Genomic DNA, 144179 nt, shown 5'->3' with positions numbered 1-144179 from the left:
TGGAACGCGTACACCGAATTGGCTTAAAAAAGCCTGGTCGAGATCAACCAATCATACTACGCTTTTATGACTTTACCGAAAAAATGACAGTTCTTCGCAACTGTTTCAAATTGAAAGGAAAGAAAATTTCAATTTCTGAAGACTTTTCCGCTGACATTCGTGAAATACGCAAAAAGCTATGGCAAGCCACGGCAGGTAGTCGGGATAACGACGATAAAGTCAGCCTACATTTTGACAAATTAAGGATTAATAAAGACCTGTACGTCTGGAATAATGATAAGAAAAAAAAATGGAGCCATTGCACCTCTCGAAGCCCCACGTGACAGCGAACGCTAGCACCTCCAATGAATGACAAACAGAGTACTGCACGGCTGACGTTACTGTGCTTTAATGCGAGAAGCATTGTCAATAAACTTGAAAAATTTGAGGAACTGCTGCTGTTGTATGGCCCAGATGTAATCGTAATTACAGAGACGTGGTTGAACTCAGATATACATGATTCTGAGGTGGTTCCTCCCTCCTATGCATTTCTGCGCACAGATCGGGACGGTCGTGGTGGAGGCGTTGCTATTGCTGTTAAGCGGCATTTGTTTGTCCAACGAGAAACCGGCATTACTGATCATGAGAGTGTCTGGTGTACAATAAAGGTCAATGATGTCAATTTACTAATAGGTGGTGTTTACAGGCGACCAGGCGCTCCGGACCTTGTAGAACTGTACGACTTCTTATATAAGCACACCAACCAAAGAACGAAATTAATTCTAGCTGGAGACTTTAACTTAGGGGGCATTGATTGGGATACCTTGTTCATCGGCAATAAAGAAGTCAAAAGTTGTGATCTTCTTTTTGATATCATGCAGACTTTCTCGCTAGCTCAACTTGTACATGAACCAACACGCGTTCAAGGGCAAGTGTGCTCAGTGCTAGACCTTGTCTTTGTGTCCACATCTTTAACCCCTGAGGTTAGCATAGAAACGGGTATATCCGACCATAAAATGATTTTATTGACGGTTGACGATCTTGGCACGCGTGCAAGGCCCTCTAGTACTGACACCATAATTTTGGTTAAGGATTACACAAGGGCTAATGATGAAAGCATCATTGATTTTTTAGGAATTATGGAAGATGATTTTGACGATGGTACGTTGGACGCCAACGACCTATGGTTAAAATTTAAAAATGGGATTTCGCACTGTGAAAGTAATTTTATTCCTACCAAGCTTAAAAAGATAAAGCGGAGGTCGCCGTGGATTACAAGAACTATCAGACACCTCAAAAGAAGGGTTCAAGGGATGCGCAAGAGAAAACATAATCCCACTATGGTTAGTCAGCTTTCACGAGAATTGAAAGAAAGGTTAAGAAGCGCGAGAGATAACTTTTTTCTAATACTTTACTTGAGTTCATGACAAATCAGCCTCGGAAATTCTGGCGGTATCTGTCAAAAGTGGAAAGTCCTCCAATCAAATTGGAAATTGCCGGTATAGTGGTTGAGGATGCGCGCACCATCACTAGCTCATTCAATACTTATTTTCAGTCGGTATTCTCCCTTGCCCACGCCCCTAATATGCCCTTATCAGAGTATGACTCTGCAATGCCTGAAATCCTGATAACAGAGTCCGGCATTTTGAATTTGCTGCTACAGATAGACGTTAAAAAATCGCCTGGCCCTGATAATTTATCAAGCACTTTCCTCAAGCGATACGCGGGTCAGTTGTCCCCCTTCCTGCATAAAATTTTCAGTGCATCACTTGAAACGGCAGTGCTTCCCGCGGACTGGCTGTGCGCAAAGGTCGTGCCAATTCATAAAGGTGGGAACAAGCAGCTTCTTGACACATGCAGGCCAATATCCCTAACCAGCACATGTTGCAAACTAATGGAACATATAATAAATAAAGCTATCGTAACTTATCTGGAAGAAAATAACCTATTATACTTCAGACAACCCGGCTTCAGGCAAGGGCTTTCAACTGTGACTAAGCTTTTGGAAGTTATACACGACTTTGCTGTAACAATCGATTCAAGACTGCAAGCTGACCCAATTTTTGTCGATTTTTCGAAGGCATTCGACCCCGTTCCATACAGCTTACTAATATTCAAACTCAAATCAATTGGTATTAATCCCAAGACTATTTCATGGATCGAAGCCTACCTCTCGAATCGGTCCCAGTTTGTTTGCGCGAAAAATACTGAATCGGACTATCTTGATGTTCTTTCTGGTGTGCCACAGGGATCGGTTCTGGGGCCCAACTCTTTTTCTTTTATATATTAACGACTTGTATACATGTATGGAACTAGGTGTTACAATAAGGCTTTTTGCGGACGAGTGCGTCATATACACAACTGTTAAAACAGCCGATAAACAGACAAAACTTAATAAGTCTCTACGAGACATTGTTGCCTGGTGCGAAAATGGGGCATGCAAATTAACACACAGAAAACCAGGTGTATGACTGTAATACGTATGAAAGAGCCCTTAAATTTCACATATAAACTAAAACTTCGTTGGAACGAGTAGACTCAGTCAAATATCTAGGTGTCACAATAACAAGATCGCTGGAATGGGACGTACATATCAATAGTGTTTGCGCACGCGCGTTCAAACATCTCGGATTTTTACGAAGAAAGCTAGCAACAGCCCCCACCTCGGTGAAATTAACTGCTTATAAAACTCTGGTTAGGCCGATATTAGAACACGGCAGCATAGTATGGAACCCGCATCAAAAGTATTTAAACTTGGCATTAGAAAAGATACAAAGCAGGGCGCTCCGATTCATATACACAAAGTATTCAAGGTACGACAGCGTAACTGCTCTTCGCACACAGGCAGGCATACCGACACTTGCTGGTCGGAGGAGGTTGGCCTGTTTGAAGTTCCTTTACCTTCTTTACCATGACCTGATAAACTTAACAAAATCCGACTACTTGGTGCCCCCCGGACGTCACTCCAGTCGAACTAACCATGATAAATGTATCAGACCATCCTTTTCGCTTTGCGGCACACTAAAATACTCATTTTTTCCTTCAACAATACATCTGTGGAATTCCCTGCCAAGTGACATCGTTTGCTCACAATCTGTGCATTCATTCGTGTCGACACTCGAATTGCACTTCGAGTCATTATCGGATTGATGACCGCATTGTGGTCGTCTTGGTTGAGAGTTCCTCAAAAGTTATCAATGACGTATTGCCATGCCCCAACTTCTTTCACACGCCGGTGTCCATACCTTCTTTCGTACTTCTCTGTGCTTGGTTCTTCCGCACGCCTTATAATATACATTACACTTGATACTGTTTGTACATTACACGGCACACCCAAATGCATTTTTTCCTGTATTAACTGCTTCTTACACTTTACATGGCGTACGCATTGTATAGGTTGTTTTTGTTTCCTTGTATTGACTTATTGCTGGCATGGCGCGTCGATTGTAACCATTGCTTTCTTTGTTTGAGTTTGCTGCAAACCCCCTGTATAACAAAGCGCCTGTACTGTTTGTATGTCCACTCCTGTATGAGCCTCTCAAGGCTTACAATATTGATAAATAAAAATAAAACAAAATAAAATGCGAAGCCTGTACTTCCCATCATTCCCATGTACGCAGCGCTCAGGAGAACCCCCGTAGACGCTAGCGCCACATTTTCCTCTAGGGTATTTATTTAGAAACTCTATGACTACAGCAAAGAAATAAAAAACAGCAAGAATAAGGAGAACCTACTACATTTCCTCACTTTTCTCCTAGCCCGCGGAGGGGGTAGGGCTAGGGTTGCTAGAATGGGTTGGTGTGAAGACCGAACCCTAGAGGCTGGCCCCGAAACGCGTTCCTGCCTCGTGACGGTGCTGCAGGCAAGGGCACCGTAAAGCCCCTTAAACAACGTTAAGTAGCGACACTCTCCTCCTCCACCTTCACTCATCCCGTTTCTCCTCTCTTTCACCCTCCCTCCTCAACCGTGGCGCCGCCTACACGAGCGTAGCAACGACGCCAACATGCGCTCCTCGCCACTCCGTAGACGTTTCTCGAGCAAAAATGGCGCTGATGCATGGCGCGAAGACCCACGTGATGCTATTAGGCCAATAGCGACGCGGCGTCGGCCTCGGCCAGAGCGTGCGAGGAGGAGGCGGCATTCTTCAAAGCGTGGCAGTACTTTACGACGTTCAAGGGGCTTTAGGGCACCGTAATTTCTCGCAGCGTCAGCATACACTCTAAAAAAAAGTTTGCACCCTTCGGGGTGTATATCTGCCACGGAACGATAATCGTCATCTGCCTTGATGCGTTTCCTTTCTTGAAAACGCCACGCCCGCTACTTTCCTGTCGGGAATGCTATGTCATGCTGATAACGCGCAGGCCGCTCGTTACTGGAAAGTACCGGGCTCGCAGCGTTAATGAAAGGAAACGCCTCAAAGCAGATGGTGATTATCGTTGTGTGGCAGATATACACCCCGAAGGGTGCAAACTTTTTTTAGAGTGCACCTCCGGGCGGACAAATGATTTGTCGCGCTTTAGTTTTTCCGCTTCAATGCTTTCGATGCTCACAAGTATTTTTTTCAGGCTTGTAGATACCGAGGCAATTTAATGGAGTGTTTCACAGCTCTCGTTGCACGTAAAAACTGCAAGCACCGACCGCTAAGCCGATACAGCGAGGAGGGCTTTTGCATCCGCCTTTTGCCGAGGTTGGCGCGCTTATGTCAAGCCGAAAGTACGGTTCATAGGAATCACCGTGAAGGAGAGCGTGTTGGAACGACTTTGAACGTGTCGCCCGCACACTAGTCACATATTTGCGATTTTAATAGCACTTTAAAGGGAGGAAGTTAGTGCAATATATCAGCAATGTGGTAAAAAAATTCTAAAAAGTACAAAACGCTGATGACCTAACACGAGTTTATTGCAAATAGCACTAGCGCTGGATTAAGGGGGGGGGGGGCTAAGGGGGCTGCGGCCCAGGGCCTCACCTAGGACAATAGAAGAAGGGGGCCCATTTATTCTAACCTGCTTAGTATACGGAACCATGGGCAATGGAACTTCGACCGACATGTATGAAGCGAGAAAACCACCCCGCCTAATGTAACAGCATGCGTTTAGCCTGATCATTCGGGGAGAGCTTGTCGAGCTGCAAAAACAGGAATCCCCCGCCAACCCTGCGGGGCCCTCTTATGAAGCGAGGTGTGTTTGCTTGGAAGAGTTTTCGTGGTTTCCTGTCAGTCTGTCTGTCCAGTGCTGTCTGGAGAGGAGGGGCAAGGGGGAAACACCTAAAACATGTAATGTACGTGGGATGAGGGCCTAAATCTCCCTTGCCCCTTTGTCACCACCATGCCCCCCTCCACCTCTCAAATAGTTCCACCGATGTCCTTCTCATAGAAAGGATGTGCTGCAGTACCCAACAGTGCTTCCTATTCGACTTTTCTTTACCGTGATGGTAATCTGGGAGGGGGAGGATGAGTCCAATAGCAGATGATGATGAGTCTGAGGGCAGATCCTAGGCAGGAAAGGAAAGAAGACGTCATACGTGCTTTTGTCCGCGTGCCGTGAGGCATGGAATGTTCACTGTTGGGGATAGGGTTGTGGAAGAGTGAAGGGAGAAGTTGGAGAGCTGGACACAAAGGTCTGTTTCCAGGGCCCATTCCTGCCTAGTGGCTGCGCACCCTCGCGTGCGCTTGACGGAAAGAGTTGGTCAGACTGGCCGCCGAACTTTCCACAACGAAGTAGAAAAAGAGGACTCAAGCCTGTTTCACATGCGAGCGATTGAGCGAATGGAGCGAACAGCGGCGCGGCGGTGCGAAGCTTTTCGCGAGGTTTCGTTTCACATGCATTGCCGCCGCGCGTTTTCCGCCGCTGCGAATACCAATGTTGCTGGCAAAAAACATTGGACTTTCAGCCAGTTTCGGTAGTTTGCGACTACCAATATAAGCGTTGCTTTGTCCCCGATTCTCAAATTTTTATTTTATAAATACATATCCTGCGCTTTAAGTATTTAAATCATGCTTATTTTTTATATTTTGCGTTATCTTTGTAAAAAGATGCGCATATGCGGCGCACAAACTCGCGAGCGGCTCGGTACGCTGCCATAACAGACGCCAGCGTATCTATGGCCAGCGTGTTAACCATGGTGTCAACAGAGATGGATTTATGTGCTCCACATGAGGATTCTACACAGATCTTCTGCTCGCCTTAAAAAAAAAAGGCTTTGCTCTAACTCCGGGTTCCACGGCGCTGGTGGGTGAAACCTATCTGGGAGAATGGAAGGAGGAATCCGAGTTGCACACTGCGGTGGGTTGTTTTCACAGAAATAGTCCTCTACTGTGCCATATTTTTTGTGCAGATGCCACTGCTCCTGCACACCGACACCGAGTGTATTCAGGACTAATATAAGATGTTTGCAGAAAAGTTTGAGGCGCTCCATCACCTGGTTGAAGGGTCGCTCACGATGCCCTTCATTGTGCGGGAACCTATACCGTCACGCGCAAGACTTGCAATGACTGAGGTACTAGGTAGTTCGCCGCCTTTTATTGATAAATCGCTTATCTGAGTACGCCAGCTTTACTTCTTTGCTTCGTTCCCTGTACATGGCATCGGGGATGCAAATTCAAGATGTCGCCCTGGCATTCAGAGTGGGAATCTCCACAGCTGATAGTAGCAAGTAAATAAACATCGCCCTATGCGCAGGCTTTCCCGCACTAGTCCTCCACTGGTCACGTGGCGAGACGGGCCGTTTGGAAGCGATGCTGCCGCGATGAAATTCCAACTTGTACGAACCTCGCCGCTCCCTCCGCTAGTGCCGCCGCCGCCGCTCGAAACAGATTTCTGCGGCGCGGCGGCAGGATTCGCGAGCATTTTCGCTTGCATGTGAAACAGGCTTCAGAGGCGACGGAGGGTGCGTGACTTCGCCCGCGCTAGGAGTCGCCCTCTCCCCTTCGTTCTCGCGCTCGGCGTCGACGGGGCTAAAGAAAAAGCGAGAACCTTTCAGAACAGACGATTGCTCCTAGCCAATAGGAAGACGAGACAAGAACGGGAGAAGGAGGGAATTTGTACAAGGAACTCTATGCGTATGTGAACGCTTGCGTTGGCGCTAGTAACAGACAGATGCGGCGCGCGTCTATAAAAGGAAGTTGATCGCAGGCTGTAATTCAGTCCCGAGCAGCCTGTTAAGCTTGCATAAGACCGCCCGCTGAGGAGCTCCCGTGGGACACACCACTCTCGGCCCGCCACGGACCATCCAGGCAGCGTTGGCGCCAGTCATAGGGACGGCCACCGTTGGACACCTGCGGTCGCGTCGGACTGACGAAGTACCCGGTGAACAATCAGCATCCATTCATTAGAAAATGCTCGGTCGGAAGCATCAAGTGGTGCGTCTAAACGAAAGGCGAAGTCAGAAAGAGAAGAACGTGAAAAGAAGCTACCAAAGATGACAAAGTACCTGCTGAATGCAGCTTCCGCGGAGCAGTATGAACGCTCTACCCAGAGTCCCTGTCAAACTCCCAATAGTACCGACTGTGCTTCTGTGGAGGACTTGCCAACTCCATCACCACGGTTTCCCGGCAAGAAGCAAGGTTTGACTCATCTTGGTTGTCTGGATCCCGCGAAAATGGTGCTAACCTCGGTCGTCCATATTTCGGAGCAACCGACGCTAACCGAGCCTTGTCCTGTTCCTGAGTCAGCAACGTCTATGGTACTCGGCCGGGCCCCTGCCACGGAGCTCCAGGTGTCCGGTCCACCACGCCCAATTTCTACTACTGCTGATTAACAGGTGACAAACCTCCCTGATGAGCCTCCTTCTACTAACGAGCGCCAGGAAACAACACTCCAAGAACCGACTCACTTGTTTCCTGTTAGTTTGGCTTCAAATAATCATGTTCCCACCCACAGAGAAGTACAGACACCCCCGCAGCAAGAGGTACGTTGCGAGATTCTCCGAAGTCACCCTGCTAAATGGCCGGACGTTATTACTGACAGCTTTCGGAGTGCATGCCTTGAGAAAGGGCCATTGTATTTTCAAAATCGGGTGGAAAATTTTCCGTCTTCCGAATGGCAATACAAAACTAAGAAACACTATATGTCACCTCATCTTTTCGTGCGAAAGGCTGTAAATGGGAAGGCGTTCGACACTGGTTAATGTACTCGGAGTCCACAGGTTCCGTTTACTGTTCCATGTGTAAACTACTTTCGATTTCAAGCAACCCCAGTGCTTTCACCACGCGCAGCTTTTCTGATTGCAAAAGAGCAGAAGAAAAGGTTTGCGCACAAGAAAATAGCGTCGAGCACCGGAACTACGTGGTAACATGGTTCGTCCGCTCTAACTCGAGCAGCACAACTGACAAGCATCTTGCCACTGAGACCGCTTACTGGACAGACGTGTTGAAGCGCGTAGTCGTTGTAGTTAAGCTTCTAGCTGAGCGCAACATAGCGTTTAGGGACAGTGAGGAGATTTTTGGTTCACCGAGAAATGGCAATTATATGGGAGTGCTTGAGGCCGTTGCCAAGTTTGATGCCTTTCTAGAGGAGCACATCAAACGCTACGGGAACAAAGGAAAAGGTCACCCATCGTATCTGTCAAAAACCATTTGTGATAAATTTATCGAGCGTATGGCAAAGGCTGTCAAAGAACATCTCGTTGACGAAGCGAAACGCGCAAAATTTTTCTCTTTAATTGTTGATTGGACTCCAGACCTTACTCATGTCGACCAGTTGTCAGTTGTTTTACGACACAATTTAAATGGTAAAGTGTACGAACACTTTCTTGGATTTGTTCCAATTGAATCGCATACCGACTTTTATCTTTTCGATACCGTGATGTCCCTCTTGACGACCAATGGCATCTCAATTGATGATTGTAGGGGCCAAGCTTATGATAATGCGAGTAATATGTCAGGAAAATACAAAGGACTGCAAGCTCAAATCAAACACTTGGACGAATTGGCAGTCTACGTACCGTGTGCTGGTCATTCACTGAACTTAGTTTGCGCGTGTAGCGTTGACAGTTACCTTGAAGCAGTCAAATTTTTCAGTGTGATTCGCAGACTGTATGTGTTCTTTGCTGCCTCACCTAAGCGATGGAGGTATCTTTTGGACAGCATGGGCGGAACTGGCCAGCAGCTTCTTTTGAAAAGTCTCTCTGAGACCAGGTGGTCAAGACACGCTGAATCGTGTAAGGCCATTCTGAAAAATTTCAATGCGGTCTTGTGTTGCCTTGAAGCTATATCAAAGAACGAGGAAGAAAATGGTGACACTAGGAACGAAGCGCACTCTCTCTTCAAGAAAATGACAAAACTAGAGTCTGCGTAAATGGTGATTTTCTGGAGTGAAATCTTGGAGCGCTTTGGCAAAACGACCGTAGCACTTCAGAAACCAGGCCTAGACATTTCAACTGCTGTAGACCTGCTGAGCTCTCTAGAAGGCTTCGTTAATTCTTTGCGACCTCTCTTTGATACCTTCGAAGAGAGAGCACGCACGCTAAGTACCAATCAATGTTACCCGGATGAGCGCAAACGCATCGTTTTGAGTAAGCACCTGGACGGAAAAAGCTATTGGCGGCGAGGAGTTACGGAGTCGCCATCTAGCGGAAGCGCCTCGCTGGCGTAGTATGAGGGATCACGCGGCGCGCTCCTCATAGGTTTTAACGCGACAGCGTTAAGGAGCTCGTGTCGCAGAAAAGCCGGTGTCGTCGGCGTCGGCGGCGTTGGCCGTGAGCGATAAATCCCAGTAGGCACTTCATGAATAAAAAACAACTTGCAAGATGGGCTGGGTGGGAATCGAACCAGGGTCTCCGGAGTGTGAGACGGAGGCGCTACCACTCAGCCACGAGTTCGATGCTTCAAAGCGGTACAAAAGCGCGTCTAGTGAATGCGGTGTTGCCATAGAAACGAGCTGTTTCTAAGGGTCAGGTGTGCGTCGCTTGCTCAGACGCGCATTTCGTTGCCGCGCCGAACGCGGCGTTGCTCGTCGCTCACCGCGTCCGATGCGGGGCGCGTAGTCGCTTCGCCGTAGCGCATTGTCTTACATCCCTTGGCGGGTCGACGGGAACGCTGTCGCGTTCCACTCTTGAAGGCGAAGCTTAAGCGTCCTCCAATTTTTGCTGTCAGCGCTCACTGAAAACACCACGCGCGAGCTCTCCCGGACATTTCTGTAAGTACTTTCGGAACGACAGAAGTTTTTTACTGTCTAAATAATATTCTAGGGCAAACTGAAAGCACACAATCGTTTACAGACGCTATCTCTTTACCGAATACGTACAGTGAACGTCACTGCGCGCGGTCGCCGCGATGTAGTCTCCCGAACCGGCTTCTTGCGTGAAAGGTAGGTAAACGCTGAGAGCAAGCTATAGTGTGCAATATGTTCTTATAGTGTTTGTATAACTAAATGGAGCGTAATAGAACGAAGCCTCAATGCAGCGATCGCGTAGATTCGCAGCGACCGACTGCGCGTCTGCATGCTTGTCCGCGCACTGTTTCGCTTTCTCCGCGCGCGCGTTTTCGTACCGTATCTTGAGCTTTAAGCCGCAGAATATGAGCATTTTACGGTATGCAAGCAACCATTGTTGCGTGGGTGCTATCAGAGCTGTTCGAAAATAACTTCACGGTAGAGACTTCGACGCCTACGGGGACTGTGATGTGCCGTCGCGACGATTGAATCTTTTTTTTTCTTCTAAATTCTTTGATCTTTCAATCGTATTTATCGAGTAGCGTCGCACTGTTTCTTTATCGGTGTTCTCAGCGTGCCATTTCCCGCTGCTCCTTTTTTTTTAATCCAGTGCATGAATTCGTAACACAAACATGACCATATGCCATGCTTTTTTTAAATGTGCTTTTTAACGTTGCCTTTCCACCCCACTCAACTTGCCAGTATCTATAGCATCGACAAGTTCATAGACCAAACCGTCATGACATTAGTCGGGCAGCGGATTCGGGCGAGCGTCTCAGTGCGCGTTTTCGGAACATCGCAGACCGGGCGCCGTAGCAGAAATCTTCCTCGCGTCTGTGCTTGCTGCATACCCGAGTTGTAGCCGATGACTATTTGCCGGTTTTATGTTTCGCGAGCCAAGCTTCACGCAGCTTCTTGTCCTGCGGCTACGTGTGAATAAGGCTGACACCGGCCTCCGTTACGTGCGTTCGGCCCTGCGGCACCGAGCAGTAGCCTACACTCTAAGAAAAAAAGGACTAAAAGGGGTAGGGAGGTTAGTCCTTTTGGGGACTAACTCATTTGCCACAACCATTAGTCCTTTCGGGGACGAACTGACATGGGATGAACTGTTACTCCCCATGCGCTTACTCCTTCGGGGACTAACAGTTGCCCCTGCCCGATGGTCCTCAAGGGAGTAACGGTAATTCGTTCCGATGCTCCGCAGAGGTGGAATTAATTAAATTAGGCATTTATACCCTAATAAAAAAGTTAATGAGCTGAAAAAAAAAACGTGCCCGAGAGCAGGACTCGAACTCACGTCCTCTCGCTCTCAAGTCAGGTACTCTAACCACTTCACCACGCCGCTTGTTTTTTTTTTCTTTATTACATGGAAAAGAAAACTGAAGGTGTATTACAAAGTGGACACAACTACACACTTAAAACTCAGGCAAACACACACATGCATCCAACAAGTGCATCCAGTCTGGCGGAGGTTCCTGCACAGCGTACACACTTCTTACATACGCAGCACTTTCACGAAAAAAGGATTTTGTAGTTCGCGGGCTTTCGGCATGGCGATCACAGAGTCTACTTCTCCACAGGCCAAGTACAATGAACATGTCATAGGGAGGACCACCTGTAACCTTAAACGGGAGAAACCTAATTGAGTATGGAGTCATGTCAATGTCCTTTCTAAGTGTCCGTTGGAGAATGTCCCAAAAAAATACAGCGTCCCTACAGTCTATGAAACAGTGATCTATGGTTTCGGCACGTGGACAGAGCCGACAGTTTGTTGACCACGGCACAAAGCAACCCCTCGAATTCAACCAAGTTTTAACAGGGAGTGTTTCCGAATGTAATTTAAAGAAAAATGTTTTTACTCCAGGAGGCACACACATTTTTCGGACGCGTTTAAGTACATCCTGATAAGGTCGATTTAAATAAGGTGCACGATACAAAGGATCTGGGAAAATAGAGTCAACCAGTGCCGCAGAAATTGCTTTTCGACTCGCTGTGAACACGTACTCCAGGCTGAATCTTGGTTGACAAGACGGGATATTTAGACATAGTTAAGCATGGGAACACAGGTGCGGCAATATAAAAGTTACTTTGTACTTTGTGCAAGCTATGCAGTGAGTGTAACGTTGAGTGCACTTGCAACCATAAGCGACTGCGAAAAGAAATCAGCCCGAGTATTCTTAGGGTGATTTAAACTGAGGCACTACGCCATGTCTACGTGTAGCGAACTCAAACGGGGCACCGAAGACAACAGAGAAGGGCAATTTCTCTGTCGCTTAGCGTGTGCCGTTTGAGCTATATACACATCACTTCAGTTCGCAACCTCCTTGGAACGGAAGGAACTTAGGTACTATTGACCAAGAAAATCTAGCCGTCTATCAATGACTTGCGCGTTTAATGTGTATCGCTCACTTATGGGGTGCGCACGAAGGGCATGCCTCTTCACATTCCAGTTTTAAGTTTCACGTAATTTTCTCACCAAGAGGCAAGGTGCTGCTTTGCATGTAGTTCAATAGACAATGCACGAACTTCGAACCATTCACGATTCATAGACAATACCGTTTTCGCCGCCTCGCTCCATGACATGGACGAAAACAGCGAAGTGCATGGGGAGTAACTGTTGCCGTTCGTCCTACCATTGCTCTCTTTCCGAGCAGGGACTAAACACTTACTCTGCGAAATTTGCACACGGCACGCACATTCGTGCAGTTAGTCCTTTGAGGGACGAAAGCGCCCTTTTTAGGACTATAACGGCGCAGTTACTCCCGTTTTCCCCGGGATTTTTCTTAGAGTGTACCATGTTGCGCGCCTTCAAGGGCAGCCACTACCTATTGTAGTGTTTTCAAACATTGTAAAGGAGACACTCGAAGCGGGAAAATTTCGCCACTAAATGAGGACCGCAGCGTACGAGGGAATTTAAACTCGTTTTCAGCTCGCTTCGGCGCTCCCGAAGCAGCCGACGCGGCCGCTATTGTAGGGGTTGAAGGACGGACTTCGGGATGAAAACCCAAACTTGGGAGGATTTATTCTACATTATGTACAGGGAGGTGAGAGTCATGTACCAGTCGTACAGTCATTACGGGCCGGCAGCAACTCGGACGCTGCGGCCCGCGGCAAGAAGTTCGAGAGAGGTGAATCAGGGAATCAGGGACTGTCCTGGTCTCTCTGGAAGGCTTCTTATAAACCCTTCGAGCACTGTAAGTCACGTCATATTTGACCAATAGGAGAGTCCGCTCAGATGACGCCATTTGCAGCCAATGGTAGGCGCCCGTGCGATGGTGTCGTACCCGGCGAAGAGGGTCGGCGCTTGATCCTCCTCTCTTGATCACTTGATCCCGGTGCTGCGGCCCCTCAGCGGTAGCAATTGTCTTCTTCAAAGGCGATGAAGAGGTACGCTTGGGCCTTCCCGGCACGTCTGGCTGTCACGGCGCATTACCGCCGTCTTGGTTTGCACCTGTCTTGTGGCCTTCAACTTGTTTGCCTGGGCGCTCCTCTGGAATGTGCTTTCCTGCTTCTGCATTCCTCAATTAGCTGTGCTGCGTTTCGAAGTGGTTTGGGGAACTCGAAGTAATCGCAGGAAACAGCTCCATATCTAACACTATGTCCACGTGATCCCTCCTAGCATGTCACGCCGACGGTGGCGCCAGCTTTTCCAGTGGTGGAGCTCGAGGCCAATAGTGCGCTACAAGGTAGAGAAAAGTTTATCGTATATACCTGCAATGTTGTACTTGACAGTCTAGGCTATGCTTTGCGAGTGCGAAAGGCTGCCTATAACTGAACTCTGCGAAAGGTTCAGATTCCTAAAATTGCTGACAGAAGTTGGGAGCGAGGCCTCTCTGGCACAGCAGGCTGAGATGTTGGCGAAAACCTACAAAAATAATTTGGAACCAGCATTTTCCGCTGAAATCGTTCAGTTTTCGAACTTTCTGCCCAAGTCTCTGTACCAGGACACGACTCCCCTGGGAATAATGAAGTTGCTGCACGAAAAAAAGCTTATTGATGTGTTTCCGAACCTTTCTATTGCTTTGCGAATGTACTTAAGCATACCCGTGGCAAACTGTGAGACCGAACGATCGTTTTCCAAGTTGTCGTTGATAAAAAATCGCCTTCGTTCGAGCCTCCTTGACGACAAGATGAACTCGCTTGCTATCATGTCCATTGAAAGTGACCTCCTCTGCAATATATCCTTCCAACAGACTATATCTGATTTCGCTAAAGCGAAGGCATGAGAGATGCCATTTTAAAGGAGGACTGTTTGCGTTATACATGAATAGTTCCAATAAGTTCGTTGTGTCGCCTCCCAGCCTCCACGTTGCCATGAAACGCTGAGCAGTGTAATTCAAGATATGCCAATCTTCGTTGTTCGTCTCTTGTTTGTTCTTCTTGTGATATTTAGCGTGCTTATAAAGAACTATATTTTTGTTGTTTTTGATAGTGCCACGTTTATTTGGTGTCGTACTCTTACCCTTAAAGAAAATATTTTCAAATAATGTTTTGTAATTACAGTCGGTAATTTTCATCTCTATTCTAGTGCATTTTAATGGTGTTTGTATTGCCTTAAGTATTGTATGCATCTATTGCATATTTATAGAGTAACGTGTATAACGATTACTGCAGTCTGATACTTGAATTTCAATACAGAATGTTTTGGATACAACCATGCGTCTCCTCGAGGGATTAAACTTAGGGATGCAAACAAAGCCTAGCTTCAGAAGGATCGAAATCTGAGCTGTGTTGTCTTTTCTACGTTCTTGTTCGTCTTGAGTGCACTAAACTGTTCCTTAAAGCTTAGCTTTTGCTGAAAACAGAATGCAGATTAATCACAAAGTGAACATATGTGTTGGTGTTTACAACAGCACGCGTTTCAAGCAAGTTTTGTTGTTTTCCTTATAACAATAGCAATAATAATAATCCAGTTGATCGCACTTCGTTCTTTTTAATTTGGTGGAATTAAAATGAAATGCGCCTGCATGCACATTAGCCCAGGGCCCTCATTATTCCTAATCCAGCCCTAACTGCACAGTCACTGCAGAGCATGACATTTTTTGACAAAGCACGCGGCTTAACCCTCTTGACCGTTTTGTGAGGAGCACACTGGCTCAGCCCTTTGAGTGAAAAGCGAACACGTGATGCATTAAAACTTAGCCACCGATCCTGTTAGAGCAGTGGGATGCTCCGTGCAGCCAATCAGTGGCACATTGGCTGCTAGAAGCAAGAAATCCTTGACTACTTTTGCATGCAGTCGTGTAGTGCCAAATGGGTTGTACAGACAGACTGATGGGTACAGAAGACCTCCCTCCGACTCCCCCCCCCCCCCCCTGTCCCACTGTTTGCAAGCTACTGCTGGCAATTGGTGCGGTACTTTCTCTTATCACAAGGCAGACATCCCACATGCCTTGGAATCAGTTAAAATGATGCGCTACCTGGCTGCGTAGCCCGCAATGTAACAAACCAGGCGTTCATCACTGTGTTTCCCCACATAGTCCACATGGTCCCAGGCAACTTCTGTCGCTTCGGCAGGTAGTGCATTGTCGTCCAGGGCTGCTTCTTCGTTTTCTGGGCACAGCTGCTGCTCCGACAGCAGCGATTCCAAAAGTACAGGGGACACATTTCCTCCTGTGGTGCTCTTTGCCAAGCAGCAAAAGCTTAACAGAGCTGCACTACATAGACCACGAGAGCTACCTTGCGCAGCGCCGCAGCCTACAAGACTGACAGACTCACGGCGCCCTAGCGTGCCTCGAGGCGCGTCCGCGGAGGGTGGCGCCACTCTTGGAACGGGTCGTCGCCGCCAAGAGCGGTTCTCGGGAGGCGCCGCCACCATTCTCTTGCATTCCGTTCCCGCCGTCCCACCGACTCCTTCGCTACACGGAAAGCGGCATTCTTCACGCAGTCTCTTTAGAATGCCTGGGTGCTGCGTTCCCCAGTGCACTAACAGCGCTAAAAATGGCTGGAGAATGTTTTTGTTTCCTATAGGGACCAAAAGAGACGACTTCTGTGGACTGTGAAAATCAAGCGGCACAAGTGGCAGCCGACGAATTACTCATGTATATGCAAGAAAGGGGCTGGCAGATGGAATGGCACACTGTGGTATAAACTTTTTTAAAACAGGGTTGAAGTACCTCAGACAGGCTGGCCAACGTTTCGATAGGTGGACCTATCTTCGTCAAAGGCGGCCTCGTCATCCTCGGCGTGTTAGTTTAACACGCCGAGGATGACGAGGCCGCCTTTGACGAAGATAGGTCCACCTATCGAAACGTTGGCCAGCCTGTCTGAGGTACTTCAACCCTGTTTTAAAAAAGTTTATACCACATGTATATGCAGTGTTGACGAAGTGAAAACACCACTACCCGATTTCCCAGCAGCGCCAAATCCATTTTTGGGCTTGTGTACAGCTTGTATGTGCAACTGTTTCTAAAAACCAGACGTACGATTTTATGTGTTCATGTTGGAGGCGTCATCATGCTTTTGCGGCCTTCTGATATTTGATCGCTGCAAACGGACGTAGCCTATTAGAACTAGGGGCCGACATGAAACCCACCTCAGGCGCATTTGCTGCTCTATATATTTCACTTGGCATCACGAAATAAGGCACAGCCTTATAAAAAGATAAACGGTCTCTCTCAGCCACGAAGCGTGATCTGGAGCCCATCACGCTTACTTCACCAAAAGCCCTCGCTATCCACTTTTGACAGGGTGGAGGGCGAATCCCGGAGCGCAAAACAGCATGCCACCCGTTATGCTCGTGCTTGCTCCGCGTTGCTTCAAATTAAGGTATTTTATACTTTTTCTTGTGCACGAAAATTATGCTATTCAAGACATTTATTCCAGCTCATCATATGTCGCGGAAGTACTGCATGGAGGTGAAAAAAATATGTGAATTACTCCGCTATTTTGCACATGTGTGCGTATGTGAGCCCATGTGCGTGCCGGCGTCAGTTCGTCATTTAATCTTATTTCTCGGGTGATTAAGGCACCTATATTAACACAATTTTTATCGTGCAGGTTTACTTTGAAGAATCCTGTTTTGGACAAAACCGGGCAGACGGGTGGAAGAAGCTGAAGCCAAATGCTGTACCAACGGCTTTCCCATTCAGAGGTAGATATTTCCCATTTGATTCACCGCCTCATTCTTTAAAAGTGCATACATTCGTTCCTGAAAGAGTGGTGGTCACTCGGAAACATTTCTGCAGTATTTGAACCGCTGGCCCGACATGCGTCACTTATTTTGATTTTAACAGGTTATGTATGTATGTATGTATGTATGTATGTATGTATGTATGTATGTATGTATGTATGTATGTATGTATGTATGTATGTATGTATGTATGTATGTATGTATGTATGTATGTATGTATGTATGTATGTATGTATGTATGTATGTACGTACGCATGTGCGCGTGTGTCTATCAATGCTGCTTCTGTCGCTCTTATCTAGAAGCATTTCTACCTAATCAATTGCACAGTCGATCGGTTCACGCAACAACCTCAATCTCACGTAGTAGTTCTGCGGAAGCCCGCAAGGTGGAGAGAAGTAATTATGAAGGGAAAATCAGACGTCGGGTGGATGTCTGATTTTCCCTTTATAATTACTTCTCTCCACCTTGCGGGCTTCCGCAGAACTACGACGTCAAACACTTGCCTTTGCTTCTTGTGTTGCCGACTAATTCGACTTCCCCCTGCCATCTGCTAGCCGCCTGGTTAGCTAAGATGGTAGAGCGGCTGCCCCGGAAAGGCGGTGGTCCCGGGTTCGAGTCCCGGACCAGGACGAATTTTTCTTCATCTCTGAGGCTTTTCATTCGAGGAACCCGTATGGGCTTCCTTTGTAGCAATTGCTACGAACGGGTGGATGTCTGATTTTCCCTTTATAACCTTAATCTCAACACACCCCGTTAACACATTTCCTGTTGAGAAAGGGAATCAGTCGATTTGGTTAATTAATGTGTAATTAACCAACGCGACATTGTAATTAATACAGGGAACGGCGACCTAGTCAGGTACTTATGTGTACCTATTTGTCCCCCTGCTCTTAGGTTTTCTTTATGGAAAACTAAATAAACTCAATAAAATATTGCCGAAACGCTGGCCATGCCTCGTTTCCGCATCGTCTTGATTTTCCATATTCCTTGATTCCCGCGTTTTCCCTCAATTTAGTGCTTAATTTAATAATCGGTTTGTGCATCTTTCTGCTTCCAGTTGCTCCCGGGAAGCGAAAGCCACCTAAAGACAGAATGTAGCCTGTGCCCACATCCACCAATGAAGAGGTAAGCAACTCCGCTGAAGTACCTCACGCCGCATCAGATTCAGGGGAAATGCTCCCCGAGTCAAATCACACGGTATCGCAAGAGGCGTCATCGAGCAACTTCCAAGTCAACAGCCCAGGTGGAATTCCAAGCTCGACAGATGTAACTCCCACAGATAGTGAGATGCAAAAGAATGGTGCTGAGTTGAAAAAGCAGTTGGCAGACATGGAAAGAAAATATGCCACTCTTCAAGAGCATCACACAATTGCTAAGAACGCAATCCAAAACTTCAAAAAGCAAGTGCAAAAGCTTGAAAGTAAGGCGGATAATTTCGGAAAATATACATGGTTCTTGCATTCAGATAAGATTTCCGCTCTTTCTAAAAATAGCACCCAGGGTCACACATGGTCTGCGGAGACAGTTAAACAAGGTTTGCAAATTAAGTTCGCTTGCGGAACGACCGGTTATGAGACACTGAGGAAGTTGGGTTACCCTCTTCCGTCAAGCAGGACGCTGGCGCAGAGGATCCAGGGACTGAGGTTCCTTCCATTAATTCTTCAAGGAAGTTTTTGATGACATGAAGTACAAGGCTGAGACTATAGAAAACGTGGAGAAAGACTGCGTGCTGTTTCTAGACGAGATAGAAATAGCCACAGCGTTTGAATTAGATAGTACTGAAGACATTCCCCTTGGAAGTACAACACTTCCTTCAAAGTCAATCACGCCGTTGGTGTTCATGTTGGGCGGAATTAATCTGAGGTGGAAGCAGGTCATCGGATATGAATTCACTGGCCGACACGTGGAAGGTGCCCTGCTCAAAGACTATGTGATCCACATCACCCGGCGCTATAGCCAGATTTATCTAAGAGTCCGTGCAGTCACATGTGACATGGGATCAGCAAATCGAGCAATGTGGTGGGAATTCGGGTTTTAGATCCACAGAAATTCCACCGCAGTGTTCTCGATACCACACCCTTGTTTGGACGGCAAAGAGCTTTTTTTTCCCTGCCGATGCAGCACATGTGTTGAAGACCTTACGAGGACAACTTTTAAGCTCCGAAGTATTTATACTGAGCGATGCCACCGTGCTAGACAACAACCTGCCGTCACCGAACGTGAAACTGGAGCACGTCCAGGCAGTGGTGGACTACGACGCATAGAGGTAACTTAACGTAGCCCCTGCCCTATCGGAGGTTCATGTGAGCTGCGTCCACTTCACAAAAATGAAGGTTAGCGTAGCTCTCCAATTCTTCAGAGAAGCTGCACCGGCCATCTGATTTTTGGTAAACGAAGGGCTGCTTGACCCATCTGCCGAAACGACAGCATATGTCGTGGATCTGGTGTCAAAATGGTATGCTTTGATGTCGTCACGCCATCCCCCTTCAGCTTTAAGCCACCTAAATATGGACAAATATTATGCTGCTCCGAAAACCTTACGCCTTGCGGCAGAAACAATTCAGGGGATGAATATGGGCGCCACATCTCAATAGAAAGCATCCCAAGCTGGGCTCCTTATTTCCACGACAGTCATCCTTCTCCTCCAAACAGTTTTCCTGGGCAATGAACGCTACGAATTTTTTCCTAACGAGCAGGCTACTTCAAGACCGCCTCAAACATATTTGTTCTGTAGTACGCCTAATGAAGCCTGTGCCAACGGCATATGACTTAAAATGTGCTCTGAGGCTTGTGAGCATGAGCCAGATCTCCACACACCGCGAACAATAAACTATGAGCCTGGCGATCGAGAGTACCTTGTCGACCTCCTTTTTCAAGCAAAGAAGCAGTGCCCAGAAAATTTTTTTCGATGAAATAGACGACTCTGAGATTTTGTTCATTGAGGAGCTAACGTCAACGGAATGTTGTATTTTATTCTGCCTTGGTGGCTTCATCCTGAAAAGCGTCGTAAAGCACGTATCCTGTTCCCAATGCAAGGATGCCCTCCTTGGAGTAGCAAGCAATGAATTTGCCTGTTTGACATTTCTCAAAGAGTATGTAAGTGATGGACGGAACTTGATCTATCCGAGCAGTGAAGTGATCCGCACTCTAATGAACTACGAGGAGCACTTCACGGGTGTTATCGCGTGGTGTACAAACAATATACACACGATGATGTCCCCGCTGGAATCGCTTACGGAATACCTTGCGAAGGTAGACCGGCCATGCGTGAACACATGCGCAGACCACAGGGAAGCAATAAGTAAAATGCTCATAGCCACCTACACAAGGCAGCGGCTACGCATCCATTTACGTCAGTACCCAGCCACACATGCCGGAGGTCACGCAACCAAAAGTTGTGCTGGTGTTAGTCTAACTTAAAGACGCTGTATTAAGTATGAACTTTTCGTATACATGCACATAAGCATGAGAAAAAGTTGAGCGTAATAATCATAAGCAGCATTATAACTGCAGTCAAGTATGTTCGTAATCATATTAAACATGATGTATTTGTGCATCAAGGTATTAAATCATTGTTTTTCCTTGCGCGTAAGCCTTTATGTTTTGATTGCATGGTGTACGCATGACAGTTTGCAGTCAGGTAATCCTATGTTACCACCGCGAAGAATATTGCTAGTGGACGTCAACGTGCCGTTCATCCGTACTTGAATATCCATCAGTTCACTTGCACAATGAATCCTTACCAACTAGCTCAGCTTTCTGTCGTTCTAAAGAAGTTCACTTCCTTCGCGTACTTCGCCTGCTTACCGCTATGTCCATATGTAAGCGCAACGACAGCAAGTTCACGACGATGAGAAGTTGCCCGCCGTGCTCACCTAGTAAAAAATAAGATATCCGATATACCTTCGCTAATCGTCTCGATATACCGAATGCGTCACCGAATCTTTACTCCTGCTTTTCATCCACCCTAGAAAATGAATAATTATGAAATGTAAAGGCTCATTCAAGCCCCCACTGCTAGCAGGGCCAGCACTATCAAGGCGCGTCACGCAGCCAACGCGCGCACTGCGACCAGCGTATGCAAGAAAATGGCGGCCGCGCTAGCAGACGACGCGGTTGTCCTTACCCATAGAGTTTCTCACTATAGCACCTAGAGGGTAATCTGGCGCCACCGTCTATGGGAGTTTCTTAAGGGGGCACCGTGCCGTCATGGGAATGACGGTATATGTGTCTGCGAGGCTCGTGTTGGCTGGTGTTGTAAGAGGCTTCGTCTAAAACGTGGATATGGCTACGCAAATAACGCGTTCTCAAAGTAAAATCTTCATAAAATGTTTCCATTCACGCATATTACATGTTTACTCACCCACGATGCATGACCAAGCGAAGAAAAGCAAGAACAGACGACCAACTGTTTCAAAGCGAGCGCGAACCTTGCCGTCTGTCCTCCAACTTTAGCGGCCCGCTGATACTTTTTACGTAACATGTAGTCGTACACACAATAACAAGTTCTCATAGTTAAACAAAACATGTTTTCGCGTAATAATAAAGCTAAAACAGCTTTTCACGTGCTGTTCTAGTAGAAAATGAATCATTGTGACAGACGGAACGGTACTTGCCAAGCGCGTCTTCAAGGTGTCCTGTCTCTACGAGAACGATGCCAATCCGAATCCACAATATACCGGCATTCCCACGCATACCACAGCGCAGCAGCGCCAGATTTCCCTCTAGGTAATGTAGTGAGAAACTCTATGTCCTTACCCCATAGAGTTTCTAAATAAATACCCTAGAGGGAAATGTGACAGTAGTGTCTACGGGAGTTCTCATGAGCGTTGCCTCCATAGAGTTTCCTACAAAATTAATAGTTTCCTCAACCTACATGGGAATTATAGAAAGTACAGGCTTCGAATTGACTTCGATCTTTAGACTAGCGGCGTTTGCTTGCGGCGCAGTAAACAAAGCTATACTCAAAAATTATTCCGTAAAATCTAATTTTATTTCTTCAGTATGTTATATAATGTACAACACGCTACATAAACTTTGTATGCCTTTGAGATGGAAGCATGGTTTACTGTGGTTTGTCACCAGGACACACCAGGGTATGCATACTTGTGCGATTCTGTTTCCGATTTAACGCCAAATAATAATTATTTTTTTGTTTTTGCAACAGCAATAACAACCCTGTATGTACTTATATAAAAATACTCATCAAGTATATATGGAAATAGAAACGTTGTATTGTGAGAAAGTGTTGCGTTCTTGAGCGGAATGCCAACGTTCTTGACATACTTAAAGGGATCCTGAAACGCTTTTGACGGTTTTCTACAAACGTACTGAGTCGTTAGAGTAGGTCCTTCTGATCATTAATTGACACATCTAAGTGCTCTGCGCAAAGCGTGTAATTTATTATAAGGTTTTAAAAATGCACATCGCTGCCGATCGCAGCGCACTGTTCGGCGGAATTTTAAGCCGCCCCTACCCATATGACCGAAATCACCCATATGACGTCAGTGGGGCGAGCTATCCGATTGGCTGACCAGGGCGCGTGATCGATAATTTTTCCAACTTTATGGTAAACAAATGATCTTCGTAATAGTTGGAATGTTAGTTAATTTGTTTTTATAAAGAGAAAGTAGCAGAAAGAGAATGCACAAGAACAATTTTTCAGTACACTTCAGCACTTCCGGCACACAGCAAGTGTCGTCTGCTTGTGCATGTTACAACGTACTCCATTTTGACGAGAGCTCCGCGGTCAGAGTTGGTCTCAGTCTTTTCGCGAGCACTATGATTCGACTTTGTTGCCTTGTGGACTGCAAACGTAGCGACTGGCAATATGTCAAGCTGCGACATCGTGTCCCTCTGCAGGGCAGCGTACGAGCGAAGTGGCTGCTGCGCATCGGACTGCCGCTATACGATCGGCGCCAGGATTTGCACGTTTGTGGCCGTCACTTTACACCGGAAGATTACTAACGCACTAGCGTTTCGCGAGTCCCGTATTGGGGCAAACGTAAGCGCAAGGGGACAGGGTCTGGCCGCTTGACTGTGTCGTAACGGGATGAGCCGAGATGAGCAGAAGGGCAAAGGTGAATGGTCTGCATGGTGCAGCCACTTGGTGGCATAGAGCTCAACCATACACAGTAGCAGCAACGAAGCGTATTCTTTTTTGCTGCTGGTGCGTATCTTTCGCAGGAGTGTAATCATCAACGCGTTGTTTTTATAAATGTTTAAAATGTTTTACACTTGGTTAGAGCAACATTAGCGCTTTGTTTGGCTGGTTAAGAGCTGCGCCAACAAGTGTCTGGACCGTGCAGACCGATCAGGCCGCTCACGTACGTCTGCGCCAAAGTTCCTTCATCAGCTTGAGTTTATGCCTCCAGTCATTTGCCGATATGACCAGCTTGCCTGTGGCTAACGGAATACCAGACACGTTCGGCGCTACGACAGAATGCTCGCAACGCACGCTGCTTCGATAGCTCTCGCTTGGGGTCGACAGCCAAGCGGCTAGCGGAGAGGTTTCGCGCGGGCGGGGGCGGGCTTCAAAACAACCGGAAGTGGACGATGTGACGTCGCATCGTGACGCAGGACCAGTGAAGGCGGAGCTTAGCCCCGCTCGCTCGGCGAACGATTTGAGGAGGAAAAGCATGGCTGTGGAGGTGGGTTACTTCTAATCGCTTGTAGCTCCATTAACACGTAACGCTTCACTTAAATTGTGGTGCGAATGTTCTACTTAAGCTGTACCCTACGCGTCTACAAATTTTGTCCGAACCGTTTCAGGGGCCCTTTAAGTTAGGGTGGTTAAAATTCTAGCCACCCTACTTAAGTGGTTCAGGTACAGTGTACTAGAATAGGGGCAGTGTGTTCAGGAAGCCCTCGCCGCTGAGGCGCTTCATGTAGATAGCACGAGATGGCGCTGTAGGAACATGGGCTGTACGGAACGTACGGCGCAGCGCCAGCACTGCATGCTGATATTTTGATAATCATTTTCTGTCGCAATCAAATAGACGTGCAAATCATCGGCGGGTGTTAAGATGCATCCCCGAAACTCACTTCATATAAGAGATGAATTGTATGTGCACTCCTAGCGCATCTCAACGCCCATTAGACACATTTATTAACCTAACAGCAAAGGTTCTGCAGACACCGAAGTAGTGGCGTAAAGCCGTTAAATTTGTTTTGAGCCACGCTGCCACGTAACTAGAAATTATTCGAACGGAAAAGTCGGCTGCAAATAACGCCGTAGTTAAGGACATCGAATTGATTTAAACTAACTCGGATTCCAGGTGCGCCCATTTTCTTTTGCGGTTCGCATTCATAAAAAAGCGGCCGCGGCATCCGCGAGCCAACGTCAAGCGCTTAGTTCCTCAGCCGCTGTTGTAGGAGAGAAGGCAAAACAATATGTACGTACATAGCCCAAAGCCAAAGAGCTTCCCTGCTTGTCATTTACCTTCTTTCGCGATAAACATTTGTCCCTCGTTCTTTCATTCGGTTTCGCGAGCGCCCCGCAACTACATTTGCACAGTTTATTCGTGATATTTTTTTTTATTTACATCATGAAGTGTTCCCGAACGTCAGGCTCATGTGCGAGTATGAGACACACCGACATCCTACATTCCTATGGAACGAATAAAACAGGTAGGAATGACGCCAAGTAAAAGGGATCTCTGCAAAACTACACACAGCATGCCAAAACACAGAAAAACAGTGCAAGTACATTCCTACCCAAACAACGGAGACCTACAGCGGAATTATAATGCGCAAATAAATTACTTAATTCATTTTAATTATATTCACAAAGTTAGGTTTTTGAATGCACCAGAAGAAGTTGTGCATTCAGAAGAAAAACACAAAGAAGTGTCCGCATACATATGTTGCACCAGCCTGCTAAAAACAGTGTAGCTAACTATAAAGTGCAATTTCTTTTTTCGTGGTGCTTCTCTTCACTAGCTGATTAACACCTTTAATGTGAAAGTGCAGCCTTGTTAGGACATAAAGACGCACAACTGTTGATGTGAAATTATCAGCATGTAATTTTAAGCTATATATATAGCCAAATTTAAAGCTTTCACTAGAATCATGACATCAACTATGCTGTCGCTGCAAAGCTCCTTTTTGCTGAAGAAGGTTGTAAATAGATTCCCTCAAGTTTCTTTAGTGCTTCGAAAAGCAACTTGGAGGGATGCAGCAATCCACCCTTGTCACAAATGTCGTGAATTTTGAGGCTGCTACTGACACTAGAGTTCTGCAAAAGAAAAGAGCGGCAGTCCTCACATTTCTTGCGAATAAAAAATTTCTGCGCGACATACCCTGCCATATATAATGGATGAGGCGGTCATCACTCCTTTCCTCCACATAAGCCCGGTGCTCTGCCGGAGTATTGTTTACCCTTTGCTCTACCAGCGTCAGATTTCCAGCTTAAACTAACTCGTCAATTGTTACGCAACGTCCCCTTCCTTGTCAGAATTATCAGGTGAGTGAAGTAGCTATACCAAATATTTACTGACTTCTGTGTTCCCTGTTTGCATCGCCTTCGCCAATATATAAAAAGGCAATTCACAACAATCAAAAATTGAGACGGCGTTGGGTGATCGTTGGATCCGCACGACTACCACACAAGAAGTTCTCCAACTTTTATTGGCTTAGTCTAGATGTCAATAGGTATTTAAAGCCCTCTCCTTCCAAGTAAAAGTGCTGCACAATGTCACACGGAGCCTATCTGCCGTCGACTGGCTCAAGCCGCAAAGTCCTTTTGCAATGGAAAGCATATTTAGCGCCAGCGAAGAAGGACATAAGGGAGACGACACCACAATGCGCTAACTTCAACAGCTTGATTTTCAGGAAACACCCACCTATTTAACCCATGCACAGTTAAATAGGCGGGTGTTTACTGAAAATGAAGTTGAAGTTAGCGCATTGTGGTGTCGTTTCCCTTCTGTCCTAGTTCGCTGGCGCTAAATGTGATTTCCAAGTCAGGCTACCAACATGCCCAACAAATGGCAATCCTTTTGCATGTGACTCCCAACGAGACAGAAACTCGAGGAATTCCTTCGGAGCCCTTCAGAGCAAGCACATGGCAAGCACGCTGCAACTGGCCGCAACACACGGAGAACGCGTCCGTACAGCCCGTGCGACTGCAGCGCCGCCGCATACATCCGGGACCTGTCTACGCTCCCGGCTTCAAAGCGGTGCGTGGCGCGCGGCGCCCTCTGAACACACTGCCCCTATCTAGTACACTGTAGTTCAGGTAAGTTTCACAGCTCCGCTCGGGAGGTGGCCGAAGTGGTGGTCACGCGAACTAGTGGCGCTGCAATCGCATGTTTCGTCACTTTTTGTTTCCTTTCTGATGGAAGTTGCTTCATTTCTGGTAGATTTCCGGTTTCTATTTTGAAAAGTGGTTATTTCACAGTTCCTAATTTTGAGTCTCTTTGTGAAAATTTGTCATATGTGAGCTGGGTATTGTAAATGCGTTTCTGGTAATGAACTTGAAACTTGACTTCTGCTTTCACTTCTGGTTTCATGCTGGTTGCGCTGCATCGTCTGCTGCTATCCTCCTCCGTTTTGTAGGTGTTGTGCGATGTGTGAAAAGCTTCTTGAAGAAGCGTTTCCTCTTCTCATGACAGCAAGAAGTTCCCTATGCCGTGCTGTTTTGCCCCCGGCTGCACCAGCGGCCTGAGACGTACACGATGCCGCTGCGGTCACCATTTTTTTCGCACCGCCGCAAGGCGCTGGAGAGTTTAAAAGTTGGGAACGCATGCTACACCGAAAAGACAAACGCCTCATAAACAAATCAAAGTGTGTGAACGCCACTTTGAGGACGACGGCATTTTGAAATACTACAAGCATGTTGTGGGTAACAAAGAAATATTGATTCCTCGCGGGAAACAGATGCTTGTTCCCGGCGCACTTCCTCGGCTCTTTCCTGGGCTGCCTGAGCACATCTCAAAGCCAAAAAATGGGAAGCGAAAGCGACGTCCACCAAAAGAACGAGCGCAAGTGCCGGCAAGTACATCGGGCGAAGCTTGTAGTGACAGCGCTTCAACTTCAGACCTGCTGTTGGGCTTGGAAGAAGGAACTTAGAGAAATATGCTCTACACACTTTGTGCTCAACGAGCTCACGAACGTGACACTGCCTTTTGCGCTCTGGAAGTTGGAAATTGTTGAGGACGACGCAACACAGAAGCGATGTGGAGTATTTTATATGAGGCAACTAGTAGCCGGACATCTGCGAGTAATGAAAACTGTTGTGCTTGAAGAGGATGGTACTTGCTGCATAAACGGCTACAGCAAAATTCACAAGAGGCTATTTCTAGCTGCGACTAGCATTGTAAGTGTGGAAAGAATCCTGAGAAGCAGACAGCTTGTACATACGTGCGGGCGTGAAAGCAGGCCAGCGTGACACGGCGACATCAGATAATGTGCACCACAAGCAGTGCAATGTATGTACTTACAAAACAACTAGTCTGCGCGCGTTGTCTCCGTCTACAGAGGAAACTTCGACTGAGCATTAAGGCTCCGAGTGCAACGCTCAAGCGATATCAGAAACTACGCAATGTTAAGAAGAGGCTGCTTAGGGCGGCTGCTGAGCATCAAAAGCAAAAGAAGAACATTTAGGCTCTGAAGAAAAGGCTTTCTGAAATGACCGATAACAGAATCGAGTAAGCGTTGGCCGAACTTCCGCCTTTACAGTGACTTGCATTTATGACATCGTTTAAACAGTTGAAAGCAAAGTTTCCGTGTGGCACGCAGTACAATGCGGACTGGCTTCTGAATTGTTTAATGCTAAGGATAGCGAGCCCTCGAGCATATAAGCTTCTATCTGACATGAACATGCTGCCCTTGCCCTCCCTGAGCCATATCTCACAGAAATTCTGAAAAGAATACCATGCAAGTATGGTTTCAATCCTCTCTGTATGGAAGCTATTGGAAAACAGCTGGGCAACAGAGCAGATGGGTAGAAATTCGGCACACTGATTTTGGATGAAAGTAAGTATACGCCAGGCGTAGAATTTCAACAAGTCAACCTTGAAACTTGATGGTTTTGTGGACTACGGTGGTATTTCAAATGAAGGAACTGACCGTGAACTTAAGTTGCAGATCATGCGCTCGTGCTGATGTTCGTACCACTTCTGGAGAGCTGGGTGCAACCGATTGCCACCTTTGTCACGAAAGGTGCTGCGCCTGGCAAGATTTTAGCAGAGCTAGTGTTGCAAGCAGTAATACAATTGCATAAACATGGTGCTATGGTGAAGGAAGGAAGGAAATCAACTTTATTCGGGTCCTGCAGGCCCCGAGAGCTTTGGGCTCTCATGGAGTGGGCGTCTCCCACGACGGAACCGGGAGGTTGAGTTTCCTGGCGGCGTCGTGGACCTGCTGGACGGCCCAGAGTTGGGGAGCGAGTTCTTCGCTCCGGATTGCTTCTTCAAACTTGCGCTTGTCCTGTTCGTAGTTTACGTGAGCTTGCGAGCACGGCCAGAGTAAATGATATACGTTAAGGGATGTATTGCAATTGGTGCAATGAGACTTGTCGTAGAGCTCAGGCATGTAATGGTGTAATCTGTTTTGAGTGTGGTATGTGTCTGTTTGTAGCATTCTGAGTGTAACCCCTTGAGCTCGAGTGAGCGTGCGGTGTGGCGTGCTATACTGTCTGCGTTGTAGGTAGTAGTGTTTAGTGATTTCATTGTATGTAGTGGGCGCGTCCTTATTCTCCGAGTGGTTGGGTGAAGCCGCGCAGTCTGTTAGCGCGCGCGCAGCCTCGTGTGCCGCCTCGTTAAGGTTGGGGACGTCGCCGATCTTTGGTCCTAAGTGTGCCGGGAACCAGTATATGAAGTGGTTCTTAATCTCTTTCTTTGAAACAATTCTGAGAGCCTGTGCGCAGACCGTGCCCTTTTGGAAAGCTCTGATAGCGGCTATGGAGTCGCTGTAGATATGGGAAAGATTGTCGTCGGTGAGCACAACAGCGATCGCAACCTGTTCGGCCTGTTCAGGCTTCCTTGCAATTACCGTGGCTGCATATCTTGTGGATCCACGGCCGTCCACAACCGCCACTGCGAAAGCTTTGTTTCCCGTGTATGCCGCCGCGTCCACAAAAGCTGAGCGTTCACGATTCGCCAAGGCTTGGTTAAGAAGGAATTGTCCTCTCGCTTGTCGTCTGCCCCTGTTGTTTTCGGGGTGTACGTTTCTGGGTATAGGGCGGACCATGATCTTGGCGCGGATATCCCGTGGGAGGTCCGCAAAGTCTTTTTCTATGTCTCCGTGTGCAAAGCCTAGCTTCTCTAGGATCGTGCGCCCCGGAGGCGTCGTCGAAAGCCTAGCAAGCTGGGGCGCGCTGCTGGGCTTCGGCAATTTCTTCCAGGGTGTTGTGCATGCCCAGTTGCCCCAGCTTCTCGTTGCTGGTGCTGGTTGGAATGCCGAGGGCTTCCTTGGTGAGATTTCTGATTTGGGCATTCAGTCTGTCTCTTTCAGATCGTGTCCAATTGAGCATTGCCGCAACGTATGCGAAGTGACAGGTGACGAACGCGTGTATGAGTTTGATGAGATTATGTTCCTTGAGGCCCCTGTGTCTATTGGCAATTCTTCTGATGAGCCCAATAGCGTTGTTGGTTTTGGTGATGAGCTTCTGAACCGTAGAGGCATTGGCGTCTTTAGTCTCTGCGATCATACCCAGGACTCTGATTTTGTCGACGCACGGTATGGCGTGTCCCGAAGTGGTTCGTACGGTAATTTCTTGATTATAATCGAAGTCTGACGAGTATGGCCTGCGGCCCTTCTGCGTGGGTCTGCGTACGAGCAGCTCCGACTTGGTAGGCGAGCATCTGAGTCCTGTGGGAAATAATAATTCTTTTATGGCGTTCACTGCTTCTTGCAAGATGTCCTGCACCATGCCCGGGGTTCCTTTGGGCACCCACATGGTGATGTCATCTGCGTATATGGTATGCTCGAGCCCGTGCATCTGCCCTAGTTTCTCAGCAAGTCCCGCCATGGCAAGGTTGAAAAGCATAGGGGAGATGACCGAGCCTTGGGGAGTGCTCCTGCTCCCCAGCGAGAGAGTCTCCGTGGAGAGGTCGGCAAATCGGAGCGTAGCCGTCCTGTTATCCAAGAATAACTTGACGTACGAGTGGAACCTAGCTCCGAGGTTGAGTTTGGAAATGGTGTCCACAATGTATTGGTGAGAGAGGTTGTCGAACGCTTTCTCTAGATCCAACCCAAGAATGGCCTTGGCGTTTCTAATGGGGTCATCAATGATTTGGTGCTTGATTAAAATCATGGTGTCTTGAGTTGATAGACCGGGTCTAAATCCGATGAGGGTGTGTGGTAACAGTCCCTTGGTTTCGAGGAATCTGGAGATTCTGTTCTGAATGTCGTGTTCCGCCGCCTTACCCACGCACGACGTGAGTGATATGGGTCTGAGGTTCTCGACGCCCGATGGCTTGTTGCGCTTTGGAATGAGAACCGTGGTGGCGTTCTTCCATTCCGGTGGGACCCTGCCGGAAGCCCAGACCTGATTGATTTGATCCGCTAGGAACCGGACGGAGTTTTCGTCCAAGTTACGAAGGGCCTTGTTACTAACACCGTCCGGACCTGGGGCCGATGTGCCATTCAAGTTTTGAAGGACGGTCCTGATTTCTTCCAGGGTGAAGGGTTCATCGAGGTCGGGGTTGTCAGCTCCCGTGTACGGGGAACCGGATGCCTCGGCCTCGTTTTCGTGGCTGCTCGAGAGTGGCATGTATCTTTCGGCAAGTCTTGCCATAAATTCCTGCTCGGTGGAGTTTTTGAGTTCACGTTTCGCTATCTTGTCAGCCGTCTTGGTCTGGGAGCTCCTGGTTTGACCTTTGCTAAGAAGGTGTTTGAGTAGGTTCCAAGTTTTTCCATATGTCACGCTGCCATCGGCCCTTGTACATACTTCGTCCCATTTTTGGCTGGAGAGTACTGCACAGTGGTGCTCAATGTCCTTGTTCAGTAATGCAATCTTTTTCCTAAGTCTTCTATTGAGTCTCTGGGTACGCCATCTCTGCAGTATGGATCTTTTCGCTTCCAGCATGTGAGCGAGCTTAGCGTCCAACCCGATCGTCTGGACATCTGTTTCTATTTCCTTGGTCGCGTTGCGGGCGTCCTCCTTTAGTTCTTGCGTCCACTGTTCTAGTGTAGAGGGCTTGTCGGTACGTTCCTTTCTTATCTGTCTAAACGCATCCCAATCCGTGTATTTCCACTTTCGTAGTGGTTTCAAGGCGATTGCTATTGACGTTTCCACAATGTAATGGATCGCTGCCGAGGTCGTCGCCGGTATTATGCCAGGTGGCCCCCTCGGTGTTGAGAACGAACGTGAGGTCTGGGGTGGTGTCCCTCGAGACCGAGTTGCCCATCCTGGTTGGGTAGAGCGCGGACGTGATAAGGTTGAGGCCCATCTCTTCCGCATCGGTGGCAAGATTTCTGCCTTTGGCGCTGGTGACGCCGTAGCCCCATTCTACGTTTGGGGCGTTGAAATCTCCGGCAATAATCAGTGGGTTGTCCCCGGCTTTGTCCCTGGCCTTCTTCAACAGACTTCTGAAATTTTGCGTTCTGTGGTTCGGGCTGCTGTACATGTTCAGTGCTAGTATGCTCTTAGCCTTCTTGCCTTTGGGAAAGACTTCGATGAACAAGTGCTCGCATTTGCTGTTCGGATTACTTCTGTCAATTTCGGCCCACGCGAGCCTGTTACTGACAAACGTCGCTACGCCGCTGCAGGCTTTTGTTGGTGGAACGGCAATTGTTTCATATCCCGGAAGTGTTGGTGTCTCGGTGTTGGTCTCTTGAATGAGTATGATGTCCGGCTTGTCTGTAGTGTGGCTGATGTGCTGTTGCAAGACCGATTTCTTGTTGCGGAACCCGCGACAATTCCATTGCCAGATTATAAGCTTGCCTTGATTGTTCGTTTGCGCTTGGTGCCTTTCGGCTAGTTCTCGCTTACTTGCCTTCTCCATTTTTACTTTCTACTATGGTTGCGGACTTTACCGCCATTTTGGGTGTGACGATATCGCTTGTTGCAGTGTTCCTTCTGACCATGGGGGAGGCAGGGGAGTTGTCCGGTGCCGTGGAGTGAGTAAAGACGGTCCTTTCGAGGCCCTCGATCCTGGCACCGAAGCCCTTCTCCATCACTTCTACCCTGCTCGTTAGGCCATCGACCGCCTCTGCTAGTCTGTCGTGCCCCTTCTTTAGTGACTCGACATCGAATTGTAGTTGACCTAGGGTACTAAGGATCTTGTCCAATTTACCGTCTATGTCCTTGGCAGGCGTGTCGCAATCCGTGGTCTTGACCTTGCGTTTCTTGGTGGCTGGTGTGCCCGCGGGTGGGCTTTGCACTACTCGTTTCTGATTCCGCTACGCTGGAGGGATTCGGACTGGGTGAAGTGTCCATGTGCATGTCCTGTGTCTGTGCAGTTGGTGAGCTAATTTGCGTTTTAAGCAATCTATTCTCGTTAGCCAGTTCTGTCATTGTGCGTCTGAGTTGAGCGTTTTCGTGCTCGAGTGCTTTGATTCTCTCTAAGATGTCTTTGTGTACATTATTCTCTGGCCGCGCTTGCAAGCTATGATATGCTATGCTATGCTATGCTATGGTGATCGCCGTAGTCAGTGACGGAGCTGGGAACAATTGCTCGATGTGGCAGCAGATGGGAATCAGCGGCAGCGTAACCTCACCTTCTCACAGGATTCCACATCCATGCCTCCCTGAGCGCGCGTACCTTTATTTCCTGTGTGATGTGCCACATGCCCTGAAGTGTGTACGCAACCGTTTGCTCAAGCGCAAATATGGACAGGTGAGCTAGCGTATAGTTTATTTCATATATAACCTGTGCTGATTGGCGTCGATAACTCGCTCTGACACAGCAGGTGCAAGCAGCCAGAAAAAGGTCAAAATTGCTTTTAGCAAAAGCAGCTCAAAATTACTTGTTTGTGCACAAAGTAAAAAAAAAAGTGTCACTGTGTTTGTTGTTTGTTTTATTCGTAAAAAAAAAATGAATTACGCTATGACCTAAACATGTTCATAGTATTTAACTTCGTCCTTGTCACTGCTCACAGATCACTCCCAACTCAGTTGCACATCCCATAATATCCGCGGACAACTATAAAAAATACATGTGTCAATTAAATTTATTAGGCGAAGAAGCGTTGACGGGGGTGGATCAATTCACCACGTGACTGCTGGGCGTGATGCGTTAATGTCCCTACGTCTGCACAGGCGCTCGCCGTCTTTCATTACGACGCATCTTAAGAATAAGCAGCAAAAAATAAAGCCCCCGCGGAAGGGAGTAACGTGGCGCTTTTATAGGGAAAAACTTCGTTGAAGAGCGGAATCGCAGTGCACGACCGCTCATTTGCGGTGTAGTTGCAGCCTCTAAAGACTAGCTAGACATGTCATTCAAGGGTCCTTGGCATAAAATATTGTGCGGGCAGCCAAAACACAGTCGTCAAAGAGCGAACGGCACAGGCCAGTTGGAGAAAACGACCCACCGCATAGATATAACATCGCAGGAGTAGACGACGCGCGCTGTGGGAGAGGTCACTGCAGCGCCGATAGTGCACAGACACCATGAAGTCCCCGTTACTTACGCGCGGCAGGTTTGTCACAAAACTCAGACTGCGTATCCAAATTACATTTACCGACGGATAAGCGCCTACAGGTCAGTTGGTGCAAACGACGCGTCGCAGCAGGAGCAGACGACGCGCGGCGCATGACGAAAGATTTACGAAAGATATGCGACTGCAGCGCTGGTAGTTTCAGTGACACCCATTGCGGCTGCGAAACTGAAGTAAGTCTGAAACGTTGCGGAATGCTTGAGCGGAGTGTCGTCTGCTACGACGCCAGCTCGCTGCAAACGCAAGACTTTTCCCGCAGACGACAGGCACTTGCGAACTCTTACGGTCTTTCGAAAGGTTGTGTCGGCTGTCACAATTGCTGAACGTCTTCAAGTACTTTTAAGCACATATGCTGCAGTGCTAGCTAGGACGCTAGTGGCCTTCTACGGGTATGCTTCATCATATTTTATGTTGACGTACCACTTCCGAAGCGTTATGGCGTGGCTTTGCACTTACCCATTTCGCGACACTATATAGACTGCAGCCAGGAAGCAGCAACCTTTCCTACCACAAGTAAGTTTGTATTCTCAAAGTCCTAAAATCTGCATTTTAATGAGCACATAAACAAGCAATGCATAACGAAGCCCTCAATAAAATTTGATTGTCAAGCCACTAGAAGTACTACTCTATATGTCTTGTATCAGTAGTGCCTTCTTTTGCCTATCCTGAAGTTTCATAAAGCACGTACCGCTACAGTGCCAATCTAACACACTTAACAAACAAAGGTACAAACGTTCAAAACATGTTCTTTTAACGTTTACGACGCCGCCACTTTCTTCTCAGGGTTTCGACACCACACGGCGACGCAAACATCGTCCCAGCCGCTGACCCAGCGCGCTATCGCCACTTCGAGCAACAGAACAAAGGCAGAGCGCTTTACGTTGCACTGTCCCACTGCATGCTATAGCAATTGTGTTTGGAGCGAAACCAAAACTGCCAAAAAAATACTTGTAAACATAGAGTTTCTAAAAATACCCTAGAGGGAAATGTGGCGCTAGTGTCTACGGGGGTTCTCATGAGCGTCGCCTCAACCTACATGGGAATGATGGGAAGTACAGGCTTCGGATTGACTTCGGTCTTTAGACTAGTGGCGTTTGCTTCTGGCGCAGTAAACAACGCTATACTCAAATATTATCGCGTAAAATATAATTCTATTTCCGCAGTATGTTATATGATGCACAACACGCTACATAAACTTTGCATGACGTTGAGATGGAAGCATAGAGTTACTATACTGACTCTAGAGGACAAGCTACCCATAGGGCCCATGCATTAAAATCGGGAACCTCAAGAGCGCCGCCATGTTGCTACGCGCCGAGGTTGCCAGCTCCTGAGACGCTTGCTAGACTTGGTGACAGTAGTCAGTTTTAATCCGGCAACAGTAGCAGCGTAGCAGCATGGCGTCTCGCTTGAAGTGTTGTGATGTGTGCGTGCAGCCGTGTGTTTGGGCTTCATAAGTCGGTTCTTTATTCTATGTTGCGGGATGGTGTGGGTGTGGTCCATGTTGGCCGTAGAGCTGGCAGTTATGCAACCGAGGGATGATCCTGTTCAAGCTTCTGGCGCTATGCGGTTTTCAGCGGTCACGCCTGTTGCAGGAGTGTCACTCGACGACGTTACGAGCTCGAAGCTATGGTCAGATTCCTCGTTGGCGTTCCGTAATTATCTTCGCACGGGCGCGGTATGTTGCAAAAGCCGCTTTCGCGATCTATCGTCGTGACGATAGATCGGGTTTTTTATTATTATAAGTAATGATCCAGCTGTAGGGCACATGTAACCGACAAACGGAAGTCTCAGGAGAGCACCTGAGATGGTAGTAGAGCAGGCGGCGCAGGAACTCCAGGGCACCCGAGGGACAGTGGGGGGATCAAAGCTCGAAGCAGAACGGTACGTAGGTTGGGGCCGCCGAGGCAGGTGTGTGCCAGGGAGTGTTCGCACGGACAGCTCCCCTGGCACGCGCAGCCGTGCCTCGCAAGGTCGAGATACTTTAAAGGCAACTGCGCCCATGGTCTTTCTTTTGCCTCGGCGCAGTGAGCACGATTAACGAGAATAATGTGGAGGGCATCCGGTGCAGTCGCGAATGCATCATGACAAATGTAGCTCGCGTCGCCTGGCGTCTGTAGTAATATCAGAGTTGGTTGTATGAACTTTATGCATAATACGTTTTGTTACGGTACCTCAACGGAATGGGTCTAGAGGATGGTGTTGGTACATTTTTTCGTACCGCCCTAATCCTATACCCCCACTACAAACACACACATACCCCCCTTTTTTTATGTATACATACAATTCCTTGGCATGACGGATCATAGCCTCCTTTATTTTTGAAAAATAGAGGAGGCTATGGACCGATTGACCAGTTCAAGTTGTCAACTTGTCAGTAACTGTCGTAGGAATCACTGTAATAAACATAATTCCACGATCGGATTGTTTACTTTCATTTTTTGTTGTAACACTGAGGACTACATAGAACTTTATTTTGTATATGTGAGAGAAGTATGTGGATATCACGAGCTTAAGCCAATGTGCGATACACAGACAAAGCAGCTGCTACAACATGAACTGCATTGAGGGCCACACAACACATACGTAATTAAAGGTGCATAATATAGGGGGAAGCTTCATAATACGCTCTGTAGCACTGCAAAGTATAACATATATTGTATGTGTACAATAAATGTTCAAAAATACAATGCATCAATGTACCATTTGCCTTCAAGTTTATTATGAAGTTCAAGTTTACTGAAGTTTATTATGAGCATATGTACAACAGGGATCAACTAACACACCCGCAGTCGAGGTGGCTGTTCGAGGTGTGCTGGCTGCCTCAGTGTAAGAAAAAGAAATTGGGTAAATGTCGACACCAGTGCCACTGCTTCTTGCCTCTGACCTGCACGTGCCTCTGCGGCATCTTTGTGCACAAGTGTGCTGGCGTGGTGAGGCGTAGGAGTCATCCGAGAGAAAGAGTATTGTTTACATGGAGGAGTGGCTGTTCACATTGCCTGTCACTTTCCCTCAAATGTTTCCTTGGCGACTAGGGTGACACACTCGCAATCAAGGTGGCTGTTCGAGGTGTGCTGGCTGCCTAAACGAAATAAAAAGAAATTAGATGAATGTCGATACCAGTGCTATTGCTTATTGCCTCTTACCTGCATTTGCCTCCACGGCCTCTTGGTTTGCGGAGTCTGTATGAGGGAGCTGCTGTGGCTAGGCGTAGGCATTGTCTAAGCAAAAAGAAAAGGCCATTTAAATGGGGAATTATGGAAATAAATGCAGTTATGTCTGCTTCTTGCACTCTTCTTGCCTAAAAGTTTTCAAACATAGTGTCCAGAACACACCAGCACTTTGACTGCTTCTGCTTTTTACCTGCAGGTGTTGTTGCGAGATCCTTAGTATGGCTGCGTGCAGCATTGTAACACTTGGTGGAGGCATTTGAAGTGGTAGCCAAAAATATAAAGAATCATCCTTGTCTGCACGAATGCTTTCAATTTCTAAATGCAGTGGTAACTATCACTATTGGTGCAAGGCCCCCCCACATCTATGCGGCAAGTGCCATAGCTCGAAACTGAATTGTTCCTTTATGTTTCACAAGGCATCTGATATGTCCACATTAGATGTGATGTGTTTGTTTTTATTTATCCCAGTGTGGAGAGAGCATCATTAAATGGCTGAAGTACTATAGCGCCAAACAGACGACACAAGAAGAGACACGGACGAGCGCTTATGTCCGTGTCTCTTCTTGTGTCGTCTGTTTGGCGCTATAGTACTTCAGTAATATGCACCAACTAGCCCAACAAAAAGTTCTGCTGAAATATCATTAAATGTTTTGTTTATTTTTGCGTGTCTTGTTTTTTGGTTTATTTCTGAATTTATCATGGTGCTAGTGACTTATGTAATGGCAATCAGCTTTTGTTTTGCAGAAAAACAACGAATTTCCTGACCCATTGTTTGACATCCCCTCACTCGCATAATTTTGCAGAGTATTCTACCTATATTGACTTGCTTGACCTCCACTAAAGGGTCTTGCATTTTTAAATACGACTCTTTCCTTAAAATCATTCGACACTTCTCATAATTTCTGTACCTTGGGCTTCTGATACTCTGCATTCACTATTTTTGCTTGTTTCTGACTAGAAATGTCTGCTTTAATTTAGAGCTTAAATTTTACCTTTGGAACACACGGAAGGGCTTGCCATTGCATATCTGCATAAAAGGGAAACATGTTTCATTAAACATTTGCAACATCCCATTGAAGATTGATGAATGCAGCTTGCAGTGTGATATGACTGAATGAGCCATAAAAGTAGCTCATCTCACTTGGTAAATGAAAGCACATATTAGTGTGATGCACAAGATACGTTACACTAACGTGGTGGGTTCTCTTGCTTATAAAGCAAAATAATCGGTGCGCGAGAAAAAAATTATTTTTGCATAACCCTTGTACACACTGACTTAAGGAAAATGAGCTGGAGCTGTCCACATGATGTACTTATTTTACCTGCGAGTATGGTCAACAAAAATGTGTCCCAGCTGCTTAGTGGTATTCCGGATTATGTCAGTATTGCATATGTGCCTGTTGTCGAAAATAATTGAATTTTGAAAGTGCTCGCAGGGATCTGATGTGCATATCTTCAGTTTATGGGTACATGTAAAAGACTCAGCATCAAGTGCAAGTGAACGGTCCCACAGGCCCGGAGTCGATCATGCAAATAGATTCGCTGCACAAATTTGTGACCAGAAAAGATATGCCACATGAAATGGCATGCAAGGAAGTGTTGAAAATATTGCACAGTTAATAAAACGCCTAAGCTATTAATATGTGGCATGATGCACTCGTTATGCAAAACGGAGGTGAGGCGTGTAGACAGGAAACAAGAGTAGAGTATTTACAAGCAAACAACACGCGCGCCGCCAACTTCTCTACTCTTGTGTCCTGTCTGCACGCCTCACCTCTGTTTTGCATAATGAATCCTTACGAACTAGCTCAGCTTTCTGTCGTTCTAAGTCTCGATGCACTCTATTTCGTCCGCATTAGGCACTCGCCTCTTGATTACTTCGTGGCACAGAAATACTCGGTCATCAGGCTGTTTTTCTGCTGTGGCCTTTGTAGAAGCATGATTGTTCAAAGTGCAACAATTAAACAGATTCTTTGAGTTGCTTGTGGCTTCGCCAGTACAATTCCGGTGCGCTGGTCCGCCTGTCCAGCAATTTCCTACTGAAGGGAAACCTGCAAATAAAAACACCGCTCCGCATGCAGAAAAATGCTCTACTGTGACGCTTCTCGAACGATTGTGATGTACCACAAGAGCTGCCTACTCGCGTGATATTCTCAACAAGGAGATAAATTCGTTTACTTACATGTGAAGGTATATGCCAGACCACTTCGGGGCTTCGGTGGCACATAAGGCACGAGTGTGTCATAGCGTCCGATGTCGACGCGCGATCGCATGTCAAACGAAACTACTACGCATCCAAAAAACAGATTCGAAACCGAAATTCGCGTCATCCTTTATTGCATGAATGCGTACATCGTGATTTACATAAGTCACGGACTTAGCGATCGCTTTCTGTAAACTTAATATTAACGTACCACCTTCATAAAGCCATCAGGTATGCGTTTTTAGGTGACAAAGCATAAGGTGACCTGTACTTGTTCTCAGCTCTTTCAATAGTAATTGCGCTGGCCACATTGACCAGTAGCAACAGGGCGGCGCCCTAGAGGTTCCCACTTTTCCGGCCCAGCTTTTCCTCTAGAGTTGTTCTACTAACTCTATGGATGGAAGCATGGTTTTATGGTTTACTATGGTTTGTCAGCAGGACACGCCAGGGTATGCATACTTGTGCGATTCTGTTCCCAATTTAACGCCAAAGAATAATTATTTATTCATTTTTGCAACAGCAAAACAACCGTGCATGTACTTATATAAAAATACTCATCAAGTATTTCTGGAAATAAAAATGTTGTATTGTGACAAAGCGTTGCGCCCTTGAGAGGAATTCTACAAGTGTCGTCTGCTACGACGCCTGCTCGCTGCAAACGCGAGACTTTTCTCTCAGACGACAGGCACTTGCGAACTCTCTCGCTCTTTCGAAAGGTTGCGTCGGCTGTCACAATTGCTGAACGCCTTCATGTAATTTTAAACACATCTGCTGCCGTGCTACGCAGGACGCTAGTGGCCTCCTACGAGTATGCTTCATCATATCTTATATTGGCGTACCGCTTCCGAAGCGTTACAGCGTGGCTTTGCGGGTACCCATTGTGCGACACTAGACTACAGCTAGGAAGCAGCTATCTTTCCTACCACAAGTAAGTTTGTGTTCTCAAAGTCCTAAAACACGCATTTCAATGAGCACATAAACGAGCACATAATGAAGCCCTCAATAAAATTTGATTGTCAAGCCACTAGAAGTACAATTGTATATGTCTTGTATCAGTAGTGCCTTCTTTGTTCTATTCTGAAGTTTCATAAAGCACGTAACGCTACAGTGCCAACCTAACACACTTAACAAACAAAGGTCTAAACGCTCAAAACATGTTCTTTCAACGTTTACGATGCCGCCGCTTTCTCGTCACGGCTTCGACGCCACACCGCAACATAAGCATCGTCCCAGTCGCTGGCCCAGCGCGCTATCGCCACTCTGAGCAACCTAACAAACGCAGAGAGCTTTGCGTTGCGCTGTCCAACTGCAGGTTATAGCAATTGCGCTTGGAGCGAAACCGAAACTTTTAAAAAATACTTGTACACTAGTTCGCCAGTCAACAGAATGCCAATCCGAAGCCTGTACTTCCCATCATTCCCATGTAGGTTGAACGATCGCAGCGCCAGATTTGCCTCTAGGTATACTAATATGAAACTCTATGCTTGTAAACTAGTTCGCCAGTCAATAGAATGCCAATCCGAAGCTTGTACTTCTCATCATTCCCATGATGGTTGAACGATCGCAGCGCCAGATTTCCCTCTAGGTATACTAATATGAAACTCTATGTTTTCACCCTAAACCATAGAGATTCTGACTATCCCTTAACGGAGCGCGGATGCGCGCTCCGTTAACCTAACCTAACCTAACCTACAAATGGTGACGGCGGCGCGCTCTTCACACCTCCCCATTCTCGCCTCCCTAGTATCTTCTCCTCAGTTTCCTTCCGCCATGCGCAAAGCCCTATTACAGTATTCTAGTTCACTGTAGCCCTATTCTAAAGCTCTTCACTCCTGCGTGCCCCAACTATAGCACCCGCAAAGCTCTTTGGGGCCCCAAACTAATGAGGCCCCTATTCTAAAACTCTCTAATGTATGTGCTGTACCATGTATTATATAAATTTTCATATTCTTAGCAGAGTCACTGCTGTGTAACTATGCTAAATTTCAATTTACATCTTACTGCGATGCTGAAATAGCTTATTCACAATGATGAAGGCCCTCAGCCCAGGTAAACATAGTCAAAAAACAACGCATAAGTTATGCGCCTCCCTGCACCCCGGTAAAAAATCCTCGCGCCGGCCCTGATAGTCAGCGGCGAGCGAAAACGTTAGCGCCCAGCAACAGCAGGCGACCCAAAACAAGGCAGAAACCGAAACTCAACGCGCTGCGAAGGTTGCACCGACGGGTGGCTTCGCGTTCGGCTATCATCATCAGCAAGTTGAGCCAATAATGAGTTTGACGTCGTCTCGCCATAGCCTCATACCTCGCGGTCTCGCTTTCGCATTGCTCGGTTGGTCATTATTCTATGGTTTGTCCTCGCTGTATCAGTGCGGTGCAGTTGCGACTGACCGACGAACGTCGTCCGCGGCGGTGGTTCTGATAACGGGATGATGGCGCCTGCGGTAGCGGCTAGAGGCCGGCGAAGCAGCGTTCAGTGAGTGCCTGTGGTGTGTGCGTTCACGGAGTGTCTCCGATTCCGTCGAGTGTGGTGCGATTCTGCGTCGGTGCGCGACCGCCACCATGATATTCAGCTCGGCCGACATCCTGACCCAGCAGCAGCTGAAGCGGCTCTCCGAGCACAAGTACAGCTGCTCGGGCTCCTCGTTTGCGGACCCTTTCATGCAACCCTTCTGGAACTGGGTGACCAGCAAGTGCCCGTTCTGGCTGGCGCCTAACCTCATGACGCTGTCGGGACTATTCGTCAACATTGCCACATCGCTCGTGCTCGTGTGGTACAGCCCTACGGCCACGCAGGAGGTAAGGGATGGGCGCACGTTGCCGCCGCCGATTTCTTTCATTCGTTCGTCGCATCGGGTATCCGCGCCCGGCCGTTACACACGTCACCCGCTCGACCCGTTGGCTGGCCGGGGGACACCCTCGGCAGGCGTATCGCCCGCTGACGCCGGAGAGGAGGGCGGAGGAGAAATTTCGCGTCGCACGCGCCTGCGTCGTCCTTCCCTCGCCCCTCTTCTCGGCCCACATTGACGGCGCTGCATCGCAAGGGCGATTGTCCTCGAAGGTTGACCCGCTCTCGACGGACCGCGCTCCGTTTTTTCCGTTCATGACTGTTTCCGCTATGCCGAGGCCGAGCCTCGCAAGGTGTGCCCATCCACGGGCCGACCTTGCATCGCACGCGGCGACCCAAAGCGCGAGCAGGTGCTGAAAGCGCTTTGCGCAACGGATAGGGTGTCCCCTACCGCCACATGCACGCTTTCGCAATCTACGTATGCGACTCGGCGCACCCTTTCGTTTCGGTCCGGCCGAGTCAAGTCCCTATTTGTATTTCAGTCTGCATGGCGGCCGGATTTCCAGTTGAAACCACGGCGACCGCTACATGGCTGCCGGCATTGATGTATTGCTTATGTATCGAGGGGACGGCGTGGCAGACCTCGCGCTATGCACGTGCAGTTCCGGTGCGTCTGCGGCCGGTCTGAAGATAGTGTCGGTTGTCAAGGCCGTTCCCTTCACCCGAATGTCATATTGAATGAAATTGAATAAATTCTCGCCAAGTTACGGCTAGCTCGGACTTCCACCTCCCAGTTTCGCCACCTTGTTTGGCGCATGTCACAAGGCCGCGCCGCGGACTCGCGCAACGTTAATCCCCGACCTTGCTTCCGTGTTTCCTCGCAGCTGCAGCTCGCTCCACGCGTGATCTGTTGTGAACGCGCAGCTACACGTGTTCGCGCTAGCCTTGTGTCTGGCGTAGCGTGCTCACGCCTCGAACGAGCAGACGGACCTTAATGCGAATTTCAGGTGCTAAAGAGCCACAAAACTGGTGTCGCACGGCGCACTTTAAATCGCGATCGAGCCCGATCCGGATCGAAATTCTCGACTGCGATTGACTCCCTCCCGCAGCATGAGCAAAGGAGCCAATTGCGACCATCGTGCGCGATTGGCTGCGTATTAAAGCGCGCCGTGTGACACCCGTATAAGAAAACCTTGTAGGTTAAATAGCCCGTGGCTTCAACTATTCCACACTTCCACAAAAATTCTAGGAACCGGCAGATTGTGTTAGCAAAGGCGACCAGACAGTGAATGTGCATTCCAACCTATGATTTATATGCAATAATGCAAGAAATTGCAATATTCAGCAAGGAAGGTCTTTCAATCAACGTGTTGGCTATTCATTTTCAAAGCATTCCGACCAAGTGAGACAAAGGTAGCTGGCTGGCAGTACTTTGTCCTTATGCGCAGGTGCTGGCTTGTTTTAGTATGAGCAACCAGGCCGTGTCCATCCATATTCAGGTACTCTGCCAATGGTCGATTTAGTGTGACGTTGCCTTTTTCTTCAGGAAGTGTCTATCTTTTTGTAGAACGACTGCAGTAAGCCTGCATTGCTGTTTCCAAGCTGCACTGCCATATAATTTGCCACTACGTGAATAAAAATGGGGTGAAAAAGGAAAAGTGTTGTCAGGACTCGAGCCATACTGATGAAAGTGCGATGCACTTCAATCGTATCGCATGTCTGGCCACTTTGTACAAGCCCCCGCACACCAAATAAATCCTCAGCTGCGTTTCATTTTGGAGTCAAAATTTGGTGTAACAGCGTCGACAATTTAAAACCCAAACTCCATGAGAGCTATTTTGTGTGCAATGACTTCGAGCAACAAGATGGGCTGTCGTGCGAGCGGATCGCTCATTCTTGTCACTCAATCGCTCGGTTCCGGAAACTGAGAATCCGTCGCTTGTTGCCGAGAAGTGCTATGAGCAACTAGTCGCTAATGCGAAGCTGAAACTGGATGTAGTGCATCGGTCAAGTGCTACCGATTGTCACACGGAACAAGAAAACAACCAAGTTCTGATACGTGCAAGGATAAGAATCTACTGTGAGACCTTCAGAAATATTTTATGTTGCTGTTTATAGCAAAACAGATCAATTGAAATTAATAAAGCATGCATCACCCCTGTTTCGGCACATATTTGCTGCCCTCATATCGGCAACACCCGGGAGATGTTGCTCAGTCGTCACTCGCGTGGGCTTCGACTTGTAGGCGACAAGCAAACGTGACAGCCATCTCCATTGTGTTGATTGTCGCTGTCGCATGGGGTTTATACTTAAAAGCATACTAAAGAGTTACTTACATGAGTTTCATTTATTTCGCAGTAAAGGCATTGTTACTAGCTTATAAAATTAAGGCCCAACATTTTTTCTCTTAAATCTTGCATGCGAACCGCATGTATACATCATCACATTGCTGATGTCAAAGTATTTCCACATTTTTGGACTTCTGTGCTAAGAAGTTTCTTGAAACACATCAGCTTTAGCCTTTGGCTTCTTCAGAATGCAACGTATTCCCTTTTTATCTACAGAATGTTGATTAGTCCCAAGCAGACAATATCCCAATCCGTGATGTCATAGGCAGGCAGTTAGTGCGGCAACTCCAAGGTCTTCTGTTGTTGTTCCTTTCTGGCTTACCAACTCTGTGTATTGTAGGACTAGCATTTTTTGTCTCCTGGAAGCATAATTTGCAGCTGCAGCTTGATTTAGCATTCCCTGTTGGTGTCTCTTTGAAAGGGTAGATTGTTCTCAGTTTTTCAAGGCCATAGGTCTTAAATTTAATTTTTTTGCTGAAAACTTGTGTAATCATTTCATAAAGTGGTCAGTGCAGGTTCAGCTAGGATCGTGTCTTGAGCAGTAAAGTGCAAGTTTCATCTGGACACAGCTGCCCACGTAATTCTAGAGCCCACTAAGAATATGTGCACTGTGGCGACAGCCTTTGAACAAGCACGCTGTAGTCTAATTGCAAATGAGATCCCATACCTATCCTAAGAGCGCTGTTATGTTCTGGCGATTTTGGCTGCTGTACATCGTAGTGTTTGTAGTCTCTCTGTCCTTGTTATTCATGCTGTACGTTGTTTTTCTCTCGACCCTAACTTACGACTTCGTCTGCCGCCTGGACTCTTCTGTCACGAAACAACTTTACTGTGACGCATGGGGCTAGGTATTGCATTTACAAATTCCTATTCATTCCTGATGGGAATGGCCAACAGTGCTGCGTGCAATTTGTGCTGGTGCGATGAGTCTTGAGCATCTTCCGTGTCATTTCCCATCCTTTGATACTCAACGACGTACTTTACAAGTTAAGCTTTACCTGCTAGACAATAGAGTACTCTCAGAAGGAAAAATCCTTGGACCATGGCCTATGCGTTCTTTCATGAAAAAGGCCACAAAAGCTCTTCTGCATTTCTTGGAGGACATTGGATTGCATGAACGCTTGTGGCAGCGGAGATTCCCCTGTGGCTGGCTGGGAATGACTATTTTTGTTTTCTCTCCTTATCTGTTCTCCCGTTTCCCCTCTCCCAGTGTAGGGCAGCCAACTGGGCACATCCATGGTTAACCTCCCTACTTTTCTCTCTTGGTTTCTCTCTGTTTTACCATGAATTACCAGCTAGCCCAAGCAACCAGCCTTGTTCTACTACTATAATTTCAAGGTCGATCCGTTTAATATATCAGTCCTTAATTCTGCAATAAATTATAGAAATTTGGTGGTTACTGTGTAGACTCTTGTAAGGGCTGCGCCCCCATCATTGGTTAAGCAGCACTGTTGTTTTAAGGTCTGCTTTGGTTCTGCCCGTGGCAGTGTAGTGCTGCTTTTAAATTAGGCAGTTGAAGGTGACATGAGCAAATGCGCTTAGACTTGTTAGCCAGCCTGCGAATAGCACACTCTTGATTGCAGATTTGTACCTTATGTGAATAGTCACAGTGACTGAACAACTACTGCCATTCCACCCTAATTTCTTCCTTGTTGCTGGTTTGTGCAGTTAGGTAAGTCATAAACAGAGTGGGTGCACACACTTCATTTGTTGCAGCATTGGTACTTTGCCTGCAATATTTGACCAGACCTCGCTGTAGCTTTTAGATATTTGTGCAACAAGTTCTTCTACTATGTCTCCGATGGTACAGAAAATCAAACTTGAGTACATGAATTCGACGGAGGTCAGAAGTTCTGGCTACCTAATTGCTGCTAGAAGTACTTGGCTGACTGACTTGCCTGAGGAAGGTTTTTTGCATTATCCTTCATCATTCTGTTTTGTGCACTGAGGCTGATAGGCAGTCGTCCTTGCGGTGAAAAAAAAAAGGGGGAGGGAATTCGCCTTCTTGAGTTGCTTCGGTGTTTCTTTTGCCACCGATATCCACATTGGAGGTGTGTGCTGTCCTTGTGGCCTCTTCAGCCCTCTTAAGCTGATAAGGAATGCTTCCGCCTAGCGTGATCGTCCTTATCTTTCCTTCCACCAGTTGCTTGCCTGTTTCTGCGATAGGTTGTAAAGCAAGAGTGCTTTGGGCACACATGGCTTCTCAGTGAGATGAACGTCGCTGCCTACTATGAAGGGTAGTTTTCTCATTCTAGTAGTGAGGGTGTGTCGGCACTTTTTGTAGAGATATGCATTGCCTGACAAATCTAAGGCAGCAATTAGTAAATACAAGTAGCTTCCCCTATGTTGCCCTTGGTGTGTTTCTTTGTTGGCTTCTCATGATACAATTAATAAAAATTGGGCCCCTCAGTTAACCCCCTTTTTTCGCGAAGCTATGCATGCAGCACCACGGACAAGCAGCTAATTGGGCACTCTGATGTTGCATTAGACTGCAATATACCAAGCATTAGGTTCTCGCATCGAAGAGCCACGGGTCTGATATTGTTAAAGGAATGGACAACCGCTCAGAATATGAATCAAGATAGTCCTGTTGATGGAAAAATTGCCAAGTTAAAATGAGCCATGTTTTACAGCGAAGCTGTTAGGGGGGTACTGTTCCTACTATCATGTCTGCATGTAGGAAAAGATCCAGAAGATAGTGCAATGCCAGGCTTACCCACAGGGGAGGTGAGGCAGGTGTTAAGCACTCCCCATATGTGGGCCGATCCCGAAGTTAGTACAGTGCCGGGGGCCGACCCCCAGTGGAGCTGATGCAGGTGTTAAGCACTCCCCATATGTGGGCCATCTCAAAGATAGTGAAATGCCGTGCCGACCCACGGCGGAGGGGCAGTTCGCCATTAAGGGGCCCACATACACAGTTTTGCTGGCCATCCTTCTTCACAGAGTGGCAGGATACTGCGTTTTCTCTCATTAAATGTGGATTTATATTTTAATTCTTCACTAAAAGTTGTGAGGGATTACCTTTGGCATCCCATGTCACAGAAACGTGAAGATGCGTAAGTGGCCTTTCACGTGACCTATTAGTGTATGTGGTTCCTGGTATTTTTATTAGTACTGAAATTCACTACGCTTTTTTCCATTATAAGATTTATTCTAACTTACAATGTGAAGATAAGCCTTCGTTTTCCACGAGTTGGCTTGGCTAGTCTATCGACAATAATGACGACAGGGGCCAGCCAGCCATGACATAGTTGTATATTTGGGGAAAAACGCAGTACAAATGTAAGAAAGATCTACAGGTCTACCATATATTTTCAAAAGTGGTTGAAAAGGTCAAAATGTAGGTGGTTAGCCACAGTTACACTCGCTCCTGTGAAAGCAGAATGATAGGTGGCTTTCACAATTCCCGAGGTGGGCTATCTGCATCGTTCTCACTTCTCAGTGTTGCTGGAGGAGGAACTCTTTCATAGAGGCCGCTCAGCTTGAAAAATTCTGCTTACAGAATATCCACATGCTTTTGGTAGTAACCGCTGCAGTTGTAAACGCTACCGAGAGTGGGTGAGCGTTTCATGGCACCATAATGAACTAAGCCCTTAAAAATTGATTACAAGTCTCTTTAAGTGTGCTGAACAACAAAGTGGGTCGTATTCAATGATGACCTGTCCGGTCAACAGAGGTTATCATTTTATGTCAACTCCCCTGCTTTTTAGTTGTTTAAGATAGTTGTTGCAGAATCACGCATCATGTTTTTGTTCCATGAAATGCTATTCGACAGCCGGCACTTGTGTGCGTGTGTTGTCGTAATTACTAATGTGCCCTATTTCTACCACTGCAGACTGAACTGTAATGAAACATTTCCACTTTGTGCTCTTTTTAAGGCACAGCTGCAGGCTTTCTTGCCTAACTTGCAAGTTGCCGCTAGCCTTTCAGTCTCTGCCATCACAAGTAGCACGAGCATAATCTTTTATCAATGTAGATATGCTCAAAAGTGACAAAGCTGATAAAGGCTGTAACACTCTCAACTCATCTTCTCCCGCTCTTGTCAACTGTCTTGTCAGCTGATATGCAAGCAGAGATTTGCGGGTCTTGTTTTTTCTTGACTGTTTGTGATTCAGCAACCACTCTGCCCATATTGAAGTGCATTCTGGCGTACCTTCACAGCACAGGTCGTTGTCACCACGTGACATTTTCCATGTGCGCATTTGTTGTCACCCTGGCAGTGACTTATCTACATTTTGCCCTGTCACTTTCCTCCCTGTTTCATGCCCAATGCTTTTGTTGTGCCTCTTCTGGACCCTCTATTGCATGTTTAACTCAGGGCAGGATAAAAAAGAAATTTTATTAACAGCCATTAAAACATTGTTTTGATGATGTCATCCTTAACAACAGTGGCCGTTCCACAAGTTGGCTTTTCCTACATTTTATACCTCATGGATAGCGTAGCTCAGTGAGGATAGCTACTACTTCTTTTTGCAGTGGCATCAGTTGTCTTTAAATATAACAGGTTGTTCTGTTGTGTGTCTGGCTATTTCACTGTAATATAGTCAGTGTTTTGAAGAAATGTACAGTTGTAACTAAATCTGCTTTTGAGTCTCGCTATTTATCTAGTGAACATTATTGTTATGGGGTGCATTGCACAAAGTTCAAGATGTGATATAGGAAATGTGCATTGCTAGTCGAAGGGCTAAAATATGTTGGAGAGTAGTCAACAGTAGGTGTTTAGACCAAGGCACTTAAACTCGTGTAGTAGATAAAATGTGACGCAAACAAAGGGAAATGATGAAACAGTGGCAACACAGCCAAATGATTCAAATAATAATAATAATAAACTGACCTACAGGCATCCCGGCCACGAAGGCCACATCGATGGGGGCGAAATGCGAAAACACCCGTGTATTTAGATTTAGGCGCACGTTAAAGAACCCCAGGTGGTCCAAATTTCCGGAGTCCTCCCACTATGGCCTGCCTGATAATCAGAAAGTTGTTTTGGCACATAAAACCGCAGAATTCAATTTAACTGACCTACAGGCATGTACAAATCGCTGAATTCAGAACAAAAAACAAGTATGGTACAGCAAAATGTCAAACATGTGAACTGTGTGTAGAACTTAATACAGATATTGTAATACTACGTAAGGGACAGTTACTCAGAAAACTTAGTGTAAACTAAAATAATAACACTGAATAATAAGTGTCATGAGTGAAGTTTTGAGAAAACTGGCAAGGTAAGAACTTTGAGTAATTAAGCGTAAGATGTCTTTTGTTCCTCTCTGTTTCAATTTACGTCCGGTATGATAGCACATCTGTTCAGGCCTTGTACAAACAGGTACAATAAATTATATGCAATTCACGTCATAATGATGCATCGGCAATGGAGTTACAGCACAAAGTTCAGTAAATACAAGTTTGCCCTACATTTTGTCTTGTAGTAATCGACCACTTATGCAAAATTAATTAGTTTTAAATAATGCTTCATCAGTCAGAACTCATTTGGTGACATTACGTCTAAGCCAGTGTATGGGATGCGTGAATGTTTACAGCCTAACATGTTAGCTGGCTTACTCGTCAACCCGTTTCGCATGCGACTCCACTACATTGCTGAAATACTTTGTGTACCAGAGCACTTGGGCCACCGCCAGACTGGGATACATAGCGCAAGAAAGACGGAGGGACAAGCAGGAACACGGGACGGGCGCTATCCCATGTTCCTGCTTGTCCCTGTGTCTTTCTTGCACTATTTACCCCACCAACACGCCCAAACTTCTTCCCTGCCACCGCCAGAGCATATTTGTGGTAACTGCTGGCATAAGTTTGCCTCTGGGTGCAATTTCAAGAATAATGGTTTGCAACACTCATGAGAAAAACTTGGCTTTGCTTACAAGGAACAGATTGTGCAACTGTTCAGGGGCCCTTTGTGTTTATGTTTATGTTGTGTTTTGCTTGTTTGTGAGGGCATGGGCTCATCATCTTGTGTGATCATTCAAAACTGGCTGGAAATGCATGTGAGGTGTACATAGATACTTATGCCATATTTTGTTACGTGTTAAGTGCCACTTCATCCTTCGTGTGTGTGTGTGTGTGTGTGTGTGTGTGTGTGTGTGTGTGTGTGTTGTGTGTGTGTGTGTGTGTGTGTGTGTGTGTGTGTGTGTGTGTGTGTTATGTGGTAGTGTTTTGCAAGCCTATGACTGGCAGTCTATGCAGCTTGCAAACAAATGCATTTTATCATCTTCATGTTCTGTATTTCCATTTAATTATTAAAAATAGTGTATGCATGCGCATGTTCTGACTTGATGGAAATAGAAGTTTTCATATCTTGACTGTACTCATGGCTTATAACCATTGCACATATATTGAATGCCAGCAAATGAACTTAATTTGAATTAGTGCCCACATTGTTTCAAACCTGTCCTCGTTCTTTCTTTTCTGCTCTAAAATTAATTTTTCATTCCTTTTACTTCAGTTAACCGGGAAATGAAACAGCTCTGTACTAAAGTCCAACCATGCTCATTTCCCTTCTTTTGGTGTGCACTTATCTTCTCTACGGATTTCGCAACCAGCTCGACTGCAATTATGCCCCCTTAATCTCTCAATCAGATTGTGTGCTCCATTTGCTTTCTACCTATAATCCATACTCCAATCTGGCCAGCTCTATGATAAGCTTATCATTTCCTTTTAGATCACTGTTATGCAGTCTTGAACTTTTAAAGTGCAGCTCTTAGGCGCCTGTTCCTGCGTTCACTGTCAGTGTGCCTCGTGTCCTCGCTTAGCATAACTGAGCAAATGCGGAGTGTAGCAGAGAATGAAAGTAGGTGATAGCGAAGAGGGCGCAATTAGGAAAATGGAGGCGGAGGCTGTAGTGAAAGCATGAGGTGGAAAGGGGAGGAGCAGAGTATGGCAAAAGTGTGAGGAGAAAAGCAGAAGACTGCGATACCGAAGAGAGAGCAAGGAGGAAAGCGGAGGAAGCCACTTTGAGGCACCACGAGATAGCGCTCACGTCGGTGCATCGGCAGCAGCAGCGGCGCTGGCCATCTGGGGGAAAGAAAAAGAACCATAAAGCCCACCTTCACGCACATTGTTTGCCGCAAGGGTTTCCCACTCAAAGAGATCGAGGGCATACACCATGCCATGTATGCCGACGACATAACCATTTGGACCAACACGGGATCACTTAAAGAAAAAGAAGAAAGACTGCAAGAGGCTGCGACCTGCGTGGAGAACTACGTGAGGGCAAGAGGGCTAGCCTGCTCCACCGAGAAATCTGAGCTGCTCAGAGTCTGGAGAGGGAAACAGAATCGCATGGTCCCGACTAGCGACGAGCTCAAGCTTGGCGTCTACCTCGAGGGAAAACTAATACCGGAGAAAACGCTCATAAGAATTTTGGGCATGTGGATACAGTCGAATCAACGCTGCTCACACATTCTCGCTCTACTCAAGACATCAACTCTTCAAGTCGCTTGCATGATAACGCGCGTCTCCCACAGACGCTGAGGCATGCGAGAGGAAGACACGCTAGAGCTGGTTAGGAGTCTGGTGATCAGCCGGGTTACCTAGTCTCCCGTACTACAACCCAATCAAGAACGAGGTTCAGCAGATAGACACGATCATACACAAATCATACAAAACCGCGCTCCACCTACCACAATGCACATCCACGGAGAAGCTCTTGGCACTAGGAATTCATAACACATTCGAAGAGCTCAGAGAGGCACAACATGTTGCTCAGCTGCGCAGACTTCAACAGACTCCGTCTGGCAGGGAACTTCTGCAGAAGTTGGGATGCAGCAAACAGATGCAAGAAATCCAAAGAACTGCAACTATCCCGGACAATATACGAGAAACAATCAAGGTGGCTCCCATTCCCAAGAACATGGACCCCAACCTACACGAAGAACGCAGGAAGGCGAGAGCCGAATACATCCAAAAGTCCCTCGCTTCCCAGGCAACAACGGTATACGTGGACGCAGCCACATACACCAGAAGGGCGAGACAGACCAACCCCAACGCAGTAGCGGTGGTGATAAACTCGGATATGCGAGAAATCGTCAGCACATCTCTATGGGACTGCACGGTAGTCGAGGCTGAAGTAGCGGCTGTCGCTCTAGCGGCAGCGGAGGGCTATTGGACTAGGCGGTCCGTAACAGTACTAACTGACTCCCAAACAGCATGCCGAAACTACATGTTCGGCAGAATAGGTCACAGAGCGCTCCGCATACTCCGCTCAGAAGATCCCCACACAAAAAACCCAGAAAAAGAACAATCAATTAGACACACGATAATGTGGACGCCGGGTCACACGGACGTGGAAGGCAACCGTGAGGTCGACAGGGTAGCCCGAGGATACACTGCATACCGAGCACCCTCCGCCAATGACCTCGAGGAAACCGAGCCAGTCCCCAGAGAATACTCGGCTATCCTGAATCACTATAAGGGCAGCAGGAAGCGGTACCCCTCGCCGCATAGGTCTCTCACTAGAGAGGACTCTGTAGCTTGGAGGCTGCTACAGACGGGTGCATATCCGAACTTAAACACCCTCAGCAAAATACAATTCACACAATACAGTGACAAATGCCCATGGTGCCAGGACACACCCACGCTCTACCATATAACGTGGGCCTGCCAGAAAACAAATGCAGCACCAATAATACCAAATCCGCGTGCGGAGCAATGGGAAGGAATGCTCTCCAGCGTCCGTCAGGACGTCCAACTAGGGCTGATCCGACGGGCCCAGCTGGCAGCGGCATCCAGCGGAGCCCTGGACTAGGGGCAGACGGCCATTGCCAAGAAGATGGAAGGCACCATCTGACTCCACGAAATTCATAGAATTTTCTAGAGCTAAATAAACGTTTTTCCTCCTCCTCCCACTAAAAATTACGATTGCATAAGCTGCAGTTGCTGGGAAGTGGCAAGTGTGTGGCCAGTCTTTGTGTAGTGCTGCGTCGCGGCTCTGCCAGTCGGTGCAATATATTGCGACATGAAAACACGTATAGAGCTGCGCTCAAAATTTGCATTATTGCACGTTTCACCCATAAGGGTTCATAATGGTATGCTTCTAAGTGGTATTGGGAAGGCTTCTACATTATTGTAATATTCATAATTATAGTGTTTGTTTGCGACCTTGAATGTGCTGTGGATGACAGCATTAGCCACTTAAAATATTTCTATGTGGACTTTTTTCATTTGCTTCCGTTATGGTTTTGAGGCCACCCATACTTCTCAGCACACATCTTTCTTAACGATGAGCGCTCTTGACCCGTAGCACTGCCATGTGCTCGTTACATACTCGAAAGGTATTGTTTCTTGAAACAAAGGACCCGCTGCAGCAGCTTGGTGTCTGCGGTGTTCTGCTGCTTAGCATCATAAAGTTGCGAGCTCAATTCCTAGCTTGTAGCAGCCACAGGCTGTGGGATGAGTGAAATATGAAAATGAGTGAAAAGGCATTTCCATTCTAGTTCCACGCAGTGGGATTACTTGCAATATTAGCAGGAACAGCAGTCCCTTTTGCTTCACATTTGGAGTAATACTAATACTTTCCGAAAGCTGATGCAATGTGAGGTGTTTCTGGCAAATCGTTATACTTAGAGTACTGGAGGATTCCAGTTCTTAAATTACACCATGCTGCCAAGAGTTACTTTAAAGGGTAATTAGTGAAAATTTTCCCCATTATGTGTATTGATTATTATCACACATATTATGATGTCCACCACTTCTATGAAACTTGGACAGAAATTTCATTTTGCCTTGCATCCGCTATTTTTAATAATCTTTGCAGAAACGCACTGTATGTAATTGTGAATTAATGGCTGACATACAGCCAGGGATAAGCATTCACCAACTGAGCTAATTTTATTTATGGTATCGAAGCGTAGACTTGATGCATTTGGAGCAAGGAATAATGAAGGGGGAATTTGCGCTGCAACAGATGCTACAAGCTTGATTTTTGGCGAGTCTAAAGCACTCCAAAATGCAATTTTTGCTGTTGCAAAAATTTATCCAAGTCAAAATTTGCCAGAAGCATCTCTAGTTGCTTAAAAATATCAAAAGCGTGTGCCTCTCCTTGAGACTGGTGTCTTCTGTGAGATTATCAATGTCAACTTGTCACTGTCAGCTTCACATCTATTTTTGAAACAAGAACAGCTTGTGCACAATTGGAGAGCAGATGTGCGTGTACACAGTGTTGTTTTCTCCTGTGCATGCATGTGTGTGTATCAATTCTTTTGTTTTGTGCTACCCATTTTGTGCGGCCCATTGTGCTAGTGCTTGTGAAAATTTTCCTGTATCCACACCCTCCTTAGGTGTAGGGCATCTGAATGCCATCCATGGAAACATGGATCAGGATTCAACTTGTGATCATTTGAGCCTTACAGAAAATGTTGCTCATTTGGCTGCATTCTGTGGCCAAGCCATAAGATTGCAGCAGTCGTGTTCCATTGGGGGTTGATGGAATGCAAAAAATACTCCTGTAGGGTTTGTACACCTCCTTGAAATTATCTGAAAACCGTCGAATTTGGAAAAAGAGGTTTAAGGGCCCTTAAATCTCCTTAGAAATAAATGCTCCTTGATTACCTTGAAATCTGGGGTTCATGGTGACTTATGAACATTCGAAGTAATTCGCATCGGCGCTATGCTGTGGACATTGTCGGGAAATGTAAATGTGCTATATAATTCTCTTTTTGAGTTTTGCTAAGCGATTGTGGTGTGGCATGTCTACAGCCACTTGTGATGGAATTGTTTAAATCGCCATTGCCATCATGGTGCTCGACTAAGACAGACCAAGCTCTCCCACCATCTTTGTTTTCCTAGTTGGTTTACATTGCAGCCATCCAAGCATTGCAGCCAGCTGCAATGCTTGGAGGAAAGTTTCAGCCATTAGGCTTCAATGTGGCAAGTATCTTTGGGTGAAGCCGGACACTATACTACTAACCCTCATTGAGCAAAGTGTGCTATGTGCCACAAGGCGATTGACATTGTTACAGCGGGAAGGTTGACTTAGAAAAGCCACTTGAAGAGCATGAAGTGTGTGTACGCAATACAGTCGCTGCTAGCTCTAAAGAGTTGATGCTAGGAAGGAGATCTGAATATTCCTTAGCTTGTTTTTGTTACTGAAGGTTGTTTCAACCTCTTTGCATTTTTGCCTTCACCAACCTGGAATTCCTTGAATTGTCCTTGAATTTCACTTCGGTTGTTATGTACAAACCTTGCCTCTAGGTTCAGACCAGACAACCCTGTCTGGTCAAAGCTAATCTGCAGTGCTCAGCTGCATTCTTTATTTACATTGGGTTTTGTTCTTGCACCATTTTTTGCTTGCAAGAAATGTCTTTATTGTCCTACTAGAGCCTATTGGGCAGCTGCAGGTATATTGGTATGTGTGAAGCGCAGAACGGAAAGGCTGTTTACGGTGTGTTTAGCAAGAGCAGCCTTGCCAGAGAGCAGCCTTTCCAAATGGAAAGAAGTAGCTTGCACATTAGCTTATTCCTTCAGTGTCTGTTATAGTGTAATACTATCATCAATAAATAAGTAGACGAATAAACTGCATTTCTCATAGCCATTTGGTTGCTTCGGGGCAATAAATGGATCCTATAACATGGAACTGAATTTTTTTATAGGATTATTTCAGAACTCTGTCTTTATTCGTTGGAAAAAATTGTTACTGGATGGTGAAAGCTATGCTTGCTTTCTCTGAATTTCGTGTTGCTGTCTCTGTGCAGGTACATCAGTACGATGACGCAGATTTCAAATCTTGAAGTTAGGCTGTCTTGGTGCGAAACAAGTTCTTGATACTTGCTAGTTCTGAGTGTTTGGTTACAAGGAGTTGAACTAGACCCAAGGAGACATTGTCATAAACTTTTGTCATGGTAAATTGGTGGAGGAATTGGTGTAGCAGCTCCACGAGTTTCATTTTTGCATTCCTTCTCGTTTGCCAAGTGGGTTTGATAGTAAGAGTAGTCACTTTGATAATGCAGAAGTGTGTACCATTGAGTCTCCACGCTTGTACAGGGCATTGGTGATTGTATGCTTGCTGGTTAAGTAGGCTGCTAGCTGAAGTTTCGTTCACCTCATTCTTGGGGTACAAAACTTTGTTCACGAACAAGGTGCCTCAGCGCATGACAGCACAGCAGAATGTGCTGTTGACAACCAAATGTCGCCAAATACATGACAGTAGCTCAAACTTTGGTGTCATGCTACGAACCCAAATGTTGCAGGCTTGATTATACAGTCAAACCTCGATATAACGAACACGCATATAACGAATTATTGAATATATCGAACTCTTACGAAATATTTTTGTCAAACACATGTATTTTTAACTTCCTATAGCGAACGCGGTTTGGCATAAAACGGATATAACGAACTTCGCGACGCCAAGCCCTACCTCACTTTAATAGCAGGCTTCGTTGCACTACAAATGTGCTGTGCGGCGCAGCAAACGTTCAGGACTACCTTGCATGCGCTGACAGCGCCGCAGATGCCACGTCGTCATTGAGAGTTGACAGCCAAAGAAATCGTCCGCATCTCACAACCGCTGACACCGCCGCTTAAGCAGCGGCGGCAGCGGCGTGATCGAATGTTGCTTTTGCGTTTTAGTTTTAGCAGTGGCGTGGCCCACCAACGGCCATGTTGGTGTTGGTGACATGCCCGCAACAATGACTGTAGAAGACTTCATAGGTGGCGACGACATCTCAGTGACCACGGCTATACTGACGGACGCCGAAATCGCTGCGGAAGTCTTTGAACATCCCGCATGCAAAGCTCAGGCTGACCCTTTAGACGATGAGAACATTCAGACTTCACAAGAAGCACTTGCTGCGTTGGATTTACTGCGCCGCCACTGCAGTGCTATTGAGGGCAGTGGGTTTGCCCTTGTTGAGTGTTTGCAAACTGTGGAACAGGGCGTGATACGGAATGCGATGAACACCAAGAAGCAGGCCGCGATAACGCAGTTCTTTGTGCGTAAATAAATGAACGTGACCCAAGTAAGCATCGTTCGAGTTGCTGTGCCTTCTCTGATTGAATTTTGCTCCTCTTGCATGTATTTTTTACGAAATTTTATATTACGAATTATGGATATAGCAAACTAATTTCCGACTTTTTAACTGTTCGTTATAACGAGGTTTCACTGTAGTACAGGTGGTATGCAGAAACAGTTGTGTATATTACACAAGGGGGTCAAAATTACTCTACACAACTTTACAGTGGTGGCTCACAGGAGTAATGTTGAGGTAAAGGAGGGAAAGGGGGAGAAATACAAAAAAAATCCTATTAGTCATTATAATACTCCTGTTTTAGTAAGGTCATTGAGGTATTCACAGAGCCCTCTCTGTACTTGTCTTCCACAGAGCACTGCAGTGGGCATATACTTCAAGCTGTGAATATTCCTCGTAGCCACAGAATAAAGTTAGCAGTGTGTCCCGACTTTGTAACATGATGGTACCTTGCTGTGTTTTGTATAGCCTGTCATGCATGGACCTCGCACAAATGCTATGTCCCAGTTTGTTGGCTATCAAAATGTATTTAAAACGTCTAAATTTTTGAAGTCCACACACTGAAGCATTCCGGCACGTTCCTTGCAGGTTCCTCGGTGGGCGTTCCTTCTGTGTGCACTCGGCCTCTTTGTCTACCAGACGCTCGATGCCTGCGATGGGAAGCAGGCGCGGCGCACAGGCACCAACACTCCCCTCGGGGAGCTCTTCGACCACGGCTGCGACTCCATATCAACGGGTAAGTGGCTCACGACAAGATGCTCAAGTCTAATGTGGAGGCAAGCTACTGCAACAGATTAGTAAATCAGTTTTGCAGAAATCCATATGAGGTGGAGGAGGATTCTTCATATGGAAAACTCTCATCCACTCAATTACTAGCCACTCTATACGGGTTTCTCAGAAAGCTTTGCAGCTTTCTTTCTGTGAGGCTTTATTTCTCAGAATTGCATATTGGGTTTCCTTTGCGACTTTACACTATTAGGTGGATGACAATTTTTTTTTGCCCTGACAGATTGATCCGGCAAGTTATACAAAGCCTAACTTTTACCGAGAACAGAGCATCCATAAGCAAGAATAGTGGGAAACATGGGACATTATTGGTGCCACCTGGGCAAAAAGACGGGGCCAGCTCCCACACATAATGTGTTACATATATAATTGATAGAGAGTACTCGCTGCTAATAACTAAGAGGGAATTACATTCCGTTTCCTTATGAAAGAAAACACAATTTGGTCAATTTTATTGTTTTTCTATGGACGAATTCACTGATGCTACCTCGTCATTTAGTGGTTACTAGCATGAAGTTTGTGCCATCTCTGTTGAATCGGCCATAAGCATGGATAGTAAAGCATTTTCAAAAGAAATGCATGCATAGCAACTGATTGTGCCGGTTCAAGAGATCTAAGTTAGACAGGGACAGAACTTGGCACAGGTACCGAATTTATAAAAGAAGAGAGAGGGATATGTTCCAAAGCTCCTGTATTGATGCATGACAGGTGCTGCAGGATTGCACATGATCAGCACTTCTTTAATTCACTTGTGGCTTGAAATGAATGCACATCACTTTTGTGACTGTTGCATGTTTTGTTTTTTTTAACCTAACATTGGAATAGAGCATGGCTCAGATGAAAGATTTGGAATGTGTTTACTGTGTTGATTTGGGTTTACTTCTAAGTTGGGGAGCTTTTCGCTCCGTAATAAAATGCGTGTGTTGGGCGCATGCATTCAGGTTGTTTTTTGGTTGATTATAGAGCATTTATTTTTTCCATTCAAAGCAGTGGCATGTTTCTCGCACCTTACTTACAGTGATAAACAGTGGTTGAACAACAGGTGTTCGTCTGGAGCCAGTGTTTCAACAAGGGTACTTGTGTCTGTCATTAAAGACTTGTCCCCTTGTCAAAACATTGGCTCCACACAGACATCCATTATTAAACCACTGGTGTCCATCTTCCTGTTTAAACATATTTTCAGTGTCACATTAGATCTGTGGGTGTGGGATCAGATCCCGGCTGTGGCAGCCACATTTCCATACGGACTAAATACGAAATCACCTGCTTACCAGGCATTGGGGGCACAGTCATCATCATCTATCATCTATGTGTCTAATCTATCTTTCTTATTTGTAATTTCTTCCTGCAGCTCCTGATGTTGGTGTGTCACTCTTAATCGACACTCATTTTTTGCTGTAGCAGCATTGGCAAGTACCTGTGTTTGCCCTCTCCTGTTTCAGTGTTCGTAGCCCTGGCGGTGTGCATAGCTGTGAAGCTGGGCTCGTACCCGGGCTGGATGTTCTTCCAGTGCTTTGTGGCCATCACCCTGTTCTACTGTGCCCACTGGCAGACCTACGTGTCGGGGACACTGCGCTTTGGAAAGTGAGCAGCACCTCTTTCTGTGTCATACCGAGAAAGCATTTCCTGCAGAAATAATTTACAAGGTCGGAGGGCAAGACAACACACTGCTGGGCTAGCAACTGAACATTTAATATTTGCTTTGACACTTTTTATATCGCAAGACAAACTATGCAGTGCATATTTGTTCATGTCTGTGCTTTCTGTGGCAATCTTTTCTTGCTATGGTCAATGAACAAGCTCAGGCAAACACTGTTCTGCCTGGGTCCCTTCTCTCCACTTGGCGCTGCAGTGCCTCAGCCGTCGATTCCTTCTGTTGCAAAGTACGCAGGGGCGTCTGCGTAAGCAGGCGTTTGGTGTGTTGCAACACCACGTACCCGAGCACACGAGGGTTGGACCCTTCCGTGCGTAGCCGTGCATGACTTAGCCGTGTCTGTGGAAAGGGGCATTCTGGGGGATGCGCCGATGCCGGGTGTTCGGACCTTTAAGGCCCCCCGGCGGAGGCAACACACCTCTTTGGCCTCTGCTTCATGTAGACGGCACCCCGGACTGACCCACCCGGGGGAAATCGGCAGTCACCTCTTCCTGTCTCTCCCTCCTCAAACCTTCGTCTTTACCTCTCACTTTTTGATCTTTCCTGTCTTCTCTCTTCCATTTACTTCCTTTCTCCACGGCGGCAAGGGTTAACCTTGTGTGGCTATCCTACCTTGGGTACACCATATTTGGTTATAGTGACGACATACGGCTGGCGTCGTGCAGGCTTGTACACAAGCTCTGCCGTGTCCCCTCATTGGGCTCCGGGGTGGGCGGTCAGCGCTGTTGCTGAACAAACACGTTTTCTTATGGCAGCGCAAGCTTCTGTCTTTGATCGGCCTCTTAAAAGATGCCGCACCGAAGCACCATTCCATTTCTCCTTTCGGAGGAATGCCCCGTCATTTCCCAAATACTATGTTGTCCACAGTGAAACTAGCATACCAGTAAGAAAGCTCTCTCCCTTTCTGGTGGCTAAGTGTCTCAAAATCAAACAAAATCAGAACTACATATAAAACTTCAAAAATGTCTAGCGGAGACCTCCTCCTAGAACTAAATGACAAAGATCAAGCGCAAAAGCTGTCGGAACTTACCAGTATTGGCGATGCCACAGTGCCAATTTCACCGTATAGAACACTGAACACAAGCCAGGGTGTGATATCAGAGGAAGACTTTATTGGCCTGAGCGACGAGGAACTCCTTGAGGGTTTCCAGGAGCAAAACCTGACAAAAGTACAAAGAATAGTACAGTCGAACCTCGATATATCGAACAGCGCGGTGATCGCAAAATAGTTCGATATAGCCAGAATTCGATATGTAAAATCACGTAGAAAACACGTAAAAAACTAGCGCAAATCAATCAATGAACCAATCGTGGCGTAATAGATACTCACACGAAGCTTCAAACAAAGTGTTTATTTAGTTCGCTGAAAGTACTGAAGCAGTGTAGCCTGCTTCATATTGGCAACCGCGTGCTTGACCACGGCGTCCTCAACATAGTCCAAATGGTCCACGAAAGACAGTCCAGTGCCTTCTATTGCGCCGCAGTAGCGGCGTACAATGGCCAAAGCAGCTACAGCCTCAGTTGCAGTCGGGAGCGGGGCAACATCAGCGCTTGCTGGATCAGCCTCGGCAGCGTCTTCGTTTGGCCGCTCAGCAGTCACTTCTGCCGCGATCTCCACGCCTGTTAACTCCGCCACTGTTCCGGTGCTGTCGTCACCGCTAACGAAGTCCGCAATGCACATGATGTGTGGCTCAGCACCGACAAAGCGCTCCAGCTAGCTCCACGGCCGCCTCGATCACGCGCGCATGGCGGGGTGCGCGCGTGATCGAGGCAGCCGTGCTGGCTCCAAGCCACCGCGTGTGTACGCCTCTACGTTCAAATGGCGCCCTCGGCGCAACCGATGTGGGCAGCTGTCGTACGCAGCAGTCTGGAACGCCGATCGCGCCGCCATCTTCGAGAGTGTTGCGGGAAAGCTCGCCTCCTGTCAACAGAGCGCACTTGGTCTGGGGCGGCGGAGTTCGATATATCCATTTTACATCCGGCCCCGTTCGAAATAAATAATTAAAAATGCATGCGATTTTCCATGTGATAAAGAAATTGTTCTATATACGCAATAATTCGATATATCCATGTTCGATATATCGAGGTTTGACTGTAATCCACAGAAATGACCAAGAGATCCCAATAAAACATGTCATACTTGCATTTGGAACAAGCGCAATGCCTACCTCTCTGGATGCAGGATACGTAAAGTAAACGCCGGACCATATATCCCAAACCCAAGATGGTGTTTCAAGTGCCAAAGGTTTGGACATGCTTCACATGCATGCCGAAGCCAAACAACCTGTGCTAAATCAGCTCAAATGCTCATCAATCTGAAAACTGCACTTCTTCTCTATATTGTATTAACTGCAAAGGAGACCATCCAGCCTACTCACTGTCTTGCCCATGCTGGAAAAAGGAAAAGGAAGTCATTGCACTAACTGTGAAAGAAAAAATTTAGTTCTTTGAAGCCAGAAAGTGGCTATTGTATCACGCGGGAAGAAGTTATGCCGATGTGACCCAGGCGGGGGCAGCGTCACAGAGGCCTCCAGAGTGCTCCGAGCCCACGCACAGTAGTGCTGCAGTGACTCCTCTCGCCTCCGTGATGGAAGCAGCCGACGCTACTCCATCCTCTTCAAATGCCCTGCAGACACCAGTCCCGCTGGGCCCTAAGATAAAGCAAACTCCAAGGCCCAAGACACGTGTCTCGGCACCCAACTCTCGGTCTTCCAGCGCTTCAGAGAGAGCGATGGAGATCGAAACAAAAACCCCGGTGTCATCGACACCGAAGGACAAGTGCTCTCTTGAACGCGGTAAGGGGGACAAAATCCCAATAACTATTAAAAATAAGAAACCGATAACCTAAAGGTTATCGCTCATTTGTATTAGCCTTTTTAAATCCATGTCACCTAACATCTCGCCTCTTATTTTTTCTGTAGTGCCAGTTCTTACCTTTCAACTTCAAAATGGCTTTTATTATTCATTGGAATTGTAGAGGGCTTTTACACAACTTAGGTGACATCAAAGACTTGTTAAGTAACTTCTCTTCCTGTGGCCTTGTGCTTACAAGAAACAAACTTAGGCCAAAAGCACAAAAACATTTTAAAAGCCTTCACTGTTGTACGGCATGACCGTACTCAGGTGAACAGACTTTCGGGTGGTGTAGCTATTGTTCTGCAGAGCGGCATTGCAGCTAGAGAAGTTGCCATTAATACCCACTTAGAAGCCGTTGCTGTTATGGTTTTAGCACACAAAGCCATTACCATTTGTTTAATGTACATTCCACCACATTCACATTTTACTGTAAGAGATCTGGAGTTATTATTAAACCAGCTACCTAAACCTTTTTTAATAGCGGGTGATTTTAACGCTCATAAGATATTATGGGGTAGCAAAACAACTGACACCAGGGGACAAACACTTGAAGATTTTATCCTGACAAACGAAATATGCCTTTTAAACACTGGTGCGGCAACCTACTGCTCCCCAAGCACAGGAGCTATGAGCTGTTTACATCTGACTCTGTGCACTCCATCTCTCTTCATCGATTTTAAATGAAGTGTTAACAATCTTATGGTAGTGATCATATGCTCGGCATTATTAAAAAGACATCTCCTTTCCCTACAGTACCATTAAAATCACTCCGTTGGAAACTCCATCTAGCAGACTGGCCTCTCTTCAGTGAGAAGGCCAGTCTGGATGACATATCAGAGGATCAAACGATAGACGAAATGAATGAAAAGATTATTGCCTCCATACTTGCTGTAGCAGAGCAGACAATCCCACAATGCTCCGGCTTCTTAAGGAAAAAACTAAAATCCTGGTAGACGAATGAATGTACTCAAACTAAAAAAGCACAAAACAAAGCGTGGGGTATCTTTAGGCGATGCCCAACATTAGATAACCTCCTGTATTTCAAAAAAGCAAAGGCGAAAGCCAGGTACACGCGTAGGCAAGTCGAAAGACAGTCTTGGCAAAAGTATGTATCCTCCATCAATAGCTCAATAACATCCAAAAGAATGTGGGATCAGCTTCCTAAGTTTAGAAGCGAGTATGCTTCTTATACGATCCCCATACTCTCACCTCCAGGTACACAAACGAATTTAAAAGAACAAGCAGACATATTAGGGCAGCATTTCCATAACATATCAAGCTCGATAAACTATTCCACTGAATTTCAAAAATATAAACAATCATCAGAAAAACAAAAGCTTCCGACAACAGGAAGTACCAAGAGATCATATAATGCCCCCTTAACACTCAGCAGAGTACTCACTACCGGCAAAAAAAGCAGCGCCAGGTTCGGACAGAGTACATTACACAATGCTCGCACACCTATCTCCAAAAGCAGTCAAGACATGGCTCCGCTTCAACATAATCAGGGAAACAGGAAAAATCCCGAATGAGGGGAAAAAAGCCATTATAATCCCTTTCTTGAAAGCTGGAAAGCATCCTACAACAGCTACCAGCTACTGACCTATAGCACTAACAAGCTGTCTTGCCAAATCCTATGAATCCATTATAAACATCAGATTGGCATACGTCCTTGAAACTGAGAACCTGCTCGACAATCATCAGTGTGGGTACAAGAAGGGCTGCTCTACAACAGATCAGTTAGTTCGGCTAGGACACGAGATACATGTGGCCTTTCTACGCAAGCAATACTGTCTCACTGTTTTCTTTGATCTAGAAAAGGCGTACAACACAACATGGAGGTATGGTATTTTAAGGGATTGGGCAGATTTAGGGATCTGTGGTAGAATGCTTAAATGTCTTGCTGATTTCATGTCCGATCGAACATTCCAATTGTGTTTAGGAACGGTGCTGTCCCTCGTATTTATTCAAGAAAACGGTGTACCTCAGGGATGCGTATTAAGCACAACATTGTTTGTCGTGAAAATGAACTTGTCAATAATGTAATTCCATCCTCTGTAATGCATTCCTTATATGTGGATGATCTACAAATTGCGTGTCGTGCATCGAACATGGCAACCTGCGAGCAACAAATTCAAATTACATTAATCAAACTAACCCAGTGGGCATCTGAAAACTGCTTTCCCTTCTCAAGTGAAAAAACTATTAGTGTTGTCTTTACACATAAAAGAGGCCTACAACCAGATTCCATCCTTAAACTACAGGAAGCCACCCTACTGGTAAAACAAGAACACAGGTTTCCGGTTCAGTTTGATAAAAAATTGAACTTTCTCGCACACATCAATGGTATTAAAACCAAAGCGAACTATGCACTTTACATTCTAAGAATCCTCTCCTGGAAACGGTGGGGCTCTGACCGTAAATGCCTGCTACCCATCTACCGCACTTTGGTGCTAAGCATATTAGATTACGGTAGCATCATATATGGTTCAGCCAGAATATCTTACGTCCGACGACTTGATCCAGTTCATAATTTAGGACTACGACTGGCATGCGATGCTTACAGAACATCGCCTGTCCAGAGCTTACATGTCGAATGTAACGAGCCTCCTTTACAGCATCGTAGAGCGCTACTAACTTTTTCCTACATACTCAGAATCCGATCCTCACCACAACACATATACTACAACATCGTCACACAGTGCAGCTCACGCTTACATTATACAAATAAACCAAACATGATTAGGCCACTTGTCCTGCGATACGAGGAATGCTGTCTGGATTATGACATCTCTCGTGAAGTCCTCCAGGTTGCCAGATTGGTTGATTGATTGAAAACTTTATTATTCCACCGAGCTGGGGTACGTGATTACGGGTATGTACCCGAATGTATCACGTGGTGTGATTTCGCACCATTAGGGCACTGGACACTAACACATTTAAAGAAAAAAGACACCACATGAACGCATCATACGAGAATTCCGCACTCTTCAAGACAAGTATAAGAATGACATGGAATTTTATACTGATGGCTCTAAAATTAAATACATGGGTGTGGGGGCCGTAACAGAAAATTGGGAAACAAGTATTCGACTACCTCATCATGCCTCTGTCTACACAGCCAAAGTGTATGCAATATGGACAGTACTAGTTCAAAAGATCATTGCTGACAAACTTGAAAACACTGTCATATACACCGATTCATTAGGCATACTGAAGGCTCTACACATGAAATCCCAAAGTGAACCCTTGTTAGGCGATATTTTGAACGCATTATCGTCAAACAAATATGGCAGATCAATTAGGTTTTGCTGGGTGCCAAGCCATGTTGGGATACTGGGTAACGAAGCAGCGGATAAATGCGCATCAATGTCAGCTTACAAAAACATTCAAAATACAGCACTTCCATATAAAGACAGTGTCAATGCGATTCGGAAGGCCTTGACGTCAAAATGGCAACGTGATTTGGACAAAATTGTTTAAGCAACAAGCTACATCTTATTAAACCTGTAATTGGCGAGTGGAAATCATGCAGTCACCAGCAACAGTTCTACGAGGTGATCTTGTGTCGACTTCGAATTGGACACACGCATCTGACGCACAGCTTCCTTCTCCGAAAAGAAAACCCACTAACTTGCGAAAAATGAAATGAAGCTCTCACAGTCATGTACATCCTAATAACATGTCCACACATTGACATACTGAGACGGAGGTTTTTACACAGCCTGTATAATTTGCACACTCCATTACACCCTGCCCTATTACTAGCAGGTGACCCCCTAGTCCCATTTGCTAACCTGTCTGACATTTTAGAAAACACTGGTTTTTTACACCAACTATAATGTAATGCAGGTTTACCTGCTCTAACGTTGCGTTTCATTTTGTCTTGTGTCTGACGCAGCATCACCTTAGTTGCCTTTGTGCCATTAAACCCAAACTAACTAAGCAACCAACCTTCTGTTGCATAGTACGCAGTCTTCAAGAATAGCCACATTCATAGTCTCATCAGGGTGTCTCCCAACCGGGAAAACTGGGGATTCTCATGGATATTTAGTAATCTGGAAAAACTCTGGGAAAACTCGGGGAATTTGTGCCTCCATCAGGGAAAATTAGCTGTAATTTTATTGAAAGGATCGAAAGTCGTGGTAATGCTGGCTCGAGTAACAGACAGGAATCATAATGAATTGTCTTTGACGCCCTGGCATCGGCTAGAGGAGTTGCCAGTGTACAGCCAATGACCGACTTTCTGGATTACAGATAATTTGGACGGCTTCGCGGCACCACCACGTACACCATAGAGACAATGTATCAGAACGCCTGAAATTTTGGACGCAAGAACTCTTTGCCATCACATTTCCTGGACGTTTTGCCATGACCGCAGGTCCGAAACGGCATTAATCAAAGCCACCACCGCTGCCATTTTGATTACCTTGCTGCCTCGAACCGGTGCTGTAGCATGCAGATCCGCTGGCAGCCGTAGCCACCACTGCGGCAACGCTAGGCCTAGCTGCTTCAACGTTCGCTATGAAGCTTCTTGCCGTTTGGGTGCCGTTTTTTTTTTATTGAAAGAATTCGCTGCTGTCAGCAATGGCACGGACTCCGCCTTTGTGGTCCTCGTGATTGGCTTAGAAGCTTGGAAAGCACAGTGCGTTGCATAATGCTGATTCCTGAAAGTCAGCTTCGCCTCTATATAGAAATGTTACTTGATTAAGCATACACAAAAGTATTGTACTGAAGCATAACAAGTGTGGGAAGGGGATATTGCCACGGGACACAGTATGTATTTCTTAATTATACACGTGTGCATCCGGTATTGCCTGTCGCAGTACGAGCACCGATATGCCTATTATGTGTACCGACAGGCCTTCATAGCGTTTTTGAATGTGCCTGTGGCAGTTTGAGCCCCTAAGGGCAGTAAATGACATGCATTTATTTTTTAGAACTGGCCGATTTTTCGAACGTTTTCGCGACCCCTAGGGAGTTTGAAAAATCGGTCGTGGACTGTGCAACTGACCAAGAAGATACTTCAAATGGTCCGTGGGGCGCACGAGTGGCGGAAGGAGGACAAGAACAGAAGGGCCTATGTATTAAGGAACGAACGGGAAAGGAAGCGTGCTACCACTGTTATGAAGGAGATGAGCTGTTTCACAAAACAGTTTTGGCTGCTGCCGAGATGCAGGTGTCCCTCATCCAAACCAAAATAGGCTCTTTAAAGCAGTGAAAAACACTAAGGCATCGTGCACAGGCTGAGAGTATACCTCAACTGTCCTGACATATATGTCAGCACAGTTGAGGTTGACTTACGAGCTGTTGAGAGAGAATCTCAATTGTGACAAAGTTCGGGCCTCATACCATTGAGCTTGCAGTCAGTTGATAGAAAGAGTTCATATTCGAAAATATTTGCTTCTGTATGCATTTCCTTTTTATTCGTATTTGAGAATGTCCGACTCCATTTGCAATTTTTTTCAAAGACATTTTATTTGCTGTACATTTTACTAAACCCACTGCCCTTCTATTCTCTTCTTGAATAACAAACACTACTCCTTAGTATTAAAATTGGATTAAGTAGTTTTTTTTTATTATTTTTTCATATGCTTAATAGAGAGTGACAGCATCAGGTGACATGGTTTCAGCCCGTCTTGACATAAAACATAGCTCTTCATCACTCAGGGAATTTTGCAAAGGCACTCAGGTGAAGCATGCAAAACTCAGGGAGATTGTAAATGCCAACTTGGTAGACACCCTGCTCGTACTGACAACGCTCAAGGAAAAACTGGCACTGGTGTCTATGCGCATCACAAGTATGACTGTTCAGCTAGCATGGGCATGATGGTCAATATGTCTGAAGTGTCATGGCTGTGAACAGCCATCTACGAGGTAATTATTTCTTGCACATTTGTTCTATAGCAATGGTTAGCCTCAATTAGCCACGGATTTTTGCCATTCAACATTTCTCAGGATGTTACAAAGAAAGGAATCCTAAAAATACTGTTTACCTATAGGCAGTCTTGCTGCTCAGATATTGTCTAAACTTAGTGACGCACATACTCAGAAGTGTTCAATTGTGCAATGCTTGCATAACGAAATGACTTAATTGTCAACATTTAATGCTTGCAGCACTAAAGAAACATCATGAGGCTAGAACGCAATGTAATGACATGAAAAAGAATTGTAATAGAAAAGCCGCAACGCAATTTAATAATAGGAGCTGTATCAAAAATTGTAGAATAAACCATCTCCTACCCATAATTCCCATAACAGGTTGAACAACTGCACTGCCAGGTTTCCTTCTAGTATTCTTTGTGTGAAACTTTGGGGTCTCAGTGGCCGCTTGCCATTGCAAGCAAAATTAATTCATTCGAGTTTGCCGAGATTTCGTTGCACATTGTGAGGCTAACTGGTTGCCACTATCCAACAGGCACTCGCCACAACAACAATCATAGCCAGTCTTGTAGCTTATTGTGATTATTACTGTATTTGGACAAATATAGCATTTCTTTTTTCACGATGAATTAAGTCTGAGAAAGCACCTTTTCAATTATGTCTTTTTTTTTTCAATTTTGGTTTTAGCTTACCAAATGCTGTTATCTCAGCTGCCAGGTGGCAAAGCACTGCAGGAAAGACAGCTTCTGAATGGCTCGAGGTCATCATCATCATCAACCTATTTCAAGTCCGCTGCAAGACAAAAGCCTCTCCCTTCGGTATCCAATTACCCCTGTGCTGCGCCAACTGATTCCAACTTTCGCCTGTGAATTTCTTAATTTCATCACCCTCCCTAGTCTTTTGCCGTCCTCGACTGCATTTTTCTTCTCTTGGCACCGATTCTGTAACCCTAACGGTCTACCGGTTATCTAACCTACGCATTACATGACCTGCCCAGCTACATTTCTTTCTCTTAATGTGCTCTCTGATCCACACTGCTCTGATCGTGTCTCTTAATGTTATGCCTATCATTCTTCGTTCCATCGCTATTTATGCAGTCCTTAACTTCTTTTCCAGCTTCTCTGTCAGTCTCCAAGTTTCTGCCCAATATCTTGGCACTGGTAGAATGCATTGATTGTTCACCTTTCTTTTTAGTGATAATGGCAAGCTTCCAGTAAGGATCTGAGTATGTCTGCTGTATGCGCTCCAACCCAATTTTATTCTTCTGTAAATTTCCTTCTCGAGGTATGAACATACAAGGTCATAAGAAATATATTAAATCTGGTCAGTCAATTGGGAATGCTTGGGAATGCTACATTTCAATTTTTGCTGCTAGCATTTATGGCTACTGTGCTTAGGCTAATTTTTGAGCAGGGATTGTGTAGAATTAACCTGCTGTTAGAATTTGGAAGGCAGTCAGTTTAGTGGGATATTAACTCTGTGTGCTGCATTCTTTTCCAGTGTTGGATGGTCTCTTGTATCCACGTGTTTCTCTCGGCAGGTTTGATGTGACGGAAGCGCAGTTCTCGGTGATGATGATCCACATCATCTCTGCACTCTTTGGCCCCGACATTTGGGCAACCAAGGTGGGTGACTCGGGCTGAAATTTTTTTTTTTTCCCTACTAGAAACTCTCTTTGATTATTTGAGTTGCTGCTGACTTGTGAGCTGTCGCTTTCAGCATGCATTTGATGGTGTGTGTGAGCCTTTTTTTGCTCAAGTTATTCGCTGAAAGAAGGTAGCACCGTTTGCTTGACGTAAGCAGTTGGATTGAGTGTTGGATTATTTGTGTATTGAATGCTGTCCTGAATTGCTGTGAAACTGCTGTTATTGTAATGAACGTTCACATTGAGTGGCTAGATCGGCAAAAAAAAAATCTCTAGACACCAGTGGTGTTTTTGTTGGCACAAATGATTTTGTTCACACGGGGCGCCTGTTGTGCTATGAACCATGCAGCCAATGTTTCTGCATGGTTGGCTGTAAACCATGCAGCCAACCATGCAGCTAACCATGCAGCCATTGTTTTGTTCTGGGTGTTTATTCTTCCAAGTACTAAAAGCAGCTACTATATTAAATTAAATTTTATATTTAGTGCTTTAAACATAGCTACAGTCGAATCTCGATATACCGAACAGTGCGGTGATCGCGAAATAGTTCGATATAGCCAGAATTCGATATATAAAATGTAAAAACTGTGTAAAACCGCGTAAACCGTGTAAAACCGTGTAAAAAAACTTGTGCATATCAATCACAGAACCACGGGCGCGATCGGGGATCAGCGGGGAGCACGTTTTCGATTGCGCCGCACGCAATTATCGTAGGCCGCGCCTATCTCGTCAGCCGCACAAAGTCTGCGCGGTCTTGGCCAATCGCACGCGGCGCAACCGAACGCGCGCTCCGAACAGCAATCCCCGATCGCGCCCCGATTGTGACGCAGTAAATACTCACTTGAAGCTTCTTGAAAACGCTGCGCTCAATACTTTCCTGTTGAGAATGATCTGCCATGCTGATAACACGCATGCCGTTCGTGACTTAACTTGGAGGTACAGGGCTCGCAGCGTTATAGAAAGGAAATGTGGGCAAGACAGGTGACAGTTATCGTTGTGTGCAAATATACACCCCAAAGGATGTGAATGTTTTTTAGCGTGAAGTATGAAGTGGCGTCTGCCCAGGTGTATATAAATGAGCCCATTGAGCGTGCGCTGTCGCACGCTTTTGCGCTTGCAAACCGCTATTCCTCGCGAAGCGCGGCAGGCACAGAACGCAGCACAAATAAGTCGGTGCGACAAATGACAAATGCAATGCGTCGTTGACAAATGTCGTTGACGTCAACGTTACTACTAGCGATGGTCGACGTCTTGTGTGTGCGCCGCTACGTTCAAATAGCACCCTCGGCGTGATTGATGTGCAGCTATAGTGCGCAGCAGTCCGGAATGCCCATCGCGCCCCCATTATCATTTGAAGGTGTTGCGAGAAAGCTCAGCGCCTGTCAACAGAGTGCATGTGGTCTAGGGTGGCGGAGTTCGATATATCCATTTTACGTCCGACCCCGTTCGCAATAAAAAATTAAAAATACATGCTATTTTTCAGGCGATATAGAAAGTGTTCGATATATGCAATAATTCGGTATATCAGTGTTCGATATATCGAGGTTTGAGTGTATTAAACTTGGGACCATGTTCTGCCACAGTCCACAGCTGTGCTTCGGTTCTGTAGCTTTGCCAGCACAGCAACAGAAAGCTGTCCATGAGCATACAGAGATGGAGCATAACCGAGACATTTGCTGCCATTGCCACCTTTCCTCTCCTCTGTGATGTGTGCTTACAGCTGACACGGCAAAAACGTTGTGACATCTAGCGGTGTTTTCCTGTTGCTAGGCATAATTGTTTTTTACATTATACACAAGGCACGGCCAAATGCGACTGTATAATAAAATGCAGCTCTGGTACATTTTATTGTGAGAACAGTGGTGTGTTGGCAAGTTATTTTCAGAGTACATAAGTGTAGAGCTTCTTGAAGTTCACTCTTAAGGACGAGTAACAGCGTGAGAAACAAGATGAAAAAAAGGCTGACAGAGGCAGGAACTGATACACAAGTGATGATTAACATGGCGATCGTACAACATGAATGTACACGGATTCACACACTAGTATCGCCGGCTAAAGATGGCGGATGCATTAAGCGCACAAAAATTTTTAACTGTGTCGACCGCATCAGAAGCCTGTCTGCCACTTTTTCGCACCTTGTTAACACCATGATAAGAAAGAAACCCAGAAGACTAGTCCGCTTTGCCGCCTTGCTACACCATGCTTTTAGTAGTCAAGAGCAGAGTGATGCTGTAGTGTACGGTTGATACATTAGGCAAGACCTTCTGGTCTTGCCTAATGGACAAGTACTGTTGCACATGCGTGCATTTAGCAGGACAGAAGGCTTCTTACCAGGCAGCCAGCCACAGTTGCATGCGGCCACACAGCTGCTGGACTCCAAGAAACTCCACACATTGTTCTGCGATGTGCCCAGAAGACAACGACAGATGAAGCTGGACTGTAGGTGATACATATAACAGAGCCCTTCTACTAGACTTAAACTTTAAGCACAGCACTTTAAAGTAGGGGTGTGCGAATACCGAATACTAGTAGATTTTGGATCAAATATCGAAACAACAAAACAAAGATGAATATCAGAAACCAGATATTTTTTTTTTACAATACTTCATGCTTACAAATTTGGGGCAGGACAACATAGTGCTGCGCATGCCCGAGAGTCTCCTAGCATTGCATAACAAGAATGTAACAAGCTGTCAATAACTTAGATACATAGAAATCAAGATATACAGTATGGTCTACTTTTATTAAAGGGAACGCCAAATTAGTGTGCCAGCACTGATTGCAGCTCAGTTGTTGTATATGAAGGTCTTGAAATTTTTTTCATCAATAGGGTTTCTGTTGAACAATGTAAGCGCTTTATTTCCTCTGAAACTAGTCAATGAGTGATGTCCTGTTATACTGAATTACAATGGCGTTTTCATTTTAATAGTGGGCCTTTGCGTTGTGGCAATCTTTTATTTATTGCATAGAAAATTTTGCTTTCCAGATTTTCTCATAATACAAAAGGGCTGTCACAACTTTACGGCAGGTGGGTTATCGTAAGGCCAACCTGCGTGACAGACGAAATGATTGCACACCACCTGACTTGATCACCACTCTGCGCATAGCTGGGGCTGACGGCCAATAGCAGGCGCTATCCGCACAGTTTCATTGTCAGTTTTGGCACGTGATTTACCGCCTGTCAGATTCTGATATGTAAAAGGCCAGTCCCCTTTCCCCTCGGCCCTTATTCATCTGACGTCTGCACATGGGCATGCAACTGTCTTGCAATGGGTTGTTCACAGCTACAAAAAGACACCGATGTGCATCTACAAATGGCGTCAGGAATGAGAGGCTTCCGAAAGGGACATTGCAAAGATGGTGGCCATGAACAACTTCCATACACTGCCATAACCGTACACTCACTTTCATTTGCGAGGTGGTTTCTTGGCTTTCTGATTGTTGTGGGGCAGCTGTGATTACGTCAGTGTCGGTTGTAGGGGTTCCACTCTGCATGTGGCTACGGCTGAAGGCGAGCTCCAGATCTAGCCCCACACTGTTGCTTCGTGGTACTTCCCAACCTGTAGCGCGGAAATCACGGCTACGTCGGGTTTGAATGAATAGGGCAACCCGTGGCGTCAACTGTAACAATGTTTATTGCTACCAGCACTAAAGAACACTGGCAGAGGGACGTCCTTTCTGTTATAAGTAATAACAGGCTGGCCTCGTTGCCCAGGATAGTCAGGCAAACAAGGTCACTCACGGGTTGCGGCAGGTACTCCAGTCTGGCAGGTTAGGGGTCCGCCGTCAGAGAGAGAGGGTCTCCCCTGGTGGTGCTGTTTTGTACCTTTTTACCTTGGCAAGGGGAATGTCTTCCTCGCCCGTCAGCTACCTTCGTGCAAGTCTGGAAGGAAGGGTGCGCGCGCATCCCGAGAGTGAGGGAGAAGTGGGAGAGCGCGTAGTGCGCCTCTCCCATGTCTATGCCGGCTCTCGATGCGACCGCGACGACGCAGGGGAAGATGGGCATGTGTGCTCACCACATCGTTTAGCTCCAAACTGACATCCAATGAAGCGATGCCAATTAGGCCTAATGGCCTAGGCAGTGTGGCAGTGACAAAAATTTGCCACTGGCCAATGTGGTAACGAGCTGCAAGCAATTGTGGAATGCTTGCTGCAGATACGTTCAGACGGGTCGATCATCAGTGATTGGTCCAGAGATCACATGTGTATGTTAGATTGACGGCTCTTGAACAGGTGTGAAGTGTGTCGCCGTGTATCCAACACCGTGTATCTGCTTGCATCGGCAGCTAATCGGCGGATCTTTATCCATGCTTTTGCACTTTATGAAATATGCACTGCTATTGTTGCTGGTCCCTCTCTCCGTGTCGCGTTATCATTTCGATCAGTCCCACCGACCCAGTTGCACCTTGTGCTGGCAGAAATAGCCTCTGCCAATGTGTCACCATTCTGCGAATCGCGGTGTTAGGGTGCTCTGTGCACTATCCCGCACAGGGCTGTCGTAGGGGAGCACGCGCAGTGACCAAGTCCGTTGCCGCTTCAGCCATGATGGCCTGTCCATGGCATGTTCGGCGCTACTTCTGTGCCGAAAATGAAGTTAAACGCTCACTTGGGTGGCATAGAGCATGAGGGGCTCCACATTGACTATATAGAATATTCGAAAAGTCAAATAGTAGTATTCAATTCGCGAATGGAATTATTTGGACATTCGCCATGGGATTCGGTTAGAGTATTCGCACACCCTTACTTTATATTCCTAGTACAAAAGCCTCGGTTATATGTAGCACTTGCAATCTGAACTTCACTGTCAACGTCACCGTCAGTGCCAGGTGCCATTCTCACACTCTGTGTTGTACCTGCGGGAGTGAAATTTCTGTTTGGTGGTTTTGCCCAAGAAGCAGTCCGCACATTGCACGGTGACAAAAACAACAACAAAATATGCGCCCTGAGCTGAGCTGTGGGCGCTGCAGGTTCCCGTCATTGAGCTGCCACTCAAGTTTCTGCCTCTCTGCTCGGGTCTAACGGCAGGCAGCATTGCCCTCTTCAGCTACGCAGGGACCATCTTCACCGGTGGAGTCGGCAAGAATGGCTCGACAGTTGCCGTAAGTCGGGGCAGTGTCGTCGACCTTTCACCAGCGGAGCGCCTTCTTCATCAGTCTGACGTCTGCCTTCTCTGTGCCTGCGCTGCTTTGGAGAAAGCCTCTTGCCAGCAACTCACTTCTGTCATTAATCAGCCTTGTCTCTCTGGTGTTTCTTGCGTTTAAAACCAGGCACCATGCTGTGCATGGGTGGTTGGTGAACAGACGGGCAATCTTGTCTTGTTTTGACTCTTAACCCTTTTTTTTTTCAGCGACCCACTTAACTGTGCTCAGCTTGGCCTCTCTTCTTTTGAACATAACTGTACAGACAGGATACGTTGGCAGCAGTTCGAGCTCTTTTTTTTTTTTTTTGACGAATGTGCACTTGGGTCAATGCGCATTAGCTTGTGCAGTTTCTTGCCCATGCTTATCTGTGTATGACAGTAAAAGAAGTGGTCTACCTTTTTCTCACAAATCGAAATTTTTTTGAGAGAGCTTATACCTGAGCTAGTGCATCTTTTGTTAAACTTATTGTCACGAGGAGGCACTTTAACAAACTCCCATTCCACAACTTTATCTGAATGGTATATGTGACAGTCAAGCTGGCAGAAAGTGAAGAATAACAGGCTATTTTTTAGCTAATGTGATTAGCTGTTAATTGTGTCTGCAGGTCAATTTACTACTCACCTAAGCCTTGTGTGCACCACTGTGCTGACTTCTCGTTAGCTTTAGCTTAGTACCCGTTTTGGCTGATACGGAGATTTCCTCAGACGGCCATCCATTCATTCCTTGACTATGAAGGCTGCTGTTTTGTAGGGATGCCATGTACTAAATTCTGTGTCACACTTGTCATCCACTATCCATGACTGGCTAATCCTGTTAATAATGCAGGTGGAGCATCGCTCTGACCACTGAGGTAGCATGAAAAGGAAAAGCATCGGAAAAGGCATCGCTATAAAATCGCGACCCAGGTGCCCGTATAGTCGAACAGGGCAAGGTCTATACTAGGCTGCATAAGGGGTCTGTTTGTGCAGGTGCCTCCTCAATGGCTCTCTTCTGCCCCTTTCAACTAACTGTCTGCCTCTTTCCCTTCTCTCTTTCCCCCTATCACCTGTTTACCTTGTGTGTCATCCCTGACCTTCGACTGACCAATACGAATGGATGAATGTCGTCTTTGCTGCATCTGCCTGTCTGCCCTCCTCCTGCCCGGTGCTTGCACAATGGATTGCTCTGCAAATGTGGTGACCGCTGACGGTGGTGGTGGATGCCTCAGCTGCCGCTGTTCAATGTGGAACTGCGGCTACTGCCCGTGGCAACGGCACTGTCCGTCTCTGCCATCATGTGGTATGCGGACATCATGGTCATTCTCTCGGGCGGCGTGGGCAAAAACGGGTCGACTGTGGCTGTAAGTTAACACCTGCCCATCTGAATGCGTGTCTGCATGTGTATTTATAAGACCACCAATTTCAGTTTATTTCTTTAATAAGTAGATATACATGCTGACACAAGTGTACAGAAGGAGGTCCCGGAGCATGTGGCTAAAAGGGGACCTCCTGTCAGAAAATATACACATTACAGAGAATACACAGCATAAAACAGCACTATAGTAGTCACTAAGTGGAAGATTATGCAAAGTAAATACAGTACAAACTGCAAAATAATCTAAAGTCAATAACTAGTCGTAGAATTAAAACAGTAGTTTAAGGCATTCGCAACAGAACAAACCAAAAATATTTATAAAGGCTACAAATGAAAAAGAAACTAAAGAAACGGGAAAAATTGAAATAAAATGAGCAGGAGTGAAGTGAATAGCTTAGATATGTGAATTATTTTGGCTATCTAGTATAAGAGTGAATAATGTTTCCTTGAAGAAACCAAAAGACGATGAGCGCTTGACGTCTAGTGGGAGGCTGTTCCAAGTAGATAATGCTGCGAAATATCCAGATTTTTTTTCCATAATTAGCATGTATATTAGTGGCCATAAGAAATTGTTGTTAGCGGCAAATCTTGTGCAGTTCAAGTTAACCAAAGTAACCTCAGAAAATATATTTACTGGGAGAGGATTACGTGTTACCTTAAATAACATTACAGCTAATTTATATTTCCCAAGATTATTTACTGAAAGTATTCTGTGGTTGGGAGAAGCATATCAGAAGCATTGCAGTAGAATGAGCTGAACGACAATATCTGTATGGCCTGATTCTGCAAATGCTGTAGTGGTGCTATATGAGTTGGATATGTGTTACCCCATGTTGTAATGCAGTAATTGAGATGACTGTGAATAAAAGAATACAAGGTTAGCAATGTCGGTTTGCCAAAATAATACCTAGATTTAAGTAAAATTCTAATACCAGGAGAAATATTGCGCTTCAAATAGGCGATAAGCTTCGTAATTTTAATATTGAGTCAGGAATTATACCAAAAAATTAGCATTCATTAACTGCACTGATGTCAAAAGACTTTAGGTTGACAGTGGGAATGAATTCTGGTGTCCTATGATTCGAATGAAAAAGCATAAGACGTTTTGGTAGGATTTATTCTTAGCGAGTTCAGCTAAGAATAAATGTCATGTCAGCCTAGTTGCCAACCCGCAGTGGTTGCTCAGTGGCTCTGGTGTTAGGCTGCTGAGCACGAGGTTGTGGAATCGAATCCCGGCCACAGCGGCCGCACTTTGATGGGGCCAAAATGCGAAAACACCCGTGTACTTAGATTTAGGTGCACATTAAAGAACCCCAGGTGGTCAAAATTTCCGGAGTCCCCCACTACGGCATGCCTCATAATTAGAAAGGGCTTTTGGCACATAAAACCCCATAATTAAATTTTTTTTTTATAGCTTAGTTGCCACTTGCAGAAGGCCACATTCAGTCATGACACATTTAATGAACAGAAGGTCACATTGTATGGATTAGGATTTCATTAGATTTAGATTTTTTTCTCCTCCTTGTAATCATCTTTAGTAGAGGATAGACAGTATTCAATGAATAATAGTAGTAGTAATAATAATAATAATAATAATAATAATAATAATAATAACAACAACAACAACAACAACATTAGTAATACGAGGGTTGTTTAGAAATAAGGTTCCCAGAGAGCTCCAGCCACCCTGGAAAGTGCGAGCCGCAATCCGGCAACACTGCTGCGCTCGGCTGTTCCCCCACACTCGGTTCCTCCCGGCCGTGCTTCAGTGCGCCACTCATTTTTGGCTCAGCAGCCATCCCATTGTTGATCCCGCCAAGTGCGAGATTCGTTTTGCAATTCACTTTTTCCACGCCAAAGAGACTCCACCCGTGGATATTCATTGTCAGTTGACAGAGGTGTATGGCGACAAGGGTATGTCCGTTCAGCACGTCCGAAAGTGGTGCAGGGAGTTTAGTGCTGGTCGGAAGGAAGCTCACGATGAAGAACTGAGTGGAGTGCCATCAGTTTTGGAGGCGGTTATCGAGATGGTCCAACGCGAAGTGCTTCAAAACAGGAGGATCAACATCCCGGAACTTGTTGTTCAGATTCTTGGGAGTTCTTACGGTACAGTGGAAAGAGCCCTGACAGAAAAATCGTGGTATCACAAGTGTTGTGCTCGATGGGTACGGCAGCTATTGGCATCAGACCACAAGAATAAACACCTTGACCATGCTCGCCTGTTTCTTCAGAAGTGTCAAGAAGATAAGGAAGGATTGTTGGACTCCATTGTTACGGGAGACAAAACATGGGTGTTTCATTTCACTCCCAAAAGAAAACAAAAATTCAAACAGTGGTGTCACTTGGAGTTACCATTCGCAAAGAAGTTAAAACAAACTCCTTGTTTTGGCAAAGTCATGGCCAATTTCGTATCCTAAGGGGATACTGCTGATCGATTTCATGGAACATGGGAGTACAATGAACTCGGACAGTTATAGTGCAGCACTAAGAAAACTCGGGCGAGCTATCCAGAATCGCTGGTGAGGACGACTGGCAGCCAGTGTAACGCTGCTTCACAACGACACCCGACCTTGTGTTTGTCAAACCCAGGAACTTTTGACAAACTTTGGGTGGACTGTCATGCCCCACCCACCGTACAGCCCAGACCTCACGCCTAGTGATTATCATTTGTTCAAGTTAAAGGAACATTTGAGTGGCCAGCGCTTCCGGAGCGACAATGAAGTCAAAGAGGTGAAACGCTTCCTCAACGGGTTGGCGGGGGAGTTCTACGACATTGAGATACAGAAATTGTAGCACTGTCTTTGAAAATGCATATAAAAATATGGCGATTATGTAGAAAAGCAGAAAAGTTACATCTTTCCAAATATGTGAATTTCTATAAGAATAAACAATGTTGTTTATTTCTAAAATTGATGGGAACCCTATTTTTGGATCAACCCTCGTAGTAAGGGTAATAATAATTCGACAAAGAACCTAAAACCTAGAACCCAACCTAGAAATTGTATGGGCGCACGCTTATATCTGCCATAAAAACTTTGTGTTTGGGGTTTGCTATCGTCCACCCAGTAATTGCTCAAATTTTGCTGCCCATTTACATGATGCCATTGATACTATTATTCTGTCATGGTATCATGGTATCATGATTATCATCCTAATGCTTTCATTTTTCTCCTGGGAGACTTCAACTTTCCCAACATTTCCTGCTCTTCTGAGCCCCTGGCTTTGAAACCGTTTTCATTAGAAAGCTTTGACTTTATTAATCTTTGCTCGGTATTTTCTCTTTATCAGCTTGTCTCTCAACCTACTAGGCTATCGCACAATACGGCAAATACGCTTGACCTTATACTAACTAACTATCCTGATTTGGTCTCTGATTTATCGTATCTGCCAGGTATTAGCGATCATTTAATGCTCTGTTTTGAAGTAAAATATTGTCAGCCGATAAACCGGAGAGTCAAAAAGTCTCTTCATAATTACAGTAAAGGCAACTTTGAAGCTATTAATAACGAACTGTCTACGTTTCTGAATGTTTTCTTAGATGATTTTGAAAGCCATAATACCGAAACTAACTGGAATATGTTTGCACGAAAAGTACATGAACTAATTGACAAGCATGCACCTATGCGCACTATTTCTTCGCATACAACAGCACTTTGCTGTAAATCGAATTTAAAATGACTTCGTAACAAAAAAAAGGGGCTCTATCGCTCTGCCAAGCATTCTCCCTCCAAGCAGCGGTGGGATGCATATGTGAAAGCGAATAATGCTTATGTCTCCGCACTGAAATGTTCTCGTAATAATTTGCTACAAAATACTCTGCCAGCTATGCTCAGTAATGACCCAAAAAAGTTTTGGCAAACCATTCACGCCGACCGTAATAGCAAAATCATGTTACTTGACTCTTCTGGTGATGCGATTCTAGTTGCCGACTGCTCTGTGGTATTAAATGATGTATTTTGCCGTAATTTTGTTACAACCTTGTCTACAACACTTCCCAACGTGCAATGCTTTGATTCTCTAACAATGGATCCAGTAATTGTTCAACCCCCTGGCATCTAAAAAATTGTCGAATCATTGAAAGTCCCTCATGCGCAGGAATTTACATTTTCAAAGCTAAATTCTTAAAAGGTACCAAAATATATTCTAGTATTATGCTATCCAAAATATTCCAACAATCAATTGATTTATCCACACTGCCATCCCACAGGAAAGTCGGAAATGTGCTTCCAGTTCATAAATCTGGAAGTAAAAATTCACCCCTAAACTACCGCCCGATTTCACTAACTAGTATCCCGTGTAAAATCCTCAAACATGTTCTTTACACAAACATTGTTAATTTCCTTGATGCCAACTCGTTCTTTTCAAAGGCTCAACATGGTTTCCGCCAATCTTTCCTGCGAAACACAGTTGGCTTCCTTTACACACAATCTACATACAATTCTTGTTTGTCATTCTATAGCTGACTGTGTCTTCCTAGATTTCGCAAAAGCCTTTGAAAAAGTTTGCCACAGTTTACTTCTCTTTAAATTAAGCAAATTGAACATTGATAGGAGACTTCTCTCCTGGATCGAATATTTTCTAACTGGACACTCACAATTCGTGTCTGCTAACACTTATAATTCCCCGTTGAAGCCAGTTCATTCTGGCGTGCCCCAAGGTTCAGTGCTCGGCCCTCTCCTGTTTCTCATTTATATTAATGACTTGCCGCAATGCGTGACCTCTAACATTTACTTATTCGCCGACAATTGCATAGTCTTCCGAGAAATTATTGACCAAAATGATGTTACAATTCTTCAAGACGATATTATATATATCTAACTGGTGTAAAGTCTGGCTGATGGAACTCAGCACTACAAAATGTAAGGTATTACGCATCTCCCGTACGACTTCTTGCCCCATTTCCTACTTGCTCGAGAATTCCGCTCTCGAATCCGTAACATCCTATTGGTACTTGGGTGTGCCCATAACTTCCTCTCTTTCTTAGTCTCTTCATATTAGCAATGCAAACCGCTCGTTAGGTTACCTTCGGCGCAATTTTTCATCTGCTCCTGTTTCTTTAAAACTCCTCCTTTACAAATCTTTAGTCCGAAGTAAACTCGAATATGCCTCTTCCAACCGGGACCCCAGCACTGCTATATTAGCCTCTGCCCTCGAGCTTGTCCAAAATAACTCTGTCCGCTTCATTCTAGGAAACTGCAGTCGTACTGCCAGTATCACTTTAATGAAAGAGTCCCTACAGCTTGCGTCACTCGCCTGTCGCCGCAAGTTTTCTCGCCTATGTCTCCTCCACAAGATATACTACAGTCCCGCCCTACACAACGACCTTATTCTTCCTCCATCATACATTTCCCCTCGTTTGATCATGCACAAAAGGTGGGAATAATGTCGTGCTTAATGCAAACATGTTATCAATCATTTGTACCCCGCACCTCACAGGACTGGAACCACCTTCCTGGAGCAGTCATGTCCACTGTTCAATATTCCCAGTTTCATAATGTTTTAAACACAAGTGTATTGCAATGTAACTAACCAACTATGTAATTATATTTCTTATCGGGTAATTGCTTGAATTCTTGTTGCTTCCTGCAATTATCTCATCGTTTGAGCTAACATTGTATTAGCAGAAGAAAAACCTGTATAGTGTCTTTTTCCGTATGTTCCACTGCCCTCTGTAATGCCTCTGGCCCTGAGGGTAATACTAATAAATAAATAAATAAATAAATAAATAAATAAATAAATAAATGGAAGGGCACATTTAACGAGCACAAATGTCAGTGCAAGCAGTCGATAAAGAATGAACAAATTTGAGTGATAATTTGCTTTAAAATACAGTTAGAAGAAGGTGGGGCAGTTTAGGGTCTTTATATCAATAATTATAGATTTCAAGAGAGCGGCATGTTCCCTTTCTTCGTGCGTTAAACAATTGATTGAATTCCTGCTCCTAGCACAGCTGCTAGTAAGAATGTAGAGTGCTGTTAAGCAGAAACTCAACTTTATAAATACCGAGACTGTGTAGACCCTTTTCACTGCGATCCTGTGGGTTCCACCACATAGTGACATGTCGATTGGTGGCCTCCGTGTTTGCGATGGATGTGCATCACATCCTCATGCGGTTCAGCAAACCTTTGTTTTGGCAGATATTGTAGACTGTGATTGGGTGGCTGCCACCAAGCTTTGGCTTCAGAGGACGTGTAAACACTTCCAGTGCTTGTTACACCTTGCCGAAATGGTGCAAGCAGCATGCACAGTGCTTGTCCTAAAAGCGGCGCTAGAAATTTATTCCAAGCTGTCCGAAATTTCCACTTACGAATTAAGTCAGTATCAGTGTTTTGCTGTTCTTTCTTTAATTGGCAAACACCTTAAAGCAGCGGCTTGTCCTGTTTCTGACTCGGTAAAGTTCCTCGATGCAATCACTATGGGATTATTTATTTTCTGCCTAATCGCTCGCAAGTGTGCTTAGTTGCAATAGATTTGTTCTCGCTCTGCACAAGGCTTGGAATTGGGTCTTCTGTACTTTGTAATAGCATGTTGCAAAAATTTATTATCGCTAGTTACTCACTTACTCTGTGGGCCATCATGAAATGTACAGCTTCAAACATTCGTGAGCTGTCGGTGTAGTTGCCGTCACCCATGTATCAGCGCATTGACTCAAGTTTGTGCCCGTTCACTTAGTCTTCATACATCAACGATAGAGTGGGCGTAAGTCTGCGTGTGAGTTGGGCTGGATATGTGCAGATAAAGTATGAGGAACTTACTTTGCCGGGAAGCGTTGCCGTTTCCTTTGTCATTGTGTAACGAGCAGTACTAACTGTTGCCGACATTCAGGGGTTGATGTCCTTACTTTGGAGCTTAGTGATACAACGCTGGCGGATCTGTGAACTTTTTTTTATCCTCGAGGAAAGCCGTGCATCATGAAGACCCAGCAACGCATGCTTCCCTAATTAGCAGCGGTTCGTAAACTTGGTCACACAAATTCGTATCATTCCTCAATGTGCCATGCACTATTTTTGCAGCCAACTACTGCACACGTGTTTCATCTCTACTGTTCCACATTTTGCAGCATGAATGGAGCACAATGCACAAGCACCCAGTTTGATTTCGGGCATGTGAGTGCACAGTAGCAGGGCAGCAGCAGTGATCGTTTCACATTCGTGCGCCTTCACTGAGGCAATGTGCAGCCGGAAGCACCATCTCGTACCTCTTGAGCCAACCGTTCCACAAGAAGGGTCTATGGCTTCTAACATTTCTCACTGCTTGGGGTTCTAGTGCCAGTTGCTGTTTAAGTTGCCATTTTAATTGTTTAGTTTCTAGCTTTTGGTTTTAGTTTAGTTTTTAGTGCTTAATTTAGTTGTGCTGTTTAGAAGGTTACTGTTTTACTTGCTCACCACTGTGATAATCAGTCACCAAGGTACAACTGTGACGTTATTTAGAAACATATATATTGGAACATACAATAAATTTCGGACAGTGAAAATGAAAGGCTTAGAATAATAAAAAGATTGTGCTACGTTTTGCTGAATAATTGAACTTTTTTGCACAGGTAATTCACTAGCTTATATAAAAATGACTCCATTGACAGAAAAGTATAATAGTCCTGGCATTTTTTATGATTTAGATTTTATTATTGTTCTTTTGGCCGAGTTGTCACAGCATATTTGGAAAAGATGGAAGTACGAACCGTGGGACCAAAGGGAAGATGTAACGGACAGGCACTAAAGGTTACAAGGCACCTTAAAAGCTACTAAAATCCAACTTAACGGTGCTTCCAAATGTGGGCAACATCTCCTAAAACATTTTGCACTGCAATTTCTGCAACTGTTCTCATCTCGCCATCGAAGGAATTTCCAATAAAATTGGTATGACTGCAGGAATGAGCTATGTAATATGTAATAACATGAAAACTGACGATTGTTCCTGTCCGTGCAATGCTTGTGCAGAATGTTCAAATTAGAAATAGAGAAAGCATGCTGGAGTGTCGGTAGGGATCAGCTGCTTTGGAATGATAGCACATTGCAGAAGAGAAATTGCAACCAAAAATAATATATGCATAATGATGGCCCTTGGGCATTTTTTAAAATTGAGGCTAAGCAACCCTCGAGGAATATTGATTTGAAAGCATAAGAGCTGTGTGAGAGAACTGCACTGTAAACTTAGTTACAGGGAGGTTTCCTAGAGCAGAGAAAGTGGTAGATGGGCTAGCTGAGAGGACTGCTTCAAATGAAGGCATTCTGTATAATTTTATATTGTGCAAGTAGCAGCTAAAATTTTGTATATTATTATAGAAGTGGAAGTGTTGCAAGAAGCTCGTACAAATCGCCATTTTTGATGCCGAAACTGAAAAAAGAAAACACAGGCATTACCATTTGCCGAAGGTGTTTCGCAGCTCCTTGGCGTGACCTCCAAGATTAGACAGTGCCTGTAACGCAACTCTTGGAGGCAACATGCTGGGTGGGGCTTGCGTCATAGTGCTACCCACTGGGTGCACACATCTCCTTGGGTGCTGTTTAGAGGCTGCTAATAAGAAAGTTATACAATTACCAGCACTGTGGCTTTGCCAAGATTGCTTCAGTGATTCATACTACTCAGTTACAACTGATTCAGCCAAAGTGAAATTTCGTTGCGAGAGAGAGATGCAAATGAGAGAAAGGCAGGGAAGTTAATTTCATTGCAGTCGGCTCTTAACACACTGACTGGAGCATGTTGCGTGTAGTGTCGTTTCGCGACATTTCGTAGACAGTCCGGTGTTGTGACTCCCCCTTTTGGCACTGCCTTCTCACGGATGAACAGGGCACGAGCGTACTATCTCCAAGTATCCCCATTGCACTGGTGGTGGTTCCAGCGTTCATCATCTACCAGAAGTCGAGCACCAGCATCTACGAGAACCACCCGTGCCTGTACATCATCGCCTTTGGCATGGTTGCTGCCAAGGTCACAAACAGGCTCGTGGTGGGTGACCTTTTCTTTCTTTTTTTTTTTATTCTTGCCAAGGCACGATCACTTCATGGCTCTGCTGAGCTTGTTATGGCATTCTCTTCCTACTTGGCAAATCAGCATCCCACTGGAATGCCCTTTCCCACCATGTTGTTGCTATCACCAGTCCCCATCAGCCACTAGCCACTTGTTGCTGATGTTTCTTCAGCATTGCTAAATTGATAGTAGTCTGTTCTTGTATGAATGCATCATCTAGCATTTGCTTTTTTGTTGTTACTCTTCATGCTTAGAACTGTACTTACCTTTTTCGTCGTGTCACCAAAGCAATGTTAAAGTGTTCATTGCTTGTGCACCGCCCCTTATGTAACGCTCCCAGTGACAGAGCCTTAATTAAGGCAATAAACTGACCTGGCCTGACCTGACATCTGAATTGCAAATAACCTGACAGAAAAGGATAGTACAAACTGACATAGGTGGAGCGAAGAAATGCCTGTCATCGGGACATCACTGAGACGCTCATTGATGCACGATTTCTTGCTGTTTGCCAGGGAGCAATCCTCCTTTGTGAATCATCTACTTAATATTGATCTGAAATAAGTGCCCATGTGTGTGCAACAGGTGACACGAGTGTCTCTTAATTTTTTGTTTGTTTGATCTGTATGAAGAAAACAATGAAGCCAGAGAAAGCATAAGGGAAGTTAATTATGTTTTAATTGGAACGCAGCAATACAATGCAATACTGTTGATATATGCCTCACTGTTGCATTTTCTCAGCTGCTACGTTACATTTTTGTGATCCTGACCTAAATCCCATTGACTCCCATGTGTTATGTTCCCATTTGACATGCCGCCATTCTATTAACGTTCCCTCATCTTGCATTGTTTAAACATGACTGACTGTTACGTAAACTTGGCAGTGCAGAGGAAAGTTTGCTCTCTCATGTTGTATCAAGCAACTGGTACTTTGCAACAAGCAACCGAAGTGGCAAAAGCCAGGCACTGCACAAGTAGCACAAGCATAGTGGGCTACTGGGAACCATGCGCACTGGGCCAAATCCGCCAAGCACTGGCCTACATTTTTTCAGGGGCCAGCAAGGGTCTTATATATGTTACATGGGTAATCACTGGTTCTCTTTAGTCAGTTTCACTGGAATAGAGCTGTATTATGCGGTGAAGCATATCAAAAATTGTTCTCTGCTGCTTGTGCTTGTTTGTTTGTTTTAGGGGTGATGGGGCCCTTCAAGCTGCTTTTATGCAGCTTTTTTCCCATCGTACTGAACCACAAATGCACATTTCTTGTGTACCGCTTGGTTAAATAAACCCAAACCCCAAAGTTGAAAGGGGCCACTGTCACGCTCCGTTTTCCGTCACAGTATGAGTGCCGAGATTTCTAATGGCTGTACTGGCAGCCATACAGAGCTGTTTCTGACGTTGATGGTGTGATTTGTGGCCTTCCTCACTGTTACGTTTTCCTCGCTGTTACATTTTTTTCTCCTGTGATCCCTTGAAAAAATATATTAACAGGGTAAATGAAAGTGTGCAGAAAAAAAGTACTTGCTGCACGTGGAAGCTGAACCCCAACCTCCATTACACTTGAGTTGCTGTACCAAAGGAAAGTGCTAAGTCCAGCGAGATTGAAAGATTAGCCTTCTATAATGACTTTGTCATTGGTAGCGCGAACAGAGCTCTTGTAAGTGATAAAATGATGAAGATTAGAGTGGCACCACCTATTTTGAACTATGAGTAAGGTCAGCACTGGCTTATTCAGAGCATCAGGAGATGAGGGTCACATGAGTGTTCATTTTGGCACAGGCAATTAAACTTGAGCAGCTGCAGGGCCTTAGGTGGCTATATTTTACACAGTGATTTCATATATTATTAGCATGCAGAAAAACTTGATAGTCTTCTGCACAAATATGCTATCGATTTGGCTCAGCTTGATATTTTCCTTTAGTGGCCCTTTAAGCTACTGATGGTGGCCACACTCCTATGCACAAACTTAGATGTTTGTGTATTTTTATTTATTTATACAATACTCCCAGTCTTCGTCTTATACAATGAAGAAAAAATATTTAGCACAGTAAAATAACAAATTACGGTAGAAAATTATCGAAGCTCTTAATGTTGCTTAATATGTTTGGCAGCAGCAGCTAGCTCCAGTCGGTTGCTGTTCTTGGGAACAAGGAAAAGTGTTTGTTCTGCGCGTAAGGGGATTGTTTGTCACGATGTCTTGTTAGTTGTGTCATTAGAGCATTTATATATGAATTGATACTCATTGACGACTTAATCTTTAGCAGAGAAAGAAATGCTAGCCATAGATATTTACACCAAGCTTCAAGTATTGGTATGCCGTGGTAGTTTAAGGAAGTAGAAGAGTTGGTAGTACGAAATGTTTAGATGGTTATTTGGACAGCTTTTTGTTGAATCATCTCCAAGGAGGCAACGTTAGTCTCTGGGACTGGATTGCAAACTGTGCTTGTACACTCTAGTGCATACTCCAAGTATTAGCTCTGGGAGTATTAGCCCTTTGCAGCCATGGCAGCTGATCTGGAAATTATTTTAACCCTAGTATGTTGGCATAGAAGCAGCAAGTTGTGCCAATAAGCCGTCGTATACATTCTCATGGCATCAAGACTGCCACATTTGAAGCCCTCATTATGCAGTGAGCAAGTATAATACGAGAATCCAAGGGCTGGATTTTTTTTTGTTTGTTTGTTTTGGTCGTAACCAAAGGAAGTGAAACAGATGATGAAGCCAGGTTGCACTGGTGCAGTTGGTGGCAAATGTGCTTAGCTGGACTTCTCAAGATGGCCTTGTGAGTGCACAGATGAAGGCGATCGGCGTTGGGACTTTGGGGAGGGGTGTTCATTGTATATTGATGGCAAAGAGCAGAGCGAGGTATAAGCTGCCTTTCTACAGCAGGATTGATTTTGCACATCTGACATGAAGTTCTGAAGTTGACAACTACGGTGCACACTTGTTCAATTGCACAAGTAGGTGCTAGCCCTAATTTCTTGGCATGCTATACACACGAGCTTGGAAGATAATTCATCGTTGATATTGTAAGTTAGGGGCTTGGTTTTGTGTTAAGTGCCTTAACTGTGCTTACGACTTGAAAGTGATGTGGCCTGAGTTGCAGTACAGGAAGGTATAATGGCATGAACAGTGTTCTGCAAAGGACACGTCCTTGTTGTTGGCTAGGTCTTGTTTGTTTATTTGTTTGTTGTATGCCCAAAGTGAAGTTATCCCTAATTAATGCGTGGGCTTGTCTCATACATTTTAGTACTATTTAGTTGATGTTTTGATGGGTTAACAATTTGAGGCTCTGCCAAACTTGGACGTAGCCACTGCTCAAGGCCTTGGCTGAGCATCAGCTGGGCCTTTATCAGTGGCATCTTACCAGTGTGCCGTCACACGCTCTGTGAATGTAGCTGTTTGTCAGCATGCATCGTTTCCACCTAATTCGATGCTCATGCAGGTGGCACACATGTGCCGTAGTGAGATGGACTACATGGACTCTGCACTGCTGGGTCCTGGCATGCTCTTCCTCAACCAGTACTTCAATACTTTCATCAACGAGTACATCATTCTGCTCGTCTGCCTAGTAAGGCCCTCAGTCTCACTTCTTTGACTGATTTATTTAAAACTGTGGTGTTGCACATTCCAAGGGCAGTTATGACATATACTGTATTTACTCGCATAACGATCGCACTCACGTAATGATCGCACCCCTAAATTTTGTCTTCAAAATTCGATTTTTTTTATTTCCCCTGTAATGATCACACCCCGAACTTGCCGCAGCGATACGTTGTGTGCCCAGTCTAGCTAATAATGATAGCTCTTACCATCTGTCAAATGCTATGCGAACGACTCTTCAAGAAAAACCAAGCGGTCTGCACACACCAAACATTCTTAAGCAGATGCCCCATTTCATTCCTATCACTTTCCACACTTCCATGAAAAAAAAAAAGATACAACCAAACTTGCCTTTATTATGTGTAGGCTTTATAATGGTTGTGGTCAACAAAAACAACAAAAAAGGCGCCTTTCGATTCTTCTCATATGCACTCGTGGGCACGCAACAAATCGGAAGCGGCAACGATAGCAGCCACGTTTACACTGATACGTTAGAAGTGTACCCTATTCATACGCCGACGTTTGTAACACAGCTAAGATATTCGCCCACCCTTAGCGGAAACGGGCCGTATTAAGATAGTAGTGAAGACAAATGCCGTAGTTTCCGCAGCATGCCCGCCATGTGTTTCTATGTCACTGGCAGCTAAGCGCGCCTATCTGTTTCTGTCCCCTCAAAGTGGACATGGCTATGTTATTGCTGCAAACTTGCCGATAATATTCATTACTGATACGGAAGAAACTGTTTAAATGCACCCAATGTACTCTCGAGAAGAAAAAAAATCGCGTTCGACTTGATCCGCTGGCCGCCATTTTTGTTTTGGTGTCCAGCACTACATACAGCGGCAGCCGCCTATTTGTTGACCTGTTGTCATCCCGTAGCACATGCCAGATAAAATTTTTTTTTCTTGCGGGAAATTTAACCCACGTAATGATTGCACTCCTGAATTCTAGTAAAATTTTTTTGACAAGAAAGTGCGATCATTATGCAAGTAAATAGGGCAATTTAGGCGAGGAATTATTTTTCATGTGCGTATGAATGAAACAGAGTTTAAATGCATCCTGTCATCTTGCCTCACAAATTTTGGCACGAAATTCTTCTACCAGTATAATTGTCTATTGCCGAAAATTCACGCAAATTACGGCAAGCAGACGGGGCTGTTTTTTGCAATTACCCCTTGAAAGCTGTTGCCTGTGTTCGCTTAAACATGCCCAACCTTAGCATCACTTCAAATCAGCTTGAAAGATTATTTATTTGAACTTCTAAACTAGATTTCGCATATTGCAAATATTTCCCTCTGACAGGCTGACATTTCTTGTAGAACTAATGTGTTTACATATTGCATATATTTGTGCTTTTTGTATGACATGCACATTGTCTACTGCTATCTTTTTATAATTTATAAATCTGTATTTTGAAAGGTGCTTTCTTGCAAACTCTAGGATCAATATCCTGCTTCTGTTCCATTCTTTAACTTTTTTTTGTCTTACTGTATGTTTCTTATTGATAATTTAAATTTGTGCTTAATGTAGTGCAGTATAATGAAGTCAGTAAAATCGGCCATTTGCATCTTTATATGAAATTTCGTTATATTGAAATCCAACCTATTATGCAAATAAGTACAATCGCCAATGGATTTTTTTTACACGGAAGGGTCTGCAAAGTTTTCTGAATTATCAGCCAAGTGGAAAAACTAATTTCAATAAGAAAAAGAATTAAATCTGTTGAATTTGAGAGTCTGTGACGAAAGATAGTTTCATGCAAAGTCGGCAATATGTTCACATCGGCAGTACGAAGTGATGAAGGCAGCCATGCTTTTGCATCCACTCTGCCTCCATGGCTGATAGTGTCACCCACAGTGGAACATGAAAAGGGCCGCAACGAACACTTTGTCTGCCTCTCCCTTCGGCATGTTTCTGAAACTTGAGATTAAGTACTGGAGTACTGAACATGCGGACAGACAGTGCGCATGACGCCATGCAATCTCGGCCCGCCTGCTCTTTGCACATGTGGCAGATTGCCTCTAAAACAGGGCGTGCGGGCTGTGTATGAGCTCAGCTGCACCGACAGCCACCACTGCCCAGAAAAAAAAAAAAAAGACTATCACACCAGCCTTGGGACCTTGTGCTGCTTGGGTTCTATACAAAACAAAATGCTGCTCCACTTCAGTGGTCCCTCTTGGTTGCGTGGCATGCGATTTGAGAGGTGTTCGGCAAGCAGCTGCTTGTAATGCAACCATTTGACCATCTGTGTCTGCAGAAGTTTCCATTCATTGTCCCAGTATTCCTTCTCAGAGGCAGCGAAATTTCGTTACATTGAAAACACTTCGTTGTATTGAGGTTCTGAATACATTATGTTCTGTGGACAAGAAGGTATAAAAGGTTGATTATTTCGTTATATAGAAAGTTTCGTTACGTTGAAGTGTGTTATATCAAGGTTTAACTGTATTTTGTTCGTATTGCTCGTTTCTGTTATGTTTTTTAATAATTTGTACGCCAACTGCTTCAGATTCGCCTGCCCTGTAATCAACCAATGTCATTCTGATGGGAGGTGCCCCGAACAGTTTTCACTTTGGGACCTCTTGCTATAGGACTTATATTCTAAGACACTTATGTATCTTTATGATGTGACAACAGACTTCAACTTCAGTGCATTGCAGTGGGATGCAGTGTTCTCCATATGTGCTGTATACCAGAAAGATATATGCGGATGAATTGAGTACCGTATTTACTCGAATCTAATGCGCCTTTCTTCCGATAAAACAGGTCAAAAAATTGCGTGCGCGTTAAAATCGAGTATGACCCTAAATCCGTGTTACCATATCGCCATTGGCATTTGAAAAATGGCCGCCTCGTACGCGCTTCTAGCCTACCTGCCGTAGCTTCCTCCATGTGCATACCTCCATGTTGTACTTGTAACCAGGCGCTCGTGTACAACCTGTCTTCCCATTTTGTGCATTTATTCAATCAGCGTGGAAGCACCGACTGCGATGACACGCTGAGTCCGCCATGATGCCGCATTTAAAAGGAAAGTTATCATGTGCGTGGAGACGGACAGAAATCAGGCCGCATCACGGGCATTCGCAGTTGCCGAAACTAGCATGCGGGACTGGCGCAAACAAACTATATTTTTGCCAGCAAAGCAACAAGGAAGGGTTTCAGTGGACTGAAGCAGGGCTGCTTTGCCAAAATAGAAGAGCTGCTCGCAGAATACGTGCAAGAGCAGCGAGCGGCACAGTGGCCTGTGAAGGCCGATCTGCTCAAAGTACGGGCGATGCAGTTAGCCCTACAGAAAGGGCTAATGTAGAGTGACTTCAAAGCGAGCAGGTGCTGGCTATCAAATTTTATGAAAAGAAAATACTTTTCTCTTGGAAGGCGGACACGTACATGCCAGAAATTGCTAGAAGAAAATGAAGAGAGATTGCACAGTTTTCAGCGCTACATTTTGAAGTTGCGCCATAGAAATGGCTACCACTTCGGACAGATAGGAAATGCTGATCAGATGCCGCTCTACTTTGACATGCCTGCCACCACAACCGTTGAAAAGAAAGGGGCGAAGGAAGTGCGCATTTTGTCTACTGGCTACGAAAAGCTAGTCACCGCAACGCTTTGTTGCACTGCGGACGGGCACAAGCTGCCCCCGTATCTTACCTTCAGGCGGAAGATGCTCCCGAAAGGAATTGTGTTTCCGAGTAGCGTGATTGTGCGCACAAATGAAAAAGGTTGGATGAACACGGACTTGGTTGCTGACTGGATTGGCAACATTTGGGGGAAGAGACTCGGTAGCAGTTTGGGTCTGCGTGGCATGCTTGTGCTCGATGCCTTCCGGTGCCACTTTGACCAGCACATCAAGGACAAGCTGGCTACATGCAACACCGACCTTATCGTGATACCTGGCAGCATGACATCGCAGCTCCAGCCGCTCGATGTTTGCTTGAACAAGCCAGTGAAAGATAGAATTTGGGCTCTCTACACCGAATGGCTTGTCAGTGGCTGCCTCAAATTCATGCCCGCCAATAAAATGAAGCATGCCTCGCTGTAGGACTTTTACTCTGTAGCGCTTTACTGTAGTGCTCTTTTCTTCAAGTAAATTAGTCCACCGTCCTTCTTCCCGTTTTCTGCGTTTACTCTATCATCATGGAAGTGCCGATTGCAAAGACATGCCAAGTTCCTCACAATGTAGCAATTAAAAGGAAAGTGACCACGGGTGCGGAGACATACGGAAATCGAGCCGCATCACAGGCGTTCGGAGTTCCCGAAACTTGCGTACGGGATGGCGCAAACAGGAGAGGCGTACTTCCGCAACTGCTGCTCACGGCACGGCTGCGCGGCCCCCATCTTCAAAGCGATGTGCAATGAGACTGCGCATCTAGGTGCACCACGCTGTGTTCTCGTCGCTTAGTTCACTTTGAACCAAGAGGCCACACAAAGGTCGATTCGCGTGGTTCTGCTACCACACTTTCTTACTCCAGTGTTTTGATAAAGAGTTTCTATGGTCATCGAGTGAGACGTGCTCATGTTTGCCTGTGTCTGCGCAGCATCATGCTTGTTAATTTTGTTGGTAAGGAACGTTTAAATGTTTATATGGGCGATACAACTACTATCCTTACTTTTCATATAGCTGTCTACTAATTTGCTATCACAATGGATGTTTTGCCTTTCGGGCGAAACTGCGACTTTCTTTATTTATCCCAACTTTAGTGCATTGGGAGTAAATATTTGTTTTTCCAAGTAAGAGAGAGTTGTATTTCTACAATGAATGAGGTGCGCGGTAATGTAAAGGACTTTTCTTTATTTAGGTTACGGCAAACGGGTGCGCGCTACAATCGAGGGCCCGTTAGAGTCGAGTAAATACGGTAATATCTGTAACACGGTATGAAGGCGAAGGGTCAGTTTAGCCTGCTTTTCTCTTAAGAAGATATCTTGATTTACATTCCGGTTGATATGGTACGAGCCCAGTATTTTTGACGTTGCCAATCCGGAGCCTTTTGCTAACTCTCAGCTCAGTGTGCAGCTTCAGGATGCCAAGCCCCCGCAATATTTCAACACGTGGCTTGTGTGTGTGCAGGTGTACTCGGTGGCGGACCTTCTGCACTACTCGGTGATCGTGTGCAACCAGATCTGCGCCCACCTGCAGATCCCACTGCTGCGGATTGTGCCCAGGTATGCTGTGGGCGCCTCCCCTGCTTCCGCGTCGGTCTCCTCCGACAAGGTGTCGGCCACCCAGTCACAGGCCGGTGAGTGGTTGGGCTCTTCTTGCTTTGGGTGGCAGGCTTGGCCAATGGCCCTGCTGTGAAGCTGCAGCTTGAAAAGTAATGGCATGTCAAATGGGTTCCTACCGTTCTCTGACTGACTTTGCAACTGTGCGGGGCTCTCTTGAGATTCGAGCCGGGGAAAGCATACCAGAGCCGAACATTCAGCTGCTCCCAGAGCAATTGGAGGAGCAGAATCGTATTTAATTTTATTTGCGCTCCCAGCTCAAAGACAGACCAGGTGAATGCATTCTGGATGCTTGATTTTCACTAGCCAAATGTAAAGTGTGCTGGCAGAGTGCTTGAAAGCGACTAGTCGAATGGGGGGGGGGAGGTGCCGTAAAACTCTGTTCCTCTATGCTACTATGTCCTATGGTTAAGGTGTACTACACGTTGACTTGTAAACACGGAAGTAATTTTTCTTAGTACTTTAAGCTGGAGAAAGGCTTTTCTACTGACTTTTGTGTCTGCAACTTTGAGATCACATGTGCGGCTGTAGATGTGAGCAAGAACCTCGGCAATCTTGATCTGTTTTTTAACATGGCGCACAATTACTTGCAAGCACAGGTTGTCTTGATTGTGAAACACGTAATGTTTTACATTAATGGGGAAAGCAACCTCCTCACTGAGCGAGAGATCTAGCAATTCTCTAGCACAACAAATTTTTCTTGCAGTTTTCAGCATAATTTCTTTGAAGAACTTGTTTGGCCTTCCTTTATAGCAGCTTACTGGATGTCAGCCTTTGCTGTTTACAGATCTTTTTTGCAGTGGTGCTACATTTAGTGTGTGAATGGCAGAATATGCAGGCAGGGTTCTTGGCTACACGAACTTCAACTTTGTATGTGAACAGACCATGCGATGATGCTTTTTTGTTGACAAAACCTCAACAATGCTACCACAGAGTGGAGCTCCTTTCTCTGAAATAAAGCCAAACAGCTGCAGTGTTTTTGGGGGTGAGAGAAAGACGTAGAAGTAGACAGCCAGGAAAGATTTTCACATGCTGTTCAAATTTTTATGCATTTTCAAGTTTGCGTGTACTAGTCAAATTTACTTATTGCAAGCACTGTGTAAACTTCTGCAAGGATGCCACTTGTATTTATTTGAGTGCCAATTCTCCTTGGTTCATACCTTTGCTTGTGTGTCGTGACAAGACAGCTAGCATTTTGTTTTATTTTGGTACCAATCACTACCCAAGTAATGGCATGGCAGCTTCTTTGGAGCTAGAGCACCTTGAATCCATTTCGGGAATAATATATACAGCAGAAGCTTGTTAAGCATAACCTCGAGGGACCAGATAAATAATTCCTGTTAATCGGAACATAACAGGAATTCCGGTTACTAAGAAAGATGTGCGGTAGTGCAGCACTATATGTCACACACGCACTTAACACTGTTAGCATGTTAAGGGGGGAGTGGCTTTCACATAAAAAAAAAATGGCCAGAAAAATTGATTTTTTTGAAAATCAAATTTTCAGTTTCTATAACTCTTTTTCTGTCTGATTCCCAAATATCATCACTGTAAACCACGTAGAAGTGCTCTACAAAATTCGTTTTGTCAGCCAAGGCGGCGAGAAATCTCGCGGAAATCGAGAAAGAACAGCATTTTTCAAGCCAGAATATCTCCTGAACGGTGCAACTGAGCGCCGCCTTCTTGGTCTCATTGGAAAGCACTTTTCTCCATCTTCAAATCTGCTGCTTCACCTATCTCTTCCATACAGAAACAAGTACACAAAAAGTAAATGATTGAAGGTCATGCCGGAATCTGCGATTGGCCGCACCCGTCGTGGCTCCAGCGCGGTTTGCCATTGGTCCAGTGCTCGCGTCGTCTGCTCAGCTCTTTGCACCTCGTGAGTCTGGCCGTCTCCACTCGCCGTAATCTCGACGTGTCAAAATGGGCGCTACGCAGAAATCGCAGTAGCGTGGCTGATACCTACGCTTGTGGACGTCTCAGACTTGCAGCTAAGCATTCCTAGCATCGGTGACGCGGACTTCGCGACCAAGATTCACGCATGGAATCCTCGGACATGCGACTAAGCCTTTCAGCACTCGGTGTTTCGGAATTTGTGACCAAGCACATCGTGCATGCAATACTCGGACCCACGGCTAAGCATTTCGCACATAGGGAGTCTCCGACTCGGCGATCATGCACATTGCGCGTGGATTTCTCGGACCCTCATCTAAGCACTTTGTGCATCTGCGCCTCCGACTGCGCGACTAAGTACATTGAGCGTCGACTCCTCAAGCCCACGTCTAGACATTTCGTGCGTTGGCACCTCGGACTGCAGTTTGTGCGTCGGCTATTTCTGTCTGCGGCTAGGCATCTCCCACATTGGCACCTCAGACCCGCAACGAAGCATATTGCACGTTCACTCTATTACCATATTGTCATGATAGCTCGTAACAATATCTATCATACCACCCCTTCATGAAGAGAATTTCATCATGAGCTCTGTTCACTAGGCCCTTTGGGCTGGCACAGACACCTGGCTGCAGAAGTGACTGAGGCATCGTACAAAAGTACAATTCTAGAAAGCACCTAGCAGCGGTATATCTATCACTGGCTCTGTGATCCTAAGTTCTACAGCCATTGTCAAGTAAAGATTACTTGAAAGGCTGCTGACACTCAGAGCCTTCATTCAGTAACAAGATCAATTCTACCAAATGAAAAAAAAAAATCCCTCACTGACTGTACTGGAGGCTGCTATCAATCAGGCAGCCTGCAGGTACAACACTGGATCTATATTTATCCCCACACAGAGTTCTGCACGTCACTTGGTTTGAAACCCAGGCACCATGCTCTTTGTAGAGCTGCAGCAGCAAAGGATGCCATATAAAAAGAAAGGGGGGGGGGGGGAGCACAACAGACCAGAGGTCACATACACAAGAAGCCCCACATCACAAACACCTCAACGAATACAAATTTAGTGCCTTTTAGAGAACTGAAGAGAAGGTGAACTTTGAGAGTTGTTTTCTCAAAACTGCTTTTTTTTTTGCTTTTCTGCTCAGTTTCTGGAGCTGATTTGTTTGTTACCGTTTGGCATATTTTTATTCCTTTTTCTTTTGTCATGTGCCTTAGGCTATAGTGCATGTCGCGACATTCTCGCTTTCTTATCCTGACTCTTTTCAAGTTTACGATATGGCTATATGTCTATGCCGAAAGTTTGCTTGATGCGAAGGTTACATAAAAAGTGACACTCCGAAAAATTTGTATTGCAAAAAAAAGAAAGCAAGAATGTCATGACCTTCATCATGCATTTAGCCATGCAATCAGTACTTGACAAGCCATCTATCACGTTTTTAATTTCACCAAGCTCTCCAGAAAGTTATAGAGAGAAAAATTCTGCTCAATAAAATTCAATAAAATGTTTTGAAGATATCGCTCTGAAACTTTTATGGAAGCACCAGGGAGACAGTCTAAACATTTGTGCCAATTTTCATCAGAATCGATGAATAAGGAAGTTGATTTTTAAAGCCACGTCCCCCTTAAGCATAAAGGAATCAATGTAACAGCTCTTTATCCCATAGTTTAAGTGTGGTTTGCAATTGCAGAAAAACAGATTTCACAACACCGAAAAAAAAAGTTTCCTCATTAACCGAATGTCAAATTACCGAGGGTGTTAAGAAAAACAAATGCATGCTATGCCAACCTGCTTTTATTTACTGAAGGAATCGGTAAATCCTCTTTCTATATTGCACAAAAGCAGTGCAGAAGCAGCAGTTCTCAATCATCTCATGACTGATTAGTGCTCGCAACGGCGAATACCTGGGACTTCCTTCCGAGTGTGGCAGCAGCACATGTCTTCACCAAAGACGTGCCTTTCACAATTGCGTGCACATCCCGTTAATTTTTTAGCTCTTGAACCTGATCGTCAACAAATTATCTGTACATTACAATGCAGCTGGGGCTCTTTATTCTCGACAGCTTTGCACTGAGTTAGAATGAAACTACTGTTTGCTGCAACTTCTGCGAATGAAACTGCAGCCACTGTTGACACGATCATGGACGGCAACCTTGCTGTTCTGAAGGCACATGGCCGACACACACCTAGTCAAAAGAGAACTGCTCTGTTTCCTGCAACAACTGCGTATGAAATCGTGGTCACTATCGACACAGTCATAGATGGCAGCTACGCAGTTATGAACGCCTGCGGTCAGCGCAGTGTTATGCGTGATGGTAAACGCAAGAATAAAAGCTTTAAAGGCACGAATAGTGATGAAGCGTTCCAATCTTGCCGTCTTTTACGTACAATTTCCACTGATGACTATGGTGATTTGGACTGCCTCACTTTGTTTCGGTTGAATGCTAGTGCTGTTCTTGTTCTTTTATGTCGTGCATTTGCAGTGCTCTGTGCTCACTGATCTCCTAGAGTTGTCTGAATTAAGTGATGTGCAGCCACATCTGAATTACCAAGAGTTTGACTAAATAATGCACACGCCTACCGGGACCAGAGGACGAGTCCGAATTATCTGATTTTCCAGTGTCTGGTTTTCTGAATTGTCTGATTTTCCTAATTGTCTGATTTTTCTAATTGTCTGCCTTTCCGAATTGTCTGCCATTCCGAATTGTCTAATTTTTCAAATTGCCTGATTTTTCAAATTGTCTTATTCTTCAAATTAGCTGATTTTCCGAATTAACTAGGGTTAAATTAACTAGGTTTTCATCATCATCATCATCAGCCTATTTTATGTCCACTGCAGGGCAAAGGCCTGTATTGGAACCATATTTTTTCTCCCGGTATATTTCCCATTTACTGGCTACTCCATCCTGCGGCAACTGCGCCTTTGCCTGCCTGTGCTCTCATGATGCTTTCTGTCATTCGGCGATCGCTTCTCATATTTCGCTGTTCCACCAGCTTCTTGGTTTCTTTTTTCCTTTCCAACGAGCATGTTGCTTCTCTTTGCGTATTTCTGTCGTTCTTGCACTTAGAAGCTCACCAAATGCCCACTCTTTGCTTGGCCATTTGCCAAGTTCTTCCTAGACCTTGTGACTATATTGGCTATTTGCGCAGCGTTCAAATGTCAACTGGCCATTCTGTGCTTCTTGCTCTCCTTCGCAGCTACATATGCCATGTTCAAAATTATGCATTTATGGTCACTCCCTAAGCTGCTATACCCTTCCTCGTCAACGACCATTTCTCTCAACTTATCATGGATTTCTTTTGTCACCAGGCATTAATCAATGGTCGATTGCTGGTTTCCCACATGATCTGCCCGTCACACTTATTCCCTGTATTCACAACAAAGAGGTTATGTTGCTCATAACAATCTAGCATTGACTTCCCGTTGTTGGTATAGCCATCTGGATCCTGTATGTGGGCACTGATGTCACCTAATAGGATAATTTCGGCATCATTCCCGAAGCCCTCAATATCGGCACTTAGGCATTCCACTAACTCTTGATTCTTCTTTCAGTAATTATTTCCAGACCACAAATACATTACGCCCAGCCAAGGTTTCTTTCCACTCATTGTACATGATAACCAAAGATGCTCTTGAGGTTTCGAATGTACTCTTTTGTGTTTGGCTCCCTGATGGATGAGCATTCCGACTCCCCCTCCCTTTCTTTCCGACTTAGTTCTGTTGCACCCTTCTCAAACATTATTCTCAATCACTGGCAGCTTTTCTGAATCTCTAAGGTGCGTTTCTGTAACCACGGACACCCCTATTTGTTCTCTAACTGCTCCTCAATTTCTACCCACTTTTCCTTTCTTCTGCGGCACTGCATGTCTATGTAGCCTATTGCATGACGAGCTTTTTTTTCTTGCTTTCCTCCTTTTTCTGTTATCGACAGCGATGCTCTTCTGATGTTCCCCTAGGGGACCGTCTTCATTACTACCTACACTGGCCTCCTGATAGCCCTTGGGCCCTGCAAAAAAGCAACCGTGCGACCAGCAAGCCACCAGCCCACTTCTCGTACAAGCCTGTAATTGAAGTGGATCCCGTCTCGTTCAAAACCACCACACCTTCTCACTTCCATGTTTACTTTGACAACCTTGAAGCCTTTCTCTCGGCTCATTTTGCACATGGCCTCTTTAGCAGCCACTATGCCTCTTTGTACGTGACTGTCACATACAGGCACCTCCGGCACCATGCACACCAGTCTGCACCTCAGCGAACAGCTCGTGCAAGTCGTCTACCCCCTTTGCCAAGTGCTGGGCTAGTTCTGTCCCTTTTTTGTTTAGGACGTCGTTTAGCCCCCTGCTACTACGACAAGATTCCGTCTGTGAGCTTTGCTTTTGCTCACGCCATGACAGCGCCCAGTGTCTGTGCTGGAAATGTACCTACCGCCACTCTTGTCACCTTTTACCCTCTCTACAATTGCCCCTGAGCATGTGGCCAGGTTTGAGTCGCTGGTGATAATCACCCTTTCACTCTCTCCTACTGCTGAAGCCTCTCCCTGCTTCCCTTTGTCGTCTTTTTCTGTGCAATTTGGACTTGACAAGGGGCATTGACCTCTGCATTCCTGCTTCTTCTTTGTGGCTGCATCAAGGTAGGTGCAGCTCTTTCCCGCTACCCCGTCCCCAGGTTGCACGCATTCACATGCTTTGCTGACACTCCCTCTCCTGTCACATCAGCAGACTGCATTCCATTGTCACAGCCATTCTCGTTCACGATGGCGATCCTGTTCAGCTTTTTCTTGGCTGCTTGGTCTTTTTTCCACCGCCTTCCATGCATCGCATTGCATATTTAGCTCATTTTTGAGCTCCTCAACCTGTTTGATAAGCTCATCCTGGAAAGTCACCATTTTCTTCAGCCTAGCTTCAACATCACATTTTCTGCCGATTGACTCGAATTCTTCTCTATTCTCATCCGTCCCGTCGTCTACCATGGGGGATCCCGCGCACTCTGCATGCTTTAGTCTTTCTTGCCATGTGTTGCACTTGGCTTTTTCTAGTACAAACACCGAAGCTTTCAAAGCATGTGCCTTCTAGCAAATGCCGATACGCACAGAATCTGCAAATGCTGCAAAGTAATTATCACCAATGATTTAGAAGCAATAAATGCCGCACGGATTAAACGTATGACACGTGTTCAAGCACGTGTCCACACTCTCGCTCTATTACTAAAGCAATATTCCCGATACCAATGCACACGCACTACAACCACTAATAGCAAATAGGCTTGCGACTTCCAAACTACTATTGCATCATCATCATCATCAGCCTGTTTTATGTCCACTGCAGGACGAAGGCCCCTCCCCATGATCTCCAATCACACCTGTCCCGCGCCAACCGATTTTAACTAGTGCCCGCGAATTTCCTAATTTCACCGCTCCACCTAGTCTTCTGCTGTCCTCTACTGCATGTCCCTTCTCTTGGTGCCCATTCTGTAACCCTAATGGTCCAACGGTTATCTAACCGGCGCATTACATGATCTGCACAGCTGCATTTTTTTCTCTTAATGTCAATTAGAATATCGGCTATACCCATTTGCTCCCCTGATCCAAACCACTCTTTTTCTGTCTCTTTACGTTATGCCTAGCAATCTTCGTTACATCGTTCTTTGCGCGGTCCTTAACTTGTTAAGCTTCTTTGTCAGTCTCCAAGTCTCTGCGCCATATTTCAGCACTGGTAAAATGCACTGATTATACACCTTCCTTTTCAATGATAATTGTATGCTTCCAGTCAGGAGCTGACAATGACTGCCATATGCGATCCAACCCATTTTTATTCTTCCATGAATTTCCTTCTCATGATCACGGTTCTCTGTGATTAATTGACCTAGCTAAACATACTCCTTCACAGACTCTAGAGGCTGACTGGTGATCTTGAACTCTTGTTCCCTTGCCCGGCTATTCATCATGATCTTTGTCTTCTGCATATTAATCTTCAACCCCACTTTTACACTCTCTGTTAAGGTCCTCAATCATTTTTTGTAACTCGTCTGCATTGTTGCTGAATAAAACAATGATACGGCAAACCAAAGGTTGCTGAGATATTCGCCGTCGATCCTTACTCCTAAGCCTTCCCATTTTAATAGCTGGAATACTCCTTCCAAGCAAGTAGTGAATAGCATTGGAGAGATTGTGTCTACCTATATGGCCCCTTTCTTTATAGGTGTCTTCCTGCTTTTCTTATGTAGAATTAAGGCAGCTGTAGAACCTCTGTAGATATTTTCCAAGGTATTTACATAAGCGTTCTGTACATGCTTGCATGTGCTGAAACACATTTTGCAAAAGGACGCTCCGACTATCCTGCAAAACCAAATATGCATGAAACACACCTGCATACACGAAATAGAAAAAAAAAAGAATGAAAACTAGCCAAAATCAGCAAATCAAAAACGGTAGCAAGCTCAGTGCATGCAGAAAAAAATTTTTTCATCGCCGCCACGAAGCCCTGGAAACACACATCCGTCCTCCACAAACTCGTAACCACATTGTGATGCGGTAGAGGCAAGCGCCATCTAGAGGTGTTACAAAAAACGGGCGCATCGCTCAGTGGCCTGCCTCTGAGATTGGTGCGCAAATCTTGGAGGCTATGACCGCCCTATGTATGGTAGAAATGCTGGAAAAGGGGTTTCTGTTTGCATTTCCACGAAACAGTTATGTTTTCTTGTATGCCAGCTTATGCGCCACTCGGATGGCCTGCTTGGTTGTGGTTTGGAATGATGTCTCACCAAGTGACGTCCAATGCTGGCATCAGATTTTTTGCGACATGGAGCCTTTAGCGCTATCGTGTTAATACGTTAGATCACAGTGGCAGCTGCTTTTCTAACAAATTACACTGCATGATTTTTAAGCTCAGTTTCGCCGCAATGCAGCCTTGTTATGCAGCAAAGCATACGAAGGCCGCGATCATGTTTGGATCAATTTTGTTATGAAAAAAAAAGTTGCATGTTAGAATCGAATAAATATCGTAATTGGACATTGTGAGCTGCCATTATTTGCTTGAAAATTTTCCTAAGCAGGCTAAAAATAGGCATTTTCAATGGGAGATAACGTCTGTTCAACACCTCACTGTCCCCTAAGCTCTGCCTGTAATTGAAGACTATCACAGTTCAAGCAGACCAATTGGCAACCAGGTACAACTGGGAATGCAGTAAGCACACTGTGCTCACACTATTGCAGCTGTTCATGATGGTTGGATAAGGTTGTGCTGGCAGACATCTCCTTTCCTTGTATGTCAATACAAAAACTTGTTCTACATGATTAACCACCTTTCTATAATTTCAGCCCCCTACTTTATACCCTATTATTACGAAGCCTCCAACTATTTTAAGTGAGTTATGCTGTAGCTATGCTTGATGCTCGCTCTTGGTCTAGATATTTTTCTCCTCTGGCCTTGTGCAATGTCATGCATGGCTTCTGTGCAGCAGCTCATGACTGCTCCTTTATTTGCTTCTGATTAGTTGTGCTACTACAAGCATGTAGTATGTCGCATTGTTACACCTTTGTCTGCAATGCCTGCTTGCAGTTTGGCCTGCATGTTTGCATGTACGCCTGCATGTTTTGCAGCTCCCCTAATGCTTGCTTTGTTTTCGCACTTCTAGGTCAGTGACACATGTGCGGTGAGTTTGCAATACCTCTCCTCCTTCTTTCACTAACATCTTTTGCAATTGATCTCCAGTGTAGTTACCATGTTCATTAGTGGATAAGATGAGGCCTTTTATTTTTTATTCCCAAGTTACTACACCGTCTCAGTCACTCCCTGCCTTACATACAAGGTTTGGTTGGTGTTTCAGCATGTTGGTAGCATTTTCATGTTTTTTTTTTTGTCTGGCAAGACAAACCAAAGTGACTGACACACTTAAGTAGGCGAGGCAGTACAGTAGAACCTCATGTATACATTCTGGAAAAAAAATGTGAGAAAAAACTTACTACAGTGAAACCTCGTTAAACCATAGTTGGCCAGAGCTTGGAAAAAGTACATACTAAATGATAGTACTACTTAACCGAAATAGGATGATCAGCCATTTACCTCGGAGAGAGTGCGATGAAAGGGGAAAAAACATGCAGTATTTATTTACTTCGCACGACAAACGTGTTATTTTCGTTCGATGCCGCCGCGGCCTAGCTGTGACGACAGCGGCCTCAAACTTTCTGAAGCTGTGAGCCAGCTTTTCAGCCAGCCCCCTCTTCTCGGCAAACACTCACATGGCAGATTCCTCGTTGGTGTTACATATTCTCCATGCACAGGAGCGGTAGTGTTGCAGAAGTCGCGGGGCACCTTTTCATTGCGGGGTGCTGTTCTCGTTGCGACGATTGCATTTATGAGGCTGGCGTAACACGCAGCTTCTGCCACTGTCGGGCCTGAATCGCCCGTGCTGTCGCTTTCCGTGTCGTCCTTATCACTGTCACCAGGCAACACTTCGGCAACAACAGAGGCAATGATGGCAAAAAGTCGAACCTCGTAGACGACGTCTCTTTGCGGTCGCGGCAACGCTGCCGAGCAACTTCTTCGCATTCCAAATGTTGCACACCGTAGTCAACAGTAGACGACCCATGTTGCGTACCAGCACCGACTTATCATGTTACATTCAATAGCAGGAACGATGTCTAATTTTTCTTCTAAGTAAGCGCCCGGCGTCTTTTATACCTGAGTTTCGGCATGACGCTAGTTCCCGCTTGCACAACGCGACAACACTCTCTGGCACGGCTCTGAAATGATGTTAATGTTGATGGGGCTTAACGTGCAAATGCACAGGGCGCTTGGAGGCTTTTGTGCTGATTTCTGAGGCCTGTTGTTCTGCTGGGCCGCCCGATGGAGACAACACACCGCCGTGTTTGTGCGACAAAAAGTGGAAACGCTACGTGTTAACCGATACGTATGCAGTAAGCCGGTACGGTTTATGTGGATACAAAACAGATTGTGTTCAATGGCCGCCGAGTCGGGGATTTGATTTTACTAATTTTAAAATGAAAATACCGTTTAAGCGGGTACGGTCTAACGAGGTTTTACTGTAACAGAGAAAATGTACGATTCAAAGTCACTAAAAAATTGGCAAACTTAGTTGCCATCTACATAATGCAAAGTGTTGCACAAACCGTTGCAGTACAAGGTGCTGACGCACGCTGCCCTCATGGCTGCCGAGTGACCCAAGATGTGCATTGCCATTTTCACAGCTTCAGCAATCTTTCGTTTGCATTCCTTGAAGTCAGCCTGGGTCACCAGCCTTTTCAAAGTGGGGCACTTTGGCGGGAAGTTTTGACATGCCCACTCGGCGCAAATGGCACGAGACGTTGATTGGCAGATTGTGGCACGAGACGCCCAAGTGACTGCTGTCATTCAGTCGCACGTTGTCACTTTCCTTTGTGAAACCAAAACGAAGTCGAGCTTGTGGGCAACACCGGAATATGATGCCACCTGACTGCAACGCGATTGACGTTGAGTCGTGCCGCCTGCAGCTTGGAACAGCAGTACGTTTGAGTTTAATAGTGTACAGTACGCTTCTGACGGCACCAAGCCCCACCTGCTGTGGAACAGATAGGTGAAGATGCTTATTGCAGCACCACCTGTGGCGATAGCTGTGAATGCAGGGTGCAACTGGAGGAAATTTGCTGGTACCAAAATGGGAAACTGAATGTACGCTGGCATTTTCACGTGAGACAGGCGGGCGAGTATGAGGGGGAGACTGCTGTTGCGACAGATGGCTACTATTCTCGATTGCGCACGCCTCGTGCCTTTTCTCGCTTGCACGGGATCTAGCGACGGGAAAACATATTATGCGATCCTAGTTTGGTGATGTACTGAACGTTGGGGATTGCATTTTCTGGGAACTTATAAACCGGTAGAAAACAAGTATGTATTAGGCCATTTTTTGTGTTCTCAATTGCAAATGTTGGTGCCGGGAGAAACATAAGTCACAGGATCGTATCAATGAGGTTCTGCTGTATTTGCCATTACACTCGTGCCAAAGCTGTGTCTTTTTATCATACTCGTTATCAACATGCCGATGATGATTATAAACAAATTGCATTTTAAGGTAGGGCGGTAACATGTGCCATCACACTCCAGCATATGGTACTCAAAAGGGCCCCGAACCAGTTTTTTTTATCAAAGTGAAGAAAGGCATTTGAAGTGAAAACAGGCTATTTCTGAAGTACATTGCTGCAAAAAGTACTTCAACGCGTTCAGCAGAAGCGGAGTTATTGGCAATCAACCGTGGCCTCCGCTGTGCTCCTGTTCAGTCTCCAATGCCGTGCACTGCGAAGGCCACGGCACAGTGGAGTGTGCCATGAGTGCTCCGTTTTCTAAATGTCATTGTGGCGCGCAGCTGAAATTTCATTTTGGATGTTAACGTAGACGCCACGACTTCTGCCTTTGGTGCCTATGACATATGAAATGTAAGCCAAATGTAGATGTCTTCAGCTAGCCGCAGTGCGCTGAGTGAGTGGACTCATGTCTGTGGCCATAGTATCTATGCTGTGTAGCTGACCGCAGCTTGATGTCAGCTATCGGCCGATAGCAGCCGTCTAAGGGAATGACAAAATAAAGCATACAGAAGAGAGTGAGGACAGGGCCTTTGGTTAACAAGAGAGTGTTTGAGAGGAAATGGACTTCGCGATCCGCTTGCGATCTCCACGCACCGTGTACAACAGAAAAACTTGGCTGAGATGTTCACAGCAGCGCATGCTACCCGCAGACTATGTTATTTCACCAAGCCCGAGGGGTGGTTCAGGGTCCTTTAAAATTTTTGTGTCTTTACCATTGTTAGATATTCCAGCTCCTTGATATCTGTACATCCATGGTTATATATTCTGAGACTATATAGCAAAATTTATTAGACATCACTGTGGTTCTCCTCCACTTATGCACCACCAATATTCATAACATCTCTTTGAATGTCTATTGCCATAATATGCTTACCCATTCATTCTTGCCTTCACATCCCAAGGCTTCATGGAGGCTGACCACATTTTTATCCTCATTTAGATTCATATTATGACATTCCAACAAGGTGTGCATAGTGCATAGTTGTCCCTGCAGTACTGTATTTACTCGCATAATAGGCGCACTTTTTTTTTCAGAAAATCTGGCACGAAGTTCGGGGTGCGCCTATTACGCGGGGTAAAATTTACGAAATTTTTTCAACTCGCATTCCCGCGCTTTAAATTTTAAAATATGTCAGGAATATGGCTACTCTCACATAATTCACCAATAAATCCAGCATAAAAGGGAAAATAAAAGCTACCTACTTAACTTTTAATGAACAGGCGGGAGACGTTGACTGAACACACACGTAAAATTTATTAAGACTATTCAGAGTCCGAGTCCGAGAGAACATCCTCATCACCGCCGGGTGGAGACTCGTCTTCCATGTCTGAGCTCCACAGCATGTCGTCTTCGCTTGCATTCAGTGCATTGGAGATCCCAGTCTTCTTGAAACTATTCCTGGCGACGTCATCCGAGATCTCTCGCCAAGCTTCCACGATCCATTCGCACAGCATTTCCATAGGCGGCCTCTTAATTTTGCCACCGGGGGTTAGTTGACGCTGTCCTCCAGCCATCCAATTGGTGTAAAGCCTTTGAACGTTGTCCTTAAAAGGCTTATTTAGGGAAACGTCCAAAGGTTGCAGCACGGAAGTGAGGCCTCCCGGAATCACGGCAATATCCGTACGCACCTCTGACAGCTTCTCTCGTACATGTTCTACGAGGTGCCCGCGAAAACTGTCTAAAACGAGCATGGCCGGATACAACAGCGCTGGCACAACGTTGTGCGCCTCCTCAGGGCAAGTTCGTGGCATCGCATGAAGCGCGTTGTCTATCCGGAGCTTGCTTTGAAGTCTTTCACTTCGATGCCCTGCGCTCGGGCAATTCTGCGCGCCTCCGTCTGCACTATGTCGAGAGACACTGCACAACCGTCCTGTCGAAGGCCCCGTATGTGAACTAGTTGATCTTCTACTTGCGGATACTTTCTCTACTTTGCACTGCGGAAGGCCTGTCGCGACTTCTTTGTGGCCTGAAGTTTTTCTTGCTGACCTCGCCAGTAGCGAATGCTTGTCTCTCCGACACTGAAATGCCTGCTTGCAGCACGGTTCCCATGCTCGAGTGCATACTGCACAGCTTTCAGTTTGAATGCAGCCGTGTAGCTGCCGTACTTGCCCATTGCGGAACACGCGACCACACGAACTGCACGCCGTTTGCAAAATGGCGAGATGTGGCGATTTGTCTTTTCTTTGCCTGTTTCAGCATGTGTAGAGTATTGATAGCGATGGCACTGTCGCTTGTGTCGAGTCGCCCGGCCTCCGAGAGTTGCCCAGCTTTCCGAGCTGCCTAAGCGAAGGTAGCGAAAAGCTTATATCCGCGCGGCGGTTTGGAGAGGAGGGGGGTGTTATCGATAGTTGATGGAAGAATTATTTTTCGCTCGTTGATGCGTTTTTCTTTCTTTCTTTCTTTCTTTTTTTTGTTTCTACGGACGCGTTAGGTCGTCGTGCTCGCTGGCTTCGCGGCGGTTTGGGGAGGGGGGTGTCAGTAGTTAATGGAAGAGCTAGTTCGCGATGTTCTATGTGCTGTGGGCCCTCGGCAGCTGCGACGGCAGCAACACTAATGAGACTAGTATTCCAGCAAATGCGTTGATAAGCTTGGGTTGTGAAATGTGCTTGCGTTTTTTTTTTTTTTTTTTCACCCGAGATGGAGGGGCAGGAGGGCGTAAATGCGTAAATAGTGTAAATGCGGTACTGATCACAGTGCCAAGTTCGGGGTGCGCCAATTATGCGCGGAAATAAAAAAATCAAATTTTCCGCGACCAAACTGGGGGTGCGCCTATTAAGCGAGTGCGCCTATTATGCGAGTAAATACGGTATTTTTACATGCTACACACAGATCATCTTGTCGGATAAATCTACTTTTACAGCTTCGCACTCTGAGACAGCCTGCCCTAGCCCCTCAAGTTAAATCACAGGACCATTCCTTTCGATCTTTGTTCCCAGTTTTGTAGCTCTATATTGTTGTATTATTTTCTGTCTCCTCTAGGTGAATTTTATTTAGGATATGCTGCAGTTAAAAAACCATGCAGGTGGGTACGTAGATACAAAAGTATGCTCTTCATTGTTGCACTCCACCTGTCTAGCTTTAAGCTTTATTCTATTTTCTTTCGTTGTTGTTTGACTGCCTGCACCATGACCTGCGCACTCAGAGGCCTATATTCATTGAGAAACATCCCTGAAAGTTATGTTTACTAGATTGCAAATATATTACGAGGTGCTTAATTGGTTTTACATAAACCAAGCTTTGCCAATCAGTTGTCAGCAACCGATCTTTCAGACACCGAATGTTCAGAAAATTGGTTTGAATATTGCCTGCTTATTGAAATCAAATACAAAGCAGCGTTCGCAGTGATTGCGACTGTCAGAGCCAGCATCGTCACCATTGTCACATAGGGATGGCAAGGACGATGTGCCTCTTCTACGAATTGTTTACAAAATCTCATTAAAAATATAGTTATTGTACATACCAATAAGTTGGTGGCAGCAAAAGTTTAAGCCATTTTTGGCGTTACTGAGAATTGCACGCCTAACGGGACTGACTAGCAAAGTAGTTAGTCTAGGCATGGGACAGCATCATGTTTGTGATTGTTGCCGAGTCATTTGATAAATGCAGAGTATGAAACATGCAATTAACCTTACATAAGACATGTTGTGTGCCAGAGACAACAATAAAGTACTGTCCGAGAGTTAGCAATATAGTATAAAAAGTGCAATTCATGATTTGAAGGGTAGCTCTAGAGCTACCCTACAAATAAACCTACTCACTCAATTTAGTATTCTTGTTTAAGATATTGTAAATAAATTTCCCTTCTGAGAAGGTAGACTTTGCTGGTTTAATCTTTTCTCAATTGGCAGAATTGGAGGTGCGCTACATTTTTCTTGTTCAGTCAGGTATGGATTCGATTTCTACATTGTTTAGGAAAATTAGGCAAGTTGTTGTGGAGTGACAATATTTCAGCTAGTAATTCACTTGTAAGTGCAGTGATCGTGTGTTTCTTCTTTCCACTTCTATTCTTTTTTTGTGTGTGTGCTGCCAGGTAAATGAGGGCAAGTACTGCTAACTCAAGCAGGGCTGTGTTTTAGCTTTTTTCTTTTTTTTTCACATCGACGTCATATTAATGAAAGTCAACAGTCATGTTCCCGTTTTGTTATGTTACACCTATAATTTTTTCTGTCACCTGTCACTCAATGTTCAGTCATCACTTCTCCTCAGTGTTGTTTGTTAATTTAGTAGAACTTGTTGTTGGGCGAGTTGGTAGGTATTAGCGAACATTGTTTAACTGCGCGAGGAAACGAACCACAAAGACAGCGAGGGACAAGGACGGGCGCAGACTTGCAACTAAAGTTTATTCCACAAGGTACACATATAAATACACAGCCGACATACACCACTGCGCGTGCGCGAAAAAAAGGAAAGGTAAAAGATAAGTAAAACCTTGTATATGCGAAACGCGACCTACCTACGCTCGTCAATAAACCTAATCTCACTGGTATGTAAATAAACTGAGGTGTCACTGACACATTGTTGTCCCTTCTTTTTAATATGGTACGCCTCGAGTAGCTCTCTGGCTCGGCTATCTCTGCAGCGGCACAAAATCTTTGTTTCCTTCATGATCGGCTTGCACGTGCACGCCAGGCAGTGGACAGGCAGGTGCCCATTCGTTTTATTTCTAATAGACAATTCGTGCTCACGCAAGCGCACATTCACACACCTTCCTGTTATTAGAAATAAAACGAATGGGCACCTGCCTGTCCACTGCCTGGCGTGCACGTGCAAGCCGATCATGAAGGAAACAAAGATTTTGTGCCGCTGCAGAGATAGCCGAGCCAGAGAGCTACTCGAGGCGTACCATATTAAAAAGAAGGGACAACAATGTGTCAGTGACACCTCAGTTTATTTACATACCAGTGAGATTAGGTTTATTGACGAGCGTAGGTAGGTCGCGTTTCGCATATAGTACAAGGTTTTACTTATCTTTTACCTTTCCTTTTTTTCGCGCACGCGCAGTGGTGTATGTCGGCTGTGTATTTATATGTGTACCTTGTGGAATAAACTTTAGTTGCAAGTCTGCGCCCGTCCTTGTCCCTCGCTGTCTTTGTGGTTCGTTTCCTCGCGCAGTTAAACATTGTTTGTTAATCTTCAAGTTCATGCCCCACATGCTAGTTCCACTAGAATGCAACGACTGTACATTTTTCTTTTCGAGGATATTGATGAGCTACCACTCGTGACTTGCTATTCCAAGTGCCTGCAATATTTTTAGTAATCTAGATATTTTCCCGTTATCAGTCAGGCACCCTGTGATTACTTGCCCCAAAACAAACATACTCTTGAAGGGTTTCAAACACTATAAATACAGAACTTTTGTTTTCTCACCAGTCAATTTAACATTGGCTTTCCGCACCTTTATTCTAAAGCTAACCCTCAGGCTTTGTCACTTCACATCACTATTGCGGTGTCTTAGGTGTCAAGCAGAACACAAGGGAAAAGGGCAGACAATCATACTATGTACTTGCAACTGACCTTTATTGCAATAGCAATTATATGGACACCCCAGGCGCATTTCTGCCGCCACCGTGATGCTTCGTATAAAGTCCAAGGGCGACAACATTGTTGCCATATGCTGTATGTACGAGTGCAAGCACGCGAGGGTGAGTCGGCAATGGCGGCTCAATCACGCACATGCAAAAGAGGAAAGCAGAGAGGAAGTGTGCCGTCTTCGTCCCGTGCAAGGCACTGTGGGGGTTCAACTCTGGTGGCGGCTGCATATGGCGCAGCCGCATGGGCCCTATCTGGAAAGTAATCTGCGATGGGGACAGAGTGCACCGAGCGTGTTCTCGCCACTTAGTTCATGCTGCAGCAAGAGGCAGCACGGAGGTCGGTTCGCTCACTGATGCTGCCACGCATCCTCACTCCAGCATTTCAACAGCAAGTTTCCGGGGTCATTGAGTGAGAAGTGTTTGTTTGCTTGTGGGCGCATGACCAATGCTTGATAAATTAGTTAGTAAGCCAATGCTTACAAGTTTATACAGCCGATAAAACTGCTATCCTTACACCGTATAGCTGTCTGCTAATTTGCTGTCACAAGTGGTGCTTCGCCTTTCGGGTGAAACTGCAACTTTTATTAAAGCCACACAAATAAATAACTTCAAAAGACCCTTTCTCAAGTCACATATGCACAGAAAACTACACAAAAAATGACCAATGTGTGGACAGCACAATCATTAGTTTTTGAAAATGTGGCACTTTTTTGTAGCCTCTTGCATAACTGTACCACAGTGCCGGAAAACGACGGCTGCATTGCTAAACAATGCCAAATACCCCCAGCTGACACAATGACCAGCCGAGTGCTTCTAGATTTTCTGCTGACATCTGTTTGTTTGCTTGATGCCACACTGAAGGGTGAGCAGTGACTGGAAGAAAGTCTCTTTTCTTTCCACAGCTGTGCATGTACCATCGGTTTCTTCAATCTGAAAACACCGTGTCAATGCTGTGAACCATTGACTTTCCTCTTTAATCTTGTGCACAGCATTTCATTTCTACCCACTCCTCTCCCTTCTTTTCCTCTAACCCCTTAGTGCTGTAGTATGTTGAAAATAAATGCACACTGTGCACAGAATTGCATGTTTTTGGAGTGTAGCTTTAAAGTTGTAAGTAAAAGCTTTGAGGTCTTAAGGCTGGATGGTTTGACATGGTTGTGTAAGGTATCTATGGTTGGACATGGTTGTAAGGTATCATCCATTGTTCATAACATGTTAAATAATATCAAATGTCATAGGAATAGGAGCGCCAGGTCTAAAAAACTTCATGGCCAAACTGCTGGCCTACGTACATTCAAACTTTGCATGGAGGTGGTTTTTCATGGTGCATGCAGTTTAATGCTGCATTTTTAATGTATTACATTTATCAAGAAAAAATTAACATGCGTAATGTATGAAATCTTGCTGTAACAAAATAGTGGTGCCATCTGTTGTTGGGGTGAAACATGTGCCATGTTTTTGTTATTATGGCGATAGACCGTACCACTTTCCTCTTTCAGCAAAGTCTGCATTTTTTTTTCTGTTCTGTCACTGCAGACTTTGTGTGCCTCCGATTCCTTTTGGCCGATACAGGCAAGTAATGCATTTACATGTGGCAATGTGACATCAAACTGCGTGCTCCATGAAAGAACATTGGAGCATGAAAGTCGAGCGCCAGCAAGAGAAAGGAGTCGCATGTAGACCTAGCACTCCTATTTATGCGACATTTGGCGACTTTATAACTTCCAGTTGATTGTATCCAATGGGGTCAATCAGAGTTAACCATCATTGGCTGGACCCGCTGACGGATGGCACGCTGTATCCATTCTCCCCATCTCTCTCTCTCTCTCCTTTCTCTGCCTTTCACCCTGTAGATCTTCGGCGGCCTGCGATGCACCTTCAGCCACACCGCCTGCGCTCCTGACAAGGAACGGAGCCGCTGCGACACGCATTGCATGTGCCGCCCCTCTAGAGACCTAGGCCTCCACCGACACCCGCCGACACGATCCCGCCAATCGCCGCGAAGCTGGTTACGGCATTGGGACGGCAACGCTTTCCAGAGGGACACCAGGGACTCATTTCGTGTGCCGGTCGGCTCGGCTGTGCAGTGGCTGGCCAAAACAAGCGGTACACTGGAGGGGCACGGAAACTTTGCCAAAGAGGTTGTCGCTGCACCGGCATAGGGACTGCCCATCTGTTGCAGATGCGCGGCATGATGAGAGCTTAGAGAGATTACACGACATCTAGAGAGTTGTGGTTTTGTGTGTGTTCAGCGCCGAAGAAGAGCTTTTAAGTTGTTTTTTATTGGACTGATATTGATATGCTTCATCGAGGCAGTGGAGAGGTGCACTTGCGTGTAGAACTCGTTGGTTGCTTCGGTGAAGCGACGCGAAAGTACGTTGCGAAGGCGTGCGTGTTGTGTGGGTATGTCGGGCTCCTCCTCTGAGGGCCACGGTTGTGTGCTGCTGCAGTCGCTGTGTGTTGCAGCTGGCCACTCCTTTAGGCTAAAATGACACCCAAGTCATTGTGCTGTATTCCTTTTTGCCCTTGCGCTCTCTTCATTCCTATTTCTTTCTAGTGTTTTTCATTGCATTGTCACCGGGAAAAAGTACTGTGAAATCCCATACGACGGCTCGCTTGGCATTAGTGTTCTATTACAAAAGCTTATTTCAAAAGATTCGTTTTCTGCATAAAAAGTTTCTTACTGTCTGCATTGTAGCCTTGCTCTGTGCAATTCACTTCTAACTGATGCTCAAAACTTGATTTCAATTAGTCCCTTCTTCTTGACTGGTAGTTTTTGTTTGCTCTGCTCTGCTGTGGTTCACCTGTTTTGCTTTTAAAACTGCCCCGTTTGCAATGTGCAAGCGTCAACTTCACCCAAAGACATATGTGCCACGTGTTCACCGTTCACTGCTTTTCTGTTAGCCGGTGAGAAGCTACCAATGGCATTTGTGTATGCAGTGATATGTTACGTGAAGCCATGTTGCTCTTTCCCCGGCCAGGGAGGTCGGGGTGGTAGAGATTTTGTAGATGAATAAAGATGCCTACAGTTGTTGCGCCATGACTTGTGTTGCTCTCGTGTCAATGCTGCTGCTCTGGTCTCCAGTTTCGATGCATCCCAATAGTTAACCGTGTGTGTTACATGTTTGGTTTTTCTATGCATGCATGTATAGAGCAATTGCCCAAGTATGATGAAACAGTCTGACATTTAAATGCTGTAGGTGCTTTAGTTAAACAGCTGAATTTTTAATTAGCTGCTGTGTTTTGCTGATGGTTCTGTTCATTTGTAGCACTCCATCTTGTGGGACTGCGCAGAACATCGCTTGGCGTCGTGTTCTTCAAACTGCAGCGTCATTGCTTTCTTACCCTTACTTCTGTCTCTTTACAGATTGTTTGTATTGATTTCCGGACAAGACACGTTGCCTTGGCTGGGTTGGGTTTGTTGCACAGACTGATAAGAATTTTGAGGGAAAGCCTGCTTCTTACACGCTGTTGTAAAGTCTCTTCAAAAGTATGTGTGTACATGGAGACATAGTGACATTCGTAGAGGCTATAGCTATCTTTGGCATTAGGCTTCACACCATAAATCGACACACGATCCTTACAATGAGGCACGTTGTCAATCGCATGTTTCTATCATTGATGTGTCAAGGGGTAGCTTTTCTTTATCGCAGAGTAATTGTTTGTAAGGCACAGATTGCAGTTTGGGAACCACGTAGATGTGAGAAGACCATCTTCATCTATACGTGCAACACTTTTCGTCCACATTTTTTTTGTACAGCACTGCCGTGTGTGACTGTGTAAAGCACACTGCTTACTTTATCTGCAGTGTGTGTCTAGTCCTGGTGTCACAAGTGTGCTTCCATGCCTTGGAAGTGTGACAGAATGAATTTCATGATAACCAACAGTGTATGGGAATCCTGTAGGTAGACACCCATCACGCATGCATCTCGATGTACTCTTGCACACAAACAATTGATGGGATTTTCTTGTGCTTGGTGCCATAGTCTAAGCAATGGAAGCCATTAGAATGCCTGGCAGGACTAACATGCTTTGGTTTATCCTTTTTGCCGCCCCCTGGTGGTGGCGGTGACAAAGGATGGATAGTATGCACTTTCCCTTCTAAAGTAAATAGTAATGGCAGGGGTCACCAAGCTCATTCTTTTCTGCCGAGTCTTGTCTCTACCTTTGAAGGGCCCTTCACCAGGTTTGGCCATTTTAAACAGATAAGTGTAGTGTATACATTGTGTACTCACAATTGTGTCTGCCAATTATTACACCACCGCATGTTGTGAAAACAGCTGAAATTTGAAACCCAACTACGCACGCCCTCTTCGAGGGAGCCCCGCTCGCAGAAGTGTGCTTACATGATTCATATTGCTGAAATGTCGCTCACCGTGACATGCTACTTTAAGAATGATTTGAGGCCACAGCAGTTCATGAATACTTTGTTTAGCGCAAAACAACAAAGTATTCATGGATTTGCACCGACTAGCCCGCCAACGTATTGTACTGAGTTACAGCAGTTATTTGTTAGATCCGTTGCTTCACTAGGCGATTTCAAGTTTAGAGAAACAGTAAAACCTACATACTGAATGTCTGCCAGTTTCTGTTTTACTCTGTGCCATAGAAAGAGGGATGTACTTCTGTTTCGTCTGCTTGTTCCCACATTGTACAGTCATAAATGCAAAAAAAGGAAACAATCTCCAAACTTGTGTGCACTGAGGAATTCGTTTCTATGTAGTGCAGAAGCAGCCAGACAATGGCTGTGTTCCAATACTCGCCGTAGATGGCTAAGTAGATGGCTGAGTGGGCAGCAGCCATCTTAAGTCTCATTCCAATTCTCACTAAGACATCAAAGTAGACAGCTTTGCGAAGACATCATTGAAGTCAAAAACGATGCGGGCTACTTTCCTGTCCAAACAAGATGACAGCTGAGCAGGACGCTTGGAAAGCCGACAGGAAGGTTGCTTGCGCACAAAAAAACTTACACATGATACTATGCCCTTAATGTAAGCTACATTGTGTTTTTCATAGGTTTGCAGGCACAAAGACTTAAAAACAGAAATAATGTGTGCTTTTCTCAACTTGTTGCTGTGAGGTGGCGTCACATCGCAGACGAGTCTTCCGCAAGTCTTCCAGACGGCTAGAAACGCATTTCATTATATGGCATCGAAGCTGTCTCCTTGCCTGTCTATGTAGATTGTCTGATGCTGGTCAGAATCGGAAGAGACTTAGTAATGCAGGTGTTCTTATGCACAGTGCAAAACGAGACAAACTCAACAGCTCGTATGCGAGACGGTCGCCGGAAGTGCTCTGCACAGCAAAAACTTGGAAAGGACCTGACGCGCTCCTCCAGTTCTGGTATGGGAGAACTTGGGGAAGGAATTTTGCTTGCAGAAGCTAAGTGGCACAAGTGGAGAGATGTCTACGGTGGCAGTCTAGCTCACCTCCTCAAATCATGGGTTTGCAACAACTATTTATACCCCTGGTATTGATGAACCAATTTGAAAAATTCTTGCAATAAGTGGAATGTTCCCTAGAGAGCATGTAACAACTTCCAGTGTATGACCAAAATTTGCTATGAGGCCTCCTGAGAGGGGCCCTTTAAAATTCACAGTTCGTGGTGTACTATCAACTATTTTATAGTTATCTTGTATCAAAGATCAGAAATACAAGTGCACTCTGTTTGACCTGCTAAAGAGTAGACTAAGTTGAAAAAATAAAATATAGCTTTGACAGCTGTGACGCAGATTTCCCAGCATATTGAGTCTTAGGGTCAAAGCATGAAGGCAGATTAGTGGCTCTGCAGCTTGTCTATGAAGGGCTGGAGGTGCCCCAGGAGACACAATTACTGTGAATTGGGCACCATGTTCTGTTGAGATGTTCCAAGAGTGCCTGCTTTGGCAGAGTTCCCACTTGTGTGTAAATGCAGTTATAAAAAAAAAACTGAAGGCCTTGAAGGCTGCACTCAATTCGAGGCAGTGCGCAGGAAGGTGGCAGTGTCGGGTCTTTTAATCTACGTAAGCACAAGAGCGCCGTTCACTTTGGGGCATGCATTGCCTGTGCAAACTTTTGCTTGTTTGATTCTCAGTCCTTTTGTACTCGAAAGACCGATGTTTCACGTATGCTGCATTAGTGTGTATGTGATGTGCTTGTGTAGCCGCTGACGCTCGGAAGGGCTCCTCCTCTCATTCCAGATGCAGAGGAGGCCTGCTCCCTGCTAACGCCCGAGGAGCCTCCACCGTACCATGAGTCGCTAATGGAGCTGGACTGCGACACAGTCCATGCCTGAGCCAGTGAGGAGGAGTACTCCTCTCACAGGACTGAATGACGAGCGGAGGGCAGCCAAAAACAGACATCTGCGTCACAAACATGTGCACTGCGTATGCTGTCTCTCTTTTCTCCCTCTCCAAGCAGATGACAACTGGCCAGTGCTGTCTGTGGGTGTGTGTGCATGTGTGTCCATTGCCAGCTTTCACCCACTCTCTGACATGCCTTGGCAAGATTGTGCACTACGACATCCTACACCAGATGCTGACTGACATTAGTGTACATGCGCACTGATAACAGCTCTGTAGCTGTCACTTCGGTTACCCCAAATGGCCGACAAGAAAACGTGTGCTTACAAGAAAGCTCATGTGTTGTGTAAGGTGTACTTATCAAATGTAAGAAAGCATTTAACATACTTTGCATTGCCAGGCATAGGTAGTCTACAAGTCAGGATTGCACTGGCTAAGAGGCCTTTCGGCCAGAGTGTGACTGCAGAGGCAGGGTTAGCACTCGACTGTTCACTCAAGTGTTTCAATGGTGCCAGGTCTCTGGGCTAATGCTTAGCTCTTTGTGAAGCCATATGAGATCAGCTGTGCTGCCATGCTTTAGAAGAGCTTGAAGGCACGTGTACTTTGAAAGCGTCTTTGTCTGTGCACTGTGTACGGAACACACCTGGTGATAGGGCTTTGTTATGCTTGAAAAGCTGCCATTCCATTTCCACAAATGCAAGACACTGAAGAAAAGAGTGGCTGCAGTACAAGCTGCACCAGTGGGAGATGTTGGCTGTGATGGACAGGTATGAAAAGCAGTTGGCAGGAAGTCGATCATTCCCATTCTTGTCTTTACACTTCTGAGTGACTCCAACAGAGGCATTCTTTGTTTTTTCTGATGGAAAATACTTTTCGCCAGCTTTTTAAGTGCAGTGTAATCAAGGCTAATGTTCTTGTACAGATGCTGCTATAGCCTTGTGGCAGCCAAAGACAGCTTGTGCAACAAAAGACAGATTGTGTAACAAAAGGCAGTAGTGTATGTGTACTTGATGCTTGTGAGACCCTGTATTCTTGGTAAATATGGTTTCTGAACCTTGTGGGAACTGTTGCCAATCCATCAGCAAACAATGTACCTTCTTAGGTGAGTGGCAGCAACAGCACAAAGGAAGAAGAGGCAGAAGACCGGGGCTGATGCTGCCCAAAATAGCGGATGTTAAGACCCGAGACCTCTCAACATTGAGACTGGCATGATGCCTGTCAAGGCTGGTATTTAGCACTTGTGTTGCTCTGCATGCATGTTGGAGAATAGATGCGATATGCAGCCTACTCAACTCTTCCTGGCTGCACCCTGCAAAGTCAGTGCACCAATTGGAGCGTTGCACAAAGACCGCTTGATGGGGCAGTCTGGAGCAGCAACTAGGCTATTGGAGTTGGCCTACGTGGTTCCAGAGCTGTTATTGTTTTCCCAGGTTTGTTTAAGATTTCTTTTACCAAGCTGGGTCATATAGTCCAAAAAGCAGCCATGTACTAAAGAGAGACCTCCTACTAAGCCATAGGTGTAATGGTTCCAGTGTCTATCATTAGTGTAGCGCAATTCTGGTGCAGTAGCAATTATATGGACACTCCAAGCAATTTGTTGCTGTCATCATAGCCTTGGACTCCACGTATATTTATGTGTATGTGTGCTATATACTTATGCATGCCGTATATGCGGGTTAGATTGCTACACTATTCATATTCAATCACTAAATTTAGCGATACCAGGTCTTGCACTCTTGACTAAGTTATTCCAAAGAATTTTGAAAATGGCAGCTTGCAAACAAATTTCATGATGCATAACATTCACAGCACATGCCTTTTTATCCTAAATCTTCTTGGACTATTAGATATTAAAAGGTTCAAAACATTATCGGTGCTCGAACCAGAAAGTGGTGCAATTTTACTGGTGCGTCTCTTTACGGGCAGTGTAGTGGCACCTGTGGATGTCGTTACAGGCCCTATAGGGCGTCTTTAAGGGTGCCAGAAATTTGGCACATTCATGTGCGTGAATTCACATTCACACATATAGTTAGAACACCATCCAAGAAATTCAAGCGCACTGATAAATCTTGCTATCGTAGTCGGTGCTTCACTCTTTAGTCTAAACATGCAATTTTTGTCAACCAATGACCCAGTAACTACTAGAATTTGGTGGTCTTGTCTTTATTTTTTTGGCTCAGCACTGAGTCCTGAAAAACTTATTTCCGATTCAGTTTTGCTGTGGCTGCGTTTTGACAGATAGTGCCATGGCACTGTGTGGAGTGAACGCTCTTGCATCAAACATGGCCTTGGTTCATGCAATGAGATATTTCTGCACATTGTGAAAAAATTGGATGTCTACCATAGATCGCAATATTTCGTTTTTTGTAGTTAGATGTCTCTCTGGGTGCCCTATATGAAGCAGGCTGGATGAGCAGTCGTTCCTCAGGTTACATTGAGCCTGGCTTGCAAACGTGCATTTTTGTCTTTCCTTTGAGACCATGTTTGAACTGGTTTGCAAGATGACACATCTCGGCTCCCACATACAGCAACTCCGGCAACCATTAATCTGCTATGGTATTTCGGGGAGCTGGTTAGTTCACTGCACCATGACGAGGAACTTTAGAGAAGAGAAAAAAAAATAACGGACAACATACTAGACAGGACAACCGTGGTTCCAGTGGTGCTCATCACATGCACTGTGTCCTTGTCTTTGTTTTGCATACGCTATGGGAATTCTGGGCAGTACATATTGTGGTAGCTCAGGGTATAAGGAATTCCTGCTTAGCGCTCCATTCCCAGCCACCAATATTGTGGGTGACAGGCACCCAGGTACGCTAGGATTTTGATGCACAGTAAGTACTTCCACCCTGTGGTTAAGGTCTCCAGTACCTTACTGAAGTACCTCTCATGCCTGGAGTATAGCTTTGAAACAAAACCTAATGAATGATGAGCCATGATGAGCACCTGTCATCTCCGATATTGCTGTTTTCCATGTTCTGATTTGCCTCCTTGTTTCTTGCATCATTCTTGCTTTACAAATAAATGTCGAAATAAATGTATCGCCTAATATACGCTGCTTTTGATCAAAATTGTGCAGTGCTTGGGTGTCGATCGATTTGGGTAATACTTAGCAAGTGCGGTTTCCCAATTTTTTTCATGCATTTCATCATTGACTGTATGTGTCAACATGTAACTAGCCCATCTGCTTACGCACCTGTGCTTGTGTGCAGGACAGCAAATCACACGTATGGCATTACATGTTTAAGTTACGGGTACTGTAAGCAATTCCAAACGTAAATTTATTGTTGCTTTGTAATAACTACGGTGCTATCCACTTATAATAGTATCTCCAGGTTAAATTGTTAGTGCTTATCACGGCACCTAGACACGCTGACCTTAATTCTGCAACTGGGGAATGTTTATTATGCATGTTACTATTACATGTAACAGTAACATTTCTTTCATGCCGCGTTTGTTTGGTGCAACATCGAGACAATCAATTCCTGGGTCGGGGCATGGTTACCTGCATTTCGTAGTGTTGATGAGACCACAAAATAAAAGAAAATGAACTATGCTAAAAACAGAAGTTATTTTTTTCCATCAGATAACAGCTTTGTTAGTTGGTGTGCTAGTTACCAAAGCACCAGACTTAAGTGTGAAATAAGCTTGGCTCTTGTCTGCTGGGTGAGGCTCAACACTCGTCTTGCATGTGCGGCACATATATTCCGATTGCGGTCCTGTAATGAATGTGTCCACCTAATCGTAGCCGAGGGTGCAGGGTGACTCTCTCTGGATGTCCCAGCCAGATTCAGCATGATTTGCCTAGTGTCATTTTACTATTTCATTTGACACAGAGTCAATGAAGAAAGTAGCTTTATTTTATGTGCACCTGCAATGATGCTCCCATGAGTTAATCGGCTACTTTTGACAATCAGCTCTTCGATTTTTATAAGCTGTATACTGTTATGTATGATAATATATAGATGAGTTGCAGGGCGCAGAACAACACACATACACTTGGTTGACAAAATCGGCTAGTGTTTGAGGATACGAGTTCACCCTTATTTTCCACTTTATTCCCCTGATGTCTGAGATAGTGGTTGTGGGCTAACAGGGTGGCCGTGTGCTTGCTTGGGGGGAATGCAGTACCACTACCAGAAAGAGACGCATGTTCAGGCCTGTGCACAGGCCCTTTGTGACCCTCCTGACGTGCTTAAATAAGAAAGTCACACTAAGGGCCCTACAGCGCTGCAGTGCAAATCCGGGCCTCTAGCAGTGTTTCAGACGCTACCACACAGTGCTGAAGTACTCTTGAAAGGCTCGGGAATAAGTACATTTGCTGAAATAAATCGGTATGTGTCTGTTTACTTGAATGCTTTTTCGGATGATGTGGCTTCTGACATCAAATGCACATGCCAGCAAAGGGTTGAAAAATTTGGCACTGTTACTCTTGTGACCTCGCAAAAGCTGTGCCCTACACTATTGCCACTGGTGTTGGCCCATGGGAAATGTGTCAGTGGGTCCAGACAAATGGACTGTGGCTTAAACGTTGAGATACTTTCTGTCACCTTAGTCAAGCAGCACTTGCCACTGTGGCCGAGCACAGAATAACGATTTGGTTTCATTCCTGGCTGTGTCAGCTGCATTACGAGAGGTGTGCACCGAGAAAGTGCTGCACCTTGAGAAGCCCCAGGTGGTCGAATGTGTTGCACAAGGCCTCCCCACCATCAAGTTGGCAGTACACTGTGCATCCTCGGTATTTGTAGTTGCACCGTCACCGAGGAGAAATAAGCGTCCGAGCATTCAAGACTGTTGTAAGCATGCCCACAAGTTGACCCAAAGTGGTTTGTTAAAAAAGGCAAAGCACATGATAAAAGTGTACTGCATCTGAACGCCTTGCAAAACTGGGACTCTGCTGTGGTACTTGAAATAACCACCTTTCCTGCTGTACACATTCAGAGTGATGTAGCAGACTCAGTGGTGGGTGACAGATCCTTTTCAGAATTTTGCAGCAGCTTTCCTGCGAGGCAGTTTGCCCATCTAATGGTGGGATGCTCGCTTTTGCGCACGGCATATAATCTGAATCGCACTTGCCTAAAGTGATCACTTGGCTGCAGTCTTCCAGAAAAAAAAAAAAGCGCAGGCTGCCATCACAGACCATGCATGATCGTGCTGCATGTTGGGTCCATGGGCTATAGAAGAAACATTTGTGGAAACTAGAACTTATGGACGCTGGCACAGTTTGCAGCCAGTCACTTGACCACTCTTCACAACTGATCCCGACTGTACAAGCACAGTTTGGTCGTATTGTGACATGTGGATGTGGGCTTTGTGAAGGAACCGTGCGCAACAGACAAGTGCCAGTGTGTGCAGCTAGAGCTCCTTCTTCATTTGAACAACAGCCACCATAGGTCAAGCACATGTAAAGTGCAGAGAAGCGCATTTGCAAATTGAGGAAACAGTCTAATATTGCTACTCTCCTAATCACTCTTGATGCTTTGGGTATCATTTGTATTGCATGAATTGTACTGTATCAGTTTGCAGACACTTGGTCCCAAGCATTTCCACTTCTTGCATTGCTGCCAGTGCTTGACAGTTGTTTACTTCCAAGTACCATTTGTTTACGTACAGAACTTTTAAATCAATTCTGTAGACTCGACAATAGGAAGTAATGTGTTGGCTTTAAATCTAAACTCCAGCCATAACTACTACTATGGCATATGTGCCAGTGCCATCGTTAGGCTGAGCATATTTTTGCCACTGAAGCAGACATGCTCTTCAGGTTATGGCAAAGCAACAAGAATCTGGGTGCCCATGACAGGCATGTGGCATCAGCTCTGTACAAAAAAAAATTGAGAATGTCTGTCAAAAGTTTACTTACATTGGCTGCTACCTGTTACTGTTTAGGGTAATGGCCTTGTGAGGGTTGCTCTCTTCAGTTTATCATCTTCGTGCCTTACTCACTTGAGAAATTTTTAAAATTCTTGTTGGCTAAAACAATTTTCTGACTTTTCTCCAAAAAAATTTGGATCAGGTAGCATGGCTGCACAGCTAAGCTCATTTTAACAACGCATGCAACAAAGTAAATTTCAAGATTCTTATAATGAAAAGATGTGAGAAGGTATTTCACTGTAAATTTTGTGCAAAGCACAAAGCACTACTCCACAATAACAGTTTGTGTAGTACAAAATTCACTTTTCTGTACGCAGTTATATTGCATGTTTTTTATGTGACAGACCTTGCAGTTAATGTAATTTTAATTTGGGCAGTTGGACAGGCACAGTGTGATATTACATGCACCACTCTTATTAAAATTCATATCATTAACATTTTGTACGTGATACTAGTTCTATTGCAGAAAGTTGTGCTGCCCGTAGAGCGAGAAATCTCTTGAGCCAAATATAGTTCTGTGCTGAATTAACGTACCAAAAACATTAAATCGTATAAAATGATATTTCTTAGACAAAGTGGACACCAGGGTACCATAAATTGTGCAATGCCAAAAAAGATAGTTTAGTGCCAGAATACAGATTTACATTAAGAAGTAATTTCCAATTAACGAGAGCGAAGGGGTGGGAGTGACCAAGAGGCCCAATTTTTGAATCACGACCATATGAAGCCAGCAGATAATGAAGCCAAGGAAAGCACAGGGAAGTTGTGTAGTTTTGATTGAAATGTAGCAATGATAATGGGCACTGAAATTTGACGAAAAAACAACTTGCCACCGGTGGGAACCAAGCCCACAACCTTCGCATTACGTGTGCAATGCGCTACCAAGTGTGCTACGGCAGTGGCTGTTTCAATGTCCACATTCTCGGGTATCTATGGACGTGAATGCCCTTTCCGACCAATGGAGCACCCAATGGCTGAAATGTTGCTGTAGTGCAAGTGTCGGCACTTTTTTTTTCTTTTGTGCGCAATTATTTCTATGTCCTCTTCCTGGGCTGTGCAACATGTCTGGAGTCTCTTGTGTTTCAATTGTGTAGTACGATCGGCTCTGTCACCTTGTCTGCTGTGCTGGCAAATTCACGAAGCCAATGTCACTTGTGCTTTTTATAACAAGAAATAAAGTGCTGACAGTTTCGGTGCCGTGACTGTGTCAACCACTCATTGGGTCCGAAGGTACACTCTACAAGTGTTACTGGATTTTGTATTGAACAGATGAGCAAGAGGACAATGGAAACGCAAGCAGCTGGCCTCAGTCAAAATGTAATGGACTACTCGGTCATTGTTCAAGTTGCCACGGAAAAACTTGCCCCCTTTCTTGCTCTTGCCTGGTGTGGTCCATTGCCCATGGCACCACATTGCAGAAGTGCAGGAGCTCGCCAGCAAGATTGGCACCCACCAATCGAGTGGCCCTTTGCTGAATTGTCGAGCCAAGGCCGTGGCCTACAAGGTTGAAAGTGTTAGTGCCATCGCAGAGCCTATGCAGTGTGTGGACTCTCGTTTGTCTGCCATCCAGAGGTGTGCGCGGCAGTTTGCCAAGGAAGAACAATGGGATATTGGAAGGTGTGATGCATGCCTGACGGGCAATTTATTTGTACCACATTACGTCTGTCACAAAGCGTAAAAACAAATTGACATTATGAAGTCGCTCGCATTGTTGGCATACTGTCTGGACGTAATACGCAATTCATGCCAATTCAAACGTGAGCTTCTTCCTGCCAGTAATGTTTTTTTGCAGTTGGATGTCTTGTAGCAACGGTGCAGAACCAGACAGTGCCAAAACTGCAAGTTTGCATGCTGAACTCTATCGGACGAACTTTTGGCGAAAAGTGCAAGCACACACTCTAAGTACAACAGCAATGAACATCTCGCAACAACATTCAAGAGTTCTCCGATACAATCGCAACAATTTGATAACAGTGACAATCCGATGAAAAATAGTAATTGTCAAAAAATAATAGTAATGTATGCGTGAGAATATAAAACTTGCAGGCCACTCTGTGGAGCTAGAGCTTCTTGTTTAACTTGGATAAAAAATTTGGTGCTGCAGTTCAGCTACTCTGGCAGTGTTAAAGGAATTCACACAACCTCGCTGAGAGTGCATTGCAGCATTTTTTCGGTGAGGCTTGGTTCTTACGTGTGCGTGCCTCACAACATTTGCTTCGAGCAGATATGATTTTTATGTAATTCACTTTGTCGCATGACATCCTGGGAAATAGCAATTGCGACACTTTCAGAGAATTATGCAACAAAACGTAGACATCTGGCTGGGCATTGCAGAGCTCACCATGGGTAAATTTGACATTTTCTTTATCCTAAAGGTATTCAAATAGTGACAGCAGCTACATGACAAATTACCATCGGGGTAATAACAAAAAATTGGCATGTGAAGCCAAGAGGGTTGCATTTACACAAATTACTGCACTGACTATCATTCCCACGCTGGTACCACAAGCAGTCGCCGGCACCAGACTCTTTTCTAGCAATGACAGTATGAAATTGCGGTGAAGTATTAGAGCTGTTTCAAGATCATGTGGTGGCAAATCTGCAAAGTGCCCATTGCTCCCGAGTGTTCAAGGGCAACCAGGACTTATTTCCAATGAAATGGGCGTTCACGCAGATTTTTATTCACGTTACCCCTAAAGGCCCTCCAGGAGAGGGTATTACATGGGGGGGGGGGACGACGATACAGCTTTTAATAAACGCGATACATTTCAGTAATGGATGTAATAAAACATAAGACATAACACAAAAAGAAAAAATGAACACAAACAAAAACAGCAAATTTTACACATTTCCGTCACAGTGAAGAAGCTCTTAGAATTTTATGTCAGTTTCTGTGGCAATGGCTGATGGTAAATTATTCCATTCAATGATAGTACGGGGAATGAATGAATTGGCATAAGACGAAGAATGACACTTCACACGTTTAATTTTGAAAAAATGATCATGGCATATCACTTTGAAGGAGGGGTGGTGATAAAGTTTATGGAAAAGTGTTAAACGAGCAAGTTCGCGGTGATATGACAAATCTTCCAGTTTGGCACGTTTTTTAATGCTGTAACACTTGTGAAGGGCGAGTAGTCTGAAAATATGAAGCGAACAGTGCGGTTCTGCAAGGATTTGATGTTATTGATAACGTAAGCTTGCTCAGGGTCCCAGATGGCTGCAGCATATTCAATTTTAGGGCGTATTAGAGTTATATAAGCCAGTTTTTTAATGTGCATAGGGGCGAGTCAGAGGTTACGTTTGAGAAGACCAAGTGAGCGGTTAGCAGATGCTAGGGCGAGGTCAATATGGTGATGCCATGACAGGTCAAACTGAAGGTGCACACCAAGGTACTTGTATGTTGTTGTTAGTTCTACAGTATTGTCGTTAAGAATATAAGTGGTTGGAATGTGATCTGTGACGAGTCAAAGATATCTGTTTTGTTTTAGAAACGTTAATGACATTAACCAGGATGAGCACCATAAGCTTACTGCGTTGAGATCAGATTGTAGAGATTGGCGGTCACTGTCACTAGTAATGTTATGGTAAATTACGCAGTCATCAGTGAAAAGTCGAATTCTAGATGTTACACAGGCAGGTAAGTTATTAATACAGATTAAAAAGAGCAAAGGTCCGAGCACACTTCCTTGTGGTACACCAGATGTCACGTAAGCAGAGGAGGAGTTAGAATTATTAACCGAGGTGAACTGTGTTCTAGATGACGAAGTCCTTAATCCAAGCGAGCACGATAGGGTGGGTGTTAAGCTGTGCTAGTTTCAGTAGAAGTCTCTGATGAGGAACCCGATCAAAAGCCTTTGAAAAATCAAGGAACACTGCGTTGACCTGAAAGCCTGCGTCAAGTGATAATTGTAAGTCGTTAACGAAGCCAGCTAGTTGAGTGTCGCATGAAAATCCCTTGCGGAAACCGTGCTGATAATTGAAAATAATGTTGTGATCTTCGAGGTAGCTAATGACTTGGCTGTGAATGATATGCTCAAGAAGTTTGCAAACAGTGCTGGTTAGCGAGATGGGTCGATAGTTCAATGTAGAGGAATGCTCACCTGATTTAAATATAGGTATTACTTCGGCTATCCACCAGTCATAAGGAATTAGTCCGTGTGATAATGATTGCGAGAACAAACAGGACAGCACAGCGCAAATGCTTTGAGATGTACTCTTAAGTATCTTATTGTTAAAGCCGAGGTGATCCGAACTACTAGTAATTTTAAGATTGTTTAATAAAGCTAAGATACCTGTTTCATTAATCACAATTTCAGGCATGCAAATGTCATGGATTGTATTTAAGACAGGGGATGAGCTAATGTCTTTGGTGAATACTAATGAAAAGGCGTCATTAAAAACCTGAGCACATTCAGACTCGTTAATTGTGCTGCTGTTACTGTCGGTAAGCAAAATGTCTGGATGAAAGCTAGGATTTATGATGCGCCAGAACTTACGATGATTGTTGGTTAGCAGAGATGACAGGTCGCTATTGAAAAACTGCCGTCGAGTGGATTTTAGGAGTGACTGGTAGTCGTTGTCGCATTCCTTATACTTGTCCCAGGTGCTTAGAAGACCTGCTTGCTGGTAAAATCGCTTTTTCTTATTATTCATACGGCGCAACTTCTGATTAAACCATGGAGCACTGCTGCTACATCGGATGGTCATAACTGGAACGAAGTCATCAACAAGTTTAGTGAAAGTACTCTTGAATAAATCCCAATTCTGCTCAGCAGTGCCCAATAAATATTAATTCATGAACTGGTTGGTGAAATAATCTAATTCAGAATTAATTTTTTCATAGTTAGCTTTGTTGTAACACCTGATTTGTTTAATAGTAGTTTTCATTAAAGGAACCGGTAATGCGTCCTGTTATTACGTCATGATCCGAAATGCCGTCTAGATGAATAATGTCTGAACAAATATCGGGATTATTCGTTAATATTAAATCTATAATGTTGGCGGTACACGATGTGCGATGCGTGGGATTGGTAACAAGTTGTGCTAGAAAAATCAAGACATGACTGAAGAAACATGTTAGCTACGGTTTCACTCGCTGTGACGTATTGTGAAAACCAGTGAAAACCAGTTGTAGTGAACACCTCTATATTGAATGAAGGCTCTTTATAGATTGTTTCATGAGCGTCACCATGGTGGATGGATGTTATGAGCATCCCCTTTGGGATGGGGCGCTGGGTTGCGCTAAAGCCCCTCCATCCGCGCGCCACCGCCGCTTGCGCCACCAAGCTCATGCTATAGTACTGCCTAATGTCCTACCTAGATTAAAGAAGAAAAAAAAAAACACTGAACTCCCCCAACCAAATTTTCTGACCCCCTATTACGAACTCTGCTTTTGTATGTCTCTGTTTTTTGTCGTTTCCCTACTTTTATTCCACCAATCTTCCAATCGCCTCTTACTAATCTCTATTGCGGACATGTTTACTTTTACCCTGCTCTCGCTGAACCCAAAGGCTTCAAGGAGGCCAGTGGTGCCTAAATCGACCGATGGGTAGACATCTTCACATTCTAATAAAACATGCTCCATCGTTTCCCTAGCTTTACTACAGCAAGCACATGCTTCTTCCTTATATCTCGCTCTATAGGTGCATGTTCTAAGGTATCCTGATCTTGCTTCGAAAAGTAATGAGTTATCATGAATTGTTTCTTCCGTGATTTCGTTTTTTTTCATCTCGTGTAGTTTCTCATGGCAGGTTTCTTTTCCATTGCCACCACCCACAAGATTATTTCAGCCTCCCTGACTTTCCGCTTGACCTTCTTTGTTGCTGTGTTACCCACCCTACAGACCACATACTTGCTGGTAAGCTTCCTAGTTCTTTTCCTCCACTGTGAATCAATGTTTTTCCTGTACAGATACCTCAACACTCTCCCAGCCCATTTACTTTCTTCCATATGCCTCAGTCGTTATTCACAATCAATTTTATTGTGAGCTTCCCTCACTTCAAAACTAGTCCAGCCCATATCACCCTGCACAGCTTCATTTGTAGTTTTCCCGTGAGCGTGCGAGGTGACCCACTGACCTTTGGTTCCCATCGAGTCCTGATTGTAGCCCTGATTTAAAGCAAACAACCGCATTTCCAAAAGTAAGTCCTGGAACCATTACACCTTTCCACGTACCTCGGAGGACGTCGTACCTATTGTATCCCCATAGCGCTCTAGTGCTTCATTATGGCGGCATTTCTCTTCCCCTTCACTGTTATTGTTTTTTCCTGTGTTTCCATATATCCATTGCCTTCGTTTATCCATATACCAAGATATTTATATTCTGTTACCCGAGGTATTTCTTGGCCCTGTATCTCCACTGTCTGTTCACTGTTTTCATTGTATACCATTAAACCTGATTTTCTAACTCTAAATTTCAAACCTAAATTGTTGCCTTCCTGTCCACAGATATTAGCCAGACCTCGAAATCATTTTGCTTGTTAGCTAGCAACACAACGCTGTCCGCATAAAATAAACCTGGGAGCTGCTGCTCTATTACTGTACCTGCCTGTTTGTATGAGAGATTAAACCCGATATTACTTCCTTCTAGTGCCCTCACCATGTACATCATAAGCAGCAGTGGGGATAAAGGGCACCCCTGCCTCAGTCCCTTGTTGATATGAACTTTCTCCTCGCTCCTCATCCCTTCCCATTCATCGCAAACGGTATTTTCTAGGTAAATCTCTCTCAAAAGCCGTAGACAAACGTCACCTAAGCCTTCCCCTTCCAGAATATCCCACAAAATGTTGCGGTTGTTGTCACGCGCCCCCGTAATGTCTGAAAAGGCCACATGGATGGATGGATGGATGGATGGATGGATGGATGGATGGATGTTATGAGCGTCCCTTTGGAACGGGCCAGTGGGTTGTGCCACCAAGCTCTTGCTATTATAGCCTAATGTCCTACCCATGTTAGAAAAGAAAAAAAAAAACCCTGTGAACTCCCACAACCAAATTTTCTGATCCCCTATTGCGCACTTCGCTTTTGTATGTCTGTTTTTTTTTGTCGTTTCCCTACTTCCACCAATCTTCCAATCACAGACATGTTTACTTTTCCACTGCTCTCGCTGAACCCAAGGGCTTCGAGGAGGCCAGTGGTGCCTAAATCGACCACTGGGGATGAGCTAATGTCTTTGGTGAATACTAATCCGTGTGATAGTGTCTTCACATTCTAATAGAACATGCTCCATCGTTCCCCTAGCCTTACCGTAGCAAGCACATGCTTCTTCTTCCTTCTTATATCTCGGTTTATAGGTGCATGTTCTAAGGCATCTCGCTTCGAGATCGAGATGCTACATATTACACAGCGACGCCATCTATGGCCAGTCTGCATGCTGGCTTGTGCGTGCGCTTCATTTTGCATGGCAGGTACGCACTCGGCAGTAGTTTCTGGCGCTTGTTCTCGTGATCGCGCGGTTTATTTAGTATGACGTGGTGTCTTCTACGTGGAAAACGGTTCTGTGGTTGAAGTTGGTATGGCTGGTCTTTCTGCTGGCATTGAAGCGGACAGCACTCGCAGCAGAGCGCATTTGAGAACGCATGTTTGAGCCTACAGTCAGCCTCTGAGATCAATTGTGTATTTCTGAAAGTTCCATTCACTAATGTGACCTTATTGCAGTATCAGGGTGTCTACCAAGTTGACATTCCCAAATTTCCTGAGTTTTCTAGGTTTTCCTGAGTGCATTTGCAATATTCTCTGAGTGACACCAAACTTTGTTTAATGTCTAGACGTCCCTACACCATGTCGCCCAATGGTGCCACTCTCTAGTAAGCATGTTAGAAAATAAAAAGAAAACTTGATCCAATTTGAATAGTAAGGGGTAGTGTTTATTTTATTCAAAAAGAAAACAAAAGGGAGGGGCTAGTGAAATGCACAGCGAATAAAATATCTTCGAAAAATATAGTAAAACGCATATCAAATTGAGTCGAACATTCTCAAATACGAATAAAAAAGATATGCATACAGGATATTTTCGAATATGAGCTATTTCTATCAACTGACAGCAAGCTAATTAGTACGAGTCCTGAATTTTATCACAAGTGAGCTTCTCTCGCAACAGCTAGTAAGTCAACCTCAACTGTCCTGACATACTTTCAGCCCGCGTACAATGCCTCAGTGTTGCGTTTCACCGTTTGAAAGAGTTTTTTTGCTTGGATGAAGGACACCTGCATCTCGGTGTCAGCCAACACTTTGCTTTTAGAGTGCAAGCTCCTTCAAAAAAGTGGCAGCATGCTTCCTTTCCGGTTCATTTCTCAATGCGTAGGTCCTTTGTCCTTTTGTTCTCCTTCGGCTGCGCGTTCGCCACACGGACTATTTGAAGCATCCTCTTGGACAGTTGTGCAGTCGGCGTCCGATTTTCCGGGGCCGCGAAAACGTCCGAAAGAATGAATGCATGTTTTTTACAGCCATTAAGGGCTCAAATCGCCACAGGCACACCCGAAAAAGCTCTGAAGGCTTGCCAGTACACATATTAGGCATGTCGGTGCTCGCACTGTGACAAGATCGCGGGTGCACGCGTGTATAATTAAGGAATGCATGCATACTGTGTCGCTTGACAGTTGCCCCTTCCCAGACTTGTTAAACTTCACAGCGTAACATTACTGTAATGAGGTGAAGCTGACTTTCGGGAACCGGCATTACGCTACGCGCCGTGCTTTCCGAACTTCGAAGCCAATCGCGATGACCACAAATGCGGTGTCGGTGCCATTGCTGACAGCGGCGAATTCTTTCAATGAAAAACACGGTACAGAAGGGGCAAGAAGCTTAATACCGAACCTCGAAGCAGCTAGGCCTAGCATTGCCGCGGTGGCGACTACGGCTGCCAGCGGATCTGCGTGCGAGTGTGCCAGTTCGAAGCGGCGAGGTTATCAATATGGCGGCGGTTGTGGCTTTTATTAATGCCGTTTCGGACCAGCGGTCACGGCAAAAAGTCCAGAAAATTAGACAGCAAAGGGTTCTTGCGTCCGAAAGTTAAGACGTTCTTATACAGTGACCCTATGGGGTACGCAGTGGTGCCGCGAAGCCGTCCGAATTGTTTGGCGTCCGGAAAGTCGCTCGTTGACTGTACTTTGGCAACTCCTCCAGCCGAGGACGCGGCGTCAAAGACAATTCGTTACGATTCCTACTCGGGACAGCATTACCGTGACTTTGGGTTCCCTTTCAATAAAATTACAGCTAATTTTCCCTCATAGAAGCACAAATTCCCTGAGTTTTTCCAGTCTACTCAAGATCCCTGAAAATTCCCAGTTCTCCCGGTTGGTAGACACCCTGGGTGTTATCCTCTAGTTCTAAGCTGTGCTTTAGGTGCAATGAAACATACGGTACGATCGTAACAGCGTGGGCACCGTTCTGCTACGATAGGAGACTTGCTGTTATAATTTGACAAGCGTTCAAACTGTTAGCAGCAGATTACACTGTAGGTCTCCTCGATTTGGCTGCACTTACTGCACTAGTTCAGGGGGTGCAGCACTCTAGCACTCGATTTGCCAGTGCAGCTAGCGCCACCTGCACTTCGGCACTTGATTTGGCGTCGTGCTGCACGAGTTCATGTACACTTCGGCACTAGACTCTCCGCAAGTTCTTTTCTCGTGCACGTAGTGCAAGGCTTTTGATAGCAGATTGCAATAGCAGAGCCACGCATGACTAAGTGTGCGGTTTGGCACTACCTTACTGGCCTTCCCCCAGCTCCGCTGGTCTTTGTTGTTTACAATAGCAGTCACGCATGACTAAGTGTGCAGTGTGGTACTACTTTACTGGTTTTCCCCCAGCTCCGCTGGTCTCTAGTCCTTGCGATTGCAGAGCCACGCATGACTAAGTGTGCGGTTTGGCACTACCTTACTGGCCTTCCCCCAGCTCCGCTGGTCTTTGTTGTTTACAATAGCAGTCACGCATGACTAAGTGTGCAGTTTGGCACTACTTTACTGATTTCTTCCCAGCTCCGCTGGTCTCTGGTGTTTGCAATAGCAGAGCCACGCATGACTAAGTGTGCGGTTTGGCACTACTTTACTGGCCTTTCCCCAGCTCCGCTGGTCTCTGGTGCTTGCGATAGCAGAGCCACGCATGACTAAGTGTGCAGTGTGGTACTACTTTACTGGTTTTCCCCCAGCTCCGCTGGTCTCTAGTCCTTGCGATTGCAGAGCCACGCATGACTAAGTGTGCGGTTTGGCACTACCTTACTGGCCTTTCCCGAGCTCCGCTGGTCCCTGGTGTTTGCGATAGCAGAGCCACGCAAGACTAAGTGTGCGGTTTGGCACTACTTTACTGCTCTCTTGCCAGCTCCGCTGGTCGCTGGTGCTCGCGATAGCAGAGCCACACATGACTAAGTGTGAGGTTGGCACTTCTTTACTGGTCTCTTCCCAGCCCCGCTGGTCTCTGGTGTTTGCAATAGCAGAGCCACGCATGACTAAGTGTGCGGTTCGGCACTACTTTACTGGCCTTTCCCCAGCTCCGCTGATCTCTGGTGCTTGCGATAGCAGAGCCACGCATGACTAAGTGTGCGGTGTGGCACTACTTTACTGGTTTTCCCCCAGCTCCGCTGGTCTCTAGTCCTTGCGATTGCAGAGCCACGCATGACTAAGTGTGCGGTTTGGCCCTACTTTACTGGTCTTCCCCCAGCTCCGCTGGTCTCTAGTCCTTGCGATTGCAGAGCCACGCATGACTAAGTGTGGGGTTTGGCACTACTTTACTGGCCTTTCCCGAGCTCCGCTGGTCTTTGGTGTTTACAATAGCAGAGTCACGCAACAAAGATACCCCTTGACTTTACTTACTCTTAGGTAATGCTACCATCATGAGAACTTTTATATTTAGGCATCACACTTACGAGTAATCTCAATTGGGAACCACATGTTGAAGATATCTTGTCGGGGTACACTACAGAAATTGTCCTTTTTGAAAAGTAAACTACGTAATATTACCCCTGAAGTAAAACCAATTGCATACAAAACACTGGTACAACCAAATTGGAGTACGCATCTGCTATTTGGACCCCTTGCCGTCAATATTTAATTAATAAAATTGAAAGGGTACAGAATTTAGCTTTGTGTGTTATTCTCTTTACTCATGTCATTCCAGTGTCAGCCACTTAATAGGGCCAAGCTACAAAAACTAGAGCATCACAGCATATCTAGAGTAACATTTATTTACCAACTTTATCACATGAACTTTAAACTATAACAGGAATGACATCATCAGCATCCTTTCAAACACATCACAGTAAAACTATTAGACAACCAGAAGCTACATTAATGTTCACAAGTTCTCTATTTCCTTGCGTAATTTATTATTGGAATACGTTATCTGGAGATACTGTGAACTCCGTCTCGTTGGATGATGATGATGTTTGAGGTTTAATGGCGCAAGGGCCAGGTATGGCCAAAGAGCGCCATGCTAGTGGTAATGAATATGTGGTGGTCTGATGGGCTCTGTGAATTTAATGTGACTTGGCTGTAGAGGGGCCTAAAAGAGTTTGTGTAAATTGCATAAAAATTACCCGTAATAAAATTATGGCAATGATTAAAGACATGTACTATGATCACTAAAATACATTAAAAAGAATGATGCATTATATAAAATATGCGAGAGACTAAAATTGTCTAAGAGCACTACGGCCTCGCGAGAGCCCTTGAAACGCAAGGGCCTAAAGGCATGTGCTATATGAAACAGATATCACAGCGGACTCCTCTAAACAGAGGAAACGCTACGAGTGTGTGGGGCTAATAACATGTAGTACAACATCTTTCAGGAAGCCCAGGACTGCGCTGGAGTCAAACAGCGGTTCTGGGCCTAGTAACATTACTGGATGAAGGGGGATGTGCTGGCGGTATGCTACGGGAAAATGTTTCTTTCGTTCAGATTCGGCTTTCCGACACTCCAGTAGGACGTGGAGGACGGTCAGCCTCTCCCCGCATCTACCACAGGTTGGAGGCTTGTTTCCCGTGAGTAAAAAGTTATGTGTGCCGAAAGTGTGTCCTATTCTTAGACGGCAGAATAGGACATCTGTCCGGCGGGATTTTGTTAGGGGAGGCCAGAAACCTAATTGTAGCTTGATTACATGCAGTTTATTGTTTGTTTCCATGTCCCACGAGCGTTGCCAGTAGTTCCGCAGTTTTCTGCGCAAGTAGGGCCTCAGATCTGTGACAGGGACTGCTGCGGTAGGATTTACAGAATACGATGCAATTGATGTGGCCATCTGGTCCGCCAGAACATTGCCTTCGATGGCCCTATGACCGGGCACCCAGCATATGATGACATGCTGGTTACATATATACGTTTTACATAGGACGGAATAGAGTTCGTTGATGACTGGGTTTTTGTGCTTAGAAAATGACATCAAGGCCTTCACAACACTGAGGGAGTCCGTATATATAACTGATTTCTGGAGTTGTGATTTATTTATATGCTTTACGGCCGACAGCAGTGCGTAGGCCTCAGCCGTAAAGATACTAGTTTCCGGATGCAGTACGTCGGATTCCGAGAAGGATGGACCGACGGCTGCATAGGACACCCCGTCGTGTGACTTCGATGCGTCTGTGTAGAACTCCGTGCAGGAGTATTTGTGCTGGAGTTCCCGGAAATGCATTAGGATTTCAATCTCTGGAGCGTGTTTTGTAACTTGCATGAAAGATATATCACATTGTATGAGCTGCCACTGCCACGGAGGCAGTAGCTTGGCTGGATGCATTAGGGGAAGCTCGAGGAGTGGAACGTGCATTTCTTCACTAAGCTCCCTCACACGCAGCGAGAAAGGCTGTCTTACGGAAGGACGATTGCGAAAGAGTGTAGCATATGTCATGTCATTAATGGTATTAAAACAGGGATGTTGAGGATTTGAGTGGACTTTCAGAAAATATGTTTGGCTGATGTATGTTCTCTGAAGATGAAGTGACCACTCATTTGATTCTGCATATAAACTTTGTATGGGACTTGTTCTGAATGCGCCTGTGGCCAGTCGGACTCCTAGATGGTGGACAGGGTCTAGCATCTTTAGTGCGCTCGGGGCGGCAGAGTGATAAATCACAGCACCATAGTCTAATCGTGATCGAATGAGGCTTTTATAGAGTTTCAATAAACACTTCCTGTCACTACCCCACGTAGTCTGGGATAGAAGTTTCATTATGTTCATTGTTTTGAGACATTTTTCTTTAATATGTTTAATGTGGGGGACGAAAGTGAGTCTGTAGTCAAGTATGACACCTAGAAATTTGTGTTCTTTGTTTACAGGTATCTGTTGTCCACACACTTCTAAGCAGGGATCTGGAACCAGGCCTCTCTTCCTTGTAAACAAAACACAAGAACTCTTGTGAGGATTGATTTTGAATCCATTTTTCTCTGCCCACCCTGACACCTTGTTCAAACCATGCTGTACCTGTCTCTCGCAGACTGCGAGGTTACAGGATTTGAAAGCTATTTGAATGTCATCCACGTAGACAGAGTAAAAGATGGCGGGTGGTAATGAAGCACGAAGCGTGTTCATCTTCACGATAAAGAGCGTACAGCTGAGAACGCCTCCTTGGGGTACACTCGTTTCTTGCGTAAAAGGCCGTGAGAGTGCATTGCCGACTTTTACCCGGAAGGTACGATTTGAAAAATAGCTTTTTATTATATTAAGCATATTACCGTGGATGCCCATTTCTGACAGGTCTCTTAAGATTCCGTAACGCCACGTCGTGTCATACGCCTTTTCCATATCGAGAAATATCGATAGGAAGAACTGTTTATGTATAAATGCGTCCCGGATATTTCCTTCAACACGTACGAGATGATCGGTTGTGGACCGCCCTTCTCGGAAGCCGCACTGATACGGATCAAGCATTTTGCTCATTTCAAGGAAATGGATGAGTCGCCGATTAATCATTTTTTCGAACACCTTACAAATGCAGCTTGTGAGGGCTATCGGGCGGTAACTTGCCACCGAGGAAGGGTCTTTGCCTTGTTTCAAAACAGGGACTACAATGGCTTCCTTCCACGCGGTTGGAAGGTACCCTGCATCCCAGATGGTGTTGAAAAGTGTAAGTAGTGTAAGTTGCGTGTCATTGTGTAAGTTTTTGAGCATTTCATATAAGATTCTATCAGATCCTGGTGCGGAACTCTTGCATGCGCTCAAGGCCACTTTCAACTCGGCAGCACTAAATGGGCAATTATAGGGTTCATTCTGTCGGCATTTATTGATGAGTGGCTTGCATTCTTCTATTTCTTTATATTTCAGGAATGATTGCGAATAATGGTTGGAGCTTGATACACTCTCAAAGTGCTCCCCAAGTGAGTCTGCTTGTTCAAGCAGGGTATCGCCTTGTGGGTTTACCAGGGGGAGTGAATAAGTTTGTCGTCCTCTTATCCTGTTAACCCTGTTCCAGACTTTCGATTCCTCTGTATAAGAGTTGATGCCCGATAAAAACTTTTGCCAGCTTTCTCTTCTGGCCTGCCGGCGGGTTCGCCTGCCTTGTGATTTTACTTTTTTAAAGTTAATAAGATTCTCCGCAGTGGGGGAGGCGCGTAGCAACCCCCACGCTTTGTTCTGATTTTTACGTGCGATCCTACAATCGTCGTTCCACCACGGGACACGCCGTTTGCAGGACAGACCATTTACTTGTGATACACATTTAGATGCGGCATCTATTATGAAGGCTGTAAAATATTCGACAGCAGCGTCAATTTCTAGCGAGGACATGTCATCCCACGAAATACAAGATAGAGTTCGAAATTTTTCCCAGTCGGCAGTGTCAATTTTCCACCTAGGAGCCTGTGGTGGATATTCCTTTTCTTCGGGTGTTCTAAGCAGTATTGGGAAGTGGTCGCTTCCGTAAGGATTGTTGTTAACTTGCCATTCGAGTTCAGACAGTAGTGACGGGGAGACTAGGCTAAGATCTATTGAAGAAAATTTTCTGTTTGCAAGAGAATAGTATGTCGCTTGCTTCTTATTCAGTAGACAAGCACCAGAAGAGAAAAGGAACTGTTCAACAAGACGTCCTCGCGCATCTATACGAGGGTCGCCCCACAGGTAGTTGTGTGCATTGAAGTCGCCAAGAACCAGATAAGGTTCTGGCAATTCATCTATAAAGGACTGAAATTCATGTTTAGTTAATTTGTAATGTGGGGGTATATAAAGCGAGCAAATAGTGATGAGTTTGTTTAGCAGAACAGCTCGCACCGCCACTGCCTCAAGGGGCGTACGTAGCTGTAAAGATTGACATGCTATACTTTTATGAGTGAGAATCGCCACACCACCCGATGATGCGACGGCATCATCGCGATCTTTGCGAAACGTAACATACGCACGGAGAAAGTTTGTGTGTTTGGATTTTAAGTGTGTTTCCTGTAAACACAGCACTTTTGGATTGTGTTTATGGATAAGTTCTTGAACATCATCAAGATTCCTAAGTAGACCTCTTACATTCCATTGAATGATTTGTGTATCCATATTTTAAATTTAATTGGTGCTGTGTTTACGGAAACGGAAGGGATGTCTTAGATTACAGAGCCCTTTCGAGGCCCTGTAACCGGGGTTTTGCTCTTTTTGAAGCGTTCGAGGGAACCTCGCCGCTCCTTAGGCGCCTGGGGCGCCTTGGGGATAGTTGTGGTGTCCATTGCCTCTTGTGAGGCGCCGGACACGTGCTCTTGTGAGCGAGAAGTTACCAGGGAAGGGCCCACCTTGGAGGGCAAGACCCCTGCGCCCACCAGCCCGGAGGTCGATGGGGTTCCCTCGGGGATTTGGCTGCGCCGGCCATTGCCAGCACTGGAAGGGACCTGGGAGGTTGAGGCAGCCTCGGCTGCGCCCACCTTCGGTGTCGATGGCCCCTTTTCCTCGGTTGGCGGAGCAGCGCTAGCTGCAACCACCGTGGGGGCAGATGGCGTAACTGCCAACTCACTGCGTGTGGGTCGGACAGTCGCCGGAGGCCGTTGTGACGCTGCCCCCTGACGCGCCACTTCGGCAAAGCTTTTCTTTGGCAGGTACGCTACCCGCCTGCGTGCCTCTTTGAACGTTATATTTTCCTTAACTTTAACTGTTACAATTTCCTTTTCTTTTTTCCAAGAGGGGCACGACCGCGAGTACGCGGCGTGATCCCCGTCACAATTTACACAGTGGAGAGCGTTCTCACAAGCTTCAGAGGTGTGTTCTTGATTACTACATTTGGCACAAGTTTGGCGGCCTCGGCAGCTCTGCGAGCTGTGGCCAAAGCGCTGGCATTTGAAACAACGGAGTGGGTTGGGCACGTACGGCCTAACACGGAGCTTGATGTACCCGGCCTCAATTGACTCGGGCAGGACACTTGAACCAAATGTGATTATTAGGTGCTTGGTCTGGATCTCTTTGCCATCTCGCCTTATCTTAATTCTTCTGACATTGATAACATTTTGCTCACTGAAGCCCTCCAGGAGTTCCGCTTCAGTCAGTTCAAGCAGATCGTCATCCGACACAACACCGCGGGTGGTGTTCAATGTACGGTGCGGGGTTACTGTTATGTGGGTCTCCCCAAATGACACTAGTTTCGGTAGTTTTTGATATTGTTTCAAATCGCGGAGCTCCAAGAGGAGGTCACCGCTTGCCATCCTGGACACCTTGTAACCTGGACCAAAAACATCAGTCAAGGCCTTTGACACAAGGAATGGTGAAATGTTTCGCACTGCTCTGTTTGGCTTTTCGGAGTGAATAACATGGAATCGGGGAAAATTCTGGATTTGGTGTCCAAAAAACTGAAATACATCTTCGGTGCGCCCTCGTTTCTGAGTGCGATCGGGAAGTTTGGGGAAAGAAGTTTCCATGAAAATATATAAAAATTCGGCAACAGCGCCGACCGCCCACCACGGAGCCCAATGAGGGGACGCGGCAGAGCTTGCATGCGTCTGCACGACGCCAGTCATACGCCACCACTATAACCAAATATGGTGTACCCAAGGTTGGATAGCCACACAGGGTTAACCCTTGCCGCCAAGAAGAAGGAAGTAAATAGAAGAGAGAAGGAGACAGGAAAGGTGGAAAGTAAGGGAAAGACAAAGGTTGTAGGAAGAGAGAGACAGGAAAAGGCGACTGCCGATTTCCCCCGGGTGGGTCAGTCCGGGGGTGCCGTCTGCGTGAAGCAGAGGCCAAAGAGGTGTGTTGCCTCCGCCAGGGGGCCTTAAAGGTCCGAACACCCGGCATCGGCTCAACCCCCAGGATCCCCCTTTCCCCGGACACGGCTAAGCCGCGCACGGCTACACGCGGGAGGGTCCAACCCCCATGTGCTCGGGTACATGGTGTCGCAACACACCAAACGCCTGCTGACGCAGACGCCCCTGCGGGGAAAGTCTCGTTGGAATCATTTGTTAAAATGCATTAGTACTAATAACAGTTTTTGCTGAAATTCAAGCCTAGTGTAGTATACTCCGAGTGGAATGATACTCCCTTGTACTATCATTTATTTATGTCCAGTGCATTGCGATGTTTTTCCACTTTTGTATTCATTATTTTTTGGCAACTATGCCAAGCAATTCATTTAAATTCATTTCTGCTGTTTTCCATGTACCTACTCCTGCATGGGGTTGAGAAGGGCCTACAGTATCTGTAAATAAAATAATAAAAAAAGGCAGTAGGTGGTCATATAAGTTCGGCTGTAACCTGATTGGCTAGGGTAATGTCGAAGCGGGCCTGCAGTTTTCACTTCCCCTTTCTCCTTTCTTTAGTTAAATGTACTTGAAGACTGTCTGGAAACCATTCCTTTCAGTCTAGGCTGTAATCACTAGACTGATAGGTCAGTAAGACTCCATACGATGGAATGCTAGTCCAGGCCGTATCCACTTGGTGGCCAAACAGTGAGACTCGGTTGGTCCTATGTGGGGACAGTAGTCCTAGGCTCTAACTCAGGAAACAGTAGAAGAGTAAGGCGCTGTTTACACGTGTGTTTTTCATCAGTGTCCTTCTGCAAACTTTGCATGTGACTGTGTAAATATTTTTGCTGCTGTATCTCCAAGTTTGTTACCTCCAACTTGCCTCCTGCTTCATCAATTCCGATTATCACCTTGAAGAGACTTGATGAACTTCAAGGAGAAAGAACAAACTTTACCAGGTGCATGAAACGGATGCAAAGAAGCAAAATATTTTATCGAAATGGAAGGAGAATGTGTCCACACAGGCAAAAGAATACAGCCCAAGGGGTTTTTAGGTTTTCAAAGTTCTCTTTGCAATGTTTTCAACTAATAACAGTTTTCTCAGCTTTCATTTTTTTGTGCTGTTGCTGTCTTACATCCCAGTGCCATTTCACAACAAATGAATGCAAAATCACCGTTTTCTTTTGCACACCAATCCTGAAACACTGAGGAGTACTATAAAGCTGTCTATTTTTATCTGCATATCATTAATGTTTTTACAATTCATCCTCACGATCACGTATGTTGTGAAAATAAATGAAGTAGCATTCACTAGGCCGAAGTGATTAGGCAGTGTGGCCATGATGAAAATTCAGACAGGCCTGCACAGTGGTCGATAGCAAGCAGTCATGAAAAGCTTGACACTGATGTGTTTGTACGAGTGTCCTATCGGTCATGCGAAGCCACGTTTGGGCCTGTAGGCCACCAGCCAGCAGCTACCATGAGATCACCTGCAAAGTTTATCTGCGTACTCACTCCATAAAGGGCTGATTTTGCATATAAGCAAAGCATTCCAAACCAAATTTACACCATACGGCTTAAAACATAGATGTCACCAGTCAAAGTTGCATGCGACATCTGCACTTCACAATGACACATGATGCACATCAAGCTTTGTGATGAATCAATGCAAAGCGTGCCTATGACTGAAAATCATGAAATTTCAAAGATTGTTTCACTGCAGTATGGTGCTGTGAAAAAGTCTAAATGAGTTTTCTGTACTGCTGGCATTGTACAAAAGAACAGAATTTCCTAAAATTTGTTTTTGCAGACTGCCTGCTTACTGGGGCTTTTTTGTGTCTGATAAATCAGTCAGTGACTGCAGTACTTCACGCAGACCTTTTTTTTGTAAGACATTGAATTACACCCCAGCTAGCTAGTAGATATTTAAGTATGGTGATAACGATGCTAGCAAGGTGGCAAACATGATCACAGCATTACTAAGACAGGCATTCTGGGAAAATTACAGTACAAGAGAGTGGAAACTGACACGCAGCCCTACTTAAATGTATGATTCTGCAGAATTTCCTTTACAGGTACTCACAGATCCTTATGACAAGTGATGGACAAGCTTAATGTAAATGATGATCTAAGGACCATGTGAGGGAAACATACTAATGAGCATGACAGCCAGAATAGGTGCAATGGATTCAACAATTTGGGGTGCTCAGCCATGCACTATACAGGCTGCATAAGCACAGAGACAGTGCTAAGCAGGTTTGTCACTTGCAAGAATGGCAAAAAAAAAAGAAAATACACTGCAGATGTATGAAAATTTGAGAAATTCATGCATCAAAGACAGTAATGCTGTGTAAGAGGTTTCAGCACCTTTTGAAAGTCCTTCGGGCCTGGTTTGCCATTGCCCAAGATCTACCAAGCACTTTGCAAGTGCCTTACCATGTATATCCAGTGCAATTACTGCAATAAGCCGGAATCTTTCGAAATACCTCACCATACACCCGCTGAGCACTTCGCTTTCATACCCTCTGCTCTCTGACGCATGTTCCTGTATGCTGTGCCAGCTTTACCAATGCTGGCATCTGGCTGCACATTCCAACAGCCTGATCACAGAGCAGCTACTGTGACGGAGGCTCCGTTGGTGGACATTGTGGGAGTTCCTTCGGTATACCGGGGCGCAGTCGTTGCTGTGCCTAAGGCTCCGGACTTATTCGCCATTGCGAGGAAAACCTCTCCCAAATGCCTGCCCCTCGACCCGCGCGCCGTTTTCCCCGGGCGCCGCGGCCGCGTCCCGCGACGTCATGCTACGCGGCCCTGCGATTGGGTCGTGGGGCGTGACGTAGGGAAGAAGCCCCGACTGGGGACGATCGCCGTGCGCGGGGAGTCGTGCTGCGAGAGGGACGAGCGCCGGTCACGAGAGGCAAGCTGCAAGGTACGTGAGCGACCAGC

General features: G+C 45.4%; 1 protein-coding gene and 1 long non-coding RNA gene across 8 annotated transcripts; one reads left to right on the top strand and one right to left on the bottom strand.

Annotated features, from left to right (window-relative positions):
* Positions 1–36594: 36594 nt before the first annotated feature.
* On the bottom strand, positions 36595–39496 carry LOC135902111 (uncharacterized). The gene is made up of 4 exons (XR_010564409.2): positions 38906–39496; positions 38031–38065; positions 37012–37086; positions 36595–36947 (listed from the first exon to the last, which is right to left on the bottom strand). It is a non-coding gene; the product is annotated as an uncharacterized lncRNA (long non-coding RNA).
* A 2007-nt stretch (positions 39497–41503) lies between these two features.
* Positions 41504–125309, top strand: bbc (choline/ethanolaminephosphotransferase 1 bbc). 7 transcript variants are annotated; one of them, XR_010564410.1, is made up of 11 exons: positions 41507–42039; positions 57945–58092; positions 59585–59726; positions 70076–70160; positions 76529–76660; positions 85462–85620; positions 89084–89209; positions 94307–94475; positions 103983–104000; positions 109406–109448; positions 113811–115000. XR_010564410.1 is itself a non-coding variant. In XM_065432028.1 (10 exons), the coding sequence occupies exons 1-9, from the start codon at positions 41803–41805 to the stop codon at positions 103988–103990; spliced, it is 1206 nt and encodes a 401-aa protein (XP_065288100.1). In that variant the 5' UTR covers positions 41507–41802; the 3' UTR covers positions 103991–104000; positions 118137–125309. The 7 variants fall into 7 exon arrangements, 6 of the variants coding, with proteins under 6 accessions (XP_065288097.1, XP_065288101.1, XP_065288100.1 ...); XM_065432028.1 differs by lacking the exons at positions 109406–109448; positions 113811–115000 and adding an exon at positions 118137–125309; XM_065432027.1 differs by lacking the exon at positions 109406–109448.
* The last annotated feature ends 18870 nt before the right edge of the window (positions 125310–144179 follow it).

Source organism: Dermacentor albipictus, chromosome 3 (assembly GCF_038994185.2).
Source record: "Dermacentor albipictus isolate Rhodes 1998 colony chromosome 3, USDA_Dalb.pri_finalv2, whole genome shotgun sequence".
Taxonomy (NCBI): domain Eukaryota; kingdom Metazoa; phylum Arthropoda; class Arachnida; order Ixodida; family Ixodidae; genus Dermacentor; species Dermacentor albipictus.
This window is presented reverse-complemented; position numbering and strand designations above follow the sequence as displayed.

Bases quoted from the DNA above. Each gene is read 5' to 3' on its own strand.
- bbc (XM_065432025.2), top strand. From the start codon at position 41,803: ATGATATTCAGCTCGGCCGACATCCTGACCCAGCAGCAGCTGAAGCGG. The intron at 42,040-57,944 runs GTAAGGGATGGG...CGTTCCTTGCAG, and splicing joins GCCCTACGGCCACGCAGGAG to GTTCCTCGGTGGGCGTTCCT. The intron at 89,210-94,306 runs GTAAGGCCCTCA...GTGTGTGTGCAG, and splicing joins TCATTCTGCTCGTCTGCCTA to GTGTACTCGGTGGCGGACCT.